This window comes from Ursus americanus, chromosome 17 (assembly GCF_024610735.1).
Source record: "Ursus americanus isolate L20-20 chromosome 17, mUrsAme1.1.p, whole genome shotgun sequence".
Taxonomy (NCBI): Eukaryota; Metazoa; Chordata; class Mammalia; order Carnivora; family Ursidae; genus Ursus; species Ursus americanus.
The window spans coordinates 29,764,588-29,908,766 of NC_142143.1; positions in this window are offsets into that span (position 1 = coordinate 29,764,588).

Here is a 144,179-nt window from a genome sequence, read left to right on the forward strand (position 1 = left end):
GTGGTCAGGAAACACCTCTCTGAGGACATAACACATAAGCTGAGGTCTAAGGGGTAAACCCTGGAGCTGTGTGAAAACGCAATGATTTCCACCAAAAGTCAGCTTTGTGAACTCGAAGCCCTTACACATGAAGGTTACCGTGTGAGAGATGTTTCACTGGCGGCAGGCGTTGGCAAGCCAAGCCCCACTTCAGCCCCAGCCAACATGCCAATATCATTAAAATGAGGCCACTCAGCAAGAAGGAAGCTATTATGACAAACAAATATTTAGAGTATTATTTCAAGTGCCATACTTTCAAATCTGGGAATCACATGGTTCAATGAGGTTTGAAGGCAAGTATTGATGCATGACCAAAAAAAATTAAGTTCCATTTAAGTGGCTCCCAATTATTACGGACGTATCTGCAGATTAATTATTGTGGGCATGTTTGTTCGTTTTAATAAACAGATGCAGCCGACCCACTGTCTAGCTATTGAGTGAATAAAGTCATTCTTCTTCTTCCAAAGTAGTTACCTGTTTGGCTGAAATAATTTCTATTCATTTGTGTATATAACGTTCTGAAGACCATTCTGATAAACCTCCTTTAGTTTCCTCTCACGCTAGCCCTCTTCCATGTTCATGCGGATGCACGTAAAGATGCAAACGCACATGGCCTCAGAAAAGACGAGTCGTTGAGTTGATGAGAAATTTATGTTAGTAGTATGAAATTTCAATGTATCTATCTGGTATTTTCTCTCACTAATGTATTAGTGCTTATGCAGAAGCAAGGCTAGCAGGGCTCTCATCTAAGGCTTATGGACCTGAGGGAAATGTGGGTCTCAGGTTCTTGGACAGAATTTGTGGTGGGTGGTGACCAGAGCTCCAGATGCTTGGGAAGATCCTAAATGTGGGGCAATTTTTTTAAGTAGCAACACGAATAGCTGTTTTCATGGAGGATGTTCCGCAATATTTTTTTTCTCTTGTTTCCTTTCACTTTGCAATCTTAGCTCTTGCCATTAAAATATGGATTTTAGATATATTTTTATAATATACATTTCAAGACTTTTCCCTTGTCTGTATCTAATAAAGCATGAAAATTCCTACAAAAATCTGATCACATTACTCCCCTGATGAAAACCTTCCAGTGGTTCTCTGTGGTTTTTGAGGTGAGGTCCAAGCTGATCAGAATAGCATAGTAAGACCAGTGCAATCTGGTGTCTGCCTCTCTCCCAAGTCTACCCTACTCACGCCAGGCAGAAGTCACATGACTGAGTACCACGTGCTGTGCCAACAGCTTTAAATTCATTTTCTCAATTAGCCTTCAAACCATTCCCAAATCACCATATTTCATACTAATGTGTGTTTGACCAGGTGTTCTCTCCACCTGGAATTCCCTTCATGCTTTGCCTGGCAAATTGCTTTTCATCCATGAAATCTTTGCTGAAGACTCTCCTCTTCAGAGAAGCCTTCTTTACTTCCCTAGAAAGAGCTAACCACTCCCTCAGTTCTGCTGTGATGATCACAGCACCTATCACTCTGCCTGGTACTCTTCCATGGCCATGCCTATCTCCTCCGCCCAGCTGTGAATTGACTAAGGGTGCTGACCAGGGCTTGAGTCCTTTTATGATCAGGCCTAGGACAGCGCCTGGTGTGCACCAGGGGTACATTAGATGACTGCTGGGTAGAATTACATTGAAATGAGTTTGGGACACCTGAGTGGCTCAGTTGATTAAACATCTGCCTTAGGCTCAGATCATGATCCCAGGGGCCTGGGATCAAGTCCCGCATCGGGCTCCTTGCTCAGCGGGGAGCCTGCTTCTCTCTCTGCCTGCTGCTCCCTTGCTTGTGCTCTCTCTCTCTCAACAAATAAATAAAATTTGAAATGACGTAGGTAGATAACAGGTAGGTAAAGAGATAGATATAAAAAGACATACGTAAAGATATATATATATATATATAGACATATAAGTGTATATATATGTGTACACACACACACACACAGACACACACACACCCCCCTTTCTGTGGATGTCAATGTTCTATAGAAGAGAGTTTGGGTCCATAAGACTAAAGGCTCTTCTACAATGGAACACAATGAGGATATTTGGAAGAGGTGCAGAGGGCGTTGTTCTTCCAATATGTACACAGGAAACTGCCATGGGCAGAATAAAATGCTTCTGCAAATATCTGGTGTTTGCTTGGCACAGCTTCTCTTGGGTTTAGCTCTGCAAAATCTTCCCCAGGCTGTGTTTTCCTGGTTGCCATGGAGCCAATTCACTTCTAAAGGAAACAATTGAGGAATTAACCGACTGTGCTTGGTCTCCAGGTGGACAGAGGCGAACAGCCAGCCCAACTTGTAATTTGGAACATTAAAGTTTGTTTTTAGTGTGCTTCCTCCTCTCTCTGCTTTATTCTTTTAGCTCTAACCTCTTGGAATCCATCTTTCCCAATGGAAGTCAGAGCCCAGTGTTTCATGATGCAGCCTGATTTGGTTTGGTTGTGTAAGAAAGTAATAGCAACTGCATTTGTTCAGGCAAACCCCTAATCCTTTATGCCTGAGTCAGGGTAGGGGAAAATCAGGAAGCCAAAGGATTAGGCATCACATAGAATAAACTTGGCTGTTAAGTAATTCTGGAGCAGGGGGTAGAGGAAAGTGTTTAAGATATGAAAGTGTGAGAGAAGTGAATAGATTTGCAGGGTTTAGTGGGGTTTAATAAGTTTTGCAAACTTTAGAGGATATACAGGGAACACATCATAAGACCCAACCTCCTGGAAATCTTTAGGTGTAAAGAGAAAACTATTCTTAATAATTAGGCAACTTTAACAGAATAAAGCTGAGCGTGGTGAGAAGAAACACCTAGAAAATGCTAGAAATGTTATTTGGGCCAATAACTCAAGTGGAAGGATTCTCCATTAGTGTGTGGCTAAGAAAGTTCACTTTTCTTTTTAAGATAAAATGATGTTGTTTCAAACCCCTCTTAAAGATTTCAAGATTGCTTGCCTGACATTAGTACCACTCATAAGGAGTTCTCAGTGACTTCCGGGTAGCCCATATGGGTTCCTCTCATTTGCCCACAAGTACGTCAGTCAGTTGCAGCCACCTCATTGGCCTTTTTTATCCTTCTCTTCTGACCTGGCTCCCACTTGTCCACATCTTCTGTCCATGAAGCCAAATGGTGATAGCTTTTAAAAACTGGCTATATCTTGATGTGCCAAAATGTTTCTGTTTGAGAGAAGTTTCTGAGCACATCATCACATGCAAATAGACCCTGGGATAAGGTAAGGAAGGCAGGGAAAGAAAGAGTGAGGAAGAAATGAAGATATTGTATATATGCACTGTGCCTGGGCCCTAGAGCAGTGGGTTCTGAATGTTGTACTAATTTATCGCAATCATGATGCTACACACATATTAATGTGAACTCTCCCCGTCCAAGGAGGAAACTGCGATAATGCTGCTTTCTTTTTCTCCTTTCCTTCTTTCCCTTCCTTTGCTTTCCTTCCTTCCTTCCGTCCTCCCTTCCTCCCTCCCTCCCTCCCTTCCTTCGCTCTTTTACAGAAGTATTTATTGAATATTGACTATGTGGCAGGCACTGTGGTAAGTGCAGGGGAGATAGTAGTTAATTAACAAAACAGACACAGTCTTGACTCTCCTGCAACCTAGAGTCTGGAGTAGCATAGAAACCATTTGGAAACAAAGAATCATAAAAAAAATTATTAAGTACAATTTTAAGTATTAAGAAGGAGATGCTGATGGTATTCTTTTGTTATTATTATTGTGGTAGGAACACAACGTAAGATCTACTGTTGTAACACATTTTTAAACACAATGCAGTATTGCTGACTATAGGCACAATGTCCTACAGCAGATCTCTAGAACTAATTCGTCTTGTATAACTGAAACTTTATACTTGTTGAACAGCAACTCCCCATTTACCTCCTCCACCACTGGTGACCAACATTCTACTCTCTGTTTCTATGATTTTGACTATTTTAGATATCCCATATGAGTAGAATTACCTAATATTTGTTCTGTGCCTGGCTTATTTCACTTGGCGTAATGTCTTCCAGGTTTATCCATGTTGTTGCAAATGGTAGACATTTTTTTCTTCTTCTTTTTCTTTTTTAGAGGGCGGGGAGGGACAGAGAGAAAATCTCAGGCAGGTTCCACACACGATGCAGAGCCTGACACAGGGCTTGATCCCACAACACTGAGATCATGACCTGAGCTGAAATCAAGAGTTGGATGCTTAACCAACTGATATACCTTGGTGCCCCGCTCTTTTTTTCTTTTAAAACTAAATACATATTTTATTTTATATACATACCGTTTTTTCTTTATTCATTTATCATGGACATTTAGATTTTTTACATATGTAAGTCATTGTGAATAATGCTTCATCGAACACGACAGTGCAGACATCTCTTTGAGATCCTGATTTCAGTTCCTTTGGCTACATATAATACATCCAGAAGCAGGATAACTAGATTGTACGGTTGTTCCATTTTTAATTTTTGAGGGACCTCCATACTGTTTCACATAGCAGCTGCATCATCTTACATTCCTATGAAAAGTGTACAAAAGGCTTTTCTTTTCTTTACAACCTCACCAATACTTTTGTTTTTTTGTTTGTTTCCCTCCTAGTAGGTGGGAAGTAATAGCTCACTGTGGTTTTAATTTGCACTTCCCTCACAATTAGTGGTGTTGAGCATTGTTTCATGTATCTGCTGGCCATTCATATCTTCTTTGGAGACATGTCTATTCAAGTTCTTTGCCCATTTTTTTCAATTGTACTCTTAAGAGTATTTAAGAAATGGGACAGACCTCATCTGGAAGTATACATATTGTTGCCATACTGAGAAAATAATATAGGACATCCACTTACATTTGAAATTCAGATAGACAACAAATCTTTCAGTATAAGTATGCCTCATAGAGCATCTGGGATATACTTACACTAAAAGCTTATTTATTGATTTTCTGAGATCAATAAATTTTTGACTGGGTTTCTGTATTTTATTTGGGAACTCTATGTGTGGACTGGGGAAGGGAGTAATTAAGGAAAGCACTTTCAGGAAGTGATATCTGAGCTTGGACCTAGAGGGTTATTGATATTATCCAGAGGTGTGGGGAAGAAAATAAAGGGCAAGAGTATACCAGACAGACAAAAGGAAAAGCATGTGTATGAAGTGGGAAAGATCTGGTAATTTTAGTCACTGTGGGCAAAATGTAATGAGTCAAGGGAGAAATGGCATTTGTTGATGCTAGATAGAGACAACAAGCTAGAAAAATCAGGAGCTAGGTTAAGTATATCTGGTATTAAACATATTGGGGATGGATATTAGAAATCTGGGCTCTGGTCCTACCACTACGGTGAGTAGATTGCTAGCCTTGGGCAAGTTAATTCACCTCTCTGGATCTCAATTTACTATTCATGGGCCAGGCACATGTTAAATTGCTGACAAATGAGAATGGAGTGCGGACCTTGAAGGGTCAACTCAAAAAGAAAACTCAAGGTTATCCAACATAAAATCCTCAAGGTACAGGTGACAGCTGAGGCCTGGGCAAGGTGCCTTGGCTACAACAATGAAAGGTGCAAAGAACTGTAAAGTCAGAAGTCTTAGATTCAAAGCCTGGCTCTGTCACTTTCCTGCTCTGTGGCCTGGGGTGAGTGAGTCAACCTCGCTCTGAGCCTCCACATTTTTCATGTGTAGGACAAGATTAATAACATCTTCCTTCTTAAATTGTTATTAAGACTCATGATAACAAATAGAAGGCTTGCCACAGAGCCTTCTACATAGTAGCTACTCAGCCAATCAGTTTTTGCTCAGCTAGGTTGATTGCTCATAATTATAAAGAATTCTAGAAACCTTTGGTGGGAGACTAAACAGTGAAGGAGAAAAGAAGCAAATTATTGCCCTAGACACACATTATGTACATTATGGTTTGTGCCTCTGGCTATTCCTGCTTTTGGAAATAGTTTATCTGTCAATTCTGGAGGCTCAGGGAAGATGTGGATGCAAACAACAGACTCTCAGGCTATGAAGTGTCAAAAGTTCAAGAGGCACAGTGAGAGAAACAAGTAGGAATATGAACTTTAACATTTCCTCTATTCTCCATTTCCTCATCTTCAATTAATTAACTAAGCAAACATTAATGAATACCTTTCATGCAGCTATGAAGCAGCTTATAATCTCTCTAGAAGAAGACAGATAAATAAAAAAATTGAATAGGTACATGAATGCATGTTTATTGATTGTCCCAGGAGAGTAAACTTTATTAGTAGGAAATTTATACTAAGGAAGAAGACAGTTCTGGAGAGACCTTGGGGCATCCCTCAGAACACACAATGGAGGCTGTCCCTGCTCTCCAACAATGGGACTTGCTCCCTTTCCTTGCTCCTGCCCAAGGTGTACAGCTGCTTCGGGTTGTAGAACTTGTTTTTGATCTAATTTGTCGGTTCCCTCAAACACACTGAGAGCAAATGGTAGGTACTTGCTGCGGTAGGTTGGTATTTGATAAACGTTGGTTGAATTGAATTGTTTACCTAATGGCCCAGGGCCAGGTAGATGACCAAATATTTAGTAGAATCTTTCATATGTTGAAAAAGCAATGGAAGTACATGCTCATTGAACTGTTAGCTTTTTCAGCAAAGATGGATGTGTGTGAGTCCATCCATAGCTGAGTCTAGTTCGTGCTTTTGCAAAGCAACTGGCCATATTAGGAAAGAAGTTGGTTGCTTAGAATAGACAAGCTAATCCTTTAACAAAGGTGATGCTTGTGACTCTAATTCCCAAATGCAGGCTGAAAAAAAGAACCCAGAATGAGCAGATTATAAGCATTTACAATTTGGGGCTCTATGAAATGTTTAGTTTAAATTGACCATGGTTTAATGCCTCTGGAAAGTTTGGGGGTTTTTGTGCCCCTCTTTTGGAGGATAAGAAAACCATCTGGTATAAAGAATTAAGTTTACGAAGGTCAACCTCCCACACTTTTGACAGTTATGGTTTTGGGCAAAGGAAACTGTTGTTCCAGAGGATGTCCCTGAGGCACCAATCTTCATAATCACCAAAGAAAGGTTCAATTGTGTTCAGAAAGGCTGCTTTTCCTCACAGGAAAAGGAGTAGCATGTTTTAGAATGATTGCCAACTACAAGAGTTGAGATGAAAATATCGGGACGCCTACTTAGAATATTCAACTGATAGCCACCCCTTCAGTGATCACAGATTTGGATGTTAGGTGCTCAGGCACAATTGAGAAAACCGTGCTTTCGAGGAGGGTCCAGTCAACGTGGAAAAAAAAAAAGGACCGATAGTGGTAGAAAATATATAAAACCCAACTGCTCAAATAGTGTACAGACGTGCGTCACTTACACACAGTACTTTTGTTTTGTTCCAATTTAACCACTGGATTTGTTTTGTTATTACTCCTTTGTGGAGCTACCTTTTTTCTTTTTAATTTTTAAGTCTATTTTGTAACTTCCGTGTAAATGCGTGAGACTTACAGAGATGCTTATCATGAGCCTTATTCTCTGACCAGTTTCAAAGGTGAAATGTACTCAAGCCTGCTTTCTCTGGTTTACACCAAGCCTTCAGAACTTGACTCTAAAAGCTACTTAATAAAAAGTCTATAGCCCACCATTAGGATCATTATCAGCATCACCATAGAGATGACTTTTTATAAAATATACATTACAGCTTAAAATTCAGTTTCTTTTTTGAATTTGAGTTTATTGGAAAATGGATTCACGATGGATATAATTACTAGAAATGCAAGCCAGAAAACTAAGAAATTTGAGAATTAAGAGTTGGAATAGAAATACACATAATATTCTATTGTTACCAAGGAAAAATATCTATTATTACTTATTTCCTCAGTGTCCTAAAAGTGTATACCTGTTTCTGGAAAGTTAAAGTTTAGACTATAGATATTTCAAATATTGTTTATATGCTTGTCTCCCCCCAATAGATGTTTGAAGGCAGTGACTTTTTCTGATTCATTTGAAATCTATAGTTTCTAACATAGTACCTAGCACAGAATAACATTTAAGTAAATGGCTTTGGAGATGGTACTACTATAGACACGGTATTTTTCAAGGCAAGTATTGTCTTCAACCCCCTGGAGATATTTGTGGAATTGTCTCAATGACGTGTGAACGTGTGAATGGAGGTTCTGCTTCTGGGTTAGGATGCTAAATGTCCTACAAATGTGGGGACAGTCTTATAGAATTTTCTCATCTGTTCAGTTGAATAGTCTCTAATATACTGTGGCTTTCCAAAGCTAAGGATTCTTTTCTGACCCACTGTAAAACTCTAGAAATCCTTGCTCCTGCCTATGGAATTGAAAATAGGTTCAATTCTATTAGAAGGCTACTTTTTTCAACACTTGTGAAAATCCTTAAGCAATGAATGCTCTTTGACCCAATCATTCGATATGGGGAAGTTTATCCTAGAAAAATAACAAGTAGTGCTGTTATGGAAAAAATATGGGTAGCTTTTCTTGAGACAAAATAGGGAGACTTACCTGTCCTGACTTGATGGGGACATTTCCCTTTTTAACATTATAATTCCCTCAGTGCTGGGCAAGTCCTGACCAACTCGCTGTTGACCACCCTATGGCAGAACCCTTCCTTGGCTGAGTGAATATTTTGAGATGCTGCTTGAAAATAGAGGAACTATGGTCATCAACTTGTCTTCTACGGCATTGGGGTTTAGTTAACTTTAAGACTTTTGCTTTTCAGAATGAACAATATAAGGTCAGGGCAGAGAAGAGTTCCTTGGGGGAATTAAAAGCGATTAGGAGAGGCTAAATGAGGAAGAATTTTTAAAAAGGAATAGACTCAGAGGCTTGTGGTCAAGAATAAAGTTGAAGAACTTGAGCTAAAGAGGGATGTTTATAAGGTTTGCTATGATATGCATTTGACTTTTAAGTTTGTCTTTCTTTTTCCCATTCTGGCTGATGTTTAAATCTGATTGATGAGCTAAACAGAGATTAGATACAGGAAAAGAGAATGAGTCAACAGGAAAATAGAGCCCTGCCCACTGCCTCCCCCCTCCCAATCCCACCTTAAAATGTAGTATAAGGAGACAAACAACTAAAAAATACAAAAGAAAGAGATTTATAACATGTATAACTGACCTTAGATTTTATATTCAGATTTTTTTTAAAAGTCTTTTATAAATCAGTAAGAAGTCAAGAAAAATAATGGAAGTATGAGGGAAAATACCAATGGGGAAACATGCTGAAAGAAAATGTGGATGGCAAGTAAACATAAACAAAATTCAACTTCATGGGGAAAATGGGAATACGAATTAAAGTCATCTTGAGATACCATTTTTATATTTTATAATTTCCTCTTAGAGAACTCAATGAAATTATCACAGATGCAATAATGAGGAAGACAACCAACAAATCCCATGCCTGGAATAATCTGTCTTTCATAGATGGTCTGCTTAGGAATTCAAGAAACTGAAGAAGTTTGAGACACACAGTGCAGTAAAAAATAAAAACACAATAAGCAGAAAGACAGGCTGACTGAACCAGGAGAAGAGAAATTTCTTTAGGCAAACAGTGGAGACTTTAGAGACTAGGCGAACTATTATAAAAGGGACATTAAAATTTTAAGGGTGGAGTATATAGAAAATATTAAAAGAAAACGGAGATGCATCTCAAACCCAGTCTCTTGGAGGCCATTAGAAAGGGGGTGGGGTGGAGGGGGTGCCCTGTTGCCCTGTCAGAAGCATTGACTGGGACCCAGGGAAGAAAGTAAAATCTTAGGGAACAAATGAATGGTTGCCCAGGAAAGGCCAGGATTTAAGTCACTGTCCAGAGGCAAATTTTTAATGTTGTACAGGAAAAGCAACTTGCTATGATCTTGTCCCTTACACGAAGTCATTTGAAATAATACTTTGGAAAATTTAAAGATTAGATTCCCTTGAAGACTGAAACAGCTCTCCTTAGTGGTGGCAGAAAAATCTGGACATATTTCAAAGGAGGAAATGAAAAAGATCAGTATTATATTCAAATTATTATTGGGAGAGTTTCCAGGTGCCAATTTCTGCATATGGAAATCTAGGACTCGCTTGTTCTAAGAGGAAATGTGTCCGAGAAAATTAGGGAATTAAACTCGAAAGGAAGGCAGAGCAAAGGTAAAAGGATAAAGAGGCAACAGGCAGTGCAAAGACAGGTTGAGTCTAGCCCCCGTTAAAGGCTGAGCCAAAGGAGGTGTCTTCCAGCTGAGGTTCTTCCACCAGGAAAGGTGAAAGTGGACAAGGATTTGAGTGGTGGATTATTTTGGCAGGTTCAGAACACACTGGTTTCATATCTTTTATTGAGAAAAAAATGCAAAACCAAATCTGGAGGAATATATTAGAAAACTGACTGTCTAGGTCAGAAATTAAACTGTAAATGTATGAAAGAAGACACTGAGGGCTAGCAAAATTATAGTTCTTCATGAGGTAGACAAGGAAAGGGAATAATTAAGAAGCCAAATAAACTACTTACACACCCTGTAGAATCTCCCACAAAGATGTAGGAGAAGAGTAGAGTGAAATTAAGCATTACAGGATAATCCATTATTGCACCCCCCCAATACATACCCACACACGCACAGAGCAGAAAGAAATGCTACCCAAGGCTAGAACATTTAAACAGAACGGACAGTCTCTTAAGGAGCATACGGGTTCCTGAGCCTTGCTATGTCACTAGAGGCACACATTTCAGAAGAACCAACTGTATCCAATACAGTATTATCAACTACAGTCATAATACTGTACATTAGATTCTAGATTCTCTAGAATGACCAACATCACTTCATTTCCCCCACCTCTCTGCCCTTGGAAAGCACCGTTCTATTCTCTGCTTCTATGCATTCAACTCTTTTAGATGCTCCATGTGAGATCATGCAGTTTTTTTCTTTTTCACATATTTACCTGTGTGTGTGTGTGTGTGTGTGTGTGTGTGTGATGAGAGTACCTGAAATCTACCCTTTTAGAAAATTTGCTATTGCTTCCCATCGTGTTATTTATATTGATTGAATAAACCATGTGATCTGAACAGCTTAACCTGGTCTGTGAACTGTTTTGTTCCAGGATGGCCCTCCTGGTAGCGTACTTGGAGTCTTCCATTATATTAAGATAATTTCTCACAGGATAAAATCAGTTCTCAATTGGTTCAATCAGTTAGAGAATGGGTGTTATTTCCTAGATTTTTATACCTAAACATCCATCAGGAAATGAATTAAAGTGTAATTTATACCTATAATGGGATCCATACAGTTAATTAAAATGACCAAAATGTATTTATATGTAACAATAGGGATAAATCTAAAAAATATAACATTGAATGCAAAAAATTTCATTAGGATACATTCAACAAGACCAACTTATGTAGATGTTAAAACATACCAGTGACTAATTGTTACTCATGATCCAGTTTACCCTTCTTCTAATAAAAAAACAGCCCCTCATCTAAGATTTGGCAGAGTATATGAGTATGTGGTCATGTTGCTAGATATTTTCTGGCCTCCCTTAAAGCTGGGTATAGCCAAGAGCCAAATTCTGCCCAATGTGATGTGAGCAGAAATATGTGTGCAACTTCACTGTTACATCCTTAAATGTGTAAGGTTCCCGCACCCCCACCACTATCTCTCGTTTCCTTCTGATGGCCGAAATGCAGAAATACCAACTTCAACTACGTAGACACCTAAGATGATGATTCAGTGCCAAGAGTAGGAACGTAGGTCCTGGATAACCCTGTGGGTAAGGTCATCTGGCTTTGGTTGCTAAGTCTATCACTGGATTCCTCACTTGAGCTATGGCATTTTTGAGCCATTATATTTTTCCGTTTCTTTTGTTATAGCAGCTTAATGTGTATCCTAATGAATATAACACAAAGTGATAAATTTATTTTAAATACTTATGCAATAAAATATAAAATATTTGTGAAGTGATACACATCAATTTCAGGATCATGGTTAACTCTTGGGAAGGACAGAGGAGAAAGGGTGGTATAGTGCAAAGGAGGTGATCTATAATTAGTAAGATGTATCCACAAAGTCATAGGATTCCAGGCTCATTATTTCTGCCTTGCTCACTCCCTATGTGTCACTTCCTTCCCAAGGTCTCAAGATGTTTGCTGGAATCCAGCCAACACATCCTTATTCCAAACAGAAAGCAACAGAAAAGGAGAAAGGAAGAAAGAGGCCTATGTCAAATTTAAGCTCAAATAATGTGATTTTATGTAAATCCCACCCCAAAACACCTGCTTACCTCTCCCTCTAGTCTTGCACCCTCTATTTTATGCTCCATGCTGTGACCAAAACAATCCTATATTTTATGTAACAATAACTTCCCAACCCTTAGGATTTAGTTCCGACTTTAAATGCATGTGAGTTATTTCATGATCCAATTATTATCCTCTCCAGCTCTAGCTCCTGCCCTGCTTTCGGATGCTCTGGACCAATCAAATGCTTTTAGCTCCTGAAAATTGTTTTGCTCTCTTGTTCCTCTGCCTTGGCAGCTATACCTCCTTCTGTTTGCAGCATTCTTTCCTCACTTAGCTAACTCCTCTTTTTTTCCTTTAAGACGACCTACTAGATGCCCCTTGAATCTGTAAAGTATTCCTGACCTGAATAAACTTTGAAGACGATTCTATAACATATTATAACATATAATATATAACACTTACCACATTATTAAAATTGCTTATTTAATTTTCTATCTCTTCTAATAGATACTTAACTCAAGGGCAGAGATTTTCTTGTGTCTCTAGGGCTTAGCATGCATGAGTTGCCTAATAAATAGGGTAATTACATAATCTGCCTTCCAAACTGGAACACTATTAATCATTCCATTGGGATAACAGATGTAAGATGGGCAAATTGCAAACTGGAACATATGATCTTCTTATCAATAAATGTTTGCTTAATATATACACACCATTGGATTGGTATGTATACATTGTCAGAGTATATACACCAGTGCATTGGAACTTTAAAAAATTTGGCTCCCTTACTAGACTTTTAGTTACTTAATGACTTCAGCACCCAGAATAGTTCATGGCCCACTGTTAGTGCTTCAAAGTAAATCAATCGGGACATGTTACCACCTACCACCTCGGACAAAGCATTTACCCTTTTTGTACTAGAGAGATTGGTAGAGACTGATGATTCAAATAAGAAAAAGAGCACTTTCAGTGGCATGTAAAAGAAAATCTTTTCATAGAAGAAAGAGGTCATATGAATCATGGCGTTTTCTACCACTAACCTTTCTTGATATGATTGTCTTTCCTGAGGAGGGTTCTTTTTCCTCTTATCTACTTAAACCTTTGTGATATTCCCACAGTCTTCCAAAATAAATACAGCTGACCCTTGAATAAAATGGGGGCTGGGGTGCTGACCCCCCCCCATGCAGTTAAAAAATCCAGGTATAACTTTTGACTCCCTCCAAACTTCACTATGAATAGCCTGCTATTGACCAGGAGCCTTACTGATAACATCAATTGTCAATTAACACATATTTTGTAGCTTCTATGTATTATATACTATATTCTTACACTATAGTAAGCTGGAGAAAAGAAGGTTATTAAGAAAATCATGAAGAAGAGGAAATACACTTATAGTACTGTACAGTATTTATTTTAAAAAACTAAATGTAGGGGCGCCTGGGTGGCACAGCGGTTAAGCGTCTGCCTTCAGCTCAGGGCGTGATCCCGGCGTTATGGGATCAAGCCCCCCATCAGGCTCCTCTGCTATGAGGCTGCTTCTTCCTCTCCCACTCCCCCTGCTTGTGTTCCCTCTCTCACTGGCTGTCTCTATCTCTGTCAAATAAATAAATAAAATCTTAAAAAAAAAAAAAAACTAAATGTAAGTGGACCTACATAGTTCAAACCCGTGTTGTTCAAGGGTCAACTGTATTTCATCCCCTAGAACCTCTGTGTTTGTTGGTTGTGCCAGAGAATGTGGTCACTGTGGAGAGAACTGTTGAAATCAATTGTATACATAAGAAAATGTGAAATGTGGAACATCTTTGAGCAGGAGATCAGAAACGCCAATTTATTTTCAAGAGAATATTTCTTAGTTCTCCTTCCTTTTTTCTTCCCGCATTGCTTTTATATTACCTACCTCTAAGATGTTTTCCTCTTGTGTGGGAGTTTTCTGCCCACAGGATAATTTTGTGTTAAAATTAAGAAATACCTTGATTGAACCATGAGAAGCAAATGCCTCGATAATTTTCAGAGATCTTTGTTTAAGCTCTGAATCGAAAACAATTACTTTCAGACACATTCAATTACCTACTTACTGTTCCAAGTTTCTGAAACATAATTAAATTCAGCTAGAGATCATGAACTTGTTGGTACACAGTTATCCTGAGACACACACAGTCAGGCAAGAGTGTCAACATTCAGTAAAGGGCTGAGGAATGCAGGGCTCTGGTGATTGGGTTCTTGAGATGTTTAGTTATGTGGATAGGACAGGGAGCTGGGGCGCCTGGGTGACGCAGCTGGTTAAGCATCAGACACTTGGTTTTGGCTCAGGTCCTGTGATCTCTGGAGGCCCCTTCCTGGCACCCCGCCCCCCCCCCCCCCCACCGGCCAAGGCTCTGCATTCAGCACTTCCTGCTTGTGTTTTCTCTCTCTCAAATAAATGAATAAACCTTTTTTTTTTTTTTTTTTTTAAAGAAGGACAGGGAGTTGCATCCTGGTACAGCCCTTCAGGTTTGCATCTACTTGTTCAACAGTAACTCCATTAGAAAACTTTCAAGGCAGGGGCGCCTGGGGGGCTCAGTTGGTTAAGCATCTGCCTTTGGCTCAGATCATGATCCCAGGGTCCTGGAATGGAGCCCCACATTGGGCTTCCCGCTCAGTGGGAAGTCTGCTTCTCCCTTTCCCTCTGCCTCTCCCCCTTGCTCTCTCTCTCTCTCTCTCTCGCTCTGATCTCTTTTTCTCAAAAATAAATAAATTAATTAAATTAAATCTTAAAAAAAAGAGAAAACTTTCAACGCACAAATATGGACCAACATAAATACATAACACCTACTTCTTTTCAGAAGGTTCAAAGCCAGTCAGAAACGAAGACAAACCTCTACCAGAATTCTTGAGGAAGACTAGGGTGTAAGGTTCCCAGTGCGTGAGCATACTGGTTGTAGTGGGTCTTTGCACAAAGAACCAAATTCTTCTGAACTACACTAAAGGAATCTGAGCTAATTACTTTATACTTCATATTCACAGGCAAAGAAAATTTGACCTAACAGAGGTTACGTATTAGAGACCCGGATCTGGCCCTAAATAGACAGGACACACTGAGTAAGTCATTCCACTTCTTTTCATGGCGTCACGTTTCCTCCATGATAAACCTATAAACTAAATGATCTGTACATTTAATTTCAAAATATTTGATTGAGGAATTCAAAGCATGAGAAATTAAGTGATGAGTACATCTTCTCACCACTAGTCGTCCTTCTTGTGCAGAAAATGAGGATGCTCGATGGCCTTGCTTTCAGTTTAGCGGTCATTTATCAAAAATAGAAGACATTATGCCTTCAAAATGCTGGAGTTTTGTTTTCCTCTTATCATTATGTTTCTTCTAGAAGTTCTTTGTCTACAGATGCAGAGCTCTGTGTTATAAGGAAGGTGCTACTTGGGATAAGCTAGTGGTGGGGTTGCAGGATATTCAGCTATTGACCAGGTTTCTCACAGGGGAGTTTTCATCAGTCTCCATGTGAAGGGCCATGGGATCCTAGATAAGTATTTTGACATGTGAGAGTCTGCAGTTTCCAAAAACAGAAATTTTTAAAATGCTGCCTTTGCTTGGGAATGCATGCGTCCCCCTTTCTGGGAACAGGCACAAGAGAAAATGACAAGGAGAAAGGGCTGGAATTCTGCTTGTACATGTAGCTGCCTGCAGCAGCAGGGATCAGCCTCGCAGTTATGTGACTGCAAACTCAATGCCTCAAAATGGCTTTTGGAGCGGGTGAATGACATGTCTAATAAGGGGCTGTATCTAGGTTTCTGTTTTCAGACAGGATGCCTCAACTCCCAGCAGCAAAAATGACTTGTTCTTTCTGAAGCAGTTTCAAACCAAAAGAAATTCAAATTCGTACAAAAGCACAATGTAAATGTACCACATGCAAATTCAGATGAAAGGTTATCGAATGACAATGTTTCTTCTCTAGCTTTATGGTTGAAATACTGAATGTTCGTGGAGACTTATTGTCACTTTAACTTTTGGACTATCCAAGGGTCAAATGAACAGCTCCCTTGATGCATACTAGCTTCTATATAGGGGTATGAGTAAGGGGGAGTAATAGTAATACTTTTAATACTATAGACATATTATTACAGCTCTTAATATACACATAGACATAGTATATATGGTTGTATACATAGTACATAATATACTATATGCTATATACCATGTGCATAATAGACTTTACATTATATTACTATCATCTAGTAATTGTTATAGTACTAATCTTTAGCATTTCCTGGGATTATTTTGTGCCAGGTATCATGTTAAGTGTTTTACCTAAATTGATTTACTTAATACTCATGTGAGTCTTTGAGATATAGTTATTATTCCCTATTTGACCGACAAAAGATGGAAAGGACTATGGAGGAGCCTAAGAACACACAGCTATTATGCAGTAGACCCAGCACTTGTACTCCAACTCCAACTCCAGCACTTTATTGCTAATGATCAAAAACTTATCAGTAGCCACAAAGATGGAAAAATAACTTAAAAATTAATATTATTTCTGTTCAGCTTTTTATTGACCAGATATAGCTTGTGTTGATTAGAAGTTTCAACTTAAAAATCATATTTGCTGAGACTGGATTCTTGTTAGAAAACGCCCTTTGTGAAAGTAAGGTCTAATTGTGAAATGCAAACACACTCTATTTTCCCAAGAGTTGCACTTAAGGCAACTTTTACTCGTGCAAGCTAATAGTTACCCTAGTAAGTCAGAGGCACATGGCTAATAAGTTATTCTCCACCGGTGGCAGCAATGATGGGGAATCTGGTTTTATGATCTGATCATTCAGAGATTTCAGGCAGGTGGCAAGAAACGATAGAGAATCTGGCTTGTTAACCTTTTTAAAATTTGTTTTTTTGGTTGGTTGTCTATTTGTGAACTCAAGTTATGTAAGGAAATCCTTCAGTCCTCTTGGAAAGGAAGAGAATACACTAAGATCTGGACAAGTGTGTTTTTGTGTTCTGTTTTTACTTTTGACCCATGGCTGAGGTCGTACAATACATTCTCTGTGTTTCTATGTGACTGTATTTGAGAAAAGCCTGAACTCTTTTTTTTTTTTTGACAGACTGTATCTTCCCCAGATGGTCACCATGGTTTCTCCCATCCAACAGGTTCTTATTACAATACGACTCTGGCACCCCCTTGTTGAGAAGCAGGGTCTATATTCCGCACTCTTAAATTTGAGCAGATTTTGCACTATGGTATTACACTACATGACTTCTAAAGCTAGGTCACAAAAGGTGATGCAATTTGTTTTTATGAGGAGGGCCCACCACCCCGCTGTGAGAAAGCCTAAGCCATTCATGTAGAAAGACACACATGACAGGAAACAAGGTCCCAGCTCTCAGCCCTTGTTAAACTCACAGCCAAGAGCCAACACCCAACTTGTCAGCCATGTGAGTGAGACCTGCTGGAAGTGCATCCTCCAAGCCTCGGCCGAGCTACCCCAAACAGCACTGCACGCCACGTTCTGCCCAAGCTGTAGATTTGTGATCCAAGTAGCTGATAGCTATTGTCTGTAGCTACTGTGTTTTATAGTGGGCTGACAAGCGCAATAAATAACAGAAGCCTCTTTCATCATATGAATGGGAAGTATCCAGTATCCTCCTGTCTCCAGACGACAGAAATAAATTATAAAGTCTCAAAATAAAAGAGCTCTGTTCTGATTGGCTAATAGAGATTCATGAATGTTCAAATAAATCTAATATTACCCAAGTTCCATATTTCTGTAGCCTTTTGTCCTACATTTTAAACAATAATCCAAGTTCATATAAATAAAGTGAATCTTAGGACAAAATATGATGATTTAATCACTTTTCTTTATAAAAGGTAATGTCTTTTCTGGACTTAACCAGTGTGGAGTAGATTACAAGCTTGTATTTTATTTCATATAACATTTGCAGTTTTTTTTAATTGAAGAAATTAGTTGATCTGAATTATTCAACATTCCAATCCTGTTTCACCAATCAGATAAGCCCATATTACTTCTTACTACTACTTCCACATAACATGGAAAGTTAAGAAAAAGATATAAAATCATGTGTTCAACTACACTGAATTACACTTTTGACAAATGTTTTTATATAAATAGTAATTATGTTCTGTAAAGTCAGCTTAAACAAAATTTCCAAAATCTGTAGTTAAAGATGTTTTTCAAAAATTCCTGAAGTACTATTATATCAGGGTAATTAATGCATAATCTTGGATATACAGGTAATTTTTAAGTAACACAGAATACTAAAACATTCATCACCAGACACTGTTCCAACAGAATTTTTTTTTTTTTTTTTTAAGAGAGAGATGGAGGGAGAGGCAGAAGGAGAGGGAGAGAGAATCTGAAGCAGGCTCCACTTCCAGCTTGTTGTCAAGGTGGGGCTTGACAACACTGGGATCGTGACCCGAGTCGAAATCAAAACTCAGCTGCTTAATGGACTGAGCCACCCAGGCGCCCCCTATTCCAACAGAAATTTTTACTCCTCTCCTTTCACGAGACTTGTTAGTATGCTAACATGCTTGTTTATGACACACAGTTTTACCAATTACCTATCTTCCAGGTCTTTCTGTGGAAAAATAGTTAATCTGACCAAAATTATAATTAATATGGGCAGTTGTAAAGGAAAATGTCACTCTTTGTCCTGTGTTTCTCCTTTACTCTCACATCTCCGACCACACTCACAGTATTTCTGACTTCAGATGAGTGGGGATTTTCCCCTACACTGAAGCAATTCTCTGTGATATCAGCTGGGCAGCCTATAGTTCGATCCAGCTCTGACTAACTGGAGTTGAGACATACAATGGGAGTTGGCTCATTCCCACAAGACTGCCCCACTGGTATAAGTAGCAGGTCCCCAGTTCCCCACAACTTCTCTCTGACTTGGTTGCAAATCAGAGTTTCCCATGACCTCCTTCTCCTTGGATTAGAGTAATTGCTAGAACAGCTCACAGAACTCAGGAAAACACTTGAGTTTACCAGTTTATTATATAATAAAGGACATGGTAAAAGATACAGATGAGCATCCGAATGAAGAGATACATAGGGTGAGGTCTGGAGGGGTCCCAAGCGCAGGAGATTCTATTCCCGTGGAGTTGGGGGTGCTCCGCTTTTCTGGTATATAGATGTGTACACCAGCCTAGAAGCTCTCCAAGCCCCACATTCTGGGGATTTTTATGGAGACTTCATCATATAGGCAGCATGGATCATTAACTCAACTTCTAGCCTCAGTCTGGAGAATGGCGGATGGGGCTGAAAATATCAAGTTTATAATCATGGCTTGTCTCTCATTCAGGAGCCCACCAAGAGTGACCTTATTAGAGTAAAAGATAATCTTATCATCCAGGATATACCAAGGGATTTAGAAGCTCTGTGTCAGGAACCAGAGTCAAAGACCAAATATTAGAACAAAAGATGCTTTAGTGCTCTTATCATTTAGGAAATTACAGGGGTTTTAGAAGTTCTGTGCCAGGAACCAGTGGCAGAGACCAGTATATATTTTTCTATTATTTCACAGGGGTCGAAATGATGTTAGGAACAATGACAAAGGAGCACAACTGTGTATCAATGTAAGAGATGTGCCTGGGCTTATGAAGGGTAAAAAAGTATAGCTTTGACCCAAAGTAAAGTGTCAGGTTTTCAGAAAAAGAGGAGAGTAAGAGACAAAACTTATATGGACATAGGAAGTTGTAGAAAGCTTACAGAAGGTAAATTTTACTTTCTCGTTTTATAATCTCTAAAAATACTGTATCTGAAAAGAAGTAACAGAACATGTTAAATTTCAGCAAAATTTATTCAGTATTGAAGGAGTTATTCAGAAAATAATTTATAAAAAAGGAGCCTGTGTATCTTTTACTGCTAAATATTATGTTCCTGCAACACTAAAATTTGATTTTCCCTCTGAAAATTATGAGTGCGACTGGGCATATTTTACTCTTTGCAGATGTAATAGAAGTTTATCCTTTACCTTTTATGTAATTTCCTCGATAGATACTCTGTGTCTTGCTATTATTAAAAAACAAAGAGCTCCTTACTTGAGACCTAATGTTGCTTACAATTGTGTACTTAAAATATGTTATTGTTATTCTTGTTGACAAATAGCCAATGTTCCATGATTTATTGTTTTTAGGTATTCATGATCCTATCTTAATCAAGTGACCAAATCTATTTTGATATCTTCTTTGTTTTGTCTTCCAAGACAAGACCCTAAATTCAGGGTCAGAGGGATGCATTCAATAGATCTTGTACGCTGGAAATCATTATTGAGTCCTCCCAAGGAGTACAGGTACAATTACAAAATTTGTTCTTTCACCTTTAAAAACGAAGGACATTCGAAACCATTAGGTTTGTTTAGTACATTCAATATTTCTTAAATAGCTCAACACTACAGTAAGAGCTGTAACTGTCTTTTTTTTTTTTTTTTTAAAGATTTTATTTATTTATGTGACAGAGAGACAGCCAGCGAGAGAGGGAACACAGCAGGGCAAGTGGGAGAGGAAGAAGCAGGCTCCCAGCCGAGGAGCCCGATGTGGGACTCGATCCCGGAACGCGATCCCGGAACGCCAGGATCACGCCCTGAGCCGAAGGCAGACGCTTAACGACTGCACCACTGAGGCGCCCCGAGCTGTAACTGTCTTAAGAGGGAAGAATTATCAACACAAAGGAGAAGCCCAAGCCCAGGCTTTCCTGGGTCTTGGTCAGGCCAGGAGCATCAACAGATACTGGAACCTTGACGAGAGAGGAATTCATTCCCATTGATAGGCACTGCAGGTGAAACTTATGGAGATAAATTTCTTAGGCTTGGTTTTCAGCCTCTGGACCAAGAGCAAACAACACAGAGGCTTTTCCAAGTACAACCCTACATTCCTTATACATATTTCCACATGAAAGATAATTCTCTAGTGTTAGTAATTTTTAGTTTTAATTTTTTAAAATTTTTATTATTGAAGTACAGTTGACATACAGTGTTATATTAGTTTCAGGTGTATGACATAATGACTTGACAATTCAGTGATTTCTTAACACCATATGGCTTTATATATATTCAAGGAGGCTAACGTCTTGTGTTGCCTCTATGTAAATAAGATAGCCAGAACACAGGAAGACCATCATTTGTGTGTGTATGTGTGTGTGTTCTATTCATGGTTAATTATAGATAATCTTTGGAGATTATTCATGATCATAAAGGCATCTGTTAAGAAAAATCACCCCACTAAGAAACGGCCCCAAGAAAAATAAGAAAAATAGAGAGCAGCATGTCTTTTCAATGTTATAAGAGAACATTCTTCAACAGGCCTACCCAAGAATTATTTACCTAATATTTAGGGGAATGCACTTTTGTTGGAACTTGCTATTCATTTTTGATTAAATATCTAGATTTATGTGAATTTATATGTTCATTTAGTAAATAGAGAAACCATATAATTTGTCTTCAAAACCAGGATGCTATTATTATACTTGGATAATAGTGTCCAGTGGAGAAGAAACTGATTTCTGAGTCACAGAATAGAAAATGCCAAAGATTATCACCCTGGAGGACATTAATTGGCTTTGTGTCTAACTTAGCAATTTTATGTATGTATGTATGTATGTATTTGACAGAGAGAGAGAGAGAACACGTGGGAAGGAGAGGGAGAGAGAATCTCAAGGAGACCCCTTGCTGAGCCAGGAGCCCATCCCATGTCTGGATCTCAGATACTGAGATCAAGACCTGAGCTGAAACCAAGAGTCAGATTCTTAACCGATGTCACCACCCAGGCGCCCCAGCAATTGTATTTAAATGAAGAATAAAAACACCCACTTCAAATGCTCTTTAAACCAATTTTACCATCTGCTGTTTCCTTAATTAACGAGTTGAATATATAAACATCATGTTTTTTAACTTTTTGAAATTATACTTAGATGTTTTACAAAGTGTATCCTGGGGTATACAAATCCCAAGAGATGTTTTCTGGGGAAAATGATTCCATGTGCACCCTCTTGCCACCAGCCTCTGAAGACATCACACACACACACACACACACACACACACACACACACACACCTGCATTTCCTAAATGTACTTGACCCCAGCAACCCTCTCCTTTCCTTCCTTTTTTCCCCCTTTGGTTATCATGCATATGTCACATCTTACGGACTTTTTCTCCAAAATGAGGCTGCACTGACCTACCTCTCTCCAGCTCTGATAACCCCACCTTACTTGAAGTCATTATTTTCTCCTGCCTGCTTTTGGAAACACAGGTCTGTTTCAAAGCCTGCTGCTCTCCAGCACATTCTTCATACAGTAGCCTCAGAGATCTTTCAAAAATAAAATTATGTCATGTTTTTACCTTTTTAAAGCTTTCCACTGGCTTCCCACTGCACTCCAATAAAATCCAGGCTTCCTCCCTCCCAGGCCCTGCATGAGGTGCCCGGCACCCATCCCTCCTTGTCACTCACTGTACCTAGCCTCACCAGCCTCTCTCCTCTTCCTACAACCCTCTGTGCTTCTTCCACTGTAGGGTTTGTCTTTCTGCAACGGTCTCCCTCCAGGTTTTACATGATGGTTTCTCAGTTTAAATGCCATCTCCTCAGAGAGGCCTTCTTGACCACCTGGTTCAAAATAGACCCCCCATATGTACAAACAGGCAAAGTAAAAGAAAGTCTACATGCCTTGGCTTAGGGGCGCTGAAAATGTGTTGTACTCTACGTGTCTCATGTTCTTTCCTGTAGGATTACCTGGAAGTCTACCATTCAGTCTTTTTAAGGATACTTTTGTCCTTTTTGAAATACGTGAATTCCTAGAAGGATTAAGGTGAAGGTGGGAGGGGAAAGACTCATGGCTGGGGGCAGCAATTGGACCTGCAGATAGGATTCATGTGGTCTAAACAAGTGTTTAAATTTTTGAGTTACTGCCAACATTTAAACATTAAGAGGTTTCCAAGTAAATATCTCCATTTGTGTTGAAATCAGGCTGATTTTCTCCCTTAGTGACAATGTCGTGGAAGGGCAGCCGTGCCTGATTCATGACATTCTTGAGGTTACCTGCCTGCACTTTGCCACCCCTAATTATTAGGCTGCCATCCCTGCTTACATAATAATGAATTCACTGAGAGCATTGTGTGCCTAGCAACTTAGGCAAGACCTTTGAGTTTTCTAATAGGTAGGGAGATTGTCATTAAAAAAAATAGAGTTATGGTTAATTATAGAAGTATAATCTGAGTTTTAGAGAGGAAGTTAGAGACTAGTCATCCTCCCTCTCTTTTCTTTTGTTTGTTTTGTTTTTATTTTTATTTTTTTATTTAAATTCAATTAATTAACATGTTATATTATTAGTTTCAGAGGTAGAGGTCAGTGATTCATCAGTCTTATATAATACCCAGTGCTCATTACATCATGTGCCCTCCTTAATATCCATCACCGTTACCCCATCCGTCCACCCACCTCCCCTCCAGCAACCATGTTTATTTCCAATGATTAAGAGTCTCTTATGGTTTGTCTCCCTCTCTGGTTTCATCTTGTTTTATTTTTCCCTCTCTTCCCCTGTGATCCTCTGTTTTCTTAAATTCCACATATGAGTGAGATCATAGGATAATTGTCTTTCTCTAATTGACTTTTAAAAAAAGATTTATTTATTTAAAAGGGGGTGTGGGGGAGGGGTAGAGGAAGACATTCTTTTTTTTTTTTTTTAAAGATTTTATTTATTTATTTGACAGAGAGACAGCCAGCGAGAGAGGGAACACAAGCAGGGGGAGTGGGAGAGGAAGAAGCAGGCTCCCAGCAGAGAAGCCTGATGTGGGGCTCAATCCCAGGACTCTGGGATCACGCCCTGAGCCAAAGGCAGACGCTTAACGACTGAGCCACCCAGGCGCCCCGAGGAAGACATTCTTAAGCAGACTCTGCACTGAGGGCAGAGCCTGTCCCAGGACTCGATCCCACAAATCTGAGATCATAACCTGAGCTGAAACCAAGAGTCGGATGCTCAACCCACTGAACCACCTAGTTATCTTCCCTCTCAATGAAAGAATTATTTAATCTTTATGACCATCTTTTGAAGACAGTAATATTACCCCCTCTTGGATGAGGAAAGGGGTCCTCCGAGATCACAAAGCTAGTGAGTGGCAGAGTCTGGGCCCTATCTCACTGAATTTGCTCCAAGTCCAGAGCCCCTTCTGCCATACTCCACTGCTTCCCTACACGGAAACAGATTCTGTGTGTAGCCAGTACAAAAACTCGACAATAGCCAATACGTATCTCTGCTTAGTTCCCTGGGCTCTATATCCTTGCTCCAGACTTTGACTCCAGGCACACTTCTGGACCCTCTGTGTCACTAGTTCAAAGACCATGTAATGTGCCTGCCCTTGATTTAAACTGAGATCTCCTGGTTCATGTTCTTTTCTTGCTACTGTTATTCTTCATTCTGTTTACTCTATGTCTTCTTTCTTCAGATATTGTTTTAGTTGATATAGATTTTTCATTAATTTTCCAACTTTACTGAGACATAATTGACATATAACATTGTATAGGTTTAAGATATACAACTGTTGTTTTGATATGCATATAATTCAAAATGATTATCACAGTAGGGTTGATTAACACCTCCATCCCCTATCATAATTACCATGTGTTTATTGTGGTGAGAACACTTAAGATCTATTCTCTTAGTAACTTTCAAGTATATAATACAGCATTGTTAAGTCATAACCATGCTGCTCATTAGATTCCCCAAAACTTACTCATTTCATAACTAGAAGACTGTACTCTTTGACCAACATCTCTCCATTCCTTCTCCCCACTGCCAGCACCTGGCAACACCCATTCTGCTCTGTTTCTACGAATTCAGCTTTTTTAGATTGCACATAGTGCTATCATACACTATTTGCTTTCTCTGTCCGACTTATTTTGCTTAGCATAATGCCCTCATGGTCCATCCAAGTTGTTGCAAATGGCAGGATTTCCTTCTTTCTCCTGGCTGAATAATATTCCAGTGTGTGTGTGTGTGTGTGTGTGTGTGTGTGTGTGTCACATCTTCTTTGTTCATTTATCTGTAAACACTTAAATTGTTTCCATATCTTTGCTATTGTGAACAATCATACAATGAATATGAGTGTAGATTTCTCCTTGAGGTCTTGATTTCATTTCCTTCAGCTATATGCCCAGAGGTAGAATTGCTGGATCATAAAAACATTCTGTTTTTAATTTTTTGAGGAACCTCCACACTGTTTTCCATAATGGCTGCACCAGCTTAAACTCCCACCGACAGTGCACAAGTGTTGCCTTTTCTACATTTCCTTGCCAATACTCATTTCTTATCTTTCTGGTAACAGCCATTCTAACAGGTGTGAAGTAATATCTCCCTGTGTTTTGATGTGCATTTCCCTGATGATTAGTGATGTTGAGTATCTTTTCATGTAAATGTTGGCCATCTGTAGGTCTTCTTTGGAAAATTGTCTATTCAGGTCCTCCGACCACTTTTTAATTGAATTGGTTTTTTCTCTTGAGGTCTTTGAGTTCCTTAAATATTTTGGAAATTAACTGCTTATCTTCACAAAAATTCTGTAAGTTAGGTTTTTTTATTATCTTCTTTTTACAAATGAGGAAACAGAAGTGCAAAGATGTTAATTAACTTGCCCAAGGCCGTAAAATAAGTACATGGTAGAGCTGGTCTTTGATCCCAGGCAGTGCGAATAGCACACCCACGCTCTTAACCACAGCACTGCATGTGGAATCAATGTGAGAAATGATTCTAGGTATGGGGAAAAGGGAACTCAATTCACTGTACCCTCAAGAGTCCAGATTACTTAAAACATAGCATATAAGATGAAAAGTAATGAAAAGTAAAAAGGATAGATACAGAATTTCTACACGAAGAAAAAACTTGGGTGGAAATCTGGTGAAGTATTTGCTCAGATCTCATCTCAATGTTTCATTTACATAGTGAGCACTCCATTTAAATTAGTATATTAAATTTGGGGTGGCATGGTGGCAGTGGTAGCAGTAGGCAAAGGCCAATGAATAGACATGGGTAGAGGCCCTGCAAAGCTAGCTCTTATCATTGCCAAATTTGGAGAATTTAGCTGGAGCAAGAGACTGCATGGCCTTCAGTGTTGACCCAGCTAAAGTAAATATGACTAATCTGGGATTTGTGCACAGAAGAAATCGGGAAAAAAGGATAATGAAGGGTCATGAGGGAGGGGATCTGGGGATTTACTGTGGTAGACTAATAGGTATTAAGAGCTCAGCTAGAACAGAGACCACCAGAATATAAAGAAAGAGATAGCAGGAAGTTGTACCTTATGACTGACATGGGTATGAGGGAGTGGAACAAAGTCAACTCTAACATTTTGAAACTCAGTGACTAGAGTTTGATAGAAGGAGTAACAGAAATGGAACCCCATGAGACAATGCTGATTTGGCTCAGGGTCTCTCATGAGGTGGCCATCAAGATGCCAGATATGGCTACAGACCCTGAAAGCGTGACTGGGACTTCCAAGCTCCCTCATGGGTATTGGCAAGAGGCTTTAGTTCCTCACTGGTTCTTGCCTGGAGTATCATTGCCAGGAGCCCCCTCTTGGAGGGTGGCTATCACTGGGTACATGGAAGTGCAAAGTAAGAAATCGTACTCACCTATTTAGGGCGGTGAGGGAGACTGTGGTAATATATCACATTGTTTTTCTTAAAAATATCTGCTGTAAATGCTTTTAAAAACAATATCTTTTGGTGAAGCATCAGGACGTTAGAGTCTGAAGGATAGAAAGAGGTCTGGCAAAAACAGTTTTCCTAAAGAGAATGTTATATTACCTAACACCCTGACAAGAGCTACAACTTAAAATTACTGCACTCTGGCTTTTAGGCTCTTTGACGTACTTGCCATACATTTTCCTATCAAACATTTCAGTGAGAAGTGCCATGCTGAAATATTTTATTTATATTTACTACCTTATAAATTACATATTCTATTATCTCCTACTTCAATATTATTTCTTATTTATCATATGTATCTTATATCTTATCACCTTTTTTTTCTACTCTCTAATCCAATATTTTCAAAGACTAGCCAAAAAAGACATCTGGTTAGCATGATGACCAAAATGAATGGAATCGACAAAGTTACTATTTTGGGAAGGCTGAACCTACGCATTAGTATATTAAATGTTCTGAAAAGTCCTGCAGTAGACAAAGTGACCTCAGTTTATTTGGCTCTAAGGTTTTGTTTTTGTTTTTTTGTTTTTTTGTGTTTTTTTTTTACATAATACCTTGATATTCAGCTGCATTAGTGTTCCTGGGAAAACTCTTCAGAAAAAAAAAGACCTAATCCTTCTCTCTTCCTCAACTTCTTTTCTTTTTAATTGGAGTGTAGTTGATAGTAGTGTTACATTAGTTTCAGATGCACAGCAGTGACTCTTTCTTAACTCTTGTTCTCATTACGTTGCTGAAAACCACCACACTAGCCTTCCCATGGGTCATCTCTTTTATCCTTCTGCTCAATCCGGTTTTAAATAATCCACATGGCTGTTCTCCTAAAACAAAATCTCATCATCACTCTTTCCTCTTTAAAACCATCTGATAATACTCAGGATCAGGTGCAAACTCTTTAACCTGGCATGAAAGATCCATTTGTTGCTTCTCTGGGCTTGAAGCCTGACATCTCCCTACGCAAACTCTGCGGCAGCTGCATGGAGTTCCCAGAGCCTCTCAGACAGAACACATTCTTTCACCCTGCCATGGTTTTTTTTTTTTCTGAAGTCTTTTCCTCTTCTATTTACTAGGAAAGATTATTAGCCTTTAGGATTCTTATATCATTATTTGAAATCTTTTTGCACTCCTTTGCCAGACAGATTCAATTTTTCAACTTTTGCTGAAACTACTATGAGGCACACTTTTTTTTTTCCCTTCCAGGAGTTGCTAAGTTGGTAAAGTGCATGTCTGTAGCTACAGGGAGGCAGTACATGAAGAGGGTGTATGTGTGCAGGAAGACAACAATGAGAAAGGAAGAGGTTAGACCTGCCGGTGAGGTCATTTGAATAACTGCTCCCACCCTCATTTGGGATCTTCAATTGTGTGAGCCAATGAATATTTTCTGTTCGCTTGGCATTTAAAAAATCTTGATAATACAGGAATTGTTTGTTTACACATCTGATTTCCAAGTAATTTTTTATAACACTTTTTTTTTTCAACCATAGCTCCTGGCATATTATGCCAGGTACACCTGTCTTATTTTTCACTGTATGAATCACTGAGCCTCATAAATCAAATATGTGATTTCCCAAGGTTAAAAGACTACTGATACTAAGTCTACCATTAAGTTTTTTTTTCCTGGAGGTAGACAAATTGATAATAAACTTTATTTAGAAAAATAAACAAGTGAGAATAGCTAGGACAACACTGGGGAAGAAAGGGAGAGGGTGGCATCTTCAATGGATATTAAGACTTCCTATAAAGCCTCTATAATTAAAACAGTGTTATATTGGCACATGGAAAAACAGACTGAATGATGGAATAGAATAGAAAATCCAGAAATAAGGGTGCCTGGGTGGCTCAGACAGTTAAGTGTCTGCCTTTGGCTCAGGTCCTAATCTCAGGGTCCTGGGACACAGGCTGTGTCACGCTCCCTGCTCAGCAGGCAGTCTGCTTGTCCCTGGGTCCTGGGTCCTGGGATCCAGGCTGTGTCACGCTCTCTGCTCAGCAGGCAGTCTGCTTGTCCCTGTCCCCCTGCCCTTCACTTCTGCTCATGCTATCTCTCACTCTGCTCTTTCTCTCAAATAAATAAGTAAAATCTTTTTTAAAAATCTAGAAATAAAACCAAATTAATTCCTAAATTTAGTTTATGATAAAGAGGAGGTACTAGTTTCCTTTTGCTGCTGTAACAAATCACCACAAATTCAGTGACTTAAAACAACACAAATTTAATAGTCTTGCAGTTCTGTAGGTCAGAAGTCTATGATGGCTCTCAGCGGGTTAAAGCCAAGGTGTCTGCAAGGATGCATTCCTTCTATAGGTTTTAGGAGAAAATCCACTTCCTTCTTTCTCTAGCTTCAGCAGACCTCTCACATTCCACGGCTGCTGGCTTCCTCCTTCACCTTCAAAGCCAGCAGTGTAACATCTTCAAATCTTTCTCTGACTCTGACCTCCTCTTCAGCCTCCCTCTTCTACTTTAAGGACCCTGTGATTACACTGAGCCAACCTGGATAAGAGTAATCTCCTTATTTTAAGGTTAGCTGATTAGCAAACTTAATTCCATCTGCTAGTTAATCATCCCTTGCCATGTAAACACATTCACCGGTTCCAGGGATTCTGACATGGAGTCTTTGTGGGGAGAGGGCATTATTCTACCTCCCACAGATGGCATCTCAAATAATGGAAGATGATGAATTTGTACAATAAATGATATCAAGATAAACAGTTTATGTAAAAGGATAAATCTCGATTAATTCCTCAAACCATATACCAGGATAAATTTCACATCTATGAGATTTAAATATAAAATTATGAAACCATATATGTACTGGAAGAAATATGTGTGAATTCCTTTATAAATAGAAGTGGGTAAAACTTTCCTAAATATGACTCTAAATCCAAAAGCAATAGGGTAGATAAAACAGTGTGTTTGTACACAGGTATTGCAAATGTATATACGTATGCCTATATATATTTTATATATACACTCATATATATATAGAATTTTTGCAAGAAAAAAGAAAAAGATAAACTGAGAAAAATACTTTCAGTTTATCTCACAAGCATTGCTAATAAAATAACTAGAGAATTAAAAACCCGATAATTCTATAGAAAAAAATGAGCTAGAAAAATGGATAGTTAAAAAATTCAAATAGTTTTTAAAATATAGAACGATAATCACACTTGATCATAAAAAGAGAAATGCAGACTAAAACTCACCGAGATAAAATTTCTCATCTATCTGATGGGCAAAAATCCAAAAGTTTGGCAACATGCTCTATTGGCATGGCTGTGGGAAAATAGGTATTCTCATACACTGACGATGTGAATGCAAAACAGTACAATGTTTATGAAGTCAAAGTTGCCCTTTGACCCAGCAATTCCACTTCTAGGAATCAATCCCAAAGTTACACTAGCACAAATTAAACAGTCATCTGCTCAAGACCATTTACTGAATGACTGTTTGTCCTATCAAAATCCTGGAACCACCTCAAGTAAACAACAAAAGAGAAGTGGTTGAGTAGACTATCATAGCCATCCAATGAGGGCACTATGCAGCTATTAGAAAGAATGGGAAAAATCTCCATGCACTACTATGGACATGTCTAGAATATATTATTAAGTGAAAAAGCAAGGCGGAGAAAATACATATGGTATACTACATTTATCTAAGTATAGCATGCTATATAAATAAGACAATGAAGTAAAATCCATAACATTAAAAAAAAAAAAGGTTACCTCGAAGGAAAGGCAGAAAAGAAGATAGAGAAGACAGGGATAAAAGCTAGACTTTCTGGAGCACCCGGGTGGCTCAGTCAGTTGAGCTTCCAACTCTTGATTTCAGCTCAGGTCATGACCTCAGTCAGAGTCATGATCTCAGGGTCATGGGATCGAGTCTTGCGTTGAGCCCTGCATCAAGCTCTGTGCTCTGTGTGGTCCCTCTCCCTCCCTGTACTTGCATGCTCTCTCTAAAGTAAATAGATAAAATCTTAAAAAAAAAAAAAAAGCTAGACTTCTTTAAATATACCTTATTCATATATCTGATTTTGGAACTACATAAATATTTTGCATAATTAAAATTTGTGATTGAATCAAAAACTTTCTATTCGCTAAAAAGACACACACACATACACACTTACATGTGTATATTCACTTTGTTGCATTGCCACATAGTGAAGTATTTCATTTCATATGACTTTAAAACCCAGAAATTTGAGCGTATGTACCTAACGGTGTATGTCCTAAGGACAAAAGAAATTGTAATCAAGCAATCAAAAATTAATAAAAACCTTAAGCTGTTATCAGTAATTATTAGTTATAGTTTTGGCATTTTATTCTAAGACTATTATATGTTAATCTGGATATAGACAAATCAGTAGTTATGTGACGATTTATTTCAACTAACCCTGTGTCCTTGAGAGTCAGACTGCCACCCTCAGAATAGGAGATAGGAAATAAAAGTATAAGATAGGAGAGATTAAATAAAAACCCTACAATCTCAAATTTAAATAGGAAGATACTGTAAGTATCTCAGACTGTTTCAGGCTGCTATGATAGAAAACCATAGACTGGGTGGCCTAAAGCACAGAAATCTATCTCTCACAGTTGTGGAGTCTGGGAAGTCCAAGATCAAGAAGCTAGTGGATCTGGTGTCTGATGAGAGACCACTTCTTCATTTGCAGATGGCTGTCTTCTTAGTTGTATCCTCACATGGCGAAGACGGGCTAGAGAGTTCTCTGGGGTCTCTTTTATAAGGGAATTAATTCCATTCTTATGACCTAATTACCTCTCAAAGACCCTCCTGCCTAAAACCATCACCTTGGGGGTTATGATCTCCACATATGAATTTTGCGGGACACAAATATTCAGTCCATAACAGTAGAGATCTTAATGTAATTTACCTCAAAAATAAATCCTAGCTTTGTGTGATATTGTAATTTATAATAAGCAATATATCTTTGGTCTTTGTCCACTGTTTCTGGCACAGAGCTTCTATCACCCTTGGAATTTCCTAAGTGCTGAGAATGAGAAAGGTGGCATTTGTTGTTACAAGGGTGACTTTTGGATACCTTTGGTTGCCAGGAGAACCAACCTTGTGACTAGACGGTTGGAACTTTCAATTCCTCTTCCCGACCCCAACACCAGCCTTCATGGAGGGGAGAGGGGCTGGAGGTTGAAACAGTTACCAACGGCCAATGATTTAATCAATCACACCCATGTAATAAAGCCTCTATAAAAACTCAAAAGGACGGGATTTAAAGAGCTGCTTTTGTGAATCTGTGCAGAATTAGAAGAATGGTGCACTTGGAGGTGGCATGGAAGCTCTGAGCCCTCCCTGTAACTTGCTTTGTGTCTTTTCCATTTGGCTGTTTCTGAGTTATATCTGTTTATAATAAACCAATGACCTAGTAAGTAAAATGTTTCTCCGAGTTCTCGGAGCTACTCTAGAAAATTAATCAAATTCAAGGAAGAGGTTGTCGGAACCATCAGGTGAATCAGGAGCACAGGTGACAACATGGGCTTGTGATTGGCATCTGAAATATTTGTGTTGAGGTGCCATCTTGTAGTGTAGAATCTGATGTTATCACTGGGTAGATAGTGTCAGAATTGAGTCAAACTGAAAACATCAGAATTGAGTCAAATTGAAAATTTGCTTGTTAGATATGTGGGGAAACCCACCCTTCACACTCATGGCGGTATTGGGTGCAGAACTTTTACTTAGTTTAATGGAAAGGCCTAAAAACCATGACTAACCAAAGAGCAATGAGCCCCCTTGCACTCAGGCTTTTATCTTGAAATACTGTTTCCCACTAAAACAAACCAAAGTGCTTGGGACAAAAAAATATGCCATGTGAGTCTGAAACATTTTACCATTCTAATTAGCAGGAAGTTATCAGACACTATGAAGGTCATGTTAAAAGGATTCAGGAACTAACCTAAAGGGGATCCATTGGCAAAAGATGGAACAATTCTAATAATACTGAAAAGAACACTTTATACAGTTGTTTGAGCAGTGTTTCATATATACAACTATGTAAACTCTGTTTTTTCAAAGTTTCTTTATATTTACTGATTTTTATCTTTTTCTTTTAGTTTCTGTGCAAGTAATCATGCATTACAGTAAATCAATGTATCAGAAAAAAAGGCTAAAAGACTCAGGAACCATATGATCCTCTCAATTGATGCCAAAAAAGCATTTGACAAAATACAGCATCCTTTCCTGATTAAAACCCTTCAGAGTGTAGGAATAGAGGGTACATTTCTCAATCTCATAAAAGCCATCTATGAAAAGCCTACTGCAAATATTATTCTCAATGGGGAAAAGCTGAAAGCCTTCCCTTAAGATCAGGAACTCGACAAGGATGCCCACTCTCACCACTATTATTCAACATAGTACTAGAAGTCCTTGCAACAGCAATCAGACGACAAAAAGGGATCAAAGGTATTCAAATTGGCAAAGAAGAAGTCAAATGTCTCTCTTCGCAGATGACATGATACTCTATATGGAAAACCCAAAAGAAGCCACTCCCAAACTATTAGAAGTTATAAAGCAATTCAGTAACGTGGCGGGATACAAAATCAATGCTCAGAAATCAGTTGCATTTCTATACACGAATAACGAGACCGAAGAAAGAGAAATTAGGGAATCCATCCCATTTACAATACCACCAAAAACCATACGTTACCTTGGAATTAACTTAACCAGAGACGTAAAGGACCTATATTCTAGAAACTATAAATCACTCTTGAAAGACATTGAGGAAGACATAAAAAGATGGAAAGATATTCCATGCTCATGGATCGGAAGAATTAACATAGTTAAAATGTCCATGCTACCCAGAGCAATCTACACTTTCAATGCTATCCCGATCAAAATACCGAGGACATTTTTCAAAGAACTAGAACAAATAGTCCTTAAATTTGTATGGAAACAGAAAAGGCCCCGAATCTCCAAGGAACTGTTGAAAAGGAAAAACAAAGCTGGGGGCATCACAATGCCGGATTTTGAGCTGTACTACAAAGCTGTGATCACAAAGACAGCATGGTACTGGCACAAAAACAGACACATAGACCAGTGGAACAGAATAGAGAACCCAGAAATGGACCTTTGGCTCTTTGGGCAACTAATATTTGATAAAGCAGGAAAAAACATACAGTGGGAAAAAGACAGTCTCTTCAATAAATGGTGCTTGGAAAATTGGACAGCTACATGCAAAAGAATGAAACTTGACCACTCTCTCACACCATACACAAAAATAAACTCCAAATGGATGAAAGACCTCGATGTGAGATAGGAATCCATCAAAATTCTAGAGGAGAACATAGGCAACAACCTCTACGACATCGGCCAAAGCAACCTTTTTCAGGATACATCCCCAAAGGCAAGAGAAACAAAAGATAAAATGAATTTTTGGGACTTCATCAAGATTAAAAGTTTCTGCACAGCCAAGAAAACAGTCAGAAAAACTAAGAGGCAGCCCACGGAATGGGAGAATATATTTGCAAATGACACTACAGATAAAGGACTGGTATCCAAGATCTACAAAGAACTTCTCAAACTCAATACACGAGAAACAAATGAACAAATCATAAAATGGGCAGAAGATATGAACAGACACTTTTCCAATGAAGACCTACAAATGGCTAACAGACACATGAAAAAATGTTCAAAATCATTAGCCATCAAGGAAATTCAAATCAAAACCACACTGAGATACCACCTTACACCAGTTAGAATGGCAAAAATAGACAAGGCAAGAAACAATTGTTGGAGAGGATGTGGAGAAAGGGGATCCCTCCTACATTGTTGGTGGGAATGCAAGTTGGTACAGCCACTCTGGAAAACAGTGTGGCGGTCCCTTAAAAAGTTAAAAATTGAGCTACCCTATGATCCAGCCATTGCACTACTGGGTGTTTACCCCAAAGATACAGACGTAGTGAAGAGAAGGGCCATATGCACCCCAATGTTCATAGCAGCATTGTCCACAATAGCTAAATCGTGGAAGGAGCCGAGATGCCCTGCAACAGATGACTGGATTAAGAAGTTGTGGTCCATATATACAATGGAATATTACTCAGCTATCAGAAAGAACGAGTTCTCAACATTTGCGGCAACATGGACGGCACTGGAGGAGATAATGCTAAGTGAAATAAGTCAAGCAGAGAAAGACAACTATCATATGATTTCTCTCATCTATGGAACATAAGAACTAGGAAGATCGGTAGGAGAAGAAAGGGATAAAGAAAGGGGGGGTAATCAGAAGGGGAATGAAACATGAGAGACTATGGACTATGAGAAACAAACTGAGGGCCTCAGAGGGGAGGGGGGTGGGGGAATGGGATAGACCGGTGATGGGTAGTAAGGAGGGCACATATTGCATGGTGCACTGGGTGTTATACGCAGCTAATGAATCATTGAGCCTTACATCGGAAACCGGGGATGTACTGTATGGTGACTAACATAATATAATAAAAAATCATTAAATAAAAAAAAAAAGAAAAAAAGGTGAAATGATTTGATCATCAATAAGAATGCAAACTGCAATAACTTTAATACCAAATCTGTTTAAAACAACGGGTTCATAATAATATAAATAATACTTACAAAAAATAAGTCAATAACCATCAGCAAAACGTATTGGTCCCAGAATGCTAGGACACCTATTCATTATTTTTAGATATGGTAAAAAATAGGAGAGGAGGAGGCATCAAACATTTACTATGCCTTTCCTATTTTGTACCTTTGGGAAACCAAGTGGTAGATGAGGGGATGTTTCCCTTTTTAGAAATATTCTAGGAAATAAATGAAGGAATGATAGAATTGCGACATTATCTTTTCACTGCCCTTTGCACCCCACTGATCACCATCAGTGATCCAGACATTGAACATCATTGGCACCTTATAAAATTAAAGAAAGACTGTGTAACTCCCAACGGAACAATTCAATATCGCTTATAGAGAAGTCTTATAAAAAATCAAATCTAAATCTGATAGAGAACATGGGAACCTACTAACTATAATACCACAGGGATGCAATTAGCAAAATCCAGACTGAGGGAAACACTAAAGATCATATAACTCAAATTTTCCAACAAATAAATATCAAGAGAATAAAATGGAGGAGTCTATCAACTAAAATAGGCTTAAGAGATTTATCAACAAAATGTAACGTGTCTAGATGGCAAATGAAAAGAATCAATCATTTATATTTTGTTTTCTTTTCTTTTTTTTTTTTTAAGATTTTATTTATTTATTCGACAGAGAGAGAGACAGCCAGTAAGAGAGAGAACACAAGCAGGGGGAGTGGGAGAGGAAGAAGCAGGCTCCCAGCCAAGGAGCCTGATGCGGGGCTCGATCCCAGAACGCTGGAATCACGCCCTGAGCCTAAAGCAGACATTTAATGACTGTGCCACCCAGGAGCCCCTATATTTTGTTTTCTATTCAAACTGGGCTAGCCCTCTCCCAGCCCCCAGCCACAGTGCCTGCCGTCTGACCATTCTTTTTCAATCTGTATTTTGGACATGGAATGGACTCCATGGAGATTTATTCTCCCACTGATGTTGGTCTCATTATGATAATACTAATGTATTATTATTATAATAATGATGGTAAGATAACACAACTAATTTCTTGAGTCCGTCTCATTTCTGAGGAACTGTATATTATTTCACTTATGCTCCCAATAATGTTAATGTGGGTACTTTATTATTCCCATTTTACATATGAGGAAACAGAGGCCTATAGAAGTTGAGTAAAGTTTTCATGATCCAACAGCCAATATTAAGCTGGAGGCTTATACCTGAGGACAGGATTCCCTGTCCAAGGCTGTTACCTTCCTCAACCATTTAATTTACCAAAAATGTAAAGGAAGAGATGACCTTTTTGGTTATATGTTCTCTGACACTCTAAAAATAGTTAAACAAGGGGCTCCATAGCCTTTAAAATAAATAACATCAATAGGAAATATAATGAAATTTGGACCCCTCTTATAGCTGAGGGATTGTGCCTTTGCATCTAGACTGGAGTTCTGCTTTAAATGGATTGCCATTTCAGGATTGCTTCAGGGACCAATGGTGGTATAGATAAATGTTTTAGTCTAAGAATATTAACCTGAATATAAAAAATGTGCTATCTAGGGACATAATGTACTTTTGCATTAGGTAGTAAGAAAGGAAAAAAAATTAAAAACTAGAGCAGAGAGGTAGAAAGGTGAAGAGGAAAATAGGTTATGGAAATGAGAAGTCGGCTGGGAAATAAGCTTAATGAATAATTAGCGAGAGGGGCTGGGGGGTACATTTAAGGTTGGGCTCACTTTGCAAACTGCATACTGCATGAGACTTGGAAGGACACCAAGCACTGTGCAAAGTTTGTTGTTTGTTTTTTTTTTTTATATTGATGACAACAATTCAAACATTGCTAATGTGTTATAGAAGCCTGGGAGGCCACTATGTGGATGAGGGAATGATGTTTATCTTCTATCTACTTAGCGTATGACCTTTGTGTTTTGGCATTCAATTAGGGCTCCTCGAGGACCACCTGCGTGATGCTGGTGATTATCTCACATTCTGTTCTATTCAGGATGCAGGAGAACTTGGCAGTGTTGTACCAAGATTCTATCATGGACTATGACTTTTATTAGAAAACAAGAATAAATTGGAAACTTTGATCTCCAAAAGTCATTCTTGAATCTATGAACAAGGTAGCCCCAGAAGAATGGTTAGCAAAGGGATTTTTAGGTTGTGTTTCAAAATATCTAGATAAAATTTGGGCACTATTGTTTGTTTTGTTTCATAAATTGAATATTAATGAATGTGAATAAAATCACATCTAAGGTATACTGGGACTATTGATTCAAAGCTCAAACAATCTCAGTTTAAATCTTCCTTTGTCACATGGCTCACATGAATCTATCTCGCTGGGTCTACCCCTTGGTCATACATTCCAATATTTTCTCATATCTTCTGTTAACAGTCTGACTTTGCTTTAAAATTCATAGCACAGAGATCAGAGAATTGTGTTCTTTCCCTTACCTCTATCTACTTGTTTTCCAATAATTCTGCATTCATTGAAGTCTGGTACGTTCATCACCACAAAGAAACTTGGCTTATTTTTAAGTTCTCCCTAAAAAACAAAACAAAAACACAAACTTATTACATTCTGGAATATTTTGGTTAGTTGTGGATGACAAACTGGTTTATAAAACTACCAATCCCAGGGAATAACAAAGTACACTGAATATGTCAGTTGCTCAATTAATGAAGTTTAGGATTTGATCAAATATGTGCCCTATTCTCACAACACATGGAGTTCAACCCAAGCAGTCATTATTTTCATATTGGCTCTGAATTAGGCCTTGATTAACGTGACTGGCTTATTCTGCAGAATAATAGGGCCCCACCCTGAAGTCGTGCAGCCTGCAGCCCCTTATAGTATAGGATTTCCTCTCTGCAAGGCCAAAAAGTCATTGCACTTGCTATTGTGATGACTTATTATATTAAGAATTCTCCACCCTGTAAACAAGACAATTTAAAACACATTGACGTAAATTAAAAACAAAAGTCATCTCATATAAATAGGAGAAACAATAATTTATTAGTTTCTTAAAGAGCTCTCTGTTTATTTGTGAACCTGAACTTGAATTTTATATATAGCCTTTACTTTTGTTGTTGTTGTTCTCAAGAAGTTTATTTAGACATTTAATGTGTAAACCCTCTTTGACTTTCATAAACTGTTTTCCTGATTACTATATTTTCTTCCTTCCTACCTGTGTTATAAACAATATAAATACTTAACAATTCATCTATGTTTTAATTATCCAATCTGAGTTATCCAATATGCTAGACATTAGCTATATGTGACTAATGAACACTTGAAATGTGGCTAGTGTGAATTGAAATATAGTGTAAATGTAAAATACACACTGAATTCAACAAAAAAGGTAATCAAATATCATTAACATTTTTGTGTTGACTATTATATATTTAAATAATATTTGGAATATGTTAAGTTAAAATATATCATTAAATTAATTTTAATTGTTTCTGTTTGCTTTTTAAAATATTACTACTAGAAGATTTTGAATTAAATATGTGGCTCACTATATGTTTCTATTGGAAAAGACTTTGATAAAGAATATAGATCATTATTAATGTATGTCATATCTGGAGTAGAGAGTTAATGAATAAAAGAAAACTTGTATAATCATCTTAGGAAACCTGAGTGATTATTTTCTTAAGGCTCCAGACAAATTCTTTTTTTTTTTTAAGATTATTTATTTATTTATTTGATAGAGACAGCCAGTGAGAGAGGAAACACAAGCAGGGGGAGTGAGAGAGGAAGAAGCAGGAACCTAGTGGAGGAGCCTGATGTGGGGCTCCACCCCAGAACGCTGGGATCACGCCCTGAGCTGAAGGCAGACGCTTAAGGACTGTGCCACCCGGGAGCCCCCCAGACAAATTCTTATCCCAACATGGGGCACTTAGAATCCTTTCTCTACCTGGGGCGTTCTGGCTGGTTTCTCATTTGTTCCCCAACACATTATGCCTTGTGTTAAGTTTGCCTTTCATTATTGTTATTGGTGTCTTAATAAATGTGTAACAGTTTGAAGGTAGAAACGACTCATTCATCTTCATAGCCACCATAGTGCCTGGTAGACAGTGGGTATCCAATAAGTGATAGAGAAAGAACGAGAAGGAAGGAGAAAGGGAGGAATGAAAATCACGTGATCACTTCTTATCCATGACTGGCAGCATTTCAACTGCTGTGTGGGTGAACAGTGAAAGGACGATGGATGAGGAAGAGGCTATGGGAACATCTCTAAATCCCTATTCCTTTCAAATATGTCCATGGTCTTTATCCAAGCCAGTGGTTGTTTCCACCAATCTCCCCACAGCCCAAACAACCCCTTGTTGGAGTTGCAAATGTCCTAAACATTTTTATTATCACTAAACGCTTTTCCTGGCAAAGGTTTTTTCTATACACTGGTTCCAGATGAAACTTTCCTAAATGCACATTGGAAAATGTAAGTGAAGCACACGTATCAATCCCTGAAGATACCAACGGGTTTTTGTTTTTGTTGTTGTTGTTTTGTATGCTTTTTGGGTTTTGACCTGTGTACCAGCATACATTCTTTCCTACTGCACTTGTGACATTTATGAAAATTGATTCATACTGAGCCCTGATGAAAGCTTCAAGAGATTTCAAAGGATTGGTATAATATGGGCCACCTTTTCTTAGTAAAGTACAATCAAATTAGAAATCAATAAAAAAATGAGTAGAACTCTCCCAAATATTTGAACATTAGGAAGCTCACTTTAAATTAGACATGGAACAAAAAAATGAAAATGGGAATTAGAAATAGAACTGAATGGTTATGAACATACTATATATATACATATATATATATATATATATAGAGAGAGAGAGAGAGAGAGAGAGAGAGAGAATGTAGAATACAGTTAAACCAATACTTAAAGAAAATGTTTTAACTTTAATTTAATTAGGAAAGAAGAAAGTGTGAAAAATAATGAACATCTGTTTCGGTTAGTTTTTCTATGGTAACAAACAATCATGTATCTCAGTGTTCTATAATGATAGAAATTTCTTTCTTTCTCACATTACATGTGGCTGGGTGTGAGCTACTGCTTGTCCCCAGTGTTGATCTGGTCTGTGGCTCTGCTCCATGAGTCTTCTCATTCCAAGACCTAGGCTGAAAGACCCTCTGTGGAGACCAGTCTGTTCTTGTTTTTATGGCTAAGGTGAAGAACCAGAGAGCTGGGGGAAATTCATTTGCACCTCAAAGCTGTTACTCAGAACTGGCATGTTGTCAAAGCAAGTCCATGTCCAAGCCAAAAGTCAATGGATTGAGATGTATTACAAGGAAGTATACTACTGCCTGCCATCTTGCTAAAAAATATTCAGTTTGCTTCGTTCTGCAATCAAACTACATTCATTGCCACCTCTGAAGAAGAGATCCCGAGTATCTCATTCAATCTCCGCAAAAAGTTCAAAATAAGGTCTCATGATAATCTATTAGGTGAAGCTCTGGAGATCTATCAAATGAAATGCACTTAGGTCAAATATATAATCATGGGGCAATGACTGACAGCTACAAAAAACTCTCTTGATGGAAAGAAATGTTATTTGATTAAGACTTTATTTTGCTCAGTCCATTGTTTTCCTAGGTGCTGAGATGATCTCTTTGAAAGAGTCTTCTGTTCTATTACACTCCTAGACCACATCTCATAAGGGCATTGGATAATATGCATCTTTAGAAGCTGAGCAGCTTGCTAAGCCTGTTTTCCCTTGGAAGAAAAGTGGGGACCCCAACTTGTTTATGCCTTAACAGTTAGGCTCTTTTAATCAAGCTTATTGGAACTTTTGGCAAAATATCTCTTAAAAATGTGGGCTTTTAAAAAGTTAGTTGATTTCAATCAGCAGCATGGGCAAATAGCTATACTACTTCTCGTCTTTTCAGATGTGGCTTTCTTCCTAGATGTACAGATAACTCAAGCTACGAGGTTTCAAGGAGACTGATATCTCTCTCTCTCTCTCTCTCTTTTTTTTTTTTTTGCTAAGCCATTTTATTCTAACTAACATGATTTTCTAGGGGTCACCTTAAATCATTCAGAGTTTTCGACAAAGGTTATGAATGGCAATGCCCCTTTTTGGGCAAGTATCTTCATCTGAGCCTTAATGATGTCTTTGTCACTCAAAGCATTTCTGTTTAATCTTTTACTAATTAGAAACAGGTATGTTTTTCAACCTTGTGATTCCTATAATTCCTAGTGGCTCTCACTTCTTTTTTCCCCCTGCTTGCAAAGCAGCCAAATGCTTTTCTGAGTTTACCTGACAATTCTATGGTAAAAAAATAACCAAGTCACACTAGTAACATTCTATTTTGAAACCTCTTTCCCCAAAGCCACTCATTCATTAGGTAGATTATCTGCTAAGTTATTGTAGGTGACAGTTTGCTAAATATTTTGCCACTGCATACTGTGGCTCCCTACTTTTCCATCCTCCAATAATCACTCCTTTATAACTTGCCCTTTGGTCCAAAGATCAATACATTGATTTTTGTTATTGTTGTTACAGAGGCATGTCACCTCAAGATACCAATATCTTGTTTTAGTCAATTTTGCTATAGAGTAACAAATAAGCTCAAAATCTTTGTGCTTATACCAACAAATATTCATTTTTTACTCATGTTACACCGAGTGTTGAGTCACCCACAGTTCAGCTACATGCTTTAAATAGGATGGGTTCTGCTCTGCTGTCTTCCCATTCTGTGACTGAAAGTTCAGCTTCTGTGCCAGCAATTCTCAATGCCTCTTAAAGCTTCCACCCAGAACTGGGAGTAAAAGAACTGGCACCCTGTCCCTTCTGCTCACGTTCCATTTCTCAAAGCATGTTACAGAGTTTAGATTACAATCAGTGGGCAAGAAATACAACCCTTTTATAGGGAAGGATGACATAAATGGTTGCAAATAATAACAAAATTTACTACACAATCCCATCTTAAGTGACTTGAAACACAGAATAAGCCACCCTCATAAAAATGTAAAGAAAAGTTAAAAAAAAATAGAAAACAAACATCAAAAAATTATTAACTAAACCAAATCCTTAAAAAAAAAAAAAAAACAAACAACTGAGAAACCTCTGGAAATCTTGGTCAAATAAAATGAGAGGCCAGAAATGGAAAAGGAGGCCATAATCGGAGATGTAGCAAGATTATAAAAAAATAAGAGAGTCATAGGAACAATTTGATTGGAAATGTTAGATAATACAGATAAGCTTGAAGAAATATGTGGCTAATCACAACTATTTGTACAGAATGTAAACACCATGAAGAAATTGAATTAGTAATTTAAAAATTCCCTAAGTTAAAACACCTTATCCAGACAGTCTTATAGGCAAATTTTATCAAACATTCAAGGAACAAAGGCTTTGATTCTACAGAAAATATTGTGGAGAATACAAAATAGAAAAAGAGAAAGTATTTTCCTCAAATAATTCTAGAAGGCTAAGTTACTCTTGGGTAGAAAAACCTGGGAAGAACAGAAAGAGAAAGAAAATGTATAGAACCATCTTATTCATGAACATGAATTCAAATTCTGTGCACAATACTAGCAAAAAAAATACTAAGAATATATTAAAAGGCAAATATATCATGAACAATTTGGGTTTATTCTAGCAATGCAAACTTTAATGTTAGCAAGTCAGTAAAAAAATAAAAAAACCATTAGCAAGTCAGTTATAGTAGTTTTTAATATTAAAAGTTTAAAAATATTAGATTATTATCTCAATAGAGTCATAAAAAATTTTTGATGAAATTGAACATTGGTTGATTAAAAACACCAAATAAGGAATAAAAAAGAACTGTAACAAATAAATAGAATATATATAAAATACCGAGAAAATATTTCAATAGGAGAATATTAAAAATGTTCCTTTTCAGATAGCAAAAGACAAATCTCCCTTCTAACACCACTTCTGTTCAATTTCATTTCTAAGGCAATAAGGCAGGAAAAGAAGTGAGAGGTACAGAAATTGCAAAGAAAGAAAAAAATATATTATTTGCAACATAGAGTTTAGAAATGTCTCTGGACACAAAATCAAATAAAAAATTTATTTTTCTAAGCACAGGCAACACAAAAGAAGAAAATGTAATAATAATAATATTATGCCACTTATAATATCCTCAAGAAATATTAAATATCTAGGCATAGGTCTAACTTAAGATGTGTTCGACTATAATAGAAAAAAATACAATTTTATTGAAAGATATTAAAGAAATTTGCATAGAGAGAGATATCACTTTTATGAATTCAAAACCTCAATATTATATAAATTTCAAAATCCCAATATATACTTTTGTGAAACTTAGCAAATTAATTTTATTTTATTTTATTTTTTTAAGATTTTATTTATTTATTCGACAGAGATAGAGACAGCCAGCGAGAGAGGGAACACAAGCAGGGGGAGTGGGAGAGGGAGAAGCAGGCTCATAGCGGAAGAGCCTGATGTGGGGCTCGATCCTGTAACGCCGGGATCACGCCCTGAGCCGAAGGCAGACGCTTAACCGCTGTGCCACCCAGGCGCCCCAGCAAATTAATTTTAAATTTTATATTGAAAAGAAAGGCCTGAGAATAACCAGAATTCTCCTGAAGAAAAGGATCAATGATTGAACATCCATTATCAGTTTTCAAGACTGATAAAGCCTTAATAAATAAGATGGTGTACATTGGCGCAGAGACAGACAAATGAACCACTGAAACAGAAAAAAAGTTTCCAGAAACCACTCCTGACAGTACGGAACATTGATTTACAGTAGGGATTGTATTGAGATCCCTGGAGAGATAAAATGTTTTTTTTTTATTAAGTACGGCTGGACAATTGGTTTTTCATATAGAAAAAAAGAAATTGGATTTCTTACCCCACAGCTTACAAAAATCATTTCCTTCCAAATAGGAATTAAATGGATAAGGTAAGTTCACTTAATTCTAGGTGAGTTAAGGATTTAAATGTAAAAGTCAAAACAATAAAACATTAAGAAGACCATATAAGATACTCTGTCTTAAGAAATTTATATTAAGTAATATATTCAAATTATCCCTACTAAATTAAATACAAAGTTGACTATATTATAATTAGAAGCTATGCTTATTAAAACATACCATAAAAAGAGAAAACCCATAGGTTTGAAGATATATTTGCAAAACACAAAATGCAAAATGGCTGCATACCCAAAATAGAAAGAATTCCTACACACTACCCACCCCATAAAAACAATCCAAAGAAATGCAAAATGGACAAAAGACTTGAAAAGATCTGACTTTAGAAGAAGAAGAGGAATTCTAAATGATCAGTAACTTAAGAAATAATATTCAGCTTCATTAGCAATGTGGAAAATGCAAATTAAATCCATCAGGAGATAGCATTTCATGTCTACCAACGAGGAAAAAGAAGTTTGACTATCTCAAGTATTGGTGAAACTATGGAACAGCCAGAACATTAATGCACTGATAGTGAGAGCAGGGGTATTAATAGATATAACAACTTGGGGAAAAAAGTAACATTTTCTAGTAGAATGAAAATGTATGTACCCCATAACACAGCAATTTCACTCTTTGGTATGTATTCTAGAAAAATGTTTGCACCTATATAGTAGGAGATACTGTTTATAAATACCAAAAAACAAAAAAACAGAACAAATTAAAAAAACAAAAAACAAGAAAAAACAAGCAAACAACAACAAAAACTCAAACCTAGAAACTAACCAAATGCCCATTATTAGATGTGATAAACACATTCTGATATCTTCATGTAACAAAGTACTATGCATTTGAGAAAAAAAAATCATAAATTAGTTGTTCACAACAATTTGGATGAATTCAGGAACATGATGTTTAGTGAAAAAAGAAATTTAAAGATGCCAGCATACTATAAATAAAAGTAAGACAGCGATAAAACAAAATTCAACATCATGATCCCCCTGACTAGGGAAAAAAATTGGTAAGATGAAAGGCAGATGGCAGACAACAATGGCAAAAATAAGGTATAATTCTTTTTACTAAGTTGGGTCGTGGGTAAATGGAAGTTCCATTTCTTATGTATGTATAAATATTTTATAACCACTCAGTATTCCATCATGGAACAACAATAAAGAATGCACGATACAGAAGAATTAGCCACATGTCAGGGGACACCAGGATGTTGACCTAACGAGATGACAGATTTTCTTTCAGGCCAATGAAGACCCAGAGGACAACATGTGGACAAGAGCTTTGCCCTGACACTGTGAACATAGTAAGCTTCTCCTTCAGGACGGCATCTGGGGGAGAAAGGAGCCCAGGAAGGCCCCTCCTTTTGAGAAGGCAGACACAGCCCTCAGGTAGAATTTGAGCTTCAGATTAACAAAATATTTTCACAAAGAAAACTGTTTTGAACTGAAAGATGCTGAATTATCTTCAAATGACAAATTTCCTCCCATCCCAGTATTATCAATAAGAATAGGGAACTCCAAAGGTAATATAAAATAAAACCCTATTTCTGAGACAGGTAAGTCATTGGCCATACCCTGTTTTACTTGCCTTCAAAGTACTGCGGGAGTGTTTAAGGTGATATCGCAGCAGGCGAGGAAACTGTCCCCAATCCAGACTTGGGAAAGAGGTGGTCAGAGAAGGCTTCCTGAGATAGTAGACAAAGTGAAACCAGGGAGAATAGTCAAGGCAGTTTTCTAGTCAGAAGGAGAAGCACATAGAAGAACCCCCACTTATTTTCCACTGACCCCAGGAAGAATTGATAGATGTATATGGTATCCTACTTCTCTATGAATCAGAGTGGTAATCTTTTACTAAATGCTAACGATGGCCCACGGATGCTCTGGGCATCTTTCTCTAGTTTCACACAGCCCTGCAAGCTTCCCAAACTCATAGCCCTTACCAACATTGATTATAACCTCCTTATTTGTCTTCCCTTCTAGGTTGAGAGCTCCTGGAATACTTCTTTCACTTTGTCTATAACGTCCAGCTAATGCTTGGCACAAAGTGTTTAAAATGTTTAATAAATGTTAAAAGAATAGGGGCGCCTGGGTGGCACAGCGGTTAAGCCTCTGCCTTCGGCTCAGGGCGTGGTCCCGGCGTTATGGGATCGAGCCCCACATCAGACTCCTCTGCTATGAGCCTGCTTCTTCCTCTCCCACTCCCCCTGCTTGTGTTCCCTCTCTTAGGGCTGTCTCTATCTCTGTCGAATAAATAAATAAAATCTTTAAAAAAAAAAAAAAAAAAAAAAGAATAAAAAAAACAGGGGCGCCTGGGTGGCACAGCGGTTAAGCGTCTGCCTTCGGCTCAGGGCGTGATCCCGGCGTTATGGGATCGAGCCCCACATCAGGCTCCTCTGCTGTGAGCCTGCTTCTTCCTCTCCCACTCCCCCTGCTTGTGTTCCCTCTCTCGCTGGCTGTCTCTATCTCTGTTGAATAAATAAATAAAATCTTAAAAAAAAAAAAAAGAATAAAAAAACAGGACAGAAGCATCAAGGGGAAAAGGTGTACCAGTGAGCAGGTACAGTGGTCCTTTTTTCCAAAAGGAAAAAAAAAAATCTAAGAATGTGCAAGAAACCAGTTCAGAAGCAAACTGGAAATAAGATATGTTTTAATTCGAACAAAGTCCTTTTAGTCTCCACTGACCTCTTGCTATTTAATCCATCAAAGAGTGGTGCTATCCTTTAGTAAATTGCTTCCAAATGTTATTGGTTTATCAGTTCCGGGAATCAAGACAGGCTTATCCAAAACATGATCAATATTAGATTGAAGTTTGATTATGAGATCTGATTCTAGAGAGGTGATCCAAAAAGGGGATGGAGTTTCTGTATAGGATAGCATATTTAATTGTATTTAGTTGTCCTGCTAAATTGGTGATTCTTGTAACGGAATTAAAATTATTGCTACTACATCAAGCACTTTCTATTGTTCCAGGTGGTACAACTCTAACAAATGAAAACGCCAAGCACAATAAAATTTTGCATTACATTCTAGGCTTGTAAAGAGTGATATAATATAACTCCAGGGGTTTGGGGCAGCACTATTAAGGGAGCTTATTATTGGGCTCTAGCTTTGAATGGACCTTGGGTTTTCCTTTTAAGTAGGAGCCTGTATTATAGGACAAAAGAGCTTTATCTCTTGTGACGGGAAGGCTAAGAATAACTGTTCTTTATGAGTCATGCAAACACATTCCAAAAAGGGCTTTCTTCTATTCAACATCTGTAAAAGCTCTTCCTGTCCTTTCCCACCACCTCAGCCCAGGTAGAGCCTACAGGCAACGGATAATGGGCAGCAGTTATTTTTACTCTATTGAATTCCAATAAAGGAACAAAAAATAATTCACAAGAACAAATAATATTTCGGTCCTCTGTCTTCAGAGACGAAACGTGGCCAAGAGTGACCTTTGGGGACCGGAACTGTAGAAGAATTTTTTTTTTCCCCAGCTCTTAGCTGGTGCCAATTTCTCACCAATGGAGAGAATTCTAGCTCCCTGGTTGAATACTCCTTTTAGCATCTTTTGTAGGGATGATCATTTGATGTTTGGAGAAAATCTTTTGCCCCGGATGGTCAGTCTTACCTGGGAAGCTCCCAAATGCCATTTTTTTCTTCATAAATGAATCTAATTTGTAATATTTTAGAAAGCTGGCATACGATATGAAGATACTATTTCCATATATATTTAAAAATCAGAAAGGAGCTTTATTTCTTTTTTAACAAAATCTTAGATTTATTTATAAAAAATTGACCAGAGACTACTCTTCAAAGCAAGGACACGGTATTTTTTTGACGGAGTTTTTGGCTGAAGAGTTTTCCAGCCCTTCAGTCAAGGGAGAGAGGAGGCTGGCTCTGATGGGATCTTAGATATTCATCTTAGACATAAAACTGCAAAGTACTGAGGAAGGGATGTCTGATTTCACACTTTGCACAAGTCACTGTCCTTGCTCATGTGTGACTTTCCTGCACTATGTGCAGAGTGGACACAACACTGTGTAGCTATACAGTTCAGAAGAATGGCTGCCTCTCTCTCTCCTTGCTAAAATTGTGAAACTAAGGCGCAAACCACAGGAGACTCTTAACTCTAAGAAACATACTGAGGGCTGCTGGAGGGGAGGAGGTAACTGGGTGATGGACATTAAGGTGAGCATGTGATGTGAGGAGCACTGGATGTTAATTGCCACTGAAGAATCACTAAATTCTACCTCTGAAACTAATAATACAGTGCATGTTAATTAAATTGAATTTGAATAAAAAATTCAATAAACTAGAAAAAAAGAAAGAAAGAAAGAAGAAAGGAAAGGAAGAGAAAGAAAGAAAGAAAGAAAGAAAGAAAGAAAGAAAGAAAGAAAAAGAAAGAAAGAAAGAAAGAAAAGAAAGTAAGGGAGAGAAAGACTTAGAAAGTAAAAAGGAGAGATGGTATGTATTTATGTGGATTATAAATAAAAACCAGTAGGGGCGCCTAGGTGGCTCAGTCATTAAGCATCTGCCTTCAGCCCAGAGCATGATCCCAGAGTCCCGGGATCGAGCCCTGCATTGGGCTCCCTGCTCCACTGGGAGCCTGCTTCTTCCTCTCCCACTCCCCCTGCTTGTGTTCCCTCTCTCGCTGGCTGTGTCTCTCTCTGTCAAATAAATAAATAAAATCTTAAAAAAAATAAAATAAAAAATTTTTAATAAAAACCAGTATACTAAAAGGGGCCCACTTTGGGACTTTTCCACTTATCTTAGAAGAAAAATAAATTTTCTCCCAACAAAGTTTTCTCCATGAAATGGCATTTGTGCAGCATCATGAGAGTTCTCCCATAGTCAATAATATTTGTTGAATGAATGAACACCCTTCAAAGAAGAGAAACAAATATTGACATATTCTCCAGCTGGATGTCTCTGTTCCCCAGTTGCTTGACCTCCAAGCGAAACACATCAAAACCGGTCTGGCTGGGACACTACAGTTTCTTATATCAGTGCAGCAAACCAGCACACTTCGGGCATTGACTGCAGCATGTAAGTAACAACAGCTGCTTAATGAATCCTCAAATTACAGACTTTTCCCCCTGTATCCCAGCACGGTGGAGCTAATGAAGGGCGAAATTTACAAAAATAATTAAAATGATGCCAGCTTTTACAAGAAAGAGGAGGGGCCCTGACTAGCAAAGACTCAAAAGACCAGCAGCTGCAGATGTCAATTTGAAAAGATAACGACGGTCGCTCACCCTTGAGGGGCGGGCTGATTGTTTGACCGGAGCCCTTTGGGGAATGAAAACCCTCTTAGGCCCAGTGTGAACCGAACAGGGGAACGGCCCTTCCATGGCAGTTGTACCGGTTGCCATGATTTTCTAACTGGTTCCAGTTCTTTTTGTTGTGTTCCTGCACTGCAAAGCAACAGAAGGAATGGAAATGTGCCTGCAGGGCTTTTGATGGCGTGCAGGGAGTTTTTCCTGGGAATGTATTTCTATTGCCATCTGCATCAAAATCAAATTTTTTTTTTAACATTCAGTTTGAGTGCCTTCAATTCACACAAACAATTCACATAAATAGTTTAATGTCCCTCATTTTCCACCTCCCCCTAGCTGCCCCATATTCCTTACCTAAATACAGTTCTCTGAATCCTTTGTTCTCTTTACTTATTCATGTGCCTGCCTCCTTCTCTTCTCATCCTGATGTCCAGAAGAGGGAATAGAATTTTTTTTTTTCCATTTACAGGATTGTTAAATTATTTTTAGGTGCAGTTTAGCTAGACAGGACCACCTGACAAGTATCTCTCAATTTCCACAAGAATTATGAGATGTGAAAAGTGGATTGAAAAGTGAATTTTATTCCTTTTACTCCATTGGTCCTCATTATAACCTTGGGATAATGTTGCTTTTGAAGGAAATAATCAGTCCTGAAAGATAATTTTTAAAAAGTCATGGAAGGAGTATTTTTAAAACTGGAAGCATGCAATTCTCCATTGTCATGGGAAGTATTACCCTGTCTGAAAATGCTTACTGACATAGTCATCTAGTGTGCTCAATTAAGTACTTTGTTAAATTGGCTACTTGTTTCCTTTTAAAGCAGCTGGAAGAGATGACATTTCAAATGCAAACAATTTTGCAGGCCCTAGTAAAGTTATGGAAAGTAAGTTTAGGTTGTTTATTTGAGATTTTTTTTTTTTTTTTTGCTTCTGGAGGTGAGCCCGTATTGCTATCATCTTTCCAGGGAAGGAATAGCTTTTCCTGTGGCTCCTTGTGACCACTACCATGTAAGGCCTACCCTTCTATCAATCTGTGCAGTCCATGCCTTGCCTAAATGGTGAGCACGATAATGAGCTGGGTGCACAATATATGCTTCTGTCACCATCAACAGAGTATTTTCAGCTCTGTGTAACATCTATTTATTAAGCATCCACTGAGTTCTACTAGGCCCCAAGATGATATTCAAGAGGGGGCCTCACCTTCAGACTAGCTTGGCTAAAACATGATAAGCATTTATACCAGTTTCAGTTGCAAGTGACAGAAAAATGCAAAGTAGCTTACACTAGAAATAAATCTACTGACAAATGAATGAAAATTATACGGGCAGAGCTGGCATCAGTCTTGGGGGGATTTAGGGCCTCAAACAATGTCAGGTCTATTGAATTAGTTGTGCTCTTTTCTGTGGGTTGGCTTCCTTCCTAGACTGACATGATGGCAAAGTGGTCCAGAAGCTCTCCGTATCACATCCTCTTGGGTGGCAAAGATAATATTTTTTATTTTACTTTATTTTATTTATTTGTCAGAGAGAGAGCACAAGCAGGGGAAGCAGCAGGCAGAGGGAGAAGCAGACTCCCTACTGGGCAGGGAGTCCAATGCAGGACTCGACCCCAGGACCCTGGGATCATGACCTGGGCCCAAGGCAGGCACTTAACCGATTGAGCCACCCAGGCGCTCCTCTACATTTTATATTTAAAATGTCAAAGTTTCAAAACCAGTAACCTGCCTTAGGTCACACAGTTACAAGAAGGTGAAGCCAGGATTTGAGCTGCAATGTCTGATTTTGGAGCCTGCACTGTGAGGCACTATGACACATCGACGAAAAAGACAGTGACAACCACCACAACATCTAATTCTTGTTGGTACTTACTGGGCAAAGAGCTTTATGTGGCTTATGAGCCAAGTGCTGCATCCAAGCAGAGGACAGCAGCTTATCTCCCTAGGAAGGCTTTACACAAATTCGGAAGTGGACACTGGAGTTGAGACTCCCCTGGGGGTGAAGTAAGGGAAGCAGTCTGCAGTGCTATGCCCTGGGGAAGCTTTCTTCCGGAGCAGGAGGATGTAAGCACATTCAAGAGAGGCAACAACTGATAATGCAAAAGAAAACAAGACATTGTTTGCAGAGATTGTATGCAGCAGAGTCTCAGGAGAGGTGGGAGGGAATGAGATTCAGAGCTTCCATGGAGGTCGTCAGGCTTGGAGAAAAGGGACACCCTTTCTAAGACAGAGGGAAAGAAAGGAAGAGAGGGACAAAGGGGAGTAACAGCTTCTTTGTGAAAGAAAATACACCTCGTCACATTTGCTTCTCCAGCGCTTCACAAGACATAAACGGAATCCCACCTTAAGTCTATTTGTAGGCCATCTTCCGCAAGGTCAAGAGTCTCTCGATAGCGCCAAAGCACCCGGCTTGGGGTTAGTTTTAGACAGCATTTTAAAGGCATTTACCATGTGCCATTTATGGAATTCCTGTCAAATCTGCTTGCTTGCTTTTTTCCTACCTTTGATTCGGTAGGTTAGAGGTGCTTTCCCTCTGTCATTCCGGTGTTTTATGGTGAATGTCCACAAAAGGATTAGGTGCATAATTTATTACAGAATAACATATAACTTGCTCTTCACAGAACTTATGTATATAAATTAATGTAAATAGGCAAGGAGTATGTGTCCATGAAAGAGACAGAATAAGCTAACTAATTAGCTACAGTTTGCAGTGTAGATAAATTGGCAGCTGGAAGGGACAACCCATTACTTTATAATTAATTGACTTAGATCTTTTTAAAATTAATTAGTTAAGCAGTACAGCTGGGCAAAGATTGATGTACAAGGAGCCTTTGGGTACTCCCATCAGAAATCAAGGTCAAGCAAGTGATTTTGGCTGGTCCACCTTTCTACGGACTGCTTGGCAGTAATTCGATCAGGCACTGAGTGCTTAGATGCTCCTTAATTGTCTTCTCCAGGTTCTACTGGGTCTTTCAGTAAATCCACAGGTAACTATTTTCTAAATTTTGACTTATCCTAATTATAGCTCTATTGTTCTATAGATATTGAAAAAATGCACACTGTATTGAGTGCTTAATACATGCCAGGGCCCATGATGAGACACTTATATACTTTATTTCAGCTTTCCTCACAGGATCCCTATGAATTAGGTGTTCAAAGAGGTGGCATAGTGTAATGGTGAAAGGCAAGATTCAAAAGCCTGACAGCCATACTATTAACTGCTGTGTGATACTGGACAAATTGCTGAACCTCTCTGTCTCTGTTTCCTCATCTGTAAGATGGTGATAAGAGTACTTCCTCATAAGTGTATATGTACTTTATTTTATTTTATTTTTTTAGAGAGAGAAGGGGGAGGAGCAGAGGGAAAAGGAGAGAGAATCTTAAGCAAGCTCCATATCTAGCAAGGAGAGTGACACGGGGGTCGATCTCACAAGCCTGGGATCATGACCTGAGCCGAAACCAAGAGTCCGACTCTTAACGGACTGAGCCACCGGGGTACCTCGTAAGTGTATATGTATAAAATTAGTTAATCTGCATAAAGTGTTTAGAATGAAATAGGGACTTCACATACTGATATCATTACTTCTTCCCATCACATTTTTGAGTACTTACCTTCCTCTAAATAGTTTACCTACATGAACGGACTTCATCCTCCTGAGAATCCCATGAGGTAGACATACCATAAATCAAATGAATCCCCATTTTAAAGATAAGAGAACTGAGGCACAGAGAAGATGATAACTTGCCTAACACTACCTACTTATTAGTAGAAGAGCCAGGATTTACTTTCAAATAGCTTATCTTCAAAACTCATGCTTTTAACTACTCTTCCATAGTGTCACATTCTTCCAGCGTTGTCTGTACTCCAGACATGAGAAATGGAATGCAGTTCCCAGAAGGAGCAAGGCGCATTTGTCACTGTCACTATGTGAGCTCTTGGCCTGAAATGCTCTGCTTCCCTCACCCACTTGTTGAACACCCTATTCCACCTTAAATATTCAACAACAACAAAATCACCTACTTTGGAGAAGCCATCCTTAATATGCTCATGATGGAGTTTTCTGCATTTTCCCTGTGGCACTGCAGAATCCAATGCTTATCTCTTTTACCACATTCTTACACTATGTCAATCTGTTAGTCAAATAATAAATATTTATAAGTTCATCAATGACCTATCACTGAGTCCCTTTTTTGAAAGAGCTTAAGTCCTAGTGGAGAATGATAAATTCTAAACCTGTTCAAAAATGAAAAATGAAGATAATTTTGGATGTTAAAATTGACTTTTGGAGGATACAATGGGTTAGTGTAGACAGGGACTAGGTGTGCTGGTTCAACTGGGTTGGAGATGAGAAATAATAGTCAGTAGCCAGGCTTACATAAAAGTAAGTGTGGACAGCATTTCAAACCGAAGGACCAGAAGTGCTAAAGTCCTTTCACGGGATCAAGGCTGCCACATTTGAAGGACAAAAAGTGCAACTAACATTAAGATATGTATAGTCAATATATAGTCAATACACAGTTATTTATTTACATGCTTATCTTCCTACGGAAACTGTGAATTCTTTCCGGTTAGGGCCATTCATCTTTGAGCCCCTACTATTTAGCAGATCTCCTGGACTATGGTCTTTTTTGGATAACTGGCTGAATAAAATCATGACGCAAGTGAACTGTTGTCTAAGATAGCTAATTTCTTTTTCTTTTCTCTTTCTCCCGCCTTTTCCATGTTTGTTACTCTTCTGAAATGATTGCCAAAATTCTCTCTCTCTCTCTTTTTTTCTCTAGTCCCCTCTACACATTTCTGTTTCCTTTTGATTCTATCCTCGCCCACATCTATTTCTCCTATCCCTAGATTCCCTTTGTTGTGCCAGGTAATTCCCCGCTAAGCTGCAGGGATCTGGAAGGAGGTACAGTCTTTGGATGGGGATAAAGCTGCCCAGACATGTCTTATCCTCTTTACTCTGACCCCTCTTTCATAGACCCTGAAGAATACCTTATATTCGGGGGTCAACACCAAAGCTAAAAATACAACCTTGTCCTGAGATCCTCTTTCGGCAAATGAATGCAAGCTAGTTCTCTTTTAAGCTATTGTTCCGGAGACAGGCTTTAGAAGAGGACAGAATAAGGTGAGCCACCTTGGTGCTTCCAGCTTACCTAGGGAGAAGTTTTGATTGCTCTTAGAAGCTTGATTGCTCTTAGAGACTGAGGTTAAAGAAGTTTAAAAAGCAAAAAGGAAGGACCAATTTTAATAGTTAACTATAAAGGATTCCTAGAGTTCCTTTTCTTCCATCTGATAGAGAAAAGGAGCAACTCCTGTGCCTTTGTCTTGCAGGTCAGCTTTCTTCTGCTCGCCAGGAGTTTATACAGCTATTCAGGAGTAAAAGATAACCAAGGATGAACTCAAACCTCCCCTGGGGCCTTAAAAGCCATCTCTTTAGTTGCTAATCGGCTGAACCCACACATCTTAGATATATAAATTTTAATCAGCTTCCCTCCCATTTTTTTTTTTTTCTTGTCTTTCAGAGACTGGGTTCCACCTACAAAGAGTTTGGAATCAATTTTGAAAATACAGGAGATCAGCTTCTTGCCTGGGATTGTTCTTGAGATGCCAGCTAAGATGACCTAATTCCCCTCACCTTCTTCTCAGGCACTACGAGGATTTCTGTATGGCCACTTTCATTCCATAGCTGCAAACACAATGCCGCCCACTGACCTTCTGTTGCAAAAGAAAACCTCGTGCCTCTTTAAAAGCTGTTTGTTTGGGTTTTTGTTTTTTTGTTTTTTTAGTGTTTGCTTTAGCTACTAATTGAAAATGTCTAGAATACTTTTAATTCTTCTAAGACACTATAAAAAGTCTCTTGGCGTACAAATGTCTTAAGTAGTAGGATGCTTTCCAGGAATCAAAAGATGGAGGAACAATACCATATAGATTCTATTCTTGGGCTCTGAACTCAGACTACCTGGGTCAAATGCCTATATCAATGCTTATGGCAGTGCCATCTTTGGGAGAGTTACCTGATATTTCTGTAGCTCAGTTTTCTCATACTGAAATGAGAATAATGGTCTCGTGTTATAGGATTTGGAGAAGGAATAAATAAGCTAATGCATGTAAAGCACTGAGCATAGTGTCAAATTTGATATAAACACTCAGTAGAAGTGGTAATTATCTTGGCCATTGGAATAAAGGAGTAGAAAGGGAAGAGGCAGGCACTGAATCACAGTATATGAATTCTAGTGGTCTCAGCTACTTGTCCTCAGCAGGAATGTCCTTGCTTGTGTTATCTACTCTTACGTTCTCAGAGCTCCTGGTGTGACATGGAGTGCAGGCACAATGCCCAGTGGTATTTCCTGTATGGTCAGAGAGAACGTGGAGTTTTTAATGTGGAGGAAAAAGTAAGTGGCATCACACTCAGACAATAGGATAATTACAGTGAAATAGTCAAGAGCATGGACCCTGGAGACAGAATGCCTGAATTCAAGTCCAGACTCCCTTGCTTATTAGCTGTCTGATCTTGTACAATTCATCTTAACCTTTCTATGTGCTTTAATTTTCTCATCTCTCAAGTAGGAACAAGAATAGTCCTCCCCTACAGAGTTGTCAGCATTAAATGAGAAAATGCACATAGGCCCAGCTTAAGAACTCAATGAATGGTAGTTTCTATTATTATTAGCAAAGAGTCCATTTCATGGGTCTTTCTTTGTAAAAACTCATTGCTTTTTGATCTGTTCACAGGTGTGAGTAAAACCAGTTTGTCCTCACGAAGTCACTTTTAGGTGCCGAGTTACCCAGAGAAATCGGAGTTAAGATTGACATTCTGGAAGGGGCTCTTGAAGCTTTTCAACAGAAATCAATTTTTTTTTGTTTGTTTGGGAAGCAGAAGTGCATATGTTTTGTAAGAATTTGACTGGTTTCTCAAATGGACCTCAGTATGGATGTCCTCACTCCACATAATGGGCAGCTGTGAGATGATTAGATGTGAGCAGTGATCATGGTCTACTAGTTAAAGCAGATTACCAGGCATCACAAACTGAGAGGCCATTTCTGCCTCCACCACTGGCTGACTGGGCAAGTCACCTCACCTCACCTCACCTCACCTCCTTTTTCCAGCTTCAAAATGAGGATAATAAGATTCCTCTACCCACACAGGGATGTTAGGTAGCTTAGTTAATTGATGTTTGCAATATGCTGGGAGATAAAAGGCGGTATGGAAATATAAAATATATTAAAGAAGAACAAAGTAAGATGTTAAAAGTGCCTGACAATGCAAAAGAACTAACAGATTGGGCAACAGAACCTGGAAGATAATAAAGTTGGTGTAACCCTAAATCATAATATTGATACTAGGGTTTTGAAGAGCTCGTTCAAAATAATCTCTTTTGATATACAATAGTAAATTTCTGAGTATTGCAACACCTTCCTTCTTTTCCAAATGAACACTGGCTTTTAAAAAAAATGGGAGGTAATTATTTCAATCAAGGTTAAGTCTTTCCTATATTCTTCCATGAATAGATAGGACATTTGTAATACTAACCCGTGGTGTTGAGAGTGGCATCCTAATAATACTTTTTTTTTTTAAAAAGATTTTATTTATTTGCTTAACAGAGAGAGAGAAAGCACAAGCAGGGGGAGTGGAAGGCAGAGGGAGAAGCAGGTTCCCCATTGAGCAAGAAGCCCAATGTGGGATTCAATCTCAGGACACTGGGATCATGACCTGAGCTGGAAGCAGATGCTTAACCGAGTGAGCCACCCAGGCACCCCAATACTTATTTTGTTTTTATGTTGTTTGTCTTAGGTCAAAGATCAGACACTGTCTATCCAGGAAAATTAGCTAGATAAGAATTCTTCAATAAATAATTTTAAAAAGTCATTCTTTCTCATCTCCCAATTGAATTTAGAAACCACTTTGACTTTTCTCTGCTCATGGCAATAAAAACTGACTTGATCAAAGTGACCTTTTTTTCTTCTTCTTTTTTGTTCCTATTTCGGAGCCATCTGGTTTGACAGCCATAAGAGTTGTTCTTTTGCAGTCTTTAGAAATGCCCCCTAGAGGCAAATAACCATTTGGCAGAGCCAGTAAATACAAAATACAAAAGAATATTTCCTGCTTGTTCTTTCTAAAGTGGTGTGTGGAGGAGTCAGGACGGGCGGGAACACCTGCTGCTTACTTGGCAGATTTATAGAGCCATTTCAGGTGGGACATACATTTTCAGGCCCAAAGGAATTTGATCTCATTTCCTCTCTATAGCAAATAATGGAGCAGCACTTTGGTACGCAACTGTGTATGGTGGCAACCTTGGATAGTTTAAAAAGTTTGCAGAAACCATCCTTCACAATAAAATACATGTGTGAGTACTGACTTAGAGTTCTTGGAGAACTCCCAGCCCATTCATCTTTCTTATCACCTTTACCAATGTCCTTTATTAAGACACCCTGAAAAATAAGACTTTTGAGGGGCTGTGGGCTGAGATCTGAGTTACAAACACAAAACACCTCACCTACTCAAAAATGTAGCTTTGGTTGCTTGGGGTAAGAGTTTCTTGTCTTGATGGCATTGTATAGATTACACATTGTTGTGTTTTGTACATTATATATTGACCATGTCTCACTAATCTTTGTATATATATATATACATATATATCTCAGCATTACAGAGATCAGGCTAAACTCAGAGATTCATCAGACAGGAGATATTTGAGCTTTTTACTTCCTTGGGTTCTGCGGATAAAAATTGGGGATTAGTTGGAAAAAGAAAGCCAACTGTCCTTTCATTAAAATTACACTGGGTGAATGTCAGAAGACACTGGGGAGACAGGGAAAAACTTACTAGAAAGGAGGGGTTTTTGGTTTGCATTTCCCTGGAACAGTGTACAATATATTGAACTTGTTTTTTAAATTTGTCTCAGTAAAAGTGCCTGCCAAGTTCATGTACGAGATCTTAAGTTTGCCATAAGGAGTTAAGTTATTTCCAATTTTTTTCAAACAATAAGCTATAAATAACACAAACAATGACAGGATTGTGTTGATTTCCTCCTGATGTACCCTGGCTAAGGGTCTTGGTCAGAAACCTGAGGTGGACAGCAGGAATTCTGTCTGAACTACAGGGTGATCCATTGCTTTTCCAAGATTAGCCAAGGAGGCACCTTTCAGGAAGCAGGCCTCCTCTCCAGGCGCTTGCTGTGGGGTTTCTGAATTATTTACTGTGTGAGAGGGCTCCTGGCTTTGAGCACAGGGAATGTGGTTCTTCAGGCTATAAAAGCTTAAAATAGATGCATGTCTCTCTTCCCTCTCACTATTTATGTACAACCATGTTATCCATCCCTACTCCCCTCCCCTAGGCATCTTTGTTTTGTTTTGTTTTGTTTTATTTTTTCCCCTGGTGGCAAGGGACAATAACACTTAATTTTTACTTATTAGGAGTTGCTGTCAGGATGTTCACTTTTCCAGGAGAGCGCTTGTGGAATGGGCGGTGCAGAATCACATTCATAAATTCATTGTGGTTTATCTCAGTGCTGTTACAAATGGCAGGCGATCAGAAATTAGCGTTGCATTTAAGCACAGCCACGTAACTGGAAGATTGCTTCTGGGCATGCTGCATGGCTCATGATTTTTCCATGTTCCTAAAGTGTGTGCCTTAATGATTCATTAATTAGAAGCTTTTATCTGAACCAGTTGTCCCATCATTAATTGGTGTATGTTTCATCCAACCAACTTAAGGCAACTAGTGATTTACTCTTGATTCCTTGGGTGAAGACTGCATGATATGGACCCTGATTGCCTTCTTTTCTTCATGGCTATTGAGCTTATACATTCATCCAGTCATGTCAGTGATGGCAGACCTGCATGCCCTCAGCTTAATGGGAGATCCTAACTGAGCTCAAGGAAATCTGGGAGGAAAATGAATGATATGATGAGACCAAAGGGAATTACATCTGCTTCCATTTGCCTTGAACTGAGTAGGCGTTCAACAAATATTTGTTTTTTGTATGATTTCATTGTTATTTTGTTATCAGATTAGAAAGTGGTGAGAGGTCATGGGAAAAAAATCTGGGAAAGTTAGCATTTGTTCCCTAATTCTGGAAAGAAAGGCTTCAATTCATTTGCTATCAGTTCAACAACTCAGGCCAAGGTAGATGTCTTTGTCCCACCTGAAACCCTTATGCTCAGTTTGGTTTAAAGGCACTTATTGAACCTCTATTACATGCTCTGCCGAGCCCAGTGCTGATGCTGGGAGCAAAATGATGATCGCTTGAGGATCCCACTGTCTTACGGAGAGCCAGTTATGAAGATATACAATTTAAATATGCCAGGTGTGCTTTTGGTCACGCTTCCTAGAGTTGCCGAGGCTAGAGTTTGCTCTTGAATACAAAGAGAAATTAACCAGACAAAAATAGCTTTTGCCATGTGTCTTGTTTGGCCTACTTTTCAGACATTATTGGATTGCCGGTGCTTATGAGTTAAGTTTGATTTTTACTTTTCAGTGTTCCATTCTGGCATCTTCCTTGAGCATGCAGACCCTCTGGATACAGGACATCCTTAAGTAAAGTTATGTTTACTGACTGCGACAGTTCATTCTATCAAAAGGTAGACTCAAGTAGTCTCTGAAAGGAAGAATACCATGGGTTTGGGACCATCTTCAGGGTCCCATCCAGACCTTGTCCAACATGCTTTCTAGGTATTCAAAGTCAACAATGGTCTATATCAGGGCTTGCCAGACTTTTTCCATAAGGTCAGATAGTAAATATTTAAGGTTTTGCAGGCTAGACAGTCACACTGCAACTACTCAACACTGCTTCTGCAGCTTGAAAGCACTTATAGAGCATACGTAAATGATGGGTGCAACTAGATTCTAGTGTAACTTGACAGTAACAGGAGAGGGCTGGATTTGGCCCTTGGGCCATTGTTTGTTGAGGCTGTAGCATTCAACAGATATATCTAGCAATTATTTGAAGTCAAAAAATATTTAAGAATTTTAAGTAAATACCTGAACTTAAGATATCGAACATTAATACCAGGAGTCTAAACTCATTTTTAAATTCTTTTTTTTTTTTTTTTTTTAAAGATTCCACCTATTCATTTGACAGAGATAGAGACAGCCAGCGAGAGAGGGAACACAAGCAGGGGGAGTGGGAGAGGAAGAAGCAGGCTCATAGCGGAGGAGCCCGACGTGGGGCTCGATCCCATAACGCCGGGATCACGCCCCGAGCCGAAAGCAGACGTCCAACTGCTGTGCCACCCAGGCGCCCCTCATTTTTAAATTCTTATTCAGTGCGTACTTGATGTAAAATATTGCATAAAGGATGAGGATAAAAAGAAATGAAAGTTGGTGTTTAATCTCAAGGTATAATTTATGGGGAAGATCTATTTTGCAGATGTAGAAACAGAGATCCTCAAAACTGACTTGCTCTTGGTTACATAGTAGCAAATCCAGGACTTGGAATCAGGCCCCAGGGAGCTCAGGCCTCTTTTCCCAGCGTAGAATTTTGTTTGATAGGTGAAGATCCTTGGGTCAGAATGAAGTCTATGTGAAAGAAGAGAGGATATATGATTCATCGAGGTTCCCATACCCTTGTATCTTTGCTTCTTTCTCTGCTAGAAATAACTAAAAGAAGAAATTGAAGCTGTTTTCTTTTTTTTTTTTTTAGGATTTTATTCATTTATTTGACAGAGATAGAGATAGCCAGCGGGAGTGGGAGAGGAAGAAGCAGGCTCATAGCAGAGGAGCCTGATGTGGGGCTTGATCCCATAATGCTAGAATCAAGCCCTGAGCCGAAGGCAGTGCTTAACGACTGCGCCACCCAGGCGCCCCTGAAGCTGTTTTCTTAACAGGGCTCAGTCATGCCACAGTTCATGCTAACAACAGAATCACCTGACTTCCCTTGCTGCCAAGAATTCACCATGTGTTAACCATAGGCATCTATGAGACTTCAAAACAGTTTTGTTCTCATTTGGCAAAAGGATCTCGTACTTTCCTCAGGGCTTCATAATGCTCATGGGCAGAGAAACAGAGTTATCATTGCTGGACTGAAGGAGTTATTGGGAAAATTATTCTTTAGTGTTTTGATTTGAATTCAGCTAATAAATAAAACACAACTGCCATTTCCAATAGTCGTTTTGCAATCTCATTCCTTGTGATATCTCTGCAGCATTTGGTAATGTTCTTTGCCACTCTCTTTTTGAGAAATTCCATGACACGGAACTCTCTTCTCCTAAAATGAAAGTTTTCTCAAAGAACATTCCTAAACCCTCAACATTTTGCATTACTTATCCTCTTTCAGCCCTTCCTGCTCTTAGGGCTTTAACTTTTACTTCTAATTGAAGAAAAAGGAAAGGAGAAAGAGAAAATACATATTTGGCACTCAAAGTGGATCTAGATCTAGAGATAGAAAATACAGCTCCTTCCTTTGAGGATTTCACAGTCTAATAGAGAGGGAAAAAAGAAAAGATAATGACTATAGATTGTAGATGCTAGCAGAGGTGTGTACAGGGGGGTCAAAGGTGAATACTTAGGGTGTGGAAAGGTGACTGTGAAAGCTTCTCAGAAGAAAGAAGAAATCTTAATATAAATTATCAGGGTGAAGAAGTTTGACCCCTCAAGACAGAATTTGCGGCTCCTAAGTATCTACCCAGACTGTGACAAATCTGACACTGGCTTCCTATTACCCCTTTCCCTATTGCTTCCCTGACTAGATCAAAAGCTTCTGGAGTTCAGGGATGAGACGTGTTCATCTTAGTGTCTTCAGCACCTAAGCTGTGCCTGGCGCCTAACAGAGGCTCAGTAATAGTTACTGAAAGATAGAGATTATTATTCCTACTTTATCACTGAGAACTGAATCTCGTAATTAAAAAATGAATTTATATATCACTCATCATCAGGGAAATGCAAATCAAAGCTACAATGAGATGCCACCTCACACTTGTCAGAATGGCTAAAAATGAAACACAAGAAGGTGTTGGTGAGGATGTGGGGAAAAAGGAAGCCTTTTGCATTGTTGGTGGAATGCAAGCCAATGCAACCTCTGTGGAAAACAGTATGGAGGTTCCTCAAAAAGTAAAAATAGAACTACCCCACGATCCAGTAATTGTACTACTGGGTTTTTACCTCCAAAATACAAAAACACTAATGCAAAGGGACACATGCACCCCTATGTCTACTGCTGTATTATTTGCAATAGCCAAATTATGGAAGCGGCCCAAGTGTCCATCAATAGATGAATGGATATAGAAGTTGTGGTACATATATATATATCTTGCCATTTGCAATGACATGAATGGAGCTAGAGAGTATAATGCTAAGCAAAATAAGTCAGAGAAAGACAAATACCACACGATTTCATTCATATGTGGAATTTAAGAAACAAAACAAGTGAGCAAAGGTGAAAAAAGAGAGAGAGAGAAATCAAGAAAGTCTTAATTATAGTTTTGATGCTTACTAGAGGGGAGGGAGGTGGGGGATGGGTTAAATAGATGATGGGGATTAAGGAGAGTACTTGCCATGATGAGTACCGGGCGTTGTATGGAAGTGTTGAATCACTATATTGCACACCTGAAACTAATATAACACTGTATATTAATGATACAAGGATTAATATTTTGAAAAATGAATTTATATGTTACTGAACATTGAGTATTGGGAGGTGCTGACAGTTAAACACAGGCCTTGACAAGTCTTTCACCTCTTTTTGCTTCAATTTACCTAATTTGACATCTCAGGTCCTACCTTCACTCCAGAGTTTCAATTCCCAGTCTCCGCTTTTTTTTTTTTCTTTTTTACATTCTCTCTGAATGTCCTACCTCAAACTCAGCACGATCACAATAGAACTCCTTATCTTTCTCCTGAATGGGGATGAGTTTTTCTTTCTGTGTGACACCAGTATGTATGATATCAGTACCCATTTTCTTGTTGTAGTCTTAGACTCTGGGATGTGGGAGTAAATTACATAAGAACATAGGAAGCAGGGATCATTTGGCTGACAGAACTTTAGAGAATTTGGGCACAAGGCAGCTCCCATACCATGATAGTTGGTCCTCAACCTGACTTCTAGAGCAGCACCGTCCAATAGCTATGACATGTGAGCCACAAATATAAACCGCATATGTAATTTTACACTTTCTTATAGCAATATTTAAAAAGTAAAAAGAGATAGGTAAAATTGGTTCTAATAGCATCTTTTGTCCACTGCTCAATAGCCACATACAACTAGTTATAGTATAGTGAATGATGTACTTCTAGAAAATCTTTCACAAAGATTTTCTAAGCTACAAAATAACATTAAATTTCTAAGTCCCCTCCCATCATTTGCATCCCAGTTTTGATTCAATACCTTTACTAATCACATTCAATTGATTGGAAGGCAGGTGGTCATTATGAGGGCAGGGGAGGGAAGCTATCAGGAAAAAGAGATTAATGATGCAATTATAACCCTTTGTCTTGATGCATATTTGATCAGAAAAATCTCAATTATATGTGACACACATATTTACAGAGGTGACATGTTCACAGGAGTGACTTATTTACAAGAACACTGTGGCTGTTAGATTTCTAGTCTAAGATCTGGAGAACATTTATTTTATAGAAGTCTTCTAAATCAATTAGGTGGGAAGGGAAGCCATGATGAAGTCTCTGACCTTTCAGTCATTTTGCTTGGAGACCTTCTCCAGGGGTGGATAGAAAGGATGGGAGAAGGTTAAAAGTTTCCTGCTCACTTCACACTTACTGTTTCTTCCACTTATTAATGGATGTTATTAATGAACGGTTATTAATGAATGTCCCAACATGACCTACTAATCCTTGTCTTCAAGCTATTTCCTATCTCCTAAACTCAAAACCATAATGCTCTCTGATTCTTTCCTCTCTTTCTTCTTTCTCCAATTGGATACAAGGTCCTATAAATTCCTTATTCACAGAGTTGCTTGTATCCTCTTGCTTCCATTTTATTCTTAATGTCACTTCTGAGGTCCCCAACTCCATCACTTCATAGTTTGACCAATGCAAAGATCTCCAAAATGATTTTGCCGTCTTGAGACTCTGCGTTTCCCATCCTCTTTCACCATCAGATTTATTTTTCTAAGACACTACTTAGAGAACACTTCCCTCTCTCAATTCCTCTTTAACTAATTAAAACAAAAATTAAAACCTGCAATTACCTCACTTTATAAAGAAGAAATTTAAACTGATTAATAGTAAGTTATTTATCTAGAACGACTCAATTTAAAAATGGAAGAGCTGAATTTAAACCCAGGCTTCCTGATTTTAAATCTTGTATGCTTTCTACTTTAGAATAATGTCCTGGGTTTTTTGTCTTTATTCCAGGATTTACCTAACCTCAATCTTACATAACATGTCAATCTTCTCTTTAACTCCCATACTCAAACCTATCTGTTATTCCTTAAGAAACCATTCATTCAGCCATTGTATGAATATTTACTAGGCATAGCACGTGTAAGACATTCTGTCAGGCACCTAAAGGGGCTAACCTTCACAGGCTGTGTGGGGAATAAGTCTTGACAAGGTAGTAGGAGGCCAAAGCACTGACAGTGCTGAAAACCAGGCTAGGAGTTTGAGATTTAATTCATTAGATAGCTTCTGATTAAGAGTGTAAGATGACAAATCAGGCAGAGTGTGCATAACACATTAAAGTCAGGGAGCTTGGGTACCCTGAGGTTGCAAAGTAGTAGGTCTTGAAAAGAACAAAGCCTTTGTCGAAAAAACAAAGATTTTTTTTGTTTGGCTCACAAGCTGGTTGTGTGTGTGCAGAAGGAAAAGCAGCAATTTGTTAAAAATGCGAATGGGGGAGATTTGTAGAGTGGAGGGAGATTATTTAAACTCTTTATAGATCGTTGTAACTTTTTACTTGTGACAGGCAGGTACTCCTTTATAATTAATAAAAATGAAGGAAATTTAAAATAAACACTTCATTTTATACCCAGCCAGAGGCTCCTGCTACTTGCCCCATAAAGCATGAATTGATCTATTTAAATGGAAAAAATACCACATCAGGTTTACTGCCTATATTAAGCCTGTCAGTCATTCTTCTTATAGTACCTTTCTCCCCCAAATTACCAAACACCTTAGAAACACTGTCTGGAATCTCTTATGATGAAGCAACATATGCAAAAATGGTTAATAGCATGGATGCTGCCGGTCCTTGCTACAATGCTTATAGCAGACATGGCCAACCGAGGTCATCACCCATTTCCACAGATCCTGCTGGAGTCTCAGAGTGCTTCTCAACACTGGTCTTGAGGCTGTTGCTACCAGTCAGTGAGAATTAAATGAAAAATGATACACATTTGCCCTTCTTACTATAGTAAAAAAAAGAGCACTTATTCGAGTTTGAATCACATTTTTATCACTGTGTGACCTGGATCAGGATAATAAGCCTATCTGACCTCTAGTTTCCTATGAAATTGGGCATCATCTCATTGATAGTTTTCTTATGAGGAGTAAGTGAAATCTTATCCTGGCTGAAGGAGCCCTTCATCATCTCTCTACATTTGCTTATATCCAGTTAAAACTTTTGACTTAAAATGCTTACTGTTGTTATTCTGCACTTATTTATGCTTGGTCTAAATGTACCACCGAGTGAAAGATATTAATTCAGTTTGATCTGGAAAACAATGACTTATTTTCTGTCTGTTGCCTCTAGGGCAAAGGCACCAGGAGCAGCTCTGATGCTTAATCTGCTCTTCCAAAACTCATGGTCCTGAGCCAGTCTCATCAGCTGTCATATTGTTGCCCCTTTTTGGTCAACTATCATTCAGATGTTATTCTCATATTACTTTCATCTTGAGCTTTCTCAGCAGATTTAAAATTCTTTAACTCTCTCTCTTTCTCTTTTTCTGCAGTGTGTATATAAAGACTTTGACAAGTGCCTAAAAGATGCCATATAGTCTGGATTCCATGAAGACTATGCTATTGGAGTTGATCAGGGATATGAATCAGTCTAGAATAGAACCTAGAAAAAGTCAGCTTCCCATACATTCGTCCGTCCATCCATCCATCCATCCATCCATCCATCCAACCATCCATGCAATGCATATTGAGCACAAACTCTGTGTTAGATCCTAGAATACATGTGGACATTTAACAATGAATAAGCTTTGTTCTTTCATGGGGTTTCTAATGAGAGAATATGAATGAAAAGTGGTTGTCTTTAAGGAAAGAAATAAATAATATGATTTTAGCTATTACCAAGTTCTATGAAGAGAAGTACAGAGGATCTGAAGAGAGGACTATCTTGAAGCCAGCAAGTGAGATTGCTTGAAAGCAGTGGTTAAAGAAGAGATCTAGAGAACAGGAAGCCGGCAAGATTTGGAGGAGTAATTAGATCTCAGGTGATTGATGATAAAAGAGTGACCAGCAGAATACATCCAAAAGGGCCAGATGCAAAGGGATGCTTACCCTTAACCTCTCTTTTAGCTTATTTCTGGGAAGGAATTTCTCTCAGGAACTGGGCCAGGTTGGTGGATGTGAGGAAAATGGCTGTATCTAATTAAGGGGAAAGACGGCAGGAGCAGTAGGAAGAATTTTCTTTCCCAATTGTACTTAACCCATTACACATCTGGCAGGTTTTCATAATTTCCTTAATTTCAAAGAAAGCAGATCAAAGATCAGGTATGATTATTGCATTAAAGTAAAAAAAAGATGATAACTCCTCCTCTGGGAGTGTCAAAATGAAGCCCCCTTACAAATTCTTCACAAAGGTTCCAGACTTCAACACAATGCTTAGGCGGATGATTAAAACTATAGCAACAAATTAGGTGCAATTAAAGATTTTCAACTTTCCCACATACCTGAAACCAAAGCTGTGAAAAAAGGGCGTATGTCAGGTAATTAATTGCCAAGAAATATTTAATAACCTCTCCTCTGCTACATTTAACACGAGGCATGAGTGCTTTGTTTGGACTTAATCATACGGTTCCCCGGAGCCACGGGCATGTTACCGCAGCACACTGAAGGAAGAAAGCCCCGAAAGCGCGGTTTGTTGAATTTGCAACTCTTGCCACACCACTTCACACCTGAATTCTTTATCCTTTGGGCACACATAATACAACCACAATGCACTGTAGTAACATCCACTTTATAAGCAGAACTTTCATCTACCCACAGCTTCCTCCTTTTTGTAAAACCGTTTGGCTGTCTCGAAATGACAGCAGCCAAGCTTCTCTCTTTGTAGCCTGACGGGTCAAGGACCCTGCGGAATTCAGGAAAGAGATGATTTTAAGAATCGTTTTGCTCTAATAACAGAGTGGAGACTCCTTTAATGTTAAGATCCCCTAGAGAAGGGCATCCTATTAAAAGTATTGACTCTTGAGAAGCGTAGGTGCCTGGCAACTTTCGAAGTGCGTAATGCCTTGTGCCAGCTCTCTCTTCCCAGGCCCATTCCAGCTTTGCAGCATATTTAGAACAGGAGGCATTGAGAAAAACTCTATCTTTTTTTTTTTTTTTAAGTATCCAAATCTGTAACAGACGGGATGGTGGATAAATGTCGACTACAGTTGCCAAAATTTGCAAAGGCAGATCTCATTGGCTTTGGATTTTAGCGTGCTAGATGACAGTGGAAATGGGTGGTGTTATTTGAATTTAAGAAAGTATTTGCTGAGCCAGTTGGGTTAGGTCTGAAAGTTTTGCTGGTGAGGAGTTTACACATCCAATTTCTTATAGAAAGGGGGTTAATATCAGCTCTAAGTGGGGGGGCTTTTAAAATGAGCTTTCCCAAACCTGAACTAAAAAAAAAAAATTGCTTTAAACTGGGAAAAAAAGAAATTATTTTAATTTTTTTAATTTTTAAAAAATGTTTGAAAGATTTTATTTATTTATTTGACAGAGAGAGAGGCAGCAAGAGAGGGAACACAAGCAAGGAGAGTGGGAGAGGGAAAAGCTGGCTTCCCACAGAGCAGAGAGACCAATGCAGGGCCTGATCCCAGGACCCTGGGACCATGACCTGAGCTGAAGGCAGAGGCTTAATGACTTAGCCACCCAGGCACCCCGAGATTAATTTTATTTTGTGCCTGAAGATAAATTTGGTTTCCTCACCTCAATGCATTTGCGTATAATTCTGACACTATTTGTTATCTATTTGACTTGAAAAATATAACAAATATGGTCAGAATATATATACTTTTCCTCAGCACAGCTGGTCAGAAAGTAAAAATTCATTTATTTTGCAGGTGTTTTATTTTCTACACCATTTACCAGTTTTCATTTCACCCACCTGCTGTCGCCTTCTCCTATACACACTCCCCCAGAACTTCTCCTCTCTGCTCCAACACAAATTCTCTACAAAGACATGGATTTATCATTTGGTTTGGTTTCACACAATTGCCCTCAAGCCCACCCTGATTTGTTCTGGTCTTAGCTAGGGACTAATTTTTGTGTTTGGAAATACTCCAGCCATGAAAAACCTTCCAAGTTCCCAGAAAAGGTATCTTTCTCATTTCTCCAGAAGCCTATCTGGGGAAGTTCAGGGGAAATGGTCACTACTCTCAGAGCAGAGTATCTCAGAGAATTGAATTTGCAATCAGTGTCCATTTCCCGGAATGGGGGAGGGCATCTCTTCTGTGTGCCTTAGGCTGTATGAGGAAAGGTGAGTTTTATCAGTTGGCATTTAAAAGCTCAGTGAATTGTACATGAAAAGAAGCATGTAGAAGGTCTATTTTTAATATGCCAGGGCCTGTTCTTTGTCATTAGACTTGAAATTTTCATGTATTCATGGCTTCTCCAGAGAAATCCAATCCGTGGGTGCAGAAGGAAAAACTCTGGAAATTCTGAAGGTTCTCAATTGATATTGTTTTAGAAGTTGCAGCTTTGGGTTGCAAAGAACACCAAGCAGTCATGCTGGGTTACTTCTTGCTCAGGCTAGCTCCTCTGGGTCTATTAATTTCAAAATCCTGACTGTTAAAAGAATTACCTGGGTATTTCTTTCAAAGTATAGGCTTCTTGCCCCACTCCCAGAATTTCGATTTGGTTGGTCTGGAATAAAGCCCAGAAACTTATAATACAAACAAAAATTAAAAAAAAAAAAAACAATCCCTAGGTGACTAATGCTTTGCACAGCCAGGTTGGGGAGGCCATCACTCTTGTCACGCTAACCAGCTTGTTTTGGAACTGAACCCTGACCTTAGCTTCATTAGTACCACATGCTGGATACCGCAGCTAACTGGCTCCATTTGGGAATATATAACCTTGTCTCTGATCTTGCTGGAGGGCATCGATGTGAGAAAATAACCCTTACAACTATTTGCTAGCATAGCTCAATGTGTGATTTCAATACTGCCCTTTAGTCCCCAACTATACTTTCAAAAAGTGTTTTAATCTTCAAGAGAATATCTACATTTGAGTGCAGAAAAAAGGAAACCTGATTTTAAATTGCTTTTTCCCAGTAAGAATGATTCTATACATTTTAATGACCCTTTCAAAAAATTTGAATTTAAATCTTTTTTTTTTCCCGAGCAGGAATTACACCACTTTTAATGATTTATCACAATCGCTAGAAAGATAGATTCTTATTATCTTCTACATTTTTTTCCCCTCTAGGTTAGGATGAGGGATAATAGGTCCTGAACAAGGGCCATGTGCAGTGTTTGTATGTGTGTAAATAAAATCATTAAGGACTGAAGGTTCATTTTTTTTTTCCTTCAAAGGCAGGCCTAATCCAACTGCGAGGTCATCTCATTGTTTGCAATGATGCATGTTTCTGTATGCCAGGCCTGTTTTCGCACTTCTTATGACCATTATTAATGGAGAAAATCAAAGAATAGAGGATTCAGTTTGTACCAAGATGAGATGTAAGAGAAAGGATAACAGGTCAAGAAAAAAACTCGAAATTCTATGCCTTGAAGAAGGCAAAAGATTTCAACGGACCAAATGATTTATCTAAGTCTACCTGGCACACATTAACCAAGATGGTTTACTGAGTAATCGTTCTCAAACAGGAACACGGTGGACATTTTGAAAAGAATTTGGGAGCTCAAGAAAGCTCTGTGCTCAGTGAAGCTGAGCCTGGCCCCAAGCTCCAGATGGGAGCAATGCAGACTGATTAGCATCAATGCCAAGAGAGATAAGGAAACGTACCCAGGCGCTGTGTGGCTGGGCTCTGGGTCACTGGCTCCTAAACTTCAGTGTGCATAAGAATCCCCTGGGAGGTTTGTTGACAATTCCGAATCCCGGGAACCATCCACTGAAGTCCTGATTGATTAGGCCTGGAACCAAAATAATAACCATTTGAATTAGCTAGCGCTGTGATTTAGATCACATTTTGAGGTATACTGCTCTAGATAGTATATATGGTGAACATAATAGCAGATTTAAAAGTAAACATCCCCTCATTTTTAAAAGGAATGCCATGACTACTGTAGAAAATACGGAAGCTTCAGAACACCAGAAGGAAACAACTTTTCAAACGCCCCTAATTTGAGTGTTCCCTGATGTTGTCTGCCAAGATCTCTTTTCTTCCCTCTTTTTGCGAAGTCCCGTGAATTTCCTCCTTAGGCGTCCCATAGGTAGCACCTGGGTGGAAGTTACTCTCCATTTTAGTATGTTTAAATGCTAGCGCCCCCCTTTAAATCATGTATCTCCTCCTTTGATTAGTCACACTTAGATGTCCTAAAATCATTTCAAACTTAAACATATCTAAAACCATCTCATTTTTACTATCAAAACTAGCTTCATTCCGCTTTTTGCTAAAAGGAACAATATTCTCCCCAGTATATGCTAGAAACTTCTGTAATACTTCTGTTTTCCACATCACTGTTTTCTAACCAGTTGCTAAGTCCTTTTAATTCATTCTTCCCAAATGCTCCTTGCAATCTTCCTTTCTATCCCAGGCACACATCAGGGTTGTGCACTTGCATGGCTATACTGACTTTGAAATATTGAAATATTTTCCTCTAGCCCTGCTATCCCTGCCCTGCATCCCGTAAATGCTCACCAACACCTCACCACTCAGTCCTTTATCTTGGACTGCCCCCCCCCCCAACAACCTTGCATAATCCAGCGGCTTCAGAGTTTATACCTGACCCTGCTTCAGGGACCCTCTAGAACCACAGCTCAGCCAGCGTCTCCTCTGGTTGGTCAGTATCCATGCTACACAGGTTGTTAAATAGGCTGGTTATCACTTTTGCTCGGTTCATTCCTGAAACCCATCCTAAAACGACCCTTTGTACCTAAAATACTATAGCCGTGAATCATCTACACTTCCTAAATCCAGCCTCTCAGAACTTGAACTGTTTATGCACCACTACCACATCCTCCTTCCTAAAAATCTGCTGTCATCATCAGTCTCCCCTGCTCTGAAACCTTATTGGAATGCTTATCTAATTCAATTCTATAAACTCTCAATAGCTTACTATATGATAAGCACCAACCATTTCGGACACTGAGAAGTTACGAAGATCACATTACTTGGTCACTAGATAGAAAATTTAGGAGGTTTAATATGAACACCAATAAAAATTGGAGAAGGCAGAATGTGATAAGAAAAGAGGCACAGGACTCGATAGAATTCGGAGGACAATCTTGTTCTGAATATTATCTCATGTCACTGGGGAGATGGGTGCTTGTTTTACTCTATCGTTTCAAAGTCTCTTTCTTATCTGTATTTCCATGGCCACATGCCTTCTTGTGTCTCAGTAACAATCCTGACTTTTACACCTAGTTCCATGATCTGCCCCTTCTTTCTCCCATGGAAATGACCATGTTTCGATGAACAATCAAATTTCTTAAACAATAGGGAGATTAAAATTTTCTTTATCATCAAACCTTCTTGTCATCTGTAGTGGGTATGTTGCCATGGTGTTTTAGTGCTTACAATGTATTGAAAAAGGTTAAAACTGTTTTTTACTTTGCTTTTTCTATTATACAAATAAATAACTTAAAATCCTCTTTGTCCCACCACCAACAAAAAACTATTTGCATTTGTAATCTATTTTAAATTTTATTTCTATGAATATTTCTACAAGTATAAGTTTATAAAAAATATATCTTATATCGTGTTAAAATTGACATTATAAGATAAGGATTTTCCCGTTACTAAAATTGATTTGTAAATGTAATTACTGGCATCATGACATTCCCTCACACTCAAATCACTTAATCATTCCACATTGTCGTGTACTTAGGTTGTTTCAATTTTTACTACGGTTATAAACAATGCTGTATTATCTATAATAAAAGTTGTACATAAAACTATGTCTCATATTATTATCATTATATCTATTCCAAGAAGTGGGTTTATGAGGTGTTTAAATAGTTTAAGGTTCTTACAAAATACAGTCGATTACTTTCCAAAGGCTATCTTTAAATCAATGTTTATTATTAACAATAAAAAAAAAGGTACTCATTTTACCATACCCCCTTCACAATAGTATTATTTGATTGCTAATTTAATGAGAAAAAAATACTATTTTTTTATTTGATAAGTATTCAAATTAAATATTATTTTTCCTTTTTGGGAACCAGTTGTCACTGTTAGAATCACTATAATATCAGTACAAGTGCTAACAATCCTGTCTTGGATCAAGGTTGAAAACGAACGCTCAGTGCAATTTGAAGAGTATGCGACTAGGAGTCAGGAAGCAAAAGTCTTTTTCTTTAATACCAGTTATTAGCTGTTGACCATAGATCAATGACTAAATCTGTCTTTGCCTCAATATAATATGGAAATGATTTATTATAGATGTTATAATGGTAAAATGAAAGAATTGATGCACAAGTGTTTGGATGAAAAATTAGAAACGACATAAAAATATAAATTGATGTTATTTTTGCCTCTTTAATTGGTTGATTACAACAAATATCACTGGACCATTTTGGATAAGATTTGACAGCCACATTAATTCTATTTTCACCTAGATTTGTTAGTACCAACTAACTACATGCTGGTGACACAGTAGTTATTGATGTTAAAAAAATTAGTTAGTCTGAGGCCCAGAATTTGAGAACTTAGAGTTTAGGAGGTGAGAAAGATAACAGACATTAAAAGACAAGATACAGACACACACATTCATGCATGCATGCGTGTGTACATAAATACAATTTAATAAGTGTTATCATAAGAATATGTAAAAATATTGTGAAAGCAGGAAAAGGAAGAGCAAAAAATTGGGGGAGGGTTTCTATAGAATGAGCATACTTAAGGTAAACAGGAATTCACCAGGTAAAGGAAGGAGGGGAATGACACTACAGGAATGGAAAGAACAAAATGCAAAATGGCAGTAAGGTGTGAACGATACAGGGAAAATGACAGATTGGTATTTCTGGAATATATAGGGTGTCTATAGGAGTGTAGAGACCAAGAAGGCAAGAATGTGGTTACAAAACCCTGTATGCCCTTTTACAGAATTTGTACTTAACCATATTCTAGTTATGATTAACACTTCCAATCACTATTTTAAAATGGCAAATATTGGCCAAAACATAGGTATTCCTTTTAAATCATAATTAGTACAATTTCTTCTTTTCAGGTGGGAGAGTCAAGATGAATTTATTAGTGTTGCTCTCTGTTGAAGTTCAGGATGCAATCACTAATAAACATCAGTTCAGTTAATGCCTGCTAAGTACAAAGCACTGGCGATACATTGAGATTGCCATGCCTTGATGAAGATTACATTCTAGTGGAGAAGATAGTTATTGAACAAGTAAAAAAGTTAGCAAGGAAAGAACCCTAATCAATTCCATGAAGGAAATAAATGGGGATCTTTATTCAAGTAGATTTTGAATGCCTAAACACTGTCCTAGGTTCTGGCAATTTAGTGATACACAAAATAGGCAAGGTCCATATGGTCACAGAGCTTATATTCTTTCCAGTGAGTGATGAATTAAAAGAGTTAAGAAAATAAGCTTAGGAATGCCTGGGTGGCTCAGTCGGTTGGGCATCGGCCTTCAGCTCAGGTCATGATCTCAGGGTCTTGGGATCGAGCCCAGCATCAGGCTCTCTCCTCAGCGGGGAGTCTGCTTCTCCCTCTCATTCTCCCTCTGTGCTTTCTCTCTCTGTCTTTCTCTCTCTCAAATAAATAAATAAATAAAATTCTTTAACAAAAAGAAAAATAAGTTTAGATAAAGTGGTAAAAGGAGGTCCTGCTAAGGAGAAGCTATTTAAGTTAAGAACTGAAAAATTCAGAGCTAGGGGAAGAACATTCCAGTAAGGGGAGAGGGAACATGCAAAGATTCTGAAGCAGAAAATGGCTTAGCCTACTAGAAGAAGAGAAAGGAGACCAGCATGGTTCTAGTATAGCGAAGGAGATGGAAAGTCTAATGAGATGAGGTAAGAGTTGAGAAAAAGTTCACTCAAACTGCTCAGTAGAAAACAGGCTTATAGAGGGGGAAGAGTTAGAAGCAAGGAGACAGTTTAATTTAGTAAGCTATTGCTGTTGTCTAAGTGAGAAATTAGGGTGGCTTAGGTGAATGGATCTGAATGCATTTTGGACCTATACTTGGTGTGATTTCTTGATGAATTCAATATGGGAATTGACAGAGAAATAGAAGACACGGGTGTTTCCTACATTTTTAGACTGAACTGATGGATGCTGGTGGTATTTAATGAGATGTTAAAGACTGGAGAAAATAATAGGCTTTATGCGAAAAAAACCCCAAGTGTACCATTCTGAGATGTAGAAGAGATGGATATAGATACAGATGTGGAAATTTCAAGTAAGCAGTTAGAAACCTGTATTTGCTATGCAGAGGAGAGACTGCTTCTGGAGACATACATTTGAGGAGTTATTAGCTTCGCAAGTAAATTTAAACTTTGGATCTAGAAGAATTTGAGTCAACAGCTAGGAAGAGAAGATGAATAGAGAAAAAAGAGGACTCACAACAAAGCTCAGATTTGTACACTGGAAGCAAAGGCGGCAAAGGGGACCAAGAAAGAACAGGCAGAATCATAAGAAGAAAAATAAGAGAAAGAGGGTTTTACAGAAGCTATGGAACACGTGGGGTTTTTTGTGGGTTGAATGTATTTCCCTGCATCTCAATCTCTGCAGCTCAGTGGGACTGATTCTTTCCTAACACACTTGACCATCTTCACCAGTTCTAGTTTGGACACAGCACCAGGTTTGTTCAGTTGAAGTTTTCCCACAACTTCTGAAGCATGTTTTTCTGCCCCCTAATTAAGACCAGCGAAGAGAAGGATGATTGACCTAAGTCTAGAACTGCCAAAAACCTTCCTTGTTGCCACGTGAGGTGAACCTGCCTAACAAACAAGATAACAGAGGAAATATAAACTGAGAGATAAAGAAAAATAAACAGCTTTCTGATCATTTTGTTTGAACTTCTGTGCCTTAAGTTAGGATTATTCCTTGAACTTCTTGGGCAAAAGAGCCAATAAATTCCTTTTGTGTTTGAACAAGTTGGTTTGAGTTATGTTCCTATTACTTGCATGCAGAAGAGCAAGACTACTATAGATGCCTATGAGAGGAGGTGTTCCAAGAAGGCTAGATTGGTCAACTGTGTGAAAAGCCATTGAAAGTTGAAAAAGATAAGAGTTATTGTTTGGATTGGGCAACATGGAGTTATTGGTCACCTGGATGAGAGGTGCTAGTGCCACAGTAAGGTTGGAGGTCTCTCTGGAATGGAAAGATCACTAAATTTGAGGTGGTTAGATGGGGACAGTGAAGGTGGTAACTTACTTAAAAAGATTTTCTGTGAAGTAAAGGAATAAGGTGGTTGCTGGAGGAGATTATGGTACCTAAGGAGAAGCAAGGAAGATCTGATATTTACCTCTGATCATTCATTCATCCAAACTTTATCATGATGATTATGTGCTAAGCTACCTTGGTCCTTGAAAAAATTTTTAAAAATCTACCATTACTATTCCTTGCTTCCCAACTAGGAGTGTTGATGGTACATTTAAAAAAAAGATTTTATTTATTTATTTGAGAGAGAGACAGCATGAGTGGCGGTAGGGGAGAGGGAGAGGGAGAAGCAGACTCCCCACTGAACAGAGAGCCTGACTTGGAGCTTCATTCCAGGACCCTGAGATCATGACCTGAGCCGAAGGCAGAAGCTTAACCGACTGAGCCACCCCAGTGCCCTGATGGTATATTTTTATTTATTTATTTATTTATTTATTTATTTATTTATTTATTTATTTATTTATTTATTTTAAAGATTTTATTTATTTATTTGACAGAGATAGAGACAGCCAGCGAGAGAGGGAACACAAGCAGGGAGAGTGGGAGAGGAAGAAGCAGGGTCATAGTGGAGGAGCCTGATGTGGGGCTCCATCCCATAACGCTGGGATCATGCCCTGAGCCGAAGGCAGACGCTTTAACCGCTGTGTCACCCAGGCGCCCCCTGACGGTACATTTTTAAACAAAAATAAAATGGTATAAAAAAATGTCTACACAGGCAGCAAAAATGTAAAAATAAGGTCATTGTTATCTGACTTATAATGTTTTGTATTCTGCAAAATTTTTCCACAAAACAGCTCAAAAATATTTGGTACACATTGAGGTGGACTGTTCCTCCCAAGGAAAGAAAAGAATTTTGTTTACTTTTGGATTACAGATGTAATAAAGAACTATTTCAAGTCAGTTAGACCATCTTTCATCAGGTCGGTTTTCTTTCATAAGAAATGGTAATAAACAGCCATAGCTGTTTTCCAACATAGCCTCAATTCGAGGAAAAAAAAATAGTGCTTTTCATGTGCCAAATATTATGCAACATAGTGTGAATAAAGAAATGAAAACAGTCTTTGATCTCTAAGAAATCAGTATCCAGTACTGGGACAAATATAAGCAATTAAAAACTGTGATAAGAATCATCAAGGATACTGTCCACACAAGACTCTATAGGAAATCCTCAAATAGGTATAGCTACACTGGAGTAGAATATGAATCTTTCCAAAAGGAAGTTGAGTTTAACTGAGTCCGGATTGGTGAGCAGGACTTGGAAAGACAGTTGGCCTCCCTTACTTAGCAGATTACTTGCTTCTCCTAGCATGATCCAGTCTGTTTTCATGCAAAGCTCTTCACACAATAACACATAGGAAGACCTCAGTAAGGGGTAACTTAGCTATTATTATCAGTATACTCCTATCTCTCTATAAACATACACAAGAAATAAATTCATATTGGTTAGGAGAAGGCAGGTAATTACTAGTGTGGAAGGAGCAAAGGTTTGGAGTTTTGCAGATTGAATTTGAAATGTACCTCAGCTACTTATTAACTCTGTGATTGTATTAATTTACTAGGGCTGGCATAACAAAATACTGCAGACTAAATGGCTAAAACAACAGAAATTTATTTTCTCACAGTTCTGAAGGCTTGAAGTCCAAGATCAAGGTTTAGTCACTGGCTTTGATTTCTTCCCAGGCCTCCCTCCTTGAGGTACAGATATTTGCCTGCTTGCTGTGTCCTCACCTGGCATTTCCAGGGTATTTCTTTGTGTATCCAAATTCCCATTTCTTAAAGGATACCAGTCAGATTGGATTAGGGCCTCTCCTAATAGCCTCACTTCAACATAATCATCTTTGTAAAGGCCCTATCTTCGATAAAATCACATTCTGAGGTACTGGGGGTTAAGGCTACAACAGATGAGTTTCAGACAGACACAATTCAGCCCATAACAGTGACCTTGGAAACCTACACTTGTAATCACTCTGAGATTCAGTTTCCTCATCTAAAACAAAGAAAGAAACAAACAAACAAACAAAACAAAATAGAGCAAGGTGTCCTAGATTATATCTGGATGGGTTTCAGAATTTGGCTGTTTGCAGGACTCATGGGCTGGTGACCACTCCTATTTTCTACTTGCATAAATTGATATGCATTGGTATTTTCTGGCAACGGGTGAAAGACCAGGTTTGTTGTTGTTTGTTTTGGTTCTGATTTTTGAGCTTTGTCATTTGAGAATAAGAAAGGAGCTGAAAGCCAATGTCTCCTTGAATTGTCATAAAGACGTGATAGTAGGGGCTGAGGGACTTCTTTCTTTCTTTTTTTTTTTGGGAAACTTAGGGCACAGGTAGTCCTCTTTGGGGACACAACAGCAACATTCCATGCAACACTGGGGAGAGAACTATTCTTTCCACTTTTGTAAGCAACATAACACGGCTCTTTCATTTCCATTAAATTCCTATATATTAGTTAGCTTTATTGCAGTAACAAACATCCCCCAATCTCTGCGGTCCACAAAAACATTTATTCCCTGCTCAAGCTCTGTGTCAGCATTTGTGGGTTAGCTGCAGCTGCTGTAACTCTGTTTGGCTCTGCTTGGCTCAGCTCCGTGTGTCCTAAGTTATTTCAGCCCCTTTATGGGGCTGAAATGCCATTTTCATAGCAGTGAGGGGAGAGCAAGAAAGCTGGAGGAGACAAGTGATATCTGCTTCTGCTCAGATGTGGCAAATATCTGTGTCTTCTGATAGGTCACAGGCCAAAGAAAGTCTAATGGCTAAGCCTGATGTAAAAAGGCAGGGAAATATAAAATAACTACAAAGAGGACAGCAACGGTTCAAAAGAGGGAAAATAGGGAAAGAGGAGGTGAATATTGCAATACAATAATTGCAAAACAATAGTACAACCTACCACATGCTGTTTGTTGCTCATTTGAAAAAGCCTCGCCTCTATCCATATAGAAGAATTATGCTAGTTCTCCTGGATGAATCATGTTGATTGTTGATATATTTTCCCAAATTGCTGATTCATTGCCCCAGTGATTCACTTCTTTTTTTTCCTGTCATTTAGAGCTATGTAAGTGATTGGAATTTTCATAGAAGTAGAAATATCACGTCAATATGCCAAGCAATCCTCTTCAGAATCAATGACAAATTCACAGTAAAGTTCAAACATAGGCACAGACATGGCAGGAGAAATTTTCTGCCAAAATCTCAGTCAAAAAAGTCAGACTGGGGGCGCCTGGGTGGCACAGCGGTTAAGCGTCTGCCTTCGGCTCAGGGCGTGATCCCGGCGTTATGGGATCGAGCCCCACATCAGGCTCCTCTGCTAGGAGCCTGCTTCTTCCTCTCCCACTCCCCCTGCTTGTGTTCCCTCTCTCGCTGGCTGTCTCTATCTCTGTCGAATAAATAAATAAATTCTTTAAAAAAAAAAAAGTCAGACTGGCAGCATATGTTTATAAAAAGTGGTTTACATTGTCTTGGAATTTTGATAAATAACACACTTGCGCGTTGCATTTCAAAATTAATTTTAAAAAGAGTTAAACACTAAATTAGATTTTTAGAGCTTGATGCTATTACATATTTGAACTATATGACTGACATCTACTGCTTTGATTTTATGCTCACCATGGAAATTCTATTATTCATTCATGTATTCATTTGTTCTTTCATTCGTGTATTATCAAACATTTATTAAACACTGAGTAGGCATTGTATTTGGTGTTGGAGAGACAAAGATATAGTCCTATCCCAGCCTGGAAAAACTCATAGCCTGGAAAGTGATACAGACAGGTTAAAAAAATTACAATATGTAAGACTAATGCAAAAGGTAGCCGAGTGAAGTGGAAAAGAATGTTCTCTAGAGCCCAACAGATCTGGACTCAAATCTTAACAAGTCACCAGGTGTGTGACCTCAGGCACTTTACAAAAGCTCCTTGTGCCCCACACTGCTTATCTTTAAAGATTATTGTACCTACTTTATTGGTTTTTATGACGATTAGGCACAACACGTATGAAGCAACAACTACAGTTTCAGGACATAATACATGCTCAACGGAGGTGGTGTTGTATATTATATTATGATATTTATTGGACAAGCTACAGCAACTCAGAATAAGTAATTTTGGAGTGAGAAAACATCTGGGAAGATTTTTCCAACAAAAGTGACAATACAGAAGGAAATGTATTCAACGCAAAGGGCAAAATGGCGTACAGGAAGGGACAAATAATATGCATCGGGGTGGGGAGAAACAGGAGCTTGAACATTGGGCGGGGCAGATCATGAAGTTTATGTGCCATAGTACACAATGGGAACTTATATGGGCTCTTTCCTTTATAGCTAGGGTTGCCTGGCAGTCTTCCATCCTCCTCCTCCGCTTCAAACTGCCACCTATAATTTGTGACAAATAGTTTGAAAAATCTTTTACTGTGGTCATTAGGAGATTAAATAGTGCTGTCCCCATCTGCTCCCCCACTCCAAACATTCCTTCCCTACAGCTCTACCCACTCCCAGCCATTTCCAGGCTCTTCTCTCACCTCTGCCCTGAGTTTACATTGTCTCTCACAGGCTGTCCGGTTTGTGAGACATTCCTCAAGACTTCTCTGCTTTATCTTGAGGTTTCTCTTTCCAGAAGCTAGTTAAGGATCTTTTTGATGAGCTCATCCTCAAGACCAATTATTTGTATTTTGGAAATACGGACCTCCTTTGAAATTGTTTCACAAAATACACTCTCGTTTTCCTTTTTAGACTCTTTGATGTCTTCCATTCTACCATTTCCATCACCACATTCTATTTTGAAATTGCTGATTTCAATTTCTGAACATTTTTCTCTCTTCAGTGAAGAGTCCTTCACCAAGGGCAGGTGGAATGTGAAGCTTGCCCCTTCGGTGAGCGTTTCCTGTCTTTAATCCTGTCTTTAATAACAACTAAGCATTGTTTTATAATGCTTTGTCCCCTTTTGACACTGGCTGAAAGAAGTGCCTTCTGAAGTGTGTCTTACTGTTTCAGGAAAGCATAAGAAGTGTCCACACTTCTTATGGAATCATAAGGAAGGAATCAATATCCTGAGTCTGGAATCTTGCATAATCAATATGCAAGAAAACGGCTTTAGAAGCATCTTTCTGAATCTCACTATGTGATGATGCTGAGGGCCTTCATAATCATATTCTTGTCCTTTCCTTGTTTTCCCCATTTTTATTGTTCAGTCTGTCTCTCCCTTCTCTCTCATTTTCTAATTGTTCTACTGCCAAAATTCCCACAGGTTTGATTTTCCAATTGTAACTTTTCTATCCTGTGCAATTTTCCTTTGTCTCACATTTTTATTTTTATATTTTCCCCGTGATGATTTCTCCAATATTTTTGGAGACCTCAAAGTTGTTTTCAATATCATCATCCTAACATTTCATTTTAGACAATCCGAGGGACCTTTAGATGGCACATTTATTCTTCTTAAAGTCAGCTTGATTGAGATATAGTTCACATAAAATAAAATCCAACAATTTAAAGGGTATAATCTGATGAGTTTTGACAAAGACATATACCTATGTGATTACCTATCAAGATGTAGAACATTATCATCAACCCAGAAACTTGTCTGCTGTCCCTCTACTATCAGTCCTCTCTTTCCAAACCAATTTCCACAATCATTGACCTGAGTTGTCACTAATTTTGCCTTTTCGAAAGCTTCATATAAATGGAATTATGCTGTAAATGTCTTTTGTGTTTATCTTCTTTCACTTAACCTAATACTATTAAAATTAATCTATTTCATTGCATGTATCAGTATGTATTCGTTTTTATGGCTGAGCAGTATTACATATAAAGCAATTGGTTTATCCATTTACCAGCTAATAAACAATTTGGGTGTTTCGAGTTATACAAATAAAGCTGTCACAAATATTTGCATACAAGTTTTTGTGTGATCCTATGTTTTCATTTCTCTTAAATAAATATGTACCAGTGAGATTGCTGGGTTATATGGCATGTCAGCTCTATGTTTGGCCCTTTTCTCCTAATCTCTGGCTTGTCTTTTTATTTTCTTAAAAACGTCTTTTTAAGAGAAAATATTTAATTTGGGAGAAACATCATTCAATTTTTTCATTTATTGTTTGTGCTTTTTATGTCTTATCTAAGAAATTTTTGCCTAACCAAAGATCGCAAAGGTTTTTTGTTATATTTTCTTCTGGCTGTTTTACAGCCTTTGTTCCTGCATTTAGGTTTTGTGCTCCCTTGTATAATATAAATTCTTTTTCCTTGATAAATATAAGATCCTTCAGGTTGTCTATCTTTTTCCTGAGTAAGCTCAGATAGTTTATGTCTTTCAAGGAACTTGTCTGTTTCTTTTAAGTTATGAAATACATTAGAATAAAGTTGTTCATGATATCTCTTTATTATCTTTTTAAAATTTACAGGATCTGTAGGGATGTCCCTTTTTCATTTTTGATATTGGGAATATACGACTTTCTCTTTTTTCCTTGATAATTCTGCCTAAAGGTTATCAATTTTATAGCACTTAACAGAAATCCAGCTTTTGTTTTCGCCTATTTATCTCTATTTTTATTGATTTTCTGTTTTGTTAACTATAAATGTAAAATGTGAAAAATTTAGATTAATGTGATATTTTAACCTTCCTTTTGTTCTACGTGGTTTGTTAATTATGAGGGGAGTTTAGATTTAGCATATTACTCTTTAGCCCTCTAACCAACTCAACAGTTTAGGGGCTTTTCCTCGTTACTTAAATGGTAATAAAGCTTGGGACTTACAGTAATTTTTAAGATGCTATCAATTGTGTTAAATCAAAACAATCTAATAGATTTGGCATAAGAGAACATGCCAGCCCTGAGCCTGAAGATAACTTTATAAGTAAACATTGCTCCTTTTATCAATTCTGACTAGAATTTTATAGGCTTCAGACCCTTCCAATAAGGTTCATAAGGAGTGCCTGTAAACACTCGAAAGACATTCTTGTTATTACAAATTTATGTATTTTTTTTCAATTGGTTCTTATCTGAAGGACTCAATTTGTTTCACAGACTCCTGTTAACTTATTTGTGGTCCCTGGATAGGTCTGATTGACAGGAGCAATATTATAAAGTAGAAAGTGGGACACATACATTTTTCTTAGTTTTACTTTGATGGAGAGATTCTGAGAGTATGAGAATGACAGATATTTGGATCTTCAGGGAATAATGGAAAAGTTGAAATATATTATTATCACAGAGTAGATTTTGTGTCATTTTTGGTTCTCACTACAAAGGAAGATGTAAATATATGGCTTGCTAACTTTAGCACTTCATAGCCTAAGACAGTCTATGTTTTAAACCCTAGAGAGTGGTAGCTTTTTGTTTTCATAGACTCTGAAGCCTAAGGGATCATCAGATGAAAACTATCCTTTGATTTCATTGCTCTATTCATCAGATTCTTAGGAAAAAGCCACTGACATACTCTCATAGGTTGCTGAATCCAAAATTTTATTTAAATTGTTGCTGAGTGGGTTAATTTTATAAATCAATTTTAAGTTGTGGCTGGAGACAAATCTTGACAATCTTTGATTGATATGTTTTTTTTCAAAACCCACTTTGCCCCAAAATTAGCCTGTTTTATGATTGATAGCTATATCTCAATCACTTTTAAATGGTACGCATGAATTTTTGAAAGATGTTATTTTATCATCACATGATTGGCTTTCCTGAGAACACTTTGGGACCATAATATGCCTTTTACTTCAGGGATAATATAAAGCAATACTCCCCATACTCATATATCCAAATTGCATGTTATTCAGTACGTATTTGAAGTAACTCCTGACTGGGCTTATGTGCTTTTGGAGAGTAGATCATAGGCAAAAATAATCAGGTTTACATTTTGTCTCAGAGTCTAAAGTCTAGATCAGTGATAAGCAAATCAAGACTCACCTAGCAAATTTTAATTACAAACTTTTATCTCTATAAGGCATTAAGATTAAGAATAGTATAATAAAATTCCAGAAATTAATTTTATGATTTTTTTTTTCTCAGAAGCTGTAGCTTTCAGGGAATTACAGGTAAACCAGTCAGCCCCATACTGAGTCCCATAGCAGGTTGGGGGTTCATTGAGCCCAGGACAGAGTGAGTCAACAGTGAATCAATGGAGCGAATCAGCACAGAATCAATCCCTTGCTATCTAGGAATATAGTGGCCCTTTGTGTGGTTCTGGGGTTAGAACTTCCCTGCCCATGTAGGCAAAACAGAGAGAAATTCCCCTTACATGGGAGGAAACCCAAGATGATGATGGGCAGAAGTCCACATCTTCCTTACCTTCGCATCTTCAGCCCCTTTTACAGTGTCACGCACAGAGTACGCATTTAGCTGTGGCAAGCAAAATGAACTAATTCTAGCCCACCTCTACCATTAATTGTACTACCTCAAGATACCCTGGACAATACACCTCAACTGACTGAAACCCAGTTTCTTTTTGTTTTTTGTTTTGCTGTTTTTTGAGGCGAGGGTGGGGAAGGCACAGAGGGAGGAGGAGAGAGAGAATCTTACGCAGTCTCCAACACGGGGCTTGATTTTACAACCCTAAGATCATGAGCTGAAAAATCAAGAGTCAGAAATTAATCGACTAAGCTGCCCAAGTGCCCTGAAACCCAGTTTCAGTGGAAATGGAAATAACAATTCCTACCTTAAGGGGTATTTTGAGACATTAATGTATAATGTGTTTATAAGAATATCTCTTTCTAATGGGAACTTAAAATACTTTTATTTTATGAAAAGAAAAGTTTTGGGGCCTATAAATTGTATTTATCCTTATTTGTTCTATATACTTGGAATTTTTTTTTTAATGCTGACAATCTAATTTCCAAAAAGTATAACCCCAACAATATTCTCTTGCACTTTGTACCAGCCTCTATTTTTATTGTTTTAAAAGATTTATTTACTTATTTGAGAGAGAGAGAGTGAGAGTGCAGGGTGAGGGGCAGAGGGAGAGGGAGAGAGAGAATCTCGAGAAGCCTCCCAGCTGAGCACAGAGCCTGAGGCAGGACTCGATCCCATGACCCTGAGATCATGACTTGAGCCAAATCAAGAGTTGGATGCTTAACTGACTGAGCATGCTCCCCACCCTTTATTTTATTTTTTTTTTACATAGCTGTGTTTATATATGTATCCTTGTTTTTATTTCTCAGTAGCTTTGTGATATAAATAAAACCAAGGTGTCTTTGTTCCCCAAAATACAGCAACCCAAAAGATAGAAAAACTAATGCTCATTTTTTAGGTGTCTCAGAAAAAGAAATAGTTACAGACTGAACAGGTGAATGTGTTAGGCTCTTTAAGCCCTACTTGCATTGGTGGCCACAGCTTGCTTATATGAGAGAACAACCCAACAGGGCTGGAAGGGGAATGGTGCTCCTCAGAGTTGTGTATCGCCAGAAAATATTCCTGCTTCTCATGTGTAGCAGACAAGAGACAGATTTGGGGGCACAGAGGAACAACCTCAAAACTAACCTTAGTAGGGTTAAGTACCTATCAGCTTTGTGGCATATCTCACGTCTCCCCGCAATCCAGCCTCTTCTCTGTAGCTGGAAATTGATCTTTCTAAAACTTATACCTGACAATGTTGTCCACCTCTGTCCCCATCCTCCCACCTCCCTGGGCTTAAGACCTTTCACTTTTCTATTGTCCACTTAATAACATCCAAATTGCTTAGCATGGAATAAAAAGAACTTTATTATCCAACTCCTGACTCGGCCTTGTGATTTCTAATCCCCACCCTATCAGCAAACATACGCACACTACCCCAAGCCAATTTATGCTCAAGCATATTGAACTATTTTTAGTTTCAGGAAAACTTCCTTCTCCACATTACCTAAACATCCCTGTACATACTTGTGCTTTGGCTACCTCCTATTCATCCTGAAGTTCCAGCTCATATGTCATTTCCAACAGGAATACATTCTTGATTGGCTACGACTGAGTTAGATGTCCCTCTGTGTATTCCCATAGTTCATTGCACTTATCTCATCATACAGTCCTTTCCCATTGTATGAAATATATCACCTTCTTCCAGAAATGGAAATATCCCATAAGGTGGGGATACCATTGTGTCCTAGAAGCTTAGAACAGTTCTCAGTTGGTTATAAATGCTTAACTTGTGTTAAGCAATGGCTGGATAACCTAATGCATCATTACTTAAAGAGGTATCCTTGGAAAACTGAGTCTATGCTTTTGTGTCAGCAAAACAAGGGATCAATTTTAAATAACTTCTTAATACCCCATAGTTCGTACAAAACGTAAATTATGCCTTATTTTTAAAATGATTTCAGATTTTAACAATAAAAAAATAATTCTGAATCTTTGTACCCATGTATTCCAAGATATGTCTTGCTAAATTGAGAATTAGCAAGGAGTGCTGCAAGGCTGGATTAAATATAAACATGTTAAATGAGAGCTTCTCCTCTCTCCCCATATTTTCTTTCATAGAATTAAAAGGCTTTATCAGAAATACTGACTAGAATTCTAGAATTTTAGAGCTGTATTAGTTAGAACTGCATTAGATTAAAATACTTCATGTTGAAACTAGGTCTTTGACATCACTTATGAACTCATCGAATAAATAAATACTGTTTTTGAGGAAAAAATATGACCAATTCTTCAAGATATTTGAATCAGAGCAAATGTGTAAGAAAAGAATCTACGAAATGGTGCATGCTTGAGTAGATACTGACAAAAAATGAAGAAAACATAGTTTGCTTAGTAAAACTGATTCAACTGCAATAACCTATATAGTATAAGAGAAACAAATAAATTCTCAAGAGAGCCAAGAATTTGTGGTCTAACAAGGACTATTCTCTGGAATTATCAATATGAGACCAAGAATATATTTACTAAAGTGATTTAGTGGCAACCAGAGACAACCTGATTTTGGCTTCAATTAGAGAAGAAAATAATTATGGAGTTTTGGCTCAATCTTCAATTTGCTAGCTGGGTGCTTTGAAGTCACACATAGAAAGGCTCAGTGTTTTCACTGCCATGGATATGCTCAGAAAGCTTCCCTTTGGGAAGATTCTGTACATTCAAATAAGTGTATATAAAATTAGAGATACACCAGCAAATTTCCAATGGAAAGAGTCAGAGTACTTTGGTTGAGTGACAAGTTGTCTTCTTTGCTAATTGCATGCTATTACGTTTGTTTAAAGGCTTCCTATCTGTTTGCTCTTCATGATCTACTCGTATTGCCCCAGAGAACAGCCAAGGCATATGAAATCTCCTGGATATTCTGCTTTAAGCGTGACCACCAACTTGGAAGCTGAGTTTGAGGTTATTTTTTCAAAAGAACTCTCTGTAGACTGACGAAGAAAGGAGAAAAGCAATCCCATAAATGGTGATGGTCACACCCCATCACGACACATGGAAGTTGACTTGTTAGGCATTTTAATAGAGTCCAGAATAGAACAATTCTAATCTCTGAAGATTCAGAATGATTACAACAGAAAATGTTGAAATTAAATCAAGAAGCTTATTTCTTTTTCCAATTCCAAAACTTCAACATATTGTATCTCCATGCCAAGCCAGATGGGCCTTTGAACAAACACTACAACAAAATGATTGACAATTACTTAGGCCGTTCACCTGGTGGCACTGATATTTTTACAGAACTGATTGATTGATGGCAGAATTGATTGATTGCAGACCTGATTGATTGGTTGGTTGATTTTCATTTTCATGCCATCTGGTAATGATTAAGTTCTGGTGGTATGGTAAAAAGAGCCTTGGCCTGGGTCTGGAGCTGGGCTATGCTCCCAATTTTCATACTAACTGGGTGGCCTTAGGCAAGATGCTCTTCCATTCTTTGTCTCATCCTCATGGATCAAATGGAGTGAATGGACCTATCCAGTTTTAAAATTTTTATCTTGTTACTGGTTCTTTGATTCAGATACAAGAGTTCCAAACATGGGCCAATGCTCTGTTTCCCAGTAAGGATGTGTCTGATTTTGTATAGTAGGATGTTGCATCTGAATTGCACAGCACAGGCATGGTTAAAACCCTGTGCTTAATATACTGGATGACAGAGAATAAGATGCCCTTGTTCATGTAAATTTGAAAAACCTAGGCTTGGGGTAGAACCAAGGGACTTGAGGGGATCAGTGAACAATGGGAATATTAATAAAACTCTTTTCATGTTTCTACTTTTTGTACTCCAAGAACAGAAAACAGGATTCAACATCAATTTGATGATTTACACAAAAGGCTGATGGTGGTAGTAACAGCAATCATTTACTAAGGTATAATGTGTTAAAAACTGTGCTAAATGAGTCAAATATTGTCTCATTGATTCCTACAACAACTTTAAGAGATGCTGGACCTTATAAAGTATGAAAATGAGACCCAGGAAAGTTAGGTAATTTGTCCAACATCATAGAGCCAAGAAATTTATATAAAAATAAAATTGGCATCCAATAATATTACAAATCCCGTGCTATTCTTATATAACACTTTGCTTCATGTGAGAAAAATTATAGAAATGATAATGAGTAAATATGGCCAGTGGACTTCATATTTGAATTGGGCGTATGATGATAGTAAAACAAGGCCCCAACAATTACCATTGAGGATACCCTTTTAGAGTTTCAATTAAAAAGAGAAGGTATTATAAAAATAATATAGTAGATATATACAATACACTTTTAAATAATCAGAATCTCATCCAGTTAAGATCATTCTTTTATTTCTGTATATTCCCTACTAAATTTTTTATTTTTCTTAGGTGCAGGTACTTCTCATTCTTCTTTTTATTTATTTATTTATTTATTTTTATTTTAGATTTTTTTATTTTTTTTTTTATTTATTCGACAGAGATAGAGACAGCCAGCGAGAGAGGGAACACAAGTAGGGGGAGTGGGAGAGGAAGAAGCAGGCTCATAGCGGAGGAGCCTGATGTGGGGCTCGATCCCAGAACGCCGGGATCACGCCCTGAGCCGAAGGCAGATGCTTAACTGCTGTGCCACCCAGGTGCCCCTCATTCTTCTTTTTAAAAAACATATATTGATGGATCACTTACTGTATGTGCCAGATACTACTTTAGACCCTCAACATACAAGGGTGATCATTCAGCAAACGCCTTTTCTCATAGTTACATCCCAGTGGAAAGAGACAAACAATAAGTAAACAAATAACAAGATAATCTTAGTTTATGAAAAATACTATAAGAGAAAACAAAAGGGTGATATAAAAGAGTGATGAGGAGGTGGTTTGGGTGATAAGAGAAATACCTTCTGAGAGGTAGCCATTTGAGCTAAGTCCTGATGAATGAGAAGTAGCTGATTATGCAAAGAGCCAATGGAAAAATGTTTCCGGCCTAAGGCTGTCCTGGGAATGCATTTGATGTGTTTGAAGAAAAAGAAAGAAGGCAATGTGTAGAGCTTTTTACTAAATCACTCCTCTTTTTTTGGATTTTGAGGTAACTTAATTTGGAAATGCTATAAATAATGCCGCAATGAACATCTTCCTAAATACAAAATTTTGCTTTTGTTGAACTGTTTCTTTAGGATCAAATAATTGAATAGGTTTATGACTTTTTATGTTAATTTTTAAAAATAATTTTAACATTATTCCTGAATCTGCTAGTGTTTATTCAGATTACTGTAATTCCTAATAACTATAGGTTTAGCCATACTTCAACATTGAAATACAGACATAAATTTATTGGAATTTATTTTTTTAACAACACAATGCATGTTATTTCTTAAAGAGCTAGAAGATGAAGATAAACACAAAAAAGCCACAATCTTACCATCCAGATATAAACAACCACTGGTAAGTATATGTACTTCTATTCTCTCTGTTTCTGTGTATATGTCTCTCTGTCCCTCTCTTTGTTTATTCATTGATAACTGCAGACAAATTTGCTACAAATTATACATTCACATAAATAGGACAATTGTCCTGCTTGGTTTTTATACTAAAATGTAAACTATTTGAGGACAGAAAATACAATGGTGAACATAGAGCATAAAAGAATCATAGAATTTTGAAGTTTAGTATTAGAAATCACCTGATTTATTAAATTTATGAAAAGGAAAATGGACTCAGAGGAACCACGATTTTTCCCAAAATCGGATGTCCAATTTGCAGCTGAGTTGAAATTAGAGCAGAGTTTGTTAATTATCTGATTAAATATTCTGAAAGCACTTCTTGAGATTGATTTATATATTTCTTTTGGTATTCATAGACAGTATTGTTGAATGGATTATATTACTCTTAAAAAGTAGAACTGGCATGTTGGAATTTCTTTAAAGTTTTTTTTTAATTGAGGAGAAATTCATATACCATACATTGAGCATTTTAAAATGTACAATTTAGTGGCATTTAATACATCCATAATGTTGTATAACAACCATCTCTCTCTAGCTTCAAAATTTTCATCATCCCAGAAGAATATCCCTTACTTGTGTAATCACTCATCATTCACCATTCCCCCCATTCTCTGGCAACCTCTAATCCATTTTCTAACTCTATGGATTTGCCTATTCTGGATATTTCATACGAAAGGAATCATACAGTATATGATCCTTTGTGTTTGGCTTCTTTCATTTAGCGCAGTGTGTGTGTTTATGTGTGTGTGTGTATAACCTACAATACTCATGAGTTTGACAAGCTATGCGATGATCAGCATAACTTCTAAATAAAAATAAAAAGGGGTGCCTGGGTGGCTCATCTGATTAAATATCCAACTCTTGGTTTATGCTCAGGGTATGATCTCATGGGTCTTGGGATTGAGCCCTGTAATGAACTCCCCACTCAGCGGGGAGTCCGCTTGGAAAATTCTCTCCCTCTCCCCTTCTCTTCACTTGTTTGCTCTCTCTCTCTCTAAAAATGAATGAATGAATGAATGAATGAATAAACAAATACATATAAAGGGTCCCATAATTTTGTCATAACAAATGAGATTGATACTACCAAAATTTCATCTGCTTTATCATTAAATAAAGATCTTAACAATTAAGAAAATTAATAGTTCTCCAAATATGTTGAAATATTAGATTCTTTGGATGACTTAAAGTCTATGAGTATGTTCTTCAACAACAATTTTTTTTCACAATATTGCATTTCCAAATGTTCACGTTCAATGTCTAGTTTAAAAATAGTTCTTTTCTTCTCTGTCCAAATCTTCCTGTGATGTGACAAACACAGACTATGTGAACTAAATGTCTATGTTTCAACACTGGACTCTGGGGAGGAAATGGCCCTCTCAATTGACCTCATAGAAGACAAGAAAATAGTAACACTTATATTCTTTACAGAATAATAAAAAAAAAAGTTTACTAGGAAGCAATTTACAAAGGTTAAGGGTTCACTGATTCTGGGTAGGTGAAAGATGATCAACATCATTAACCATAGGCAAAATGCAAATCAAAACCATAGCGACATCTTACCTCACACCTGTTATGACTATCATTAAAAAGACAAGAGATACTAGGTGTTGGTGAGGATGTGGAGAGAAGTTAACCCTAGTGTAGTGTTGGTGGGAATATAAATTGGTTCAGCTGCTATGGAAAACAGTAGAAAGGTTCTTCAAAAAACTGAAAATAGATATGATCCAGCAATTCCACTTCTGGGTATGTACCTAAAGGAAATGAAAATAGGATCTCAAAGAGATATATGCACTCTCATGTTTACTGCAGCATTATTCACAATAACCGAAATATGGAAACAACCTACTTGCCCATCAATGAATGAGTGGATAAAGAAGATGGAGTATATATACTTACAAGGTAATATTATTTAGCCACAAGAAAGAAGAAAATCCTGCCATTTGTGACAACATGAATGGACCTTGAAGACGTTATGCCAAGTGAGATCAATCAGATTGCAAAAGGCAAATACTATATGATATTATTTATATGTGGAATCTAAAAAAAGCCAAACTCATAAAAATCGAGTGTAGAATGGTAGTTACCAGGAACTGGGGGATTGAAGAATAGGTGAGCTGCTGTTTAAAGGTATAAAATTAGAATTAATAGATAAATATGTCCTGGAGACCTAATGCACAATATAATGATTACAGACAATAATATTGTATTATAAAATCAAACTTCCTAAGAAACTAGATCTTACTTATTCCCACCACAAAAAAAGAAATGATAATTGTGTAATGTGGTGGAAGTGTTAGCTAAGGTTACAATGGCAATCATATTGCAATATACGAATGTATCAAATCAACATGTTGTATACTTTAAACTTATACAACGCTATACGTCAAGCATACTTAAATTAAAAAAAAAAAAAAAGAGTTCACTGATTCTGAAAACAAAACTCCAAGATCTTTTCCTTTGAGTTTGTCTCAGTTTGTCCCTTATTTGTCTTATCTTGCAGCCAAGTGAATGGTTATGATTAATGCACCTTTGAACAGGAGCTTCTTGAAGTTTCTTTTCACTACCTCAGGGGCAGCTGCTCCTCAGTGATGTCATGTTTCCTTCCTGACCTTGGAAATACCATTTAAAAGCAACGATTTCCAGGGAGTAAAAAGCACAGCTTATGAGTCTCAAGTCATGCTACCAAAATAGTCCATTAAACTGTGCTTTTCAGCTTAGTTACATCATAATGAATCAGTGTCTTCTCTAGACTATGTTGATGACTTTTCTCCACCTTTATCAATTTCAGTATAAACGTGCACCCGCCAAAGGCATTAGGAGGGAACTAAGGAAATCCTATAGCAGAACAATTACAGGAAATTGACATAGCCATTAAGAAGTCTGGAAAAATTAAGTTAGAAGAAAGTGGGGCCTGGCTTATTGCCATTTTTGGAATAAGGAAAGAATTGGAGGCAGGAACGACTTTAGAAAAATAAACATAAAACTTAAAAAACATAAAAAAAGTTAAAAATGGCTGAGTAAAGTATTGAAATAAAGGTTAATAACTTGAGAAAATAGGAAAAATGGAAATATAGGAAAATAGGAAAAAACATTACTTTTCCAGGGTAGGTTATAACCATTGTAAATTGAGGTTCTAATTTTTTTTGGTGTTTTAAGGCAAAGATTTCCCTGGGCTTGGGACCAAGGAATGGCCAGGCCACTCAGCACAGAGCTGATTCATTGAATCAGGGAATTAGTGAAAGGAAAGGTTTGTTTTCTTTAGACATCTGTAAGGAAATATGTTGTTAAATATTTATCAGTGCAGAGAGCAGTCTATGATTTCAAATCTGAGATAAATAAATGCAGTATGTTGGGGAAAATGACCTCATTCAGGGTATGATACAATGGGAAGCAATTTTTACATTTATTTTAAAGGAAATTCATCAATGATTATTTTGACCTCACCTCCATGTATCAGATGTCCACATCTAAAGTCCATTAGGGAAATGAGTAACAATGAAAGAAAATCAAATCCTCCGGAATGACTGGATGAGGCATGTGAGAATAGATCATGCCTAAATTTATCCTTCTGTTGTAAAAAGCTCTTGCTTTTGCCTGTTGATTTTAAACTATTCTCTGCCAGACTGAAGAAGATTATATGAAGCAAAGCTTTATCTCATTAAAGAGCACTTGATACAGTAAATCAGTGAGATCGGTAACTTCATAAATTTTCAGAGTTGGAAGACACAACTCTCTTCTATAGTTAATAAGTCGAGGCTGAGAACACTTACACGACTTATTTGAAGTCACACATCATTAGAATAAACAGGCCTACATACCACGTTTCCTGATGCCCCACCCAGTGCTGCCAGAGAAGACTTATTGGATCAATAAATCTTTACATTTATTAACTAACTGTGAATCCCATAGTCAAAGAATGTGAGTCAAATGGTTATCATTTATCATCCCCAAGGATGTAGAGAAATATATGCTTCATGTTAAGTAGACAATGGCTAATTCTCCAGACACAGAAAAAGAAAAAAATTGCTGTAAGAGACCCATTTTGGGGACTGATAACCATGACACAGTAAGATGGTCAACCAAATGGCACTTGGATTCCCTTGTCACTTGGATTCTATGAGCCCTGGAGCAGTCAACCATTCCTGCCTGGTCCTTTAGTCAGCTGGCTCTTCCACTGTCAAAGCCTTTACTTAGATTTCAAACACAACACAACTAAAGAGAAAAGTCGAAGCCTCTGGGAAAAAAAGGAACCCTGTCATATGTGAGATTCATCAGTCTGTCCCATGCAAAGGGGCAATAGCAAGGTCCTTTTTCTAATTTGAAGTGAGATGAAAAAAGCCCCAGAGAGCTCCTGGGAGTGGTAGTACCTCATTCCTGCATCCAGAGCAGGAGCATTTCCTTATCGGGTTTTCTTAGTCTCAGTCAGAACTAAATTTAATAATTGAATATTTGGCTGCATGAGTTCATGCATTTATTTAAAAACATGGATTGAGTGTAAGATATTTAATCTTTTTAAGTTTTGGGTTCCCTTCCTAGAATAAATTAATAAATTTACTAAAATAAAATAATAAAAATAAAAAGGGACATTATTAGTTGAAGGACCAGCTTCAAGCTTGTGAGGTTTGGATGAAGGCTTGTATGCAAAGTTTCAGGCACAGTGCCTGGCTCATAGGAAGTGCTTAAATATCAGTTATGATGATGTTGAAGAAGAGGAAGAGGAGGAAGACAATCACAAAGTTCTATTCTAGGTGCTAACAGGAGCATTTATGATCCTTGACCACAATGTAATCTTCCATAAAGAAAGCTTCTCGTCATGGCAGGAAAAAAGATTTTTGATTGTTTAGCTTAGGAAATCTTCACAGGAGACTGTTGGAGGTGGTCTCCCAATAACTAAAAATAAATGGATATTGATTTTACAAAATAGTTGAATCCACTATAGATCTTATTATTAATAAGTCACCCACTTCCAAAAATTGATTTGAAGTAACTTACAACAAAAGGTACACATCCACAGCACCATTAAAACAAACATTAAGGAGTGAAGTCCAAGTGATGTGGGAAGATTCTTGAACCAGAAAACCTGGGTTAGGAATGATTACTACAGTGACACATAAAATTTATTCAAGTAGTTCCTGGCAGTTAAGATCAAAGCACTTAAATACTTCTCTTTATAATAATTAATTAATTCTCTTTATAAATAAAATGAAGCATATCAATTTATACTGGATACATTTTCCCTGGCTTTCTACTCTGAGAGGAAATTTATCATGTACATAGTATCCACAATAGTAGTAATTATTAGATGAAGTGATCTCTTTTATAAATCTCCATAACAGGGGTGCCTGGGTGGCTCAGTCAGTCAAGCGTCTGACTTTCAGTTTCAGCTCAGGTCATGATCTCAGGGTCATGAGATCCAGTCCCCTGTCGAGCCCCCACGTCAGGTTCTGAGCTCAGGACAGAGTCAACTTGGGATTCTCTTGCTTCCTCTCCCTCTGCCCCTCCCTCTGCTCTCTCTCTCAAATAAATAAATAAATCTTTTTTAAAAAACCTCCATAAAACTTGAAGGCTCAGAATTTAAAATTTTTATTCTCTGAAGGCATTCTATTTCCACAGGGAACAAAGGTAATCAAAAATGACACAGTCCAGGAATTTGGCTTTCTGATAATTTAAGAAGACAGGCTTACACTGATTGATAAGAATTTCACTTATATGGCACTGTCCCTGTTGAGTATTTATTCATTAATTAGTTTTAGTCAGATTTAGAAGAGCAATTTGAGATAGAAGTGATCATATGTGCCTAAAATGTAGTTACTCTCAATTGTTAGTTAAAGGACATCCATCTGCTTTAGATAAAATGCTTGGTGTGCGGTCCATCAAACTATCTATTTTGTTATGAAAATTAAAGACTGAGACTTGATTCTTATGTAAATTGAAGGTGACTGGCACAGCTGGGTTGCAGGTAGGTAGGTGGGCCGGGATAGTAAAGCAGCCTCCTAGGAATCAATCTGAATCTCAAATGCTTGAAGCCCCAGAGCTCCTTCCCATTAAGCAGTAGTTCTTACCTGGGATCCAGAGCAGAATCACTTAGGGAATGTTTTCAGAAGACTCTCTTTACATACCGACCAAATTTGAATCTATAAGAATGTGGCCTGGATATGAGTATTTAAAAACAAAGTCCCTAAGAAATATTGATGCGAATCCTGTATAAGAGCTCTGGCGGCTAGGATATCAAGAGATATATGGTCTGAGGGGATACGTCTACTGTCTAAAGACTCCTAAGGTGGTTTTTCTAGAATACTTTGTTTTGAGGAGAATAGAATTTCAGTAGTTCTAGTAATTCAAATTAGCTGCACAATATACTGCACACTAAATGGATTTTCTGTAGAATGAGATTTATTTGGAATTATTCTTCTGTATGTCAAAATATGCCAAACGCCTTTGGTTTTGGCAAAAATGATATTGAGCTTGGTAATAAGTTTAGGTTGACATACTATTTAAGGCCACTCCTAGAATGCACAGTCATCACACAACTGGTACAGAAAAGATTAACTTCCCATTTGGCAGGGCAGGAAGGCACATATCCTGTCACAGATGATTTACATTATTCATTTAGGACTCATAAAAAATATAAAAATACACAAAATATTTTAAAAAGTTGAAAAAAAAGACTTGCAATGGGATACAAATTCTACATAAACAACTTGAGGAGGAAGGTTGGCATAGAGCACTGTTGTATGACTTTTTCTCTTGGCATTTGATCCACTAAGGGTACATTTCTACTTTAATTCCTGTGCTGGTTTGAATATGAAAGCTTGCTAGGCTCTCTGTCTACACTCTTGCCCTTGGGATCTTGCTAGACTTTCAGATTTACATCTTCTGCCCCAAACTGTCCAATGATTCCTAAGATCTCCACATAGATGTCTAATAGGCAAGTTAAACTTGGTGTGTTCGAGACAAATCTCTCGATTCCTTACTGCCCCACCAACCCATTCCTTTTCTAGTCTTACACATTTCAGTTGTTCATTCTTTTTTCTTAAACTACTTTATTGAGGTATGATTGACATACAATAGCTGTACATATTTAATATATACAACTTGATAAGTTCAGAGATAAGTATGTGTGAAACCATCACCACAGTCTATGCCATGAATCCATCTATCACCTCCAAAGTTTCTTCCCACTTTATTTATTAATATTATTTTTGTGATAACAAAACTTAAGATCTACATTCTTAGCAAATTTGAAGTGTACACTATATATTATTAACTGTAGGTATTATACTATACAATTGGACTTACTCATCTTGCGTAACTGAAACTTTGTACCCTTTGCCTAATACCACCCTATTTCCTTTTTCTCCCAGACCCTGGCAACCACAACTCTCTCTGCTTCAGTGAGTTCGATTATAGATTTCTTACATAAGAATTTTCATGCACTGTAGATCTTTCTGTGTCTGGCTTATTCCACTTAGTGTAGTATTCTCCAATTCATGTATGTTGTCTCAAATGGCAGGATTTCATATTCTAAAATCTTCATATTTATCCTACTTCTCTCCATTTCTTTGCCGCCACCCTCGGCAAGCTACTACCATTTCTCACTTGGTTCACTCTAATAACCACCACGCTAAACTCTCTGCTCGCATTCTTGTACCCTAGAGTACATTCTTTACAAAACAGCCCTGGAGATGCTCTCATTAAAGCCCTGTTGATTAATAGCCCCTCACCTCAGAAGATCCTTCAAGAAAATCTTTAGCTACTACACTCATTCAAATGCATTAAAGACTAAAGTACCCTAATACTGGTGACATTAAAAAAAAATACATGGGAGCTAAGGAGAATTTTGTAATCAGCAAAACACAGGATGAATGAATCAGGTCTACAGGGTTGACATTCAGGCGTAGTCCACTTAAAGCTGAAACTAATGAGAGTTGATTTGCAAACTTTAAATGGGTCATCAGTATAACATAAGGTGTAAAACATTCTGCCTCATTAGATCATAATAACACCATGATTTTGCAAGGAAGGCGGAACAAGATGAACAAGATGGTTCAGAAAAATAGCCATTTGTTGATTCTGTCTGTTCTATAAAAAAATGTTTTCTAAAATTCCTCTATGAGGTAGTATATGTATTCAATATAATTTTATTGTTTTCCCTGAATCCTCTATCATATATATGAGACCTTATTTAATCATGTTGCCTTAGTTCTGCCAACCACAGTACTTTTAAGGAACGCAGCTCCTGGGTTGGTGCAAAGTTTATAGTTCCCCTTGAAGGCAAAGTGTGAAATGGGAGTTGGTGTCAGATGAGGCAGGGGTTAGGACACATACCTTTCAAACTACCTTAAGGAGTTTAGAGTTTATCCTGAAAGCAAGGAGAATACAATTGATTCCCACTTCACTTTCATTTGTTTTTAAAAACTTAGTTGCTAAATGAAAAGCCATTAAATGAAAAGAGGCATTCCATTATTTTTAATGAGACATGTTGTTATGTGTTCCAACCCAAATCAAAATACATAAATAATTTTTACATATAGATAAGTATATATCACTTGAACACTGAAGATTTTCTCTACGTATCTAAATGGATACTCTGCTTCCAATCTCCAATATGGCAGTGGCGGAGGGTGTTTCCCTATGCCAACAAGCAGTGTTCTGACACGAGCTGTGTGTCTCACAATTTAACTCAATCCTAACATTGTCTACTTGGAGATACCATCAGATCCCACAGGTTAAGGATTCAGCCCTATAAGACCACCCTGCCCCCATGTCAGATGCCAGTCACAAGCCTAGGTTGTCACCTGCGCTTCTTACCAACTACCTGTAAGTCAGAAGTCCCCACGAACCCTTCCTTGGTTTCAATTAATTTACTAGAGAGGCTCACAGAACTCAGAGAAACATTTTACTTAATAGATCACTGGTTTATTACAAAAGAATATAATTCAGGAACAGCCAGGTGGAAGACGTGAATAGGGAAAGGTGTGAGAGAGGGTTGCAGAACTTCCCTGGTCCCCCAAACCAGATGCTCTCTGAACCCTGTCTTTTTGGGTTTTAATGGAGGCTTCATAACAGAGATATGATGGATTAAATTACCTTGGTCATTGGTAACTGAACTCAATTTCCAACCTCTCTCCCTTCCCTGGAGGTTGGCACAAGGTTCGTTCTCTTGGCAAAGAGCCCCCATCCTCAGGTTACCTAAGGGCTTTCCAAGAATCACTTCATTGACATAACAAAAGGTACTTCTCTCCCCCACCCCTTATCACAGGAAATTCTAAGGGTTTTAGGAGCCGTGAGCCAGGAACTGTGAACAAAGACCAAATATATGTGAGAAATATATTTGGTCATCTGTATCACTAAATATGTATTTCTTATAAGGCATAATATGACAATGATAATAAATATAATATGTACATATAATATATAATAAAATATTCTGAAGATTTATTGTACTTGCTAAAGAAGGACTTGCTTGTGGGTGGTAGAGGAGAATGTGAAGGAGAAAGTCTAGGAAGGAGCATATGATTACCTTGTACTCAAACTGCATGAAAAATGACGTACACACACACACACACACACACTGGCTACAAGCTAGAGTAAAGGCTAACATGAACATGGTGCATGCTTACAAGACCATACACTTTCATTTGGCCTATGTAAGCAAAACAACATGTTTTAGATTCATCCAAAAATTGCATTAACATCAGATTTTTCATCCTGTGTCAAGCAAATTGGTAAATGTGTTTTTGCTTAAAATTGTACTAAAATTACTCCATATAGTGTATTTATTTAGTGTGTTTGGAGGTAAAAAATAAAGCTGTTACATTGAAAAATAAGTTTTCTGAAAAATAGTCTAACTCTTCAAGAGCCATTATGGCAAATAGTCATTAATAGTCATCATGGGATGTACATCTTTAGGAATGACAGAGGAAGGGAAGGGCATAATCAGATTTGGTTGTTATGAGTAAAATCAATCGTAGGCAAACATTTACATAATTGAAAGAAATGAGATAGAGAATGGATAGATTGTAGCCCTAGTTAGTAGATAGATTTGACAGGGCTTGCGGGTGTGTGAAAATGGAGAATGTCAAGAGAAAAGAGTTGATGGGTGGTGGTAGTAACATACTGAGAAAGCATCTCTGGAACAAAGCAGCATCAGGGTAGGGCAAGAGCTGACAAAGTCTACTTCAGACTTGTTGGTTTTGAAGTCCCCATAGGAAACCTAAGTGGAGATGTCCAGTAGGTAGCCACACAAGTTTAGAGCCCAGGAATGAGATCTTGGCTGAAGCTGGAGGTTTGATAGTCATCATATCAAATGGTATTTGAAGCCAAATGAGTAAATGGGATTGCTTACAGAGAAAGAAGGAAAGGGACACAGGGACAAATGTAAGAGTCACAAAATTTTAAGGGATGGGCAAAAATAGAATTCACAAAGGATACTGAGAAACAGCTGCTAGAGGTAAAAGGAAAACCTAGAATGTATGGCGTCACAGAAGTTAAGGAAAAAGAGTTTTTCAAGGATGAAGGGTCAAAGATTGAGAGGTCAAATGGGATAAGATTAAAAAGGCATATTGGATTTGCAACAAGAAGATCACAAGTTATCTCCATGAGAATGATCTTAATGGGATGTCGGGAGCAGAAGCTCTTTGAAATGTGTAAAGGAATGTGTTAAGTTGGAAAGAATCCAGAAAATCACCTATAGCGCTGACATCCTTAAACACAGAAGTCGGAATATTTATATTGAGAAATTCCTTTGGGAAGGTCTCATCACACCTATTATTTCTCCACAAACTGCTTGGCTGCACATTGAGAGATGAAAATATCTCTTACCTTGATCTCCCATCCTCCTTTCCCTTCTAAACTAAATGGAGACTAAAATGGATTCTATTTTACTGCATTTACTTAAAAAATTTAACTTGACTTTTGGTATATTCTAGATTCATGTCCCAATTCAACAAACGTTTTTTGCATGATTGGAGTAATTTTTAAACGGGCAAATTGGACCTCTCTTCTGATAGCTTCACACAAGGTGAAGGAATTTCTCCATCACTAAAACTCATGTGAGTGGTCACTTGCACGTAACTTAAACGAAGATGCCAAATATTTTTTTAAATCAGTTTGAAATAGTCTTAGCACAGACAGAAGTTACAGATTTTAAAAAAATGTTTTTTGGTAAGACGTGCTGTTTTTGTTTTGGGGTAGTGTGTTGGTTTTCTTGTTTATTGTTAGAATCATGTTCCTAGATTAATATTGATGGCTTTCAAATGTAATTTTAGATCACTCTACAATTTGAAAAGTAATTTTTGTTATACTATTTTATTTAATTCTTTCAACAACTATGTGAAAGTAGATATTATCTTAAGTAATTTCTCTACTAGTTACATTCTTAATAAGTAGAGTCAGAATGAAAATTTGAGTCTTCTGGTTCTACATCTTCTGATGTTAAATTTAGGAACACCTGGGTTTATAAATAATAGCACGATAAAATAATTCAAAATAAATAAGAAAAAAGATGAAAGGAAAATTAAGGACAAAAATGTCTAACAATTTTAGGTCGTTATACCAGAAAACTTGAGTTTCCTGTTGAGGAAAATGAGGTTGACTGTTTAATAATTTGCCTGAAGTCAGACAGGTGATTGGTGGTGTCATTGAGGATGCCAGTTCTGTTCATTTCAAAAGCTAAAATGTTATATATTATATTAGTTTGCAAACTGGTTTCCCCTATAAGTTTACACAAGCGATTTTCACACCCATCATTGGATACTAGGTAGAATGTAGGTTCAGCCATTGGCATTTCTAAGTTTAAATTTCCTTGTCTGTAAATTGGAGATGACAAATACTCACCAACTTAGGGAATTATTGGGAGGATTAAACAGCATCTAAGCAGAACCATTCTAGGCAGTAGTAGATGTTAAGTCAATGTTAGTTGTGCTAATTTTGGATAAAGGAAAGAAACAGTCCTTTGCATATCAATGGAACTCTGAGTATATATCACGTACATATTAGGCTATGGCCATGCTTTTAAAATAAGTAATAGAAGTTTTTAAAAAAATTTTGTACTGATAGCCCAATGAGCTTTACTTAAGATTTTGTTCCTAATATGTCTTTCCCAAAACTGGTATTTATGTTGATTTCTACCCTCCTAGTTTATGTGACCACTTTCTTATGGAACATCAAAGAATTATTGCTAAATAAAAATTTGATTGAAAATGAATCAGAAACTTCAGAGCTACAGTTACTTAAAATGAACATGGCTGTGATTTTTTTTTTTTTAATGGTGAAAAGCAAAAATTAGACTGGGTTTTTAAAAAATTCAGAATCAAGTGTTTGGTAAATGCAAACCTAGAGTTAATGTAATCCTGCCAATGTTAGAATGCAATAATGAGGTTATACGTGGCACTCTTAGAGGTATCACATGGAGGAGTTGATTTTGGCCCATGATCCAATACATGAAGTTGTGTGAGGACAGATAGGGTCAAATAGTCTTGAGTTAATTGGTGTATGCCAAACTAGGAAGATGCTGACCAGGAGGAAAAATTAGGTTCACAAATTTGAAAAGCTACACAGGAATGAAAGAAAATCTCACCAGAAATAGTTCTAGGATGATCTGAATAATTTACTCTGTTGGTATCTTTTCAGCCTGGTAATAGTTTATGTACTAATTAACAGTATCCATTCAAAAACACATATTCAGCATTCATAATGTTTTAAGCACCATACTAGGCCATAGGGCTAAGGGGTCAAGCAAGATGCATTAAATATGCAATATTTTGCACTGAGGCAGAGGGGGACACCAGACAGCACTGCACAGAATAAAGTGTGCTGGGTAATGATCCTGGCCTTGAGGTATGTTACTGTGTGTCCTTGGGTAGATTAGGTGCCCTGAGTTCAATTTCCTCATCCAAATAATGAGGATGATTATAACACCTGCTGTCTCCTTCATACGGAGTGGATGTTAGGATCAAAGGAATAGATTAAAAAATAAGTTCTGGAGTTTTAAGATGTTTCACAAATGCTAGATAAATGAGAAGCAGCAAATAAATAATACTGTAGATTTAAAAAGAATAATACATTTCCAGATTTGACTTAAAACAAACAGAAAGTAAGTTGTGTCTCTTTGAAAAATCATGTGTATTACCTATTAACTAGTGTTATCTATTATTTATTGATACATAATTAACCACCCCAAAATTTACTTGCTAAATTTATTTTATCATCATTCTGTGGGTTAGTAATTTGGGCTGGTTCATTTGCACAGTTCTTTTGCTGTTCTAACCTGGAGTTATTTATGCAACTGCAATCATCTGGACACTTACCTAGAATTGGTTGGTATAAGATAGTTATGTTTCTGGTGGTTACTACTGGCTGTTAGCTGGTTGGTCTAGGGGGCATCAGACGGTTTTCTTGCTCCATGAGGGCTTTCGTTCTCTAGTTGGCTAGATTAGGCTTGTTCACATGGTAGTCTCAGCATGGTTGTGCGAAAGAATGAGAACAGGAGCTGTAAGGTCCTTTGGAGCCTAAGCCCAAAAGTCCTCTATCATAATTTCTGCTGCATTCTGTTGGTCAAACCGAATTTCAGACCAACTGAAATTTAAGGGCCAGACAATAAACCCTGTCTCTTGATGGGTGGAGGGGAGGTAACAGTCACTTTGCAAAAGCCCACAGGGTTGGGAGAAAGTATTGTGGCCGTTTTTGTAGATGGTTTATCACACCATCAATCTGGTGTTTGATTACTAATCTTTTAAACTATTGGTATAGGAAGAACAATACTTGAGGAGGGCTCAAGGGCAAAAATCCCAAAGAAAAAGTCACATTTTCAATAAAGACACTTCATTAGAATGGTGAGTCAATGACAAAAGTGAATCCACTGGAAATATGTGAAGGAGTCCATGTAACAAATACAGGAATCAGTCAAGTCAGCCATGACTGAGAACAATGTGGGTTAAACCAAAGGAAAGTGGCATTAAGGCCATGTGATAGAAATAGTCATTTCAGGGCAAAATTTCTGAAATCGTAGAAAAGAGTTTTAGAGGAACAGATAATATAGACAAGAGCTCTCTCAACTGGTCCCAAGTAAGATTAAGCACGGTGTGAGTCAGGGTATATGTGGCATTATTTCTAGAGGAGTTATGAGCCGGTATTGAATTTGGTTCATGATCCCATACATGAGGTTGTGTGGGGACACATAGGGTCAAGTAGTCTGAGTCAACTGGTGTATGCCAAACTAGGAAGATGCTGACCAAGAGGAAACAATTCTAGGGTGATCAGAATAATTTTCTCAGTTGGTACATTTTCAGCCTGAAAATAGTTTATATACTAATACTTTAGCAGCATCCATTGAAAAACACATATTCAGCACTCATAATGTTCAAGCAAGATGTATTCACAGGCCCACAGACAGTATCAATACAAGTAATAACAGTTACAATAACACAAAGTCTAGGAGTCATACAGGGAAACACTGATATCTAACCTGGAACCACAAATGTGGGAAATTACCTGGCCATAGTGGAGATAAGAGTGGTGGACAGAAGATACAGTATGCTTAGGAAACACAGGTGAAGAAATGCTGGGCATACTTATAGAACTCTATTGCCTGAGAGCAAAACTCAGAATTAACATAATTACAACTGTTATCAACTAATAAATTACTACTCATGCTATATATTGTACTAGGCACTCTATATATCATTACTAATTTTCAAAAAAAACATATAACATGGAGTATTCCAATGTGTGCATACACACATACATTCACACACATACACACACACACATATATATGGTTAATTAGGTTAGCAAGAAAAAGAAAATTGGTTAGTTCCAAACCATAGCTCTTTATTATAGGGTACATAGCCTTTGTAAGACCATGTCAGACAAACCAGGAATTGTGTTTACCATCTTTGCTTCTCTCAGAAAGTCATCGATAAATCCCAGCTAACGGACTGCTATTTCTAAGAACTCCCTTGTGTCTTATATTTGTGTCTCAAATTTTCTGATTTCTTCAACAAGGAAATAATGGTCATATGCAGATACTTCCAATAAATAAGTAGATGTTGTTATTTAATAATGGTTTTCTTTTGAGAATTGAAAGCAGTGTTTCTCAACAGCAGAGTCCACGTTTCAATATCTATGAAGGGATAGCTTATTAGCTTGCAAAGATTACTTGAAATCATACTTTTAAGTTTTTTTTTTTTTAAGATTTTATTTATTTATACAACAGAGATAGAGACAGCCATCGAGAGAGGGAACACAAGCAGGGGGAGTGGGAGAGGAAGAAGCAGGCTCATAGCAGAGGAACCTGATGTGGGGCATGATTCCCCAATGCCGGGATCACACCCAGAGCCGAAGGCAGACGCTTAACCGCTGTGCCACCCAGGTGCCCCCATACTTTTAAGTTTTAAAAAGAAAAATCAGAGTTACTGTTTTTACAGTGTTAACAATAGAAATGAGCACCACAGAATTTGGTAGTGGATAAGAAGACGATAGTGGATAAGAAGATGATATTGATCCTGGGGCACCTGGGTGGCTCAGTCATTAAGTGTCTGCCTTCGGCTCAGGTCACCATCCCAGGGTCCTGGGATAGAACCCCGCGTCAGGCTCCCTGCTCAGTGGGAAGCCTGTTTCTCTCTCTCCCACTCCCCCTGCTTGTGTTCCCTCTCTCACTGCCTCTCTCTCTGTCAAATAAATAAATAAAATCTTAAAAAAAAAGAAGAAGATGATGATGATATTGATCCTGAGAGGGCCAGTGATGGGGAGAGGAGAATGTTTGCCACTATAGTAGAGTTTCAGCATAGTATAAAGGATGAACACTTAACACACACACACACACACACACACACACACACACACACACACAAACACACACGGTCCATGCCCTTAATAAAAAGATGGGAAGTATTTATCTTACAGAAAGAATGGACATATCTTTTTAGATTCCTTCTGATCTGCTGACTATGTTAGAGAAGGAATTAGTCAATTGGGGGGGAGGGTTAGCATGATTGGAGTCACAATGTGGATCCTTATCTCCATTTCTAAGCTTTACAGGAAATCTTTCAAAATATAATACTGAGAATCTATGAGACTGCCTTTGACTTACAGTGGCCCATTTAGTAAGTAAGAAATCTTAAACTAAATACTCATCACAGCAAATTCATACATTCTTCGTCTTTGATAAACTAGATATGAAAATCTTTTGGATTGTAGCCTTCATTCGTAAGGTTACACTTGAAAACATTTTAATGAAGACTGTATCTCTGAGAACCCGTGTATATTTAGTGAGAATGAAAAATCTGCATAGTTCACTCAAGCAAGCCAAGACCCCAAGTTAGAATTCTGTATCCCATAAGAGAATAACATCAGAAAAATTTCTCTCATCCTTGGTGGATTGTGAAAGAAGCGACTCTCCCACTGAGAGTCTCTTCTCACGCTTTTTATGAAAGCATCTGTTTCACCCGTGCCACCAGATATAGTCTGTTAGATCTTGACAATGGCTTCTGAATCTCCACCAGTCACACTGGTCTTCATTTTAAAGGCTTATTGTAAGCAGGGCAGTTGGTGGCAATCTGAAGAAATCAAATATTATGGAGCAAATTGGGTTGGTTCATTTTTTTTTTATTTTGTCAAAATAGAAGCCTTTCTTGACTATCTGTTTCTTTGCTATTTATTGAGAAAAAGTTATGCATAAGATGCGATTTCTGAATTTAAAAACTGATGATCAGAGAACTAACACATGCATGCATCATTGTAATATAATATCCATTTAAGATAATGCATGTGAAACATATAACAAACCGCTATACTCTTACTAAAGGTTCTTTGCTATTATTAGTATCATTTTTTTAATCAATGATACAAAATGCACATAAATATTTTGTGGGTTTTATTTTTTTTTAATGTTTTCTTCTAAAAAAATAAAAGGTTTTCTTCTGCAGGGTTACATTCTTATTAAAAGAAATGAAGAATAGCTTTCTCCATATTTGATATTAATAATTTTTTCACTTCTGTGGGGTGTCTGGGTGGCTCAGTCAGTTAAATGCCCGACTTGATTTCGGCTCACGTGGTGGTCTCAAGGTCCTGAGATCGAGCCCCACCTCAGGCTCTGAGCTCAGTGGGGAGTCTGCTTGAGATTCTTTCCCTCTGCCCCTCCCCCTGTTCACATGCACTTTCTCTCTCTCTCAGATACATAAATCTTTTAAAAAATAAGTTTTTCATTTGTGTAATATGACATAGCCAAATACAACAATCTTTAAGCAGCTGACTAAATTGCTGTTGTACTATAATGTCTAATAATAAACATTGCTTGAAAAGAATCACAGTCTGTGAAATAATTTTGCCCATTGCTTAGCTGTGATGTAATAGCATTTCCCTGGGGCTGAAGTGGATGAAGGAAGGTGAGGGTTTGGATACCAGGGATGGGAAAAGATAGCAAGAATTCTGCAAACTTTGAAAATAACCCATTAAAGAAGAAAACACAATCTTGGAGATAAAACAAATAACAATAGTCCTTTCAATTTAAAATAACAAAAATAAAAATACTATAAAGAGAGTCTACTTTATCCAAATCTGTCACATGATAGCTATGGTAGATATTGTCAGTGGCAACCTCCATCTCCCCACCTCCCACTTCCCCACTTACCCCTGACCTCCTTGCACACCCCATTTACCTGACTATATAGGTATTACCTGCTAAGGGTTTACACCTATATCTTTCTCTGAGGCCCTCCCTTAGTTGATGGGAGGCTCCTTGCCAGGAGAACCCTGGCAGAACATAACAACAGATTGATGAGGCAGGGATGAGAATAGCCCTCTAAGCAGCACAGCTTCTGTGATACAATCTAAGCTCCAGAAATCCCTACAAGGTGAGGAGTCTAGGCATCTAAAAGGCCATCACTGCCTAGCTTTTCCCCTACGTTATCTGGCTCTTCTCACATCGCTATAGGTTTCCCACAAAAACAGCTCCTCAAAAAATTGCTTGTATAAGACTCCCCCTCTCATACTCTGCCTCTAAGGAGCCTGCAAAGACAATCACCAATATCACATAGTTATCCTGTTGTGTAAACAATAATTTGAATTTTTTAGTATTAAAACTATGTTTTCTAGGACATTTCATCTACCTTGACACTGCTAAATAGGTATCATGGTAATCTTCTATCACTTGGTTGCCTTATTCTTTGAATTTATTAACTTCTCTGATATTTTCATCAAATAGAAACTGTACAGTTTGGGATAATGCATTTGCATAAGATGAAAATCTAAGTACTGAAGCTGCTAGTTTTTTGTTTTGTTTTGTTTTTTTGTTTTAAAGATTTTTTAATTTTTTAATAATATTTTTTATTATATTATGTTAGTCACCATACAGTACATCCCTAGTTTTTGATGTAAAGTCCCATGATTCATTACTTGCGTATAACACTCAGTGCACCATACAATACATGCCCTCCTTAATACCCATCACCAGCCTATCCCATTCCCCCACCCCCCTCCCCTCTGAAGCCCTCAGTTTCCCAGAGTCCATAGTCTTTCATGGTTCATTCCCCCTTCTGTTTACCCCCCTTTTCTTCTTCCCTTTCTTCTACTGATCTTCCTACTTCTTATGTTCCATAAATGAGTGAAACCATATGATAATTGTCTTTCTCAGCTTGACTTATTTCGTTAGCATTATCTCCTCCACTCCCGGCCATGTTGCTGCAAATGTTGAGAAATCATTCTTTTTGATGGCTGAGTAATAGTCCATTGCATATATGGACCACATCTTCTTAATCCAGTCATCTGTTGAAGGGCATCTTGGCTCCTTCCACGATTTAGCTATTGTGGACAATGCTGCTATGAACACTGGGGTGCATATGGCCCTTCCTTTCACTACATCTGTATCTTTGGGGTAAATACCCAGTACTGCAATTGCTGGATCATAGGGTAGCTCAATTTTTAACTTTTTGAGGGACCTCCACACTGTTTTCCAAAGTGGCTATACCAACTTGCATTCCCACCAACAGTGTAAGAGAGATCCTCTTTCTCCACATCCTCTCCAACATTTGTTATTTCCTGCCTTGTCCATTTTTGCCATTCTAACTGGTGTAAGGTAGTATCTCAATGTGGTTTTGATTTGAATTTCCCTGATGACTAATGATTCTGAACATTTTTTCATGTGTCTGTTAGCCATTTGTATGTCTTCATTGGAAAAGTGTCTGTTCATATCTTCTTCCCATTTTTTATTTGATTATTTGTTTCACGTGTATTGAGTTTGAGAAGTTCTTTGTAGATCTTGGATACTAATCTTTTATCTGTAGTGTCATTTGCAAATATCTTCTCCCATTCTGTGGGCTGCCTCCTAGTATTTTTTGACTGTTTCTTTGGCTGTGCAGAAGCTTTTAATGTACTGTTGGATCCTATTAGCTAGGATCTTGTTGAGAAGTTTGGCGTCCATATTCATCAGGGATGTCGGTCTGTAATTCTCCTTTTTGATGGGGTCTTTGCCTGGTTTGGGGATCAAGGTAATACTGGCCTCATAGAATGAGTTTGGTAGTTTTTCTTCTGTTTCTATTTTTTGAAACAGCTTCAGGAGAATAGGTATTATTTCTTCTTTGAATGTTTGGTAGAATTCCCTGGGGAATCTGTCAGGCCCTGGACTCTTGTTTTTTGGGAGGTTTTTGATCACTGCTTTAATTTCTTCATAATTAATCGGTCTGTTTAAAAAATCAGTTTCTTCCTGGTCCAGTCTTGGTAATTTATAGGTTTCCAGGAAGGCATCCATTTCTTCCAGGTTGTTTAATTTATTGGCATAAAGCTGTTGATAAAAATTTCTAATGATCCTTCCTATTTCATTGGTGTTGGTTGTGACCTCTCCCTTTTCATTCATAATTTTATTACTTTGGGTCCTTTCTCTATTCTTTTGAATAAGTCTTGCCAGTGGCTTATCGATCTTATTTATTCTTTCGAAGAACAAGCTTCTCGTTCTGTTGATCTGCTCTACTGTGCTCCTGGTTTTTAATTCATATGGATGCCAAAATTCTCAACAAGATCCTAGCTAATAGGATCCAACAGTACATTGAAAGGATTATACATCATGAGCAAGTGGGATTCATCCCTGGGATGCAAGGGTGGTTCAACATTCACAAATCGATCAGTCTGATAGATCATATCAACAAGAAAAGAGTCAAGAGCCATATGATCCTCTCAAATGATGCAGAAAAAGCATTTGACAAAATACAGCATCCTTTCCTGTTTAAAACACTTCAGAGTGTAGGGATAGAGGGTACATTCCTCAATTTCATAAAAACCATCTATGAAAAGCCTACAGCAAATATCATTCTCAATGGGGACAAACTGAAAGCCTTTCCCTTAAGATCAGGAACTCGACAAGGATGCCCACTCTCGCCACTATTATTCAACATAGTACTAGAAGTCCTTGCAACAGCAATCAGACAACAAAAAGGGATAAAAGGTATCCAAATCGGCAAAGAAGAAGTCAAGCTGTCTCTCTTCGCAGATGACATGATACTCTATATGGAAAAACCAAAAGATTCCACCCCCAAACTACTAGAAGTTATAGAGCAATTCAGTAATGTGGCGGGATACAAAATCAATGCTCAGCAATCAGTTGCATTTCTATACATGAACAATGAGACTGAAGAAAGAGAAATTAGGGAATCTATATTCCATTTACAATAGCACCAAAAACCATACGTTACCTTGGAATTAACTTAACCAGAGACGTAAGGATCTATATTCTAGAAACTACAAATCACTCTTGAAAGACATTGAAAAAGACACAAAAAGATGGAAAAATATTCCATGCTCATGGATCGGAAGAATTAACATAGTTAAAATGTCCATAATACCCAGAGCAATCTACACTTTCAATGCTATCCCGATCAAAATACCAATGACATTTTTCAAAGAACTGGAACAAACAGCCCTTAAATTTGTGTGGAAACAGAAAAGGCCCTGAATCACCAGGGAATTGTTGAAAAGGAAAAACAAAGCTGGGGGCATCACGTTGCTGGATTTCAAGCTATACTACAAAGCTGTGATCACAAAGACAGCATGGTACTGGCACAAAAACAGACACATAGACCAATGGAACAGAATAGAGAACTGAGAAATGGACCCTCGGCTCTTTGGGCAACTAATCTTTGACAAAGCAGGAAAAAACATCCAGTGGAAAAAAGACAGTCTCTTCAATAAATGGTGCTGGGAAAATTGGACAGCTACATGCAAAAGAATGAAAGTTGACCACTCTCTCACACCATACACAAAGATAAACTCCAAATGGATGAAAGACCTCCATGTGAGACAGGAATCCATCAAAATCCTAGAGGAGAACATAGGCAGCAACCTCTTTGACATTGGCCACAGCAACTTTTTTCATGACACATCTCCAAAGGCAAGAGAAACAAAAGAAAAAATGAACTTGTGGAACTTCATCAAGATGAAGCTGCTAGTTTTTGCCCAGCAAAGGATATGAGTGCAATAGATAGCACAGGATTTGGAGCCCACAGTTTTATGCACCAATCTCAATTTAATCATTTATTAGCCATGTGACCTTGATCAAATCACATAAATTTTTCAGGCTCTACTTACTTCTTTTAAAATCATTGTTGTGATGACTGATATCATGATAATGTAGATAACATGCTTAGACTAGTGTCTGGCATCAGAGGTGCTCAGGGAATGACGTCTTCACCAATGAAAAATGGTTTAAATGCATATGCCGGCAAATTAGTTAATGAAGCCTGAGTTTGCACTCACTCTGCTTCCAGTCTCTTGGTCAGTGCTCTTAACTGATGATGGATGTTTGCAAACAGGACCTGTTTAACCTGGATCACAGAGTACATGTCAATGTCTTAAGTGAAGCCTGACATTCCAACTGGAGGAGATAAGAAAACGGTGGTATTGTATCCCCAAACTGTAGGAGTTCTAGGCCAGAAGAAGTTGTACGTGGGTAACCCATAGAGAAATCTCTCATCCAGACAAGTTCCTTTTTTTTTTCTTGTAAAGTAAATAAAGAGAAAAAGAAGACAGTTGAACTAACATTAAATATTGGGGGATAGTACCTAAAAGTCCAAATCTGGCTTCTCTTGAAAAAGCACAGATCTTCATTCCTACATGACATAATTGCCTGGAATCCAGTAGAAGCTCCCTTCTTTAGGTATAATATATGCTCTCTATTTTTTCAGAGTTAGGGTAGCCATACAATTTATTGCCAAGACCATCATAGTTTGAAAATGACGGGGGTCGAATCAATAATTATGCCAGAACAACAGCCACAAATCAGAAGGCAAACTTGGGCAAATGGAATATAATCCTACCATAGCCAGAGTCCCTTTCACTTTCTATTGCTTCTCATACTGAATCCTTTTATTCTATGGAATCACTTGCCTTTCACCTGGTGGTATCATGAGATTCTCTTCAAGAGCATCTAGTTCTTTGAGTGAATCCAAGAACCAGTTAGTTAATTGACTGGATTCAGCTTTTTTATAGGTGAATTGCTCTTAAGTAAGAAATACCTATAATAAAGTCTGACTGGCATTCCCAAGATGATATACAATGTTCAATATTTATATTTTTCTCTACAGTTTTCTGTGAATTCAAAATACTTCGTAATTAAAAATATAGATTTAAAAACGTATGCAGACTTGTACATAATGAAAGCAGTGAGAAAAAAATGACAATTTTCATATTATTGGAATGTCAGTTACTTCTCTAACTCAAGCAGTTTTGTGAATTTTATTAAATAACACATTTGCTATGCATGGTGAAACATCTTTTGAAAAGAGTGATTGGTGACCAAAGAAAAACACACATATGGAATACAAAGTTGGAGATACAGACATGACCAGCTTATGCAAGTGTATTTAGAATGGACAGCAGGCTTTGCAATCTGTTGCACTGGAGTTTTAGGGACTTACCACAGACAGTGTTTGTTATTGCAGAACGCTTTGCTTCCCAGGAGGAAGGAAGATTAACCAAAAGAAATACAACATTAAAAAATACACAGATGATCCAGCAAAATAAAGTCCTAGACTATAAACCACAAAAGGACCAATGTATTTGCTTGGGAATTACTAGAGTGGCCCAAAAATCTAATGCTTCCATCCTAAGGATGTTTACTGAAAGAGAAGATTGAGTAACGCTTGCACTGGCGTTTTGGCAAGGCCCCGTTACCACCCCGCACACTCCCCACTCTCTTGTGGCTTCTTGGACATCTATAATTTCCTTTTGGCACATCTGACTTTTTGTCTACTAAAAGCTGGCTTGCCTGTGGAATGTGGGTCAAGAAGCAGGCCTTATTTACTCATTGGGAAACCGACCACTACTATGGGGTTGAGCATACCTGAAGAGAAGGAAGACCGAAGGGCCACATGCTCACCCACCCACCATACAGGACAGCCACTGCTGGGCAATGGGCCATTTTGCTCCTACCATCACAGTGAAAACTGCATGTTGGGCCAGCTGGTGTCTCATGCGTAGGGTATGCTGGTTAATCAGTCTTCTAGCCAAAAGTCTCCTCTGAGTTCCAGAAATTCCTTCTTTGTATTCTGAAATGTCTGAAATTCTTTTTTCTCCCTTAAGAGGACAATCCCTTAGGGTTGTTTGAAAACATTTCGCTCTTTATTTCAACCACAGTTGAGATGGTTAAGTGGGTATAAATAATATTTTCTATGACATTTAACCTAGTTTCTTATCTCAGCAATTATTTTCATTTTTATTTATTCTTCCTGGTGTAGTAATTCTATGAAAGATGGATGGACCATACTTCCTATTGGCTCTCCATAACAACAACAACAACAACAATAATAATAATAATAACAACAACAACACCAATAATGAAAAGAATAAATACATCAAATGAAAATAATAAAATTGAAAATTCTAACTGGAAAATTTATAATTCCCCATCAAATAGCTTATTATTGGCCCCTATTGTCTTATTGTGCAGTCATTATAATATCAGTTGATATTTATTGTGGGTTTACTTTGTACAAGGTGGCTTATTATGCATTTTACATGTATTTTCACATTTAACCAACATAACAGCTCTTTGAGGTAGTACTGATAATATCTCTATTTTACAGATTTTAAATCGATGTTTACAGGGGCGCCTGGGTGGCTCAGTCCTTAAGCGTCTGCCTTTGGCTCAGGGCGTGATCCCAGAGTCCTGGGATCGAGCCCCACATCAGGCTCCTCTGCTGTGAGCCTGCTTCTTCCTCTCCCACTCCCCCTGCCTGTGTTCCCTCTCTCGCTGGCTGTCTCTCTCTCTGTCAAATAAATAAATAAATAAGTAAATAAATAAATAAATAAAATCTTTAAAAAAAATTGATGTTTACAGAAATAAGCAATTTATTTTTTATTTATTTATTTTTTTTAAAGATTTTTATTTTATTCATTCGACAGAGAGAGAGACAGCCAGCGAGAGAGGGAACACAAGCAGGGGGAGTGGGAGAGGAAGAAGCAGGCTCATAGCGGAGGAGCCTGATGTGGGGCTCGATCCCACAACGCCGGGATCACGCCCTGAGCTGAAGGCAGACGCTTAACCGCTGTGCCACCCAGGCGCCCCCAGAAATAAGCAATTTATTGAGGTCATGTAGCTCACTAGTGACACAGCAGAGATTACAATTTATATATCTGACTTTAAAGTTCCCCAAGTTCTTCAACTACTGCTATTCTGCCTCTACTATTCTTAGGCTCTTAGACAAGAGGGGTTCTCTTATGTACTTGTTTGCTCTTATAAGTTCAACTAAATTCTATAAATTCTACTAATACTTGTTGAATACGTACACAGTCCCAGGCATACAAACAAACAATTTCTCTTGACAGAAGTGTCTTTCCCTCTCTATTTTGAACTTTCCTCAGTGTAAATAAAGATAACAGCACCTACCTCATAGGATTGTTGAGTATATCATCAGTAAAAGATAGCTAGCCATTATTATTATTATCATTATTTAATAATAAATTCTTGGCATAAGGTGGGCAATGCATAAGTATTGGGCCTATGAATGAAATGATTAAATGAATGAGTATGGAAGTGAGTCAGGGTCTTGTCTACAAGTTAATAGTCCGATAATAGCAGCAACAGAAATACCTTGCTAGCCGAGCTTCAGCGGTGTAAGTTTTATACCAATGGAACACATAGGTTCTATTGATGCAATAATGAGCAAATAATTAAACTTGGGCAGAAATGATAAGGTAGCAAATTCAGACAGGCTTCACAGAAGGAGGAAAAGAAGGAAAGAAAGAAAGAAGGCAGGCAGGAAATGTCAGGGTGGCTCAGGGATTAGAGTGGGAGAGATAAAGAAATAGGAAACCCCAACAGGAGATTACTTGATTATTACAATTGTTAGCACAAAACTAAAAGCTTAAGCTTGGCAGTGACAGGGAATGAAAAGATAAGAATGAATTCCAGAAGCATTTGAGTGAGTTGGAAAGGCTTAGGGAGCAGGTAGAGAAGGAGACAATACTAGGTGTCTGGCTTATTCAACTGAATGGATGACGATGATGTTTTGAGATGGGAAATACAGGCCAGTTATTATCTTCCTAATCTTTACTCTCCTAGTCTGTAAACTTAAAAATAGTCATAGCCCTTATCACATATAGTTTGGGTGAAGATAAAATGTTATAACATATGAAGAGCTAACACAATGTCTGGCACTTAGTAAGTGTTCAATACATAGCTCTCTTACTTCATGTGAGATTGGCAGTAGGAAGGGGTGGAACGGCAAAGAACAAATATATTAAGTGTTGGAGTATTTGAGTTTGAGTTACTTATAAGTCAATCAGGTCAGTATGTGAAAGTCCCAAAAGACACACCCAGTTGGTTGAAATGTGCTATTTTTAGAGATGTTTTAAATTTAAATCAAAGAGATAATAAAATCAACCATGGCCTGTTCTGAGGCACGATGATAAAGTCAGATGGTTGGGCATGCCTAGCGGGGGCGTCTGTCGATCCTGGTAGAGGACTAGTTTAGCATTCTTCCCGCCATTTATAACTTCCCATCTTTGAAAGCAGACTGTGACTGCATGTTTCTTGAATTCAATAGTCATCACCCAAATCCAGAAAACTACCTTCTTTCCTCCAAATTGCACATAAGGACTCATAATCACTCCTGACTTACTTAATGGAGGGTTGGAGGGGGGTGGGGAGAGTTAATTTCCTTTAATCCAGATTTAATTTGGTATTAGCCATACTCAACTTATTGCTATTTTGTATTCGAGGACAGCTCTTTAGTCTGTAATCGCTTCTCCTATTTTCTGTGTATATACTTTTTAATGCTTGAAATTGGTTTCTTAGTTTAAAATTATCATTTAAAATTTTCTCATGGTGTTGATTTTTAAAAGAACCCATGGTTTTAGGCTGTTTATGGATAAGATAAAATTATATCTAGCTTATTCCTTAGTGAAACTCATCCTCTACTCTAATCAGCACCTGGAGTGGAAAGTGGATACTCCTTGCATTCTGTGGGATTTTTGGTGGCTGAATATATTTTAAGAGTAAGTGAATGAGAAAGATGAATTCTTTGTCTATACCAAATCCAAACAGTTAGCACTCAGCTCTATAAGAAAAGAAAACCTATGATATCTAATAGCTAACTATATCCAAATCAGTGAAATATCTGGCTGTAGGATTTTTATGTCATTTTTTTATAACAAATAACTAACTTGTATATTAACTTCAATTCCTAAGTTATCATGTAGACCTGTAAATGTATTGTTTTTCCTTGGTATGCAGACTAACTCAAGTTATAAAAAGTCTGCTTCAGTTTCTTTATAAGGCAAAGTAAAGCACAGTTTAAAAAAAAATACACACACACGGGGCGCCTGGGTGGCACAGCGGTTAAGCGTCTGCCTTGGGCTCAGGGTGTGATCCCAGAGTTATGGGATCGAGCCCCACATCAGGCTCCTCCGCTGGGAGCGTGCTTCTTCCTCTCCCATTCCCCCTGCTTGTGTTCCCTCTCTCGCTGGCTGTCTCTCTCTCTGTCAAATAAATAAATAAAATCTTAAAAAAAAAATACACACAAACACACATACATATATATATTTGATGAACTCACATATAAATGAACTTTCTGAGGAAAACAAGCAGAAATATTTCCATGTTAACAGAACAATTAACAAAAACAAAAAAATAATTGGAGAAACCTTTTGGTTAAGGAATTTTGGGCAAGAGATTAATAGTACAGCTTGTTGAATCTTCGCCTGACATGTATTGTGTATGCAAAATGTTACCAGTAGACGCATATCTTAATCCACCTAACACTAAATGCAGCACAGACTGTTTGTATAACCTGAGAATGTACCCTATAAGTGACTGTTTTTCTTAAATTAGCGTTTAGGAAGCAAACCACTTAACTATTCACAGTAAATAAGTAAACAGACGTTTTAAACCTTCCTTCGATATGGAGGCCGTGTAACTTAGAGAATCGAATAAGCTTCAAATCTGTTTATAAAAAAGAACATCATTAACTCTCTTCTGCAGTCTGTACCAAGGCACAAAAGCAGGTTTTTGATTAGATGTCACATTTTGGATATTTTGGAGTGCACATTCATTTTTATTTGTCAAAATCTCAATCTATTTTTTATGCAAGATACCTCACTGAAGATTTATCTTGTAGATTTTTTTTACCCATTTTTCTTTCTATGACTAGAAATTCACCTTGTTGTGTTTAGCATGGAAAGCCACTTCAGAGAAAATAAATCACTCCCTTTCTGACTGTGTGTGTGTGTGTGTGTGTGTAGCATGTGGACAGGTGGGAAGGGGAAATTACAGGGCTCCCAGAGGCAATCAGAATTACCACCCCAGCTAGTTAAGCAGGTTACCCCATGGCAGTATTTACTTTCTAAAACTATGATCCCACTTATATGTCAAGAATAGAAAAAGAATACCTACCTGAAACTTTGTGGTAAGACACAGCAGTGAAGGAAAGGCCACAATATTTTAAGTTTGCAGATGAACACATGAATTAATTCTGACACTTTTCAGGCAGCTGGCATTTTAAGAGATTGGCCTGAAAGAGTTGTCAGTTGAAAGCACGAGCCTGAGAGGCGTAAACAACACTAGGCTGAAATTGGCCTGGGAGAAAATGCATACTTCTCTCCAGGGACCTGATGCACATCAGCATCATCTCTATGACTGTAAACAGAACCAAAGGCAGTGACAGGCTCCTCTCCTTGGGGCTGGAGGTCAGAACTTCCCATTCTGCAGGTTCCTTGAACCGTGGGCTTCCTACTAATCTGGCAGGTAAGAATTTGACTAGTTTTAATTTTTTTTTAGTATTTTAAAACTGGCATAGCAGTTCACTTTATTTTAGGTGACTTCTGCATTTTTGCTTTTTTTTTTTTTTTTTGCAATATATACCAGCATTAAACACTATGCTCTAGAGCTGGAGCCAATTCCATTTTCAGACAGTGGCCATGAATTGTTCGTTCACTACATAGTGTGAACTGATCAGGGCTGATCTGAGAAATCTACAGTGGACTGTGAAGAGACTGAGCTTACCAGGATGGTATGGAATGGCTTTGACATCTGGACAGGAGAGTAGTCAGATGGAAACAGGTGACAAATGGAGATTAATCACTGTTTTCTAAAAATCTAAATCTGCTTTGTCTTTAGGAAACTATCTAAAAGAGAGACACTCAAAGTAATTTGAAGACTTTATATTTATTTTTAAAAAGAAGAAAAAAGAATAAAAATATTAAACCTCTTTAAGGGCATATCCTGTCAATCATCACCAGAGTGGGAAGTCCTAGGGTATAAGAACACCTTATTGGCCCAAGACAAAGAAGTAATAGTACTATTATATGGGAAGAAATGTAAATACAGGAAGAGATGGAAATTGAGATTTTTTATATTATTTTACTGACATAAATACAAGATGTTGATAACAGCATTGTTTGTAGTGGGAAAAAAACTAGAAAATTGAGTAAAGGAATAAATACACTTTGGCACATTTGTGCTATTCAATAGTATCCAAAATTAAAAGGATGAAATTTTTATTTAGTCAAGAAAAGAACATTAAAAAATATATATCTACCATCAATATTTTATAGAAGAAAAGATATTAGATACAAAAAGGAAGGAAGGACACAAGCCAGAGGTGTCCTTTGCAAGAAAGGACAGCTGGAGATAGATAAACATATGTGATGTTGCTCTTATCTTCCTCATTTCAGTACAAGCAAGTGAAAATCTGACCAAGGACCAAGTTTATGAATCATTTGTTTAGTGGAAAACATTGCACTCAATGTCAGGACACCCACATTGCAGCCACTCACTTCTTCATCTTTAGACAACTTAACCCCTCTGGTCTAGCTCATCAGGAAGGTATATCAGGTAAGTCTCAAGCCCCTTTGCCTTGTAACATCCTATTCTCCATGATGATTTCATTTCATAGTCTCCATAATTCCTCTGTTCTTTGTTTTCATTCATTTATTTAACAATTGCTTAATTGGACACCCATGTATATATCAGGCATGGTGATCGCCAAGGGAATGAAGCCATGAACAGGGTAGGTGAGGTCTTTCCTTTCACAAAGCTTGTACTTCTCTAGGGAGGCAACAATAAGCAAGCCAATGAGTACATGGAAAGAGAATTAAAGATTGTAGCAAGTGTTTAGAGGAAATAAATGGGCTCATGAAGTCAATTATGAAAGTGGAGAGTTTAGGGAAAGGTAATCTGAACTGAGTTTCCTGGAAGGCCTTTCTGAGGATTTGAGCTGAGACCTGAAAAATGAGTAGGCACCAGCCTCATAGGGAGCTGGTTAAGAGCACATCAGGCAGCGGTAACAGCAAGTGCAAGGTTTATAAACTGGTCCTTAAACAGTTTAGTTACTCAGGGTTAGAAAGGGGTTACTGAGGGTTAGAAAGGGGGCCAGTGAGGCTGATGTATAATGAGCAAATGGGGGAATGGAGGAAAGGAGTAGGTAGGACAAAAAGAGGATAGAGAAATAGGCAGCCAGATCATGGAGGACACGGTAGGCATCTGAACTTCAAATAAATGCAACAAGAAGCCATTAAAAGGTTCTAAGCAAGGGAGCAATATGATCTATGTTTTAAAATGAACACTGGTTACCATGTGGACAATGGATGGTAGGGATGCAGGAAGCAAGGGAAACAATTTGGAAGCTATTACAGCAGTCCAGGTGAGAAATGATGCTACTTTGGATTAGGACTTGATGAGGAGAATGGAGTGAAGTGGAACAATCAGAGAAATATTTTGGAGTTCAAATAGGCTAGAACTTCTGGATTAGATGCAAGGTTTAAGAGGAAGGAAAGAAGCAAGTCTCACTCCCATTAATTTTGAGTTGGGAAACTTGATAGAAGGTGGTACCATTGAGACGGAGAGGACCCTGAATGTAACGGGATTTTTTCCTCCTTATTGGGAGCTGGGTGCAGGAATCAAGACATATGAAGAGCTGAAACTGCAAAGCAGCTATCCACAGGGAGATGTCAACAAGGTGCTTAAGGGGCTCAGGGGGAAAGTCGGGGCCAGAAACAGGGTATTTTGAGATTCATCATCATATGGGTAGTGTTTAAATTTATTTAAGGAGGAAAAAGAAAATATTAAGCTTCAGCCCTAGGCAGCTCACCATTTATAGTTGATTTCAAGCCTATCAGCAAAGCTAAGAAACAGTGACCAGTGAATTAGGGAGAAAAATCAATGGTGTGCTATAAAGTCAGTAATTTATTTTAAAATACCTCAGTGTAGACATTGATATGACATTATGTGTCATCCATTGCTTTATTCATCAGTTCACAGGGAAGAGTAGACTCAACATTTAACCAGAAAGGTCACACTTCAGGACATCTTTATCTTAGGCTGACATGAAAGGCTTTACTAATATTGGAAGTGATGTTTCGTTGGTGAATTAGTAGTTTTTTAATTAGTGTAAGGGATGTTTATAAATGGATTTTCATTACTGAACTTGGTTTATTTAAGATATGTCAGACACTTCTTAGAGTTGTAAGAAACATATAATTTGTAACTGGTACATAGAAGGTACTTAACAATTGTGTGTGTGTGTTTTATTCATTACTTTGAAACTAAAATTTCTCCAAAATTCCTAATTTGCCTGTACTGTTTAAGACTGTTCTTTAATTGCTCTATTACTCTGGTATATAAAAAAGTTTATATATACATATATACATACATACATGCATCATATATATATATATATATATATATATATATATATATATATATATATATATATATATATATATATAATGTTATTTCTTCCAAGGGGCCTATTATTGAATATTTAAAATGTTGAAGGGAAGTTCAGTGTTGATTACGAGGGAAAAACTTTTAAAAAATTAGAAGAGTAAAGTAGAAGAGCAGAAAAAAAAGAAAAGAAAAAATGGTTTGAGGAAGAGAGTAGAATAGAGGGCATAGCTCCTGTGCATGCAAAACATGAAGTATTTCTGTCAATGGTCATTTTTGGTACAGGGCCGCAGAAATGGACCACATAACATAGTTCCCTCGAGATCTTTAGCTGGGGTAAGGAAGATGGTTTGCTGGTATTTAACCACACTAAAATATTGTCCCAGGAGAATTTGGTTTGAAATTTGTAAGAGATCCAATCACACTGTGGTTTGTGATTTGAACAAACTGCCCTAGAATGAGCTCTGAAACAGCCCAAATATTGCAGTCTAAGTCACATTCTGGCTAAAGTACTGACAGCCAAAGACCAGCAAAGTACCCCAAGTCCCAAAGTACTGACAGCCAAAGACCAGCAAAGTACCCCAAGTCCCACAGAGTGGGCCCTTCAGCTAACACTATTTTACTGGTGGAAAATATAAACACATTTTTGCCCAAATTTCCACTGTGATCAAGGAAATTTGCTGAGGAAACAGAACCAATCTACAGAGAATTGTGAAACTGATGAGAGATTCAGATTACCCACAATTTGCCTTTGAGCCAAAACAAATGCAGTATTTAGAAGCTTCCCATAGGTACCTAAGGGAAAGGGGGAATTTTCTCTGTGATACAAATATTTCCTTTAGGAAAAGGATATCATGATCCCGATAAGAGAAAACATGTTCCTAGTCTATGTCTTTGGAGTACTTACATGGGATGAGCACATTACGGAGGTTATTTTTTAAACCTAAAATAACTATTCACTCCATACCAACTATCTGCATGTTTTCGAATTAAAGAAAGTAAGGCGGTTACTTAGCCAGATTCTGTGCCCCAGTATTTTCACTGAATCTATTAACAAGAATTTCTGTGCAACAGCTTGTTTAAAGAATCATGTTAAACATTGAGGCCACGAAAGTAAAGCTGTTGAAAGTATATGGACATTCTATGTACCAATATAAACCTGTGTGCTTCTCTTTGAAATAATTTCTTGCTGCTTTATAGAAATGGTCTAAGGGCATATGTATGCAAAGTCACAGGTTCTAAAAAGAAAAAAACGTAAATTTTGTTTGTTGACATTAGACAAACATTACAGGTTCAGATTAACACAGACAAACCCAAAAGGAAATAAAAGGCAAATGCTCTTGTGAAATACAGACTCTCAGGAAGAAGATTTAGTATAAATACCTTTAAACAATTTTAAGATTTATAAGATATTGTAATTTACACATATATATGCTTTATAACACAGTGAATATTAGGGTTAGCTTTTACAGTACTCTTCCCGGAGGTAGTGAGATGGTCACATCCCTAAAGAGAAATGCAGCCTGTGTGCAGTTTTATAAGTTTGTGTGAAATCTTTCTCAAAATTCTTTTTTTGGAGGATCCTTTTGGGAAGCAGCACAAAGTAGGTGTTAGAAGCATGAACCTTGAAGTCACACTGTCTTCTTATCCTAGGTCTATCACCTGCTCAGTGTGTGATATTGGTCATTACTCAATTTTTCTGTGCCTCTGTGTCTTCTTATCTATACAACAGGAGTTATAATAACATCCAGCTCTTAGAGCTGTTTTGGGATTAAATGAAATCTATCCCCTTAGGAAATTTTATTTTTAGAGCAGATTTATGTTCACAGCAAAATCAAGAGGAGGAAGGTACAGAGATTCCCCATGTAGCTTCTGATCCCACACATTCAGAGCTTCTCCTGTTTGTAACAATTGATAAGCCTACATTGACACATCATAATCCCTCAAAGTCCATAGTTTACATTGGCATTCACTCTTGATGTTGTACACTCTATAAGTTTGGATGCACATAACATGCATAATGGCATGTGTCCAGCTTTACAGTGTCATGCAGTCATTTCACTGTCCTAAAAACCCTCTGTGTTCCATCTAGTCAAACTTCCCTCCCTACCAGCGCCTGGAAAACACTGATATTTTTACTGTGCCACAGTTCTGTCTTTTCCAGAATGTCATATAATTGGAATCATATAGCATGTAGCCTTTTCAGATTAGCTTTTTTCACTTAGTAATATGTGTTTAAAATTCTTTCATGTCTTGATAGCTAATTTTTTTCAGCTCTATTAAGGTATAATTGACAAATAAAATTATAATATATTTAAAGTGTACAATGAGATGATTTGATAGAGACACACATTGTGAAAGGTTTCCCACAAGTTCATTAACACACCCATCTTCTCATATAGTTACTTTTTTTTTTTTGGCAAGTCACTTAAGTTCTACTTTCTTAGCATAGATTAATACAATATAGTATTTCAACTAGTCACTGTGTTACACATTAGATCCTCAGATCTTATAAAACTATAAATTATATGTACTATTCCACTCAGTGTTTCTATGAGCTTGATTTTTTTTTAAAGATTCCACATATAAGTGATACTATGCTGTATTTGTCTTTGTCTGGCTTATTTTACTTAGCATAATGTCCTCCAGGTTGACCCAAGTTGTCACAAATGACAAGATTCCCTTCTTTCTCATGGCTGAAAAGTATTACACGGTATATATACCCTATTTTCCTGATTCATTCATCTGTTGACAGACACTTAGGTTGTTTCTATACCTTGACGACTGTGAATAATGATGCCATGAACATGGGATGCAGATATCTTTTCCAGTTAGTGTTTTCATTTCCTTCAGGTAAGTAGCCAGAAGTGGAACTGCTGGATCATATCTATTTTTAATTTTTTGAGCACACTTCATACTATTTTCCATAGGGGCTACACCAGTTTACATTCCACCAATGGTGTACAAAGGTTTCCTTTTCTCCACATCCTTGCCAATGCTTGTGATTTCCTCTTTTTTTTTTTTTTTACAATATACATCCTAACAGTGTGAGGTAATATCTCATTGTGGTTTTAATTTGCATTGCTTTGATGATGAGTGATGTTGAGCATCTTTTCATGTTTCTGTTGGCCATCTGTATGTCTTCTTTGAAAAATACAGTACTGTTTTGATTACTACAGATCAGGGAGCATAATACCTCTAGCTTTGTTCTTCTTTATCAAGATTATGTTTTGGCTATTCAGTCTTTTGTGGTTCCATACAAATTTTAGGATTGTTTGTTCTAGTTCTGTGAAAAATGTCATTGGAATTTTGATAGAGACTGCGTTGAATCCATAGATTGTTTTGGGTAGTATGAACACTTAAACAATATTAATTCTTCCAATCTGTGAACACAGATTATCTTTCCATTTATTTGTGTATTTCTCCATTTCTTTCATCAATATCTTATCATTTTTAATGTCTTTTACCAAGTTGGTTAACTTATTTTTAGGTATTTTATTCCTTTTGATGCAACTATAGATGGGGATTGTCTTCTTAATTTCTCTTTTGATAGTTCATTATTAATGATAAAATGCAACTGATTTTTGTATATTGATTTTCTATCTTGCAAATTTACTGAATTCATTTATTAGTTCTAATAGTTTTCTGGTAGAGTCTTTAGAGTTTTCTTTATAAAATATCATGTCATCTGTAAATAGTGACAGTTTTACTTCTTCCTTTCTGATTTGAATGCCTTTTATTTCTTTTTCTTACCTAATTGCTCTGGCTAGGACTTCCAGTTCCATGATGAATAAAATTGGAGAGAGTGGACAGTCTTGCATTGTCCCTCATCTTAGAGGGAAAGCTTTTATCTTTCACAATTGAGTACCGTGTTAGCTGTGGGCTTGTCACATACAACCTTTACTATGTTGGAGTACAGTCCTTCTGTACGTACTCTGTTGAGGGCTTTTACCTTCTCCCTCTATGCTAGCCCTGTGTGTATAGCTCGGGCGAATGCCTCCATGCCCATCTGAAAAACCGATTCTTCTTTATTTGCTATAGTATTTGAAGACTCATGAATGCAAGCCCTATGGACTCTAAGAGCTATGAGGTTTGGGGGCCTGTCCCTCAGGTGGCAGTCATAAAATTTAGGACATTAGATGTGTGGACAGGCTCCTTCTAAGTGAAGCTGGCAACTTTTATTGCTGCTGTTGTTGTTATTGTTGTTGGAGCAAACCAGAAGAAGAAGGTGAGGATTTTGAAATGTCCATCAACTCTTCCAGTGTCTGGGGAAGATCCCAGTCAGCAAATAGATACACACTAATTAGAAGCCTGACTGTCAGCAGCAGCTGAGAAAGTATGCTATCAACTGCCTCCCAGGGCTGACTAGTGTGAAATAAAGAACCTATTAAACTGTATCTGGCTAAACACTGCCAGGTGACTGTGACAGAGGCAACAGTAGCTACAGAATAATGGAGGTCTGCATTTCTTGCTGATTTTACTGAAAGTTCCGTATTTAACTCTTATTAATGCAAATCAACATTAACCCAATGTCACAGTCTTTCTCTCTGCATAATACTTTGAAATCACAGTACCTGTAGCCTAAGTTTTCACAATACCAATACATTCACTGAACAGAATTTGAAGAAACTAGAAATTCCAGTTCCTGCCAGTTTCTTGTCAATCAAAGGAAACTGAGAACACTTGTATTTGCTTATCTTGTTCAACATGCACTAAAACGTCTGACTATACAGAAAAGAGAATTGGGGTTGGATTAATTCTTTGCCTAAATATGGACCCAAATAAGTTTTTGGGGAAAGATGATTGCTTGGTTTCTTTGGAATAATAAAATAAAATGTTTGAGGCATTATATTCATAGATTGTTAACCCATCAATAACATAGGTATTCATATGAACATATCAACATATACATTCATATAGCATCTTTATTCTACAATAATTTCCAAGGGGCTAGGTATCACATATTTTTTCAACTGTTAATATTATAGTTAACATATATTTTAAACACATTTACTGATTTCCAAAAATTATGGGTCAGTTATAACAATTTTAAAATCTCCTTTCAACTGGGTTGATGAAAATTTGTTTCAAAAGTTAATTTGGAAATGTATATAAATGAGAATATCAAAACATTTTTAAAAAGAATGCCTGCCATCTGGATATCTAAATGCATTACAGAATTATAGTAGTTCACAAAGGATGACATTGGCATAGAAATAGACTGATGACTGATAGAATAGAGAAACCAACAAACAGATCCATGCATATGGAATTTGACTATACTAACAGTTGCATTTCAAATCAGTAAGGTGCAGATGTTTTAGTAAACAAATGGCATTGGAAAAATTGAATATTCTTTAAAAAGAATGGAATGTTTGATCCTTACATCATACCTTATATAAATACATTCCAGATGGATTAAAGAGCTAAACAATTTTTTTTTAATTTATTTATTTATTTTAGAGAGAGAGAGTTAGACAGAAAGAGCGAGCATGAATGGGGAGAGGGGCAAAGGGAGAGAATCTTCAAGCAGACTCCCCACTAAGCATGGAGCCTGAGGCAGGATTCCATCCCACAACCCATGAGATCATGACTTGAGCCAAAATGCTTAACCAACTGAGCCACCCAGGCACCCCAAGAGCTCAACAATTTTTTTAGTTGAACAAATATGTTAAAAGAAATACAGAAATCTAATGTTATAACCTCTAGGGATGAAAAAGGTCTCCTAGGCAAGACACAAAACCCAGAAGTCAAAAGGAAAATATCGGCATTTTTGCCTAAATATAAATAATTCCTTATTTAAATAAAGTTACTATATATAAAGACACCAGAAAGTTATACAATAAGCAGTAGTCTAGAAAAAAATATTTGCCAAATTTAACTGAAAATAATTAATATCCCATATATGTAAAGATTTCCTACAAATCAAAAAGAAAAAGATAAACCCTTTACGGAAAGTTTGGCAAATGACAGTGTAAAGCAGATGAAAAGGAAGAAGAAGGAGGAGAAGGAGGAGGAGGAGGAGGAGAGAAAGGAAAAAGTACTGTCAGCATTACTTGTAATCAGGGATAGGTATATCAATATATCCATCCAATTAGAATAAACTTAAAATTGGTGAAAACCTATATTTATAAGGATATAAGTAATTCTTGTCATGTATTCTTCGTGAAACAATAAGTTGATTAAGCCTTTTTGCAGGGCAATTAGGAAGTATCTTTCAAAATCAAAATAACATATATCACTTGCCCAAGAATTCCATTTCTAGGAATCTAACCTAAAAAATAATGCTAATAACATGCACACAAACACATTTCTATGAAGACATCACTATTTCCTCAAATCTTTTTTGTAAATCTAAAAATTTAGAAAATACCTCTACTAACACAGGATTAGTTTCATCTGTGATTGACAGAAAAACCCCAAATGACAGTATAACAGTGATTTAAACATAATAGTTTATTTCTTCTTCATGTAAATGCCTGGTATGAAAACTCCATAATTATCAGAGATCTTTCTATCTTGTTTCTGTGCCATCCTCAATATGAGCCTTTTACCTGTGGTCCAATGGAACTGCTCCAGCTTCAGTCATCTGATGCATATTTGAGTTAGCAGGTAGGAAAATAGGGAGAGAAGAGCATGTTCCCTCCCTTTATTTTATTTATTTATTTTTTAAAGATTTTATTTATTGGAGAGAGGGAAAGAGAACGAGCAGGGGGGAGGGGCAGACTCCCTGCCAAGCAGGAAACCCCTGTCCCCTCCCTTTAAGAACATTTATTGAATGTTGCTTACATCACTTTCACTTACATGCCACTGGCCAGAACTTATCCACAGTAATTTGGCCACACCTAAATTCAAGGAGTCTATGTAGTTATTATTATTGGAGTCTATGTCCCCAAATAATATTTGAAGATCTCTTCCTAAGCAGGAGGGAAAAATTGATTTTGCAGGACAGCTCGTATTTTGTCCCATAGTCTGGCCATTTGTCCACTCAAATATTCACCCACAGCTTGCTTTCAACACATAGAGCCTTTTCCAAGAAAGATAGTACCACAGTTCCATATAGCGGTGACTGCATGACTGCAGAATCTCTGGATTATGTGTAATCTCATGGTCTGTCAACAGCTAAAATAAGAGGCAAGTTATCTGCTCCCAAACACATCCACTATATCCCGGTGCAGTTGGAATGGGACAAATACAATAAAACTCCATTTCGAAAAAGAGGAAAATAATCACACAGTCATTGGCCCCAAGCAGTGATAAAATTCTCTGTGATGGAAGACTCTTGGCCTCCTACTATGGCTGTTACTACTTTTATCTTGCTACGGCTATTACTTTAGATTTCTACTAACTGCTTCCAGCTTTAGGTTAAAATAGTCGGCCTTCTTAAATGTTTAGTTACAGATAACAGAAACAACTCTAGCTAGTTTAAACCAAAAGGATTTAGAATAGAGAACGAGGCATTTCAAAATCATTGGAAAGACTATAAAAGCAATCTTTATGCTAAGTCTCTAGAAATGACTCCCAGAACACCCCTACAGAATTGTGCTGACAAGCAAGCTTCTATCCCAACCATGATCAGGAAAATCAGGAAACTGTGTTATTACAAAAGTGTTCTGAGACCCAACTTCCAAAGTGTGGTGAGAAGGAGCTCCCCATACTTCCCATCAACAACATCAACAAACAATTCTCAGAACACCAGCTGGGTGTCCTATAATTCAACTCAATTCTGACACTATTTGCCTGAAGATAGCATCAGATTCTACAGGTTAAGGACTCAGTCTTACAAGGGTCCTCCCATTTCAGATGCCAATTACGATTTCAGATTGTCACCTATGCTTCTGACCTACGAGCTATAGATTAAGGGTTCCAACAAACCCCTCCTTGGACTTTAGCCTTCAGTCACAAGTCCGGCATGTTACCTGTACTTATGACTGCCTGATAACAAATCAGAGGTTCCTATGACGGTTCCTATGACCCCCTTTTTGAGTTCAATTAATTTGCTAGAGCAGTTCACAGAACTCAGAGAAATATTTTGCTTACTAAACCACTGGTTCATTTTAAAAGGGTATACCTCAGAAACAGCAAGATAGAAAAGGTAAATAGGGTAAGATATGTAGGAAGGGGTGCAGAACTTCATGCCCTCTTGGAGAGTGCCATTCTTCCCAGATCTCCACATGTTCATCAACCCAGAAGCTCTCTGAACCCTTTCCTTTTTGTTTTTTATTGAGGCTTCATTATATAGGCATAATTGATTAAATCATTGGCTGTTGGCAAAAGATTCAATCTCCAGCCCCTCTTCCCTCTCAGAAGGTCTGGAGGTGGGACTGAAAGTTTCAACCCTCTAATCACATGATCTATCCCCTGGCAACCAACCTCAGTCCTTAGGTGCAGTCCAAACGTCATCTTATTAACATAACAAGAGACCTTTTTTGTTTTCATCGTGGGAAATTCCAAGAGTTTGGGAGCTAAAAACCAGGAATTGGGGACAAGACCAAATACGTGTAACAATGCATTTTGATCATCTAAATGACCAAATATATATTTCCCATAAATCACAATATTGCGCAAGTCCCATGTCCACACTTCTGCCACCACCACGTCCAGTTCTACACTGCTCTCACTTAGACAAGATTGAGGCCAGCAAAGTGATGCCAAGCACCCTGCTTTATGACACCTATGAAGCTAGGTACCATGCATAGGCCAGTAACTGCTGTTTCATGAAACCAAATACCACTACAACTGAGCTCACCAGCAGAAACAACAGAAGTACCAGATTACCTTTCCAATATATGAATGTATCTGCTCATTGAAAGCTAAGCCCATTGGAACCTGAGTTGTTTGTTAAGGGCGTCTGAGAAATATAGTCTGTAACTGCTCAGCCTCTGTCATTCAGTCAAGCATGTTCCGAAGTACTTGAAATGGACTGCGGTGAGTCAATGTGTAGTATCTGTTACAGGACCAAAAGTCCATCGAGGAAAAAGGAGCTAAATGAACTATGGAACATTTATGCTAAGAAATACTAGCATGCTATTAAAAAGAATACGAACAATAAAATAGAAAGATTTATAGTGTTTTTAAGGCTTATTATAAAATCAAGTGTCAGAAAAACTATGTATATGTGTACTTAAATATACATATTATAGTGTTATATATATGGGGATATATAGTTATATTATGTATAAATACAACTGAATAAATTTAATTATTGTAGAAAAAGACCAAAGTTTGCATAACAAACTGTTTACAATGCTGCCTTGGAAAAGATGGCACAGGAGGGAAAGAGGTAGCCAAAGTGACAAATGCACATTTTTCTTTCAATATTTTTCTATTACTTAATTGTAGATATAAAATAATAATTTTTAAATTATAATTTTACAATGTATATCTATGTACTGACATGAAGAGATGTCTATAATATATTATTAAACCAAGAAAAGCATATTGCAAATTATTATATTCAACAAGATCTCATTTCGCAGAAAATCATATCTACTTCCAGTTATATATGTGTGTTATATTTCCAGTTATATATACTGAATCTGCCTACATTTGCATGTACATATATATGTGTGTATAAATATATATTACATATGCATACATTTGTATATACATATATACATACATGTGTAAACACATACATATTTATATACTTAAATGCTTGTATATGCACTGAAAAAACAATGGAAGTATATACATTATTTAACAGTGGATACCCCCGGGATTGGGATATATTGAAGATAATTGCCACATTTTCCTATGTACACCTTCGTGTTATTTGACTTTTTATAATAAGCATGTAATATTTTTAGATTAAGGACCATTATTTTCATAAAATAATACAAGCTTGTTATTTAAAAAAAATTAAAGCAATGCATAAAGGAACAAAAGGAAAAGTAAAAATTAGTTCCAAAATCTATTGCAACTCTTACTCCCCAGAAATAAATAACAAAATTTGGTAAATATTATTCCAAACATCTTTATATGCCTTTGTCAATATAAGGTAACTATACAGATGGATAAGTAGATAGGAAAAATGGAATCTATTTCTGTTAATATTCAGATAATATATTAAATGTCTTAGAGAAAGTTAAGACTTACGGTAAAAACCAAAGTAATTTTTATACTTCTCAGGTAATTTTATCCATAAGCATCCCTCTCTGAATAAGCCAATATTGTATTAAAGGTTGTAGCCAGTCCATAAAGACAAGAAAAAGTAATGACTGGCTTAAGGATTGGAAAAGAAAAAATGAAAGTCATTATTCCTAATGAATGATATGAGTATCCATGTGGGTAACCCATAGATTTTCATCCAAGTAACTAAAAATAATCAAGTTGGGCAAATTGGCTGGATGTAATATCAACATATAAAAATCAATTAATTGGAAATTTGTTTCTGGCTATTATAAAGAAACATAGACCATAAATACTCTTTTGTCATAAATAATTAGAAAAGTGGACAAATGGGGAAAAGTTGTTTTTAGATATTGAACAACAGGCAACACTGAACTATTATCTACGAGAGAAAGGAAGCAAAGAATATAAGCAATAATTACCTCATCTTTCTGGCTGGAGGCAATATTCAGACCATGGGTGCGGGGAAGGAGAAAACAAAAAAAGCTTGGCAGTCTCACTTAGTTTAGCAGATGGAGAAGGAAATTCAATAAAGTTGAGACAGCTGGAAACTGTGTGGCAGGATTTTGTAGAAGGAGATATTAAGAAAAAGAGCTTCCAAAACTGTCATTGAGGCTCCTTAAGTCCTTGGTATGTACTAGGCTATGCAAGTATAATGTAAAACTCAATGAAAACCAGGCAAAAGGATTGTAAGATGAACAATTACCAGATCTTACACAAGGCAGCAAAGCATCTGAGCTTTGGCCAGTGTAGAGATTCTTTGTCATCACCAGGGCATCCAAGAAACCCCAGAGGGGTCATACCTTGGTAACAGGATTGAAGTGTGCCTAAAATGAAAACTACTCTAGATATGCCATAGAAATGCTTTAAAATAGTAATTAAGTGTATCAAACTAATCTTTAAGTAAGTTAATTGCCTACCAGAACAAAGCACAGCACTCCTTAAAGCAAGACATCGATTATAAATACTCAACAATTTAACTTCATAATGTCTACCATACAATAAAAAAAATTACTATCCATACAAAGAAGCAGGAAATTATATAGCACATAATCAGTGGAAAAAGCAGTCAATAGAAGCAGACCAAGAAATGACAGGGAGGACAGATTAGAAAACAAGAACATTAAAACAGCTATAATAAATATGCTTAATATGTTCAGAGGTTTTAAAACAAAGTAGGAAATGATGAAGGGAGAAATAAAAGATACAGAAAATTAATGAAATGGCTAGATATGAAAAGCAAGTTATATGAAATAAAAAATTTAGAGGATGGGATAAAGAGCAAATTAGACTGTACAGACCTAGCAATAGTATCAAATCAAATTGAAGCACACAAAGAAAGAGGGGGGAAAAAGACAAAAGCAATAAACAGAGCTTCAGTGACCTCTGGGACAATAGCAAGCAGTCTGTCTAGCCGGCATTTGGAGTTTCAGAAGAGAAGCAGTAAGTGAATTAAGCAAGATCACAAGATATAAAGTTAGGAAAAAGTCAATTTCATTTCTCTATACTAATAATAAATAGTTGGGTGTTAAAGTTTAAAAATATATTTACAAAGCCATAAAAATGTGGACTACTTCAAAATATATATAGCAGAAGATGTGCACATCTTGCACACTGAAAATTATAATATATTGCTAACAGATATTTAAAAGATCTAAATAAATGGATAAGTATGCCATATTCATCAACTGAAAGATTTAACATTGTTAAAGATGCCAATTCTCCTCCAATTGGTCTACAGATAAACTCCATTTATATGCAACTGGAGGAAAGACAAATTTTACTCAAAATAAAGAAAGCAGATCAGTGATTACCAAGATGTGGTATGATGATTGACTGCTAAAGGTCATAGGGATCTTGTGGTTACATGGGTATGTGCATTTATCAAAATTTATAGAACTGACCACTTGAAGTGGATACATTTTCTTATTCTGGTAAATTATACCTCAATAAAGAAGATTTAAAAATAAGTCAATTGTATTTCAATACTCCAGCAAAAACTGGAAACTTAAAAAAAAGTAACAACTAAAACAATAATTATCTAAGAATAAATCTACCAAAAAGTATACATCTCTGTGTGTGTACATGTGTGTGCATGTATGTGTGTGCATACATATGTGTGTATGTGTGTTTTCCTCCAGTCTTTTAACTTATGCTTGATTGTATTTTCAGTTGTTAGTATTAGTTAGTATTCTTTTTTTAATGGTCTTTGTACTTGAAAGGGTTTTTATTTCTGTAATTAATTTTTTTCTCTTCAATCTTTTTCTACAATCATGAAAATCCTTTCAAATATTCACATTATCTTATCACATTTTGGCTACTTTATTCTTTGAGATTCTTTTTACTCAGGTTAATATGTTATTTTAATGTCTTTGAAATTATGGAGAACAATGGATCTGAAATGTTTTTGTCTCTATTGCTCTGGATAAATCCCCACATGATATAGATCTTTCATTTTCTTTTAGCTTGTATACATTTCCTCACTTATTTATAGCATTTATGTTTAGATTGTGTGTTTTGTTTTGTTTTCTTCTGGATTATTGCTCATTTTAAAATACGTATTATATTATGTATTTATAACGTATTTTATTTATATAATTATAATATATTATGGTATAATAATTATAATATATTAAATAGGGTAGGTGGTATAGGGCAAATAAAAAGGGGGTAGTTCATGGTTCTGTTTCTGATTTATCATTTTGAAACCATCCACCAAATGTTTTATCTCCTTTGCCCTGATAGCTCATTTTTCCTTAGTGTTTGATGTTTAAGAGATTTAAATAGCTTAAAACAAAGCCCTTAAGTGACATGATTTTGATGCTAAATTATAGCAATTACCGCCCCACCTCCATAATTTACCCCATGTCTTGTCAGGAAATTTCCCTTGTCTAGGGTTATAATTCATAGAAAATGTAAATGAAGAGTAAATATACTTTCTCTTTCAGCTCTACCTTCTCTGCCATTTTGCTGTGTGTTACTGAATTTATATGATACTCCTTACTTCTGCCATGATCTAACTACACCTCAAAATCTAATCACTCTAATCAACATATTTGGATAGGACTGTACTCTTAGGGAAATGGGTTTCCTGCTCAAATTGAAAAAAAATATATTCCAGTTCTCATTTTTGTCCAGTTCAGTCCAATTTCAATGTAGTTGTTGTATTTTATACATTTTAGTATATAGCTAAATCCATACAAAAATGCATAAAATAACTTATACATATATACATTTTTGAGTGTATAAATGCTTCATCCATTGGTGACAACATAAATTTTCCTTTTTCCTTTCATTTATTTTTTTGTGTGGTTTCTGAGAAAAGTAACTGAAATAAAAATGTCTCTGCCAATTTTCATATGGTAATTTAAAAAATTAACCAAATTCATAAAAAGAAAAAGGTACACCAGAAAAGAATTTACACATTAAATATACAAAAAGGGAGAAATCCCTCCGAATAGATTAGTTTCACTCAGTTGTATCTAATACTGGATTATGCTGCTTAGAAATAAAGTGTTTATTTATACCTACTTTAATCAAAAGTTTCCACAGGGCCCCTGGGTGGCTCAGTCAGCTGAATGTCAGACTCTTCATTTGGGCTCAGGTCATGACCTCAGGGTTGTGAGATTGAGCCCCACTTCAGGAGTCTGCTTGTCTCTCTCCCTCTCCCTGCTTGCTCGCTCTCTCTCTCTCTCTCTCTCTCAAGTAAATAAGTAAAATCTTCACAAAAAAAAAAAAATTCCACAAACAGGATATCCCTTAACCATGGGAAAGAGCAGTGACTAGGTGATCTCCAGAAAGTAACTAGCAGAGACCTAAATGTTCACATGATAGGCAAACCAAATTGAGAATAAATGTTAAATCTTCCATTTTTATTTGAATACACACCCACTCTACTTGTGTCACTTTTATTTCTTCATATGTTGTTAGCTTCAGTGATCCTCAAGAAACATTTTCTTCATCAATATGTGCCTAAATAACATACCCTTAAAATGATATAGCTAATTTTTAAAGGAAATATTTGCAAATGATCTATCTAATAAAGAGTTAATATCCAAAGTCTTTAAAGAACTCATATAACTCAACACCAAAACCAAACCAAACCAAACCAAAACAAAAACAGTCCAATTCAAAAATGGGCAGAGGACAAGAATAGATATTTCTCCAAAGAAGATATACAGATAGCTAACAAACACCTGAAAAGATGCCCAATGTTGTCACCGATTTTCAGAGCTGTGCAAATCACAACTACAATAAAATATTACCTCATTCCTGTCAGAATGGCTAATATCAGAAAGGCAAGAAATGAAATATTGGTGAGGATATGGAGAAAAGGGAACCGTTGTGCACTGTTGGTTGATGCAGCTACTATGGAAAACAGTATGAAGGTGGCTGAAAAAATTAAAAATTGGAATACCATACAATCCAGTAATTCCACTTGTGAATAGTCACCCCACAAAACAAAAACATTAACTCGAAAAGACATGCACTCCTATGTTCACTGCAGCATTATTTGCAATAGCCAAGATATAGAAGCAACCTAATGTCCATCAATAGATGAATGGGTAAAAGAATGAAATCTTGTCATTTGTAACAACACAGGTGGACCTAGAGGGTATTATGCTAAGTGAAATAAGTCAGACAGAAAAAGACAAATACCATATGATTTTACTTATATATGGAATCTGAAACACAAAACAAAACAGAAACTGACTCATAAATAGCAGAGAACAAACTGGTGGTTGCCAGAGGAGAGGTGAATGGAGGGATAGGAAGAATAGGTGAAGGGGGTTAGGAGATACAAATGTCCAATTGTAAAATAAGTAAGTCATGGAGATGTATAGTAAAGCATAGGAAATATAGTCAATAATGTTGTAATAACTTCGCATGGAGGCAGATGGTAGCTATATTTATTTTGGTGCATACTGTATAATGTATAGACTTATTGAACCACTATGTCATACACTTGAAAATAATATAACATCGTATGTCAACTATACTTTCATTAAAAATAAATGAATTATAAATATATCATATATAAATAAATATATTCATGCAATGGAAAATTATATAGATGGTAAAAAAGAATAAAGCAGCTCCCTAAGAGTATCTATGGAATAATCTCCAAGTTAAAAATAAATGGAGCAATTCTATATGAATGGATGTGGTGCAATCTCCAAGGTATAATCTTAAAAGCAATACGTAAAATCATGTTTTAGTACTACAGTATTGCAAATGTGCTTCAATGAGAAAAAAAAGAAACTGAGAAAATAATCAGATGCAGTTATTTCCAAATCTAGAAAATTCATATGAATTCAGTATACTTCATTTTTATAAAAAATAACTGATGTTACCATCTCTAGCATCTATTTTCCTTATGAATCCCCCTACTTGCTATTGCAGGCATTCAAGGACCCAGGCTGAAAGAGTAGCCAGCATGTGAAACGTCGTTGAAAAAAGAGTTCCAGAGAATTCTAAATTAGCTATTAAACGTTTGGTCCAGAAATTACACACATCACTTTTGCTCAAAAAACACTGACTGGTCACACACTCTCATACAACCATAGGGTGGTCAAGAGTGTAATTGTACTATCGCCCAGAACATTGAGAACTAGTCTTAAAGACTACCACAGAGTAAATCCCCCAGGAAAAAAATAATATAAGATTATCCAAATATGAATAATCATCAAAGACAATACTTTATGTAAACTTCCTGAGGAGACTAGTTATCATATTAAGTCAGTATTACAAAAAAATAGGAAATAGAAACATAGGACAGTTACATGAGTAAGTAAAGCTATAGATTTCCTATGAGGACAAGCCAAGAACTTAATCATTTTGCGTTATATTACATATTTTATATAAAGAAATTCATTGGCAGGGACAAACATTGTTCATTGACATGTTCTGCCAAAGTTATGATCAAGGTTAAAGAAATAGGGATAGGGACTCGATTCTTTGTTATTTTTGGTGACAGTCATTCTGGAAGGGTTTTTTCACATTGAAGCCAATGATTTATTTTTATCGTTACTTAAAGGTTTTATAGCTTTAAGTGATCTGCTCTTTGGCCAGTAAATTTCTGCTTCACAAATGTCTTTTACAAGTGAAACTATTTCTGGAGAGTTTATAAGATATCACATTATTTAAGTTAAAAAAATGTTTGCTATGTCATAGTGCTTTTAAAAATTAATTTATTTGAAGTTTCTGTTAATAAATAGTTTTATACAGATAAACATAGTTCTGGTGACTTTGATTACCAGAAGCATTTCTTCATTTTTTGGGTGTTGACTCGCTTCTTTCTTATTTCATCATGAATTGCAGTTCTCTGGAGTGATACAAGCAGCTAACTGTGTTACTATTCATTACTGACAGTAAATGACAAAACTTCACTTGTATTGAAATCCTCAGTCTTTTTCAATGTTAATACTTCTAATTATAAAAATAAAAATAATATAAAAAATATAAATTAAAAAAATTTTCAAAAGTCAGAAAAGAGTTTCTGATTCTTCAGAACAATTTCTCCAGTTTCCTTAGGAGATCTCCAAAATGGAAATACTCGTGATATTCATGTAGATTCTAATAAAGCACTAATGTTTTTATGATGTGAACAATCTCAGAACAAGGCTTTTTAGGCTGTTCTTTCAAAATTCCTGCATTCGCTCTAGAAGAGACAAATATGGAAAGATTTGAGTGGTTTAATATCTCAGGTTTATTTATTATCAGTTAATCATTAGACTGACCAAAAGAAAAACAAGCACTTTTTTGACATTATAGGTATTATAGCTGTGTAATGCTTTTTATGTCCCGGAGTAAAACTCCTTTTAAGATCAATAATTATTGGACTACTGATATTTGCTATATGGCATAGTGAAAGTTCAGTGAGATTTCAAGTTTTTCTAATTATTATCTAACCCTTGATGTTATTTCTAAAATTTTTAGTCCTGAGACTACAAAAGAGCATCTTCTAGAGTATCTGTCTTAAAAATGTGAAAATGCAAAATTAAGAATTTGAATGAGATTTCTAAAGTTGATCTAGCTCTGAAAGTCTGTAACTATCATACTTCACATATACACATAGAACCAATTTTCATCTACTTTATTCTTTTGAAGGTTATCTCAAAATAAGCATGAACCAAATTTCTTTACTATAGTCTCTACACTCAAGTCATCCTCTGGAGTGCCTTTGGGAGCCTTCTCAATATTCGCAGGATATCCAATGAAGAGAATTTGAAGGCAATCGTTGAAAACTGAACTTTCAAAAGTGTTAGAAAATACATCACCACTTTTAGGACTTGTTTAAAAACAATCCAAATGTGTAAAAAGATAGTCACCATAAATATTAGCAGAGTAGTATAAAGGTGAATTAAGTTCTCAAGGGCAAAGTGTATGTCTGTTTTGTAATTACTCTATGCATAAACTTGACGCATAGCAGGCATACAACAAATACTTGTTTATTAAATTGAATGGTTGAAAAGTCCAACTATAGCATAGTAGTTAAATAAATTACTGAATAATCCACTCAGCTGACTATCATAAATTGTTTTTTGGGAAACAGATTCTTATATTTTGATGGGATAGAAACTAATTTGCTATTTCTGGGAGGGCACTTTGCCTTTGTATATATAAAAATTTTTTAAATGGTCATACCAGTTGCTCTAACAATTTTATTTCTAGAAATTTGTTATAAGAAAATAATTATAACATGTGTAATCATTTAGCTACAAAGAAGTTGCAGGATTATTCAAATTAGCCAAAATTTATGGAAACTATTTTGGTCTTTCTTTTTCTTTCTTTTTTTTCATATTTTCTGCCATGTGCTTATGTTATTTACTTATCATTTTAGATTTAAAAAATTATGTCAGAGAAAAAGGTACTACCATTAACAACAAAATTTAACTATTCTATAGGCACTATAGCCAAGAAGAAAAATTACTAGAAAATCATAAAACTTTATGATTATAAAAAGGGTAAAACAGAATTCTGACAACTGTTAAAGAGAATTAAAATAATTTATAAATGATGCCATTGAAGACCTACATAAGTGTTTTGGTAACGTCTTTCCAACCCCTCCTTTAGCCTCATTGCTATACTACCATCATTTTTTCCCCTTCATGCCTAGGTAATTATTTTTCTGTCTAGTTGTTCTATCAATTATTGGCAGTGAAGTATTGACCTCTTCAACTATTAATATTAAATTGTCTATTGCTCTTTAATTCTGTTAGCTTGGGCTTCATGTATTTTTTGGCTCCGTTATTAAGCTGCATAGGTTTTAATTGTTATATCTTCCTGATGAATTGACCCTTTATCATTACAAAATATACCTCTTTTTTTCATAACCTATATTTTCTCCTAGTCTATTTTGTCTGATATTTGTACAGTCACTCTAGCTTTTTGATTGGTTTAATCTATTTGAATTTAATGTGTCTCTTATAAGCTCCATAGATCTGGATTCTGTTTTTCAATCCAGTCTCATAATTTATGCTTTTAATTTGGATGGTTTATTTCATTTTTAATTAACATAACTAGTGATATGGTAGGATTTACAACTGCCATTTTGCCATTTGCTTTCTACATGTCATGTTTTTTTTTGTTGTTGTTGTTCTTTCATTTCTCCATTAGTCTCTTTGTTGTTAGGTATTTTCTAGTGTACTATTTTACTTCCTTTGTTGTTTCTTAAACCATGGTTTTTAGGGGCGCCTGGGTGGCTCAGTCGTTAAGCGTCTGCCTTCGGCTCATGCATTCTGGGATCGAGCCCCACATTAGGCTCCTCCGCTGGAAGCCTGCTTCTTCCTCTCCCACTCCCCCTGCTTGTGTTCCCTCTCTCACTGGCTGTCTCTATCTCTGTCAAATGAATAAATAAAATCTTATCTATCTATCAATCAATCAATCAATCAATAAACCATGTTTTTTAAGTTACTTTCTTGATGGTTGTTCTGGGGCTTGCAATGTACATCTTAATTTAAAACAATCTAGTTCAGATTAATACTAAGTTAATTCCTATAGTATAGTAAAACTTTGCTCCAATATAGCTCTTTCCCCCTCCTCTACTTTGTTCTATTTTTATCACACAAATCACATTTTTATATTAGCCTATCAATACAGTTCCATAATTAGTTTAATTCAATTGTTTTTAAATCAATAAGAGAAGAAAAGAGTTAATATTTCCCAGTGTAAATTCCTCTACTGATGCTCTTTAGTCCTTTGTGTAGATTTGAATTACCATCTAGTGTGCTTCTTTTTCAGAGTGACAGGCTCACACCAGAGTGTACTAGCAACATATTTTTTCACTTTATGCTTATATAGGAATGTTTGTTTCTCCTTCAATTTTGAAGAATAGTTTTGTTGGATATCAAAATCTTGGTTAACAGTCTTTTCTTTTCAGAAAATGTCATCACGCTCTGGTCTCTATGGTTTTGACGAAAAATAAGTTATTAAACTCATTGAGGATCCTTGTATTTGTACCTGAATTGCTTTCAAGTAGTTCTCTATGTCACATATGTGTGTGGATGTGGTTCTCTTTGAGTTTTTCCTACTTATAGTTCATTGAGTTCATTGATAGATGAGTAGATTAATGTTTTCCATCAATTTTGGAAGTTCTTGGACAGTATTTCTTCAAATATTTTCCTGTCCCTTTTTCCAATCCTCTTCTTCTGGGACTCCCGCTATGCATAAGTTGGTAAATTCATACGTGCTCCATATGTCTCTGAAGTTGTGTTCATTTTCTTCATTTTTCTTTCTGTTCCTTATACTGGATAATCTATTAATTTATCTTCAAGTTCACTAATCCTTTCTTCTAACTTCAAGCTCACCAGTTCTTTCTTTTGCAAGCTTAAATCTGTTGTTAATCCCTTCTATTTTTTTCAACTATAGTTATTATATTTTTCAACTCCAGAATATTTGTTTTTTCTTCCATAATTTCTAGCTCTATTGATTTTCTCGATTTGGTGATATATAGTTGTTTTACTTTTCTTTAGTTCTATAAACATGATTTTCCTTTAGTGCAACATTTGGGCACCCTCAAAGATAGTTCCTATTGACTGTTTTTATTTTTCTGTGTATGGGCTGTCCTTTCCTGTTTATATGCATTTCTTCTAATTTTTTGTTGAAAACTGGAACATTTAGATAAGATCATTGATTCTCCTTGTTCATGGTAGTCCTGCTCTACCACAAACACTGAATTAGTGAATACTGAACTACTGTTCCTAGAGGATATATGTATGTATACATATCTCACATAGATTTTAATCTTAAATTCTGAAAAAAAAAATCCTGGTAAACTCTCTTTTTTTATTTTACAAGAGAGAAAATGAGGTTTAGAAATGTTAAGTAACTTGTGTGAGGCTGCCCTACTACTATCTCCATTCTTTTTTTTTTTTTTTTCAAGATTTATTTATTTATTTTAGGGAAAGAGAAAAAGAGAGCATGAGTGGGCAGGGGAGTGGGTGAGGGAGAGAGAATTTCAAGCAGACTCCATGTTGAGCATGGAGCCCGAAGGGGGCTTGATCTCACAACCCTGAGATCATTACCTGAGTCAAAACCAAAAGCCAGACACTTAACTGACTGCACCACCCAGGTGCCCCTGTCTCCATCTCTTGATCATCACTGTGTGAAAGCTAAAACAATAAGGCAGAGTATCACCTTCTCTGACCTCATCTGGGAATATGTGCATTGGACGACTTAAATTTTTTGCCATTCCACACATTCACAATCACATGAATGACTGGAAAAGCACCATGAGTATTGATTTTGATGTTACAAGTAAGTTTTAGCACATAGGTGAATTTACATATATGAAATCTGTGCATAATAGCAATCAACTGCATATTACAGCAACTCTATAATCAGACCCCCTCCCAATTTTGTTGTTACTATTTTGTTGTTGTTGTTGCTGCTGCTGCTGCTATTTGTTTAGTGACTTTCCAGGACTAACTCCAAACAGTATTCTATTTCCTGGTGTGTGGCCCCTGCAATCCTTGCTTTTTATCTATTATCTATCTATCTATCTATCTATCTATCTATCTATCTATCTATCATCTACTTTTTGTTTATAGTTTTAAGCCTGGATTTGTAGGGTTCACCCATGGGTCAGTCAGTAGTTGGTCAGGAGATTTACTTGAGCCAATAAACCTTACAGTCTTTCCAAGGGCTCTGTATCCATGCTGAGGCACACACTCAAGTTCAGGCAGTTTGTATGTCTGCATTAGTCTTCATTGCTGCGTGTACAGGGCCCAAGGTCAGCCAGATATTGATAAATAACTGGGGCTTCCTTTCTGTTTTCCTGGGCATGTGCCCAACTCACACATGTATGTGGATTTCTAGATCCCCAGGAATATGTTGAGACTTTTCAAAACCCTTTAAGATTGTGTCATTTGCTAGATCTTCCTCTCATAGTTTTTGGCCAGTCTCATTTGTCTCAACATGTATTGCAGCTACCTATTGCAGCTAATTGCACTTGTTTTTGACAATGACCCGGAAATAGGGCTTTCCTACCAAGCTGAACTCCAAGTCAGGCTAAACTGTAACAATGTTCTGGAAATGGAACTTTTCCAGAGAGCTGCAAGTTTTGTCAAATAATGACAACATTCTGGGGAATGGGGCTGTTTGCAGAGCTCTAAGACAAATCTGTGGCTCTCATGGCTGTGAGGCTGGTAGTTGTCAATAACTACTGTGCCATGGAAGGTGGGTAGGCATAGGAATATGCTCAAAATAAACTCCATTGACCCTACTTTTGTTACTAAATTTCAATAGCTTTTCTTAAACATTTTCTATTTTGTAGTATCCTATGGTTAATTTCTAGAGTTCTGAAATGGTTGATTTTTTTAAAAAAGATTTTATTTGAGAGAGAGAGAGCACAAGCAGGGGGAGCAGCAGAGGGAAAGGGAGAAGCAGGCTCCTCGCTGACTGGCAAGTACAATGTGGAGCTTGATCCCAGGATCATGACCTGAGCCAAAGGCAGACACTTAACCGACTGAGCCACCCACGTGCCCTTGAAATGGTTGATTTTGATAATTTTTTTCTAGTATTTTTGTTGTTGTTCTTACGGAGGGGATTTACCAAGGTTCTCACTCTGCCATTCTGAAAGTTCCACTTTGGGCAATTATTACTTTTTTTAAGATTTATTTGTTTATTTGAGAGAGAGAGAGTGGGAGAAGGGGCAGAGGGAGAGAATCTTCAGGAAGATTTTCTGCAGATTCTCTGCCAGACACAGGGCTTGATCTCACAACCCATGAGATCATGACCTGAGCTGAAACCAAGTCCAATGCTTAACTGACTGAGCCATCCAGGCACCCCCGGGCAATTATTTTTATTGCTTTGTTTGGAAACTAACTTTTGTAGCAGCAGCCTATATCTTTCTTCATCATCATATTATGCTTACCTTATGTACCTTTCCCAGTTAAACTGATAAGCTAATCAATTTTAATATAGTCATTTTGTTTTTCATTTATTCACAGTTTTTTGAGCATGCACAACACACAAAATTCTTTGCTATTTGCTGTGAGGGATATTAAAAACTTCAGACACCTACCTCACCCTCAAAGACCTTACAGTTAAATTGATATAGGTAGGCACAATATGGGTAAATATAAAAACTTGAATTATGTAATAAGTTCCATAAAAAAAATACTCAACTTAAACAGTTCTAAGGAGTGATAATTTACCTACAGACATTGCGAATGCTTCATGAAGTCATGGCATAAAAGTTAATATATTCATGGGTGATAATATCCCATTCTAGTTTCTAAATGTTTATTTTTTAATAGGTCAACTTATCCAAAGTGTTACATGAATGTAGGTATTTTAATCACT